Genomic DNA, 140,767 nt, shown 5'->3' with positions numbered 1-140,767 from the left:
CGGGCATTTATCTATTTCAACGTTTCTAACAGAAAATGCCATAGAAACGGAAAAATGTTGAATTTACTAAAAAGATGAGAAGCAATCAGAAATGACTGTGTTGAAAGGCTTAATATAATGAATAATTTTAAAATCTGTAATATAAACAAACGATGAACAATTTTGTATACCCTCCCTCGATAACGTTCGCTGGTTCGATCCGCGACGCGAACGTTATGAAGGGAGAGCATACAGAGTGTTCAACCAACCATGGGAAAAATTTTAATGGGAGATTCTAGAGGCCAAAATAAGACGAAAATCAAGGATACCAATTTGTTGATGGAGGCTTCGTTAAAAAGTTATTAACGTTTAAGTTCCGTCCGTTTTTAATTTTTTTCTCGAAAATGCGCAAGATTTCAGGGGTATGTCTATTTACCAAAAATGATCGTAATTGACCCCTACAACCGAATATAATTTTTCCAGAATGATTTGAAAGTTTTCTTTTCCGTCGAAAAATTTAGGAATCTTCTCGAATTTTTTTCTTGAAAATGAGTAGAAATTCGGGGGTATGTGTAATGACAAAAAATGATTGTAATCGACACCTGCAACCGAAAGTAATTTTTTTTAGATCGATCTGAAAAATTTTTTTATGGCCAAAAAATTTCAACAACTATATGAATTTTTGTCTCGAAAGTGGATAGGATTTTTGATCCGGCACGTTATGGCGTTGTTACGTATGTCGAACGTTTCGTTCCTCAAATTTTTCTTGTCACTTGCGTGCATTATGAAATCGCCCTGCTACTTATCTAACCTTTGAAATGGGGGTCACTTCCGTCGCGATGCAGCAGCCCGTTAATTAATACAATTCGGAGAATAGAGCAGCCCGTTAATTAATACAATTCGGAGAATAGTGCACACGGTGATTTCTAACGTACTTTTGAATCCGCCCCACACAGATTTTTTGGTATATAAACCCTGTGATTTCATTACTCGGGGGATCATAATCGTACCGTCACGTTAGAGTCAACGTCACGTCTCTTGTCACGCGTATACGATTTGATAGTCAGTTGTATCTTGCGAGATCGGGCTACCGTACCCTTTAGTATCAAACCATATAGAATCCGTGAACCGGCATAAATTCTATTGCGGCCTTTATTTCCAACTGACATACCCCCGCATCGCCAGTGCGTCAACACCGTGCAAGGTCATTTTAGGTAAATATAATCATTCTTTGATCGCGACATAAGATACACGAAACAATTGTATTTTATTTGTTGATTTAAGAATATATCTACTTTTATTATCAAATCAGAGTTACCCAACTTCTTTAACCCACAATTATATAAAGCGATTATTATTAGTTAAACGTTCCCATAATAATATAACCTTACCGCTCGGGTTATATTATATTTAATAATTCACAGTTACGAGTTCAATTAACACATCCCCAAATCCAAATACAACCTCTTACAACCTAGTGGCTCCTCGATTACGCATCGAGTTCGTCCACGCAATCTATTACCATCCTAGCGGCTCCCTGATTTTGCATCAGGTTCGTCCGCATCCTACAGCTCCCTGATTTCGCATCAGGTTCGTCTGTGATTTATCCAACCTCCCAGCAGCTCCTCGATTTCGCATTGAGTTCGTCTGCGTTTCTTCCAACCTCCTAGCAGCTCCCCGATTTCGCATTGGGTTCGTCTGCGTCGTTATCAACAATCCTAGTGACTCCCCGATTTCGCATCGGGTTCGTTCACGACGTTTCACCCTCCTACGGCTCCCTGGTTTCGCACCAGGTTCGTCCGTACGTGACTCCATCCCAGAGGCTCCCTGATTTCGCATCAGGTTCGTCCTCGTTATCAACTATCCTAGCGGCTCCCCGATTTCGTATCGGGTTCGTCCGTGTACCTAACTAACAAATTGATACCATATTCCATACTCTTTCTCGCACTCGCAGGTCACGCGCGCTGCACGGCCCTGGCTCGTAACAGCGTCGCTACGGGTCAGTCAGCGAAAATGCCATAGAAACGGAAACGGAGAAATCTGTGAATTAATACCGATTCGCCTCGAAGGGTGAATACAACAGTACGAGCGACTGTAACGCGACAAACGAGATCGAACGAACAGCTAAAGTCGATATTTCGCGATGTAAACGCGCGATGATCGCGTGGCAGAAATCTCGAATTTTCAACGTAGCCAGGGCAACGGTCGACGGTAATTTATGCCCCGCGATGCCAATCGAGCCGCGAAATGTGTCGCGGCGAGCGCGTCGATTACCGCAAAATTAGAACTAATTTCCGATTTAACTACGACTCGATAAATAGCCTATGAATATTCACGAAGCAAGTCGAGCGAACGAGCGGATCGGTTGACCGAATCAAAAACACCGACACCGTTACGACCGAGTTACATCACCTTTGATGCGACGTCCTCAAAAAAAAAAACGCGCACGAAGGGAGCCCGTGTCGAGTATTTATCCTGTTCATTAACGATATTAATCACGCATGCGTTTACAGTGCGCGGCGGCTGTTCAGCCAGCGACGACAATTATATCATAAAATTGTTACGACTCGTTGGAAATGCTCCGTTTTTCAACTCGCAATTTTTCTACCTCAGACACGTCAACCGCGCGGCCCGAACCGTTTGTTTATTTAATTACTCGTTTGCCGGCACGCTTGGCGCAGTTCTCGCTTTACGAATTTGACGAAGTTTCCAACGGGAATAATTAATTGTCAAGAACAGGGAGCAAACATATGCATTTTTACAAATAAACGTATTCTTTTGGTTGGTCCAACGTTTACATCTGTTATCGATGTACCTGAAACACGGTCTTTGGAATATTCTTTACCCCTGTAGAATGATCGCGAACTCAGTTTTACGTATCTGGTCTATATTTACAGGGTGATTCCAGAAACTGGAACAGGGTGTAATCTTTTTGTAAGCGAAGGTACAGAAATTCGTACAGAATAAAAGTTGAACACCCCACGCGGGACCGTCTTTCGACGACACAAATTTGTTCGTTTTTCAACGACCTTTTAAATGCAACTCTACGCACGTTTCCTTTCTCTACAAATAAATAAATTTCTTTCTTTTCATTATTCCGCGTGCACGAGTATCGAGGCACGACGATCGAAGAACGTAATACTTGGCGAGATATTAAATATTCTACGTTGGGAATATTACTTCGTCCCAGCAGGAGTTCGAACGTTCGGTCATAAAAGGTTTAAAATTTTATTACTCGCTTCCTTACACTTCTCGCCATATTCTTAAGGAAGCGTTTCGGCCATTCTTTTTTACTTATTAATTGCTTGTATACCGTACGTACGCTAATGAGACTGTATACAATAAATGAATAAGATCTAGAAAACGTACGTCTAGAACAGAATATAAATCACGCAATTACTTCGAAGACTTGCAAGTTTTGCTCCAAGGAGACGCGTGGACAAGCGCCGCGCCGCCATGTTGGAATTTGTCTCGTTCGTAACTGTCACGAAGTTGGCTCCCGCACTTCGTGTGCTCAAAATCTTAACTCTTGACAGAGATTCTCGGGGAGCAAAACTCTCCGGTGGACAGCAGGTATACGCACGCCCGAAGGACTGGAAATGAGTTCGTTTATTTGATTCACTGTCGCGCGGCGTGTTCCTGCGCGTTCTCTTTGCAAACGCCGCGTACGCAGAGTATCGGTAACGCCGCGTTTATTCTCCGAAGAGATCTTTTGCCGGAAACGGAAGAGCGTCGAGCATACCGACAATGCGTCGAAAGGAGACGCAGAAGAGCCGGAGGGGAAAGCGAGGGAGAAAGAGTAAAAGGACGGAGTTGGATTTATTTTTAGCAAGCGCCAAGCAAAAAGGAGGGAGGCCCAACAGAGCCTAGGGTAACTCGTCATTGACGCGCGCTCGTTCGTTGCTTTACGATCGCGTATGCACCACGAGGGACGACCGGGATGATCGCACGCGCGAGTTTACATGCTCCCGATTGGTACATGCAGTTACGCAAACTATGGTTTCGATCCACGAAAATTCGCTAAAATGTTTTAACGTGTAAGATAACGTTTACAAAATATAATAATCGCTTTATTCGGTTGCTGCGCTCTGCACGATGCGTCGCAGCTAATCGCTCGAAAAGAAGTGCCTCGCCCAAGTCGCCATGCAGCCCTCTTGACGAAGGCCTTTCAAGGGCCTTCGGGGGTGGTTTATGGCGGGGCCTGGCGTTCGTCGCTGGGGTCCGCTTGCCTGCGCGACGTCTTGCCCGTTGTTATGCCTCATGTATACCGGGTAGTGTCGGAATTTCCAACAAACGCTAGATTTACGGATGTTGATTATACAGGATGTTCGGCCAACCCTGGGAAAAATTTTAATGGAGGATTCTAGATGCCAAAATGAGACGAAAATCAAGAATACCAATTAAATTCAAAAATTTCAAATAATTCTGGAAAAATTATTTTCGGTTGCGGGGGTCAATTACAATAATTTTTGGTGAATACACATATACCCGAAATCCTACCCTCCTTCGAGAAAAAAATTCGAGAAGTCACTGAAATTTTCCGCCGAAAAAAAAATTTTCCAAATCGTTCTAAAAAAATTATTTTCGGTTGCGGGGGTCAATTACAATCATTTTTGGCGAATACACATACCTACGAAATCCTATCCATTTTCGAGAAAAAAAATCGGATAGGTGTTGAAATTTTCCGACGAAAAAAAAATTTTCCAAATCGTTCTAAAAAAATTATTTTCGGCTGCGGGGGTCAATTATAATAACTTTTGGTGAATACACATACCTACGAAATCCTATCCATTTTCGAGAAAAAAAATCGGATAGGTGTTGAAATTTTCCGACGAAAAAAAAATTTTCCAAATCGTTCTGAAAAAATTATTTTCGGCTGCGGGAGTCAATTATAATAATTTTTCGTGAATACACATACCTACGAAATCCTATCCATTTTTGAGAAAAAAAATCGGATAGGTGCTGAAATTTTCCGACGAAAAAAAAATTTTCCAAATCGTTCTAAAAAAATTATTTTCGGCTGCGGGAGTCAATTATAATAACTTTTGGTGAATACACATACCTACGAAATTCTATCCATTTTCGAGAAAAAAAATCGGATAGGTGTTGAAGTTTTCCGACGAAAAAAAAATTTTCCAAATCGTTCTGAAAAAATTATTTTCGGCTGCGGGAGTCAATTATAATAATTTTTCGTGAATACACATACCTACGAAATCCTATCCATTTTTGAGAAAAAAAATCGGATAGGTGCTGAAATTTTCCGACGAAAAAAAAATTTTCCAAATCGTTCTAAAAAAATTATTTTCGGCTGCGGGAGTCAATTATAATAACTTTTGGTGAATACACATACCTACGAAATCCTATCCATTTTCGAGAAAAAAAATCGGATAGGTGTTGAAATTTTCCGACGAAAAAAAAATTTTCCAAATCGTTCTAAAAAAATTATTTTCGGCTGCGGGGGTCAATTATAATACTTTTTGGTGAATACACATACCTACGAAATCCTATCCATTTTCGAGAAAAAAAATCGTATAGGTGTTGAAATTTTCCGACGAAAAAAAAATTTTCCAAATCGTTCTGGAAAAATTATTTTCGGTTGCGGGGGTCAATTATAATAATTTTTGGTGAATAGACATACCCTTGAAATCCTACCCACTTTTGAGAAAAAAATTCGAGTATGTACTGAAATTTTTAGACGAAATTAAAAAATTTCAAATCATATTGAAAAAATTATATTTAGTTGCAGGGGTCAGTTACAATCATTTTTGGTCATTAGATATATCCCCGAATTCCTACGCGTTTTCGAGAAAAAAATTCATTTCCGAAAATATAATTTCAAGAAAATTCTAAATAAGTCAAATTGGCTCAGTCCGTAAATCTAGTGTTAAATAAAAGCAACGTTGCTTGAAAATTCTTTGTTCTCGGTACGGTTTGAACGTCCCACGGGTGAGTTCAAAGCAAAATCGTCGAAATCTCGTCGAGGGCCGGCTAACTTTTAACGAACGAACCGATCCGCGAGAAACTTTCGCGCTTCGACTTTGCCCCCAAGTTACGAGTTTTCGTCAACGCGATTAAATACAGGGAATTAAACACCGGGGCGAACGGTGAGCGAGTTTCGTCGTAGGAATACGGTGGGGCTCGGAGTAAACGACGGCGTCGATTCATCCGTTGGAAATGGAATTCATAACCGGGACAGAAACCGCTGCATCTCGCTCGATTCATCTCGTCGTAGATGTGTTTCGCGTTGGCAACGCTACGCCGCCGTTCTTGATCGATCGATCCTGTCGCCCGTAAATACGTTTAAGAGGCCATTCCCTGTCGCTTTAAAAATTTAATATTATTATAAATAGTAGTAAACTCGGGGGGTTGAGCGATGGCTTCGTTTTAACTAGAGAAATTCGTTTCATATTTTACGAATTATAATTTCATTTCTTTCTTCGAATTCTGAAATAATATTTCAAGTAACAACCGGTCGAAAACCGTTACCATTCAACGTTTGGATCTCAGAATTCTGTAAATAGAATTAGTCGTGCAAATTTTGTACACGCTAAAACTGATTTAATCGAACAATCAGAAAGTCTAAAATTATCCTTGCAACGTATTGTAAATTAATTTATTTTGTTAAATTTAATTTGACTATGTAAAATCTACATCTGTAGGGTTTAAGCCCGTTAATAAATGAATAATAATAATATTTGGTAAAATGAAAATTTCGGTTCGTAGAAAACCGAACTTAGATCTGGCAAGCTAGGTTGTCAATTCAGGACTGTTCTCTTTCTCCGTACGTCGGAACGATTCCAGCGACCGAGGCGACAATTAGTCGATGCGTTCATTACGAGCATTGGCGTCGATCGGTCGCCACGAATAATTCACGGAACGTCCCCCAACGAATCGAATGCGCGTACCGAAAGGATTAAGCGAACCCCCGACGAGCAGAGTTACCGTAAGTTTACGGAAAGCGGACGAACAGGGTAAAAATCATCGAGGGTGCTTCGAAACGCGTTTACGTCCACGGATTAAGGAAAACCGTGGCCCGCTTGTCCGTGAATGGGGGACAGAGCCACGAATCGATACGTCTTCGGGTCTTTTCCCTGGCCTGGCATGATTCGCGGAAAAGGCAACGCTTCCATTCGATCGATCTTTCTCCCCAATATCCCAGTATTCGGTTTTATCCACTTTCATCCGTCTGGTCTCCCCATAGCGACGGGACCCCGTTCGCGTTCGCTTTATCCCGTGCATTCGGTGCGTTCGGTTTGTTCGAGGATCTCCCCTCTCTCTGACCGTGGCGCACTCTGTTAGTTAACCGGTCGAGGCTTGCAGCTGTGTCCCTCGCGCGTACACGCGCACGCACACGCGTCTCCGGATGCATCGATGACTCATAGACCGAGAATCCACTTTGTTCTATTGCTACGATCCCCCGTCCCTGTCCCTGTTGCTCGACCGGTAGTCTATTGCTTTTTCCCTCCGCCGTTCCTGACAGCACCGCGATATCAAAGGGGCGTTCACACCGAATTCATCCTTCCCCTCGATAGCAATCTATTGGGTGTTTGTCGCATTGTTCCACGATGTCGGGGACGCGCACCTGTCCGTGGAATCTGGTGCTCGGGGCCCGCAACACACGTTTTAGAAACGCGACACAAATGCAACGCGGCAGGGTAGCCTCTATTTCTTCGATTGCCTCGCATTCTCGACCGTACGGGGATGAATCGATCGCGACGGAAACTATTTATTTCGAGCGTAAACCAAGGAACCGGACTGGAAAAAACTTTGGATTCCGAGCGTCGGTTCGGATCCGGTGTTTTTCGAACTTTTCTCGTCGCGGGCTACCGGGGATCCCGAACGCATAACTCGGGGCGCTCTCGGTATCGTTCCCATAACTCTCGTTCGCCGACGTATCATATTTTTGCGTCGGAAGCGAGACCATAAATGACACGCGGACGAATGAAAATTGAACTTGCATTGTACTACTTTCCCCGTAGTTGCTTCGCGGACGAAATTTGCTTCGATCGAAATTCCGACGTTCCGCTCGGCCAGCGGGCGCCTCCTTCGCGCGACAATTTCTCGAAAATTAAGCAGGGAATGGTCGGCGTCGTTCCGGCGCGCACCACGGTCAAATTAGATTTTTACTTCTGCACCGAGTCGACGAGGGTAAATTCTGAAAGAAAAATGTTCTTAAACGCGTGAATAATAGCTGTTCGAAAGGTCGTCCTGTTAACGTTTGTTACGAATTAAAATTAACCATGTGGCGCTGCTTCGCTGGTGGTAGGATCTCGTGAAAAATCGTAGGAGGGTAGTAAAGAAAAGAAGAGGGGAGCGATTCGTTCGGGCCTGCTAGTGGACTCATCAGTGAGGCTTTCTAGCAGGCGAAAATCAAGAATACTAATTTGTTGATTGTGGTTTCGTTGAAAAGTTATTAACAATCAAATTAAAAAATTTCAAATCGTTTTGGAAAAATTATTTTCGGTTGCGGGGGTCAATTACAATCATTTTTTATGAATACACATATACCCGAAATCCTACCCTGCTTCGAGAAAAAAATTCGAGAAGTCACTGAAATTTTTAGACGAAATTAAAAAATTTCAAATCATATTAAAAAAATTATATGTAGTTACAGGAGTCAATTACAATCATTTTTGGTTAATAGGAATACCCCCGAAATCCTATCCACTTTCAAGAAAAAAATTCGAGAAGTCACTGAAATTTTTAGACGAAATTAAAAAATTTCAAATGATACTAAAAAAATTATGTTCGGTTGCAGGGGTCAATTACAATCATTTTTGGTTAATAGACATACCCCCGAAATCCTATCCACTTTCGAGAAAAAAATTCAAGAAGTCACTGAAATGTTTAGACGAAATTAAAAAATTTCAAATCATATTAAAAAAATTATATGTAGTTACAGGGGTCAATTACAATCATTTTTGGTTAATAGACATACCCCCGAAATCCTATCCACTTTCGAGAAAAAAATTCGAGAAGTCACTGAAATTTTTAGACGAAATTAAAAAATTTCAAATCATATTAAAAAAATTATATGTAGTTACAGGGGTCAATTACAATCATTTTTGGTTAATAGACATACCCCCGAAATCCTATCCACTTTCGAGAAAAAAATTCGAGAAGTCACTGAAATTTTTAGACGAAATTAAAAAATTTCAAATCATATTAAAACAATTATATGTAGTTACAGGGGTCAATTACAATCATTTTTGGTTAATAGACATACCCCCGAAATCCTATCCACTTTCGAGAAAAAAATTCGAGAAGTCACTGAAATTTTTAGACGAAATTAAAAAATTTCAAATCATATTAAAAAAATTATATGTAGTTACAGGGGTCAATTACAATCATTTTTGGTCATTACATATAACCTCGAAATCCTACGCGCTTTCGAGAAAAAAAATTCGAGAAGGTGTGAAATTTTTCGACGAAAGTAAAATATTTTAAATCGTTCTGAAGAAAATACTGTTAGCTGTGGGGGTCGATTACAATCATTTTTGGTGAATAGACATACTCCCGAAATCTTACCCACTTTCGAGAAAAAAATTCAGTATTGGCGGAACTTTAAACGTTAATAACTTCTTAACGAAGCCACCATCAACAAATTGGTATTCTTGATTTTCGTCTTATTTTGGCGTCTAGAATCTTCCAATACAATTTTTCCCAGAGATGGTCGAATACCCTATATAGCAAGGGGTCGTTCGAGCGCTTGTGAGAGCGCGATCCCTCTGGCGGCAAGCACGGGAGATGAAGTCCACAACTATTAATTTCGTTCAATTTAGGTTCGATCGAATTCTGATCCCCGAGTCGCGACACGCGAGACCGACGAAGCGGAAAAAATGGACGTCGACGGCGAATAAGGCATTTCCGTTGCAAAAGTCGAGCAACCTTTTTTTCTCGAGATGATTGACGCGCACGAAAATGAGATCAGGTATCGCGTAGTTATGCACGAAGTGCGTGCGCGACGAAGCCGACTATCGAGCCCCGTCGTTGCACGCGAGTGATATTTTTAGCGGTTGCAACAACGATACCGGAAAGAAGGTCGTCCTTCGGTACTTTACGCGACCCACCCTCGACAAACGCTACGCTTAATTTCTACTTCGGTATTTATGGTTTCGGGTGGTGTGCTCGTCGAACTGCTAGGCGAGCATCCCTACGAGTGCCTTCGGTATTATCGTCGTGAAAGTTCTTAGCGTCCATTGACGTAAAAATGGAGGGCGGCGGACGCCGAAAAGAACGGGGGGCCCGCGATTAACGCGGTGAAGATATTTCTGGAGGAACATAACGCGGCTCTATTCCGCGTTCGTCGTGAAGGCTGGCACGGTCGTATATTTTAAGTAGAGCTTCGGAGACGAGGAAGCGCGCTACCCCAGAAAGAACACACCCATGCGTACAATGTATCCTGGTTATCGCGCAACAGCTGCACCTAATAGTTTTCAGCCCCGTGTTTATGGCAGGAAAACATCGCCGTATGTTATTTTCGGCGGTGAATCGGGGATCCAATCCGATGGAAAGATGAAACCGGGGGGTTGATTCTCGACGCGATCGTTCGACGTACCCCCTCCCCCCCACACGGTTGAACCTTTAATCGAGACAGAAAAAGAACGAAGTACGTTTCGAACGTTGAAAACATTTTTTCTCTGCCCGTGAAAACGTAATTAACGCGTGCCGCCAAATGTTCGTGACTAGAGGAAAAAGTACCGCAACATGGACGCACATTAGCGTAAAAAATTAAACACCCACGCAAGCAAAATTGTAATCTAATTAACTGCACGCGTGATCGTTCGTCGAAGTCTTACAATTCGTTTCTTCGCGTATGAGAAAAGAGTATTTTTTATACTCTGCGGCGAGGAACATTAACTACTCGCGATAAGGTCCGGCGAAATAAGAACCCTGTTTAACCGGATACTGGTTTCTGGTTACTCTTGAAATTTTCCGAGCGAAATTCCCGCGGAATTTTTTAGGTCCTTGTCTCCGGTCTCCCGAGCTTCCAACGTCAGGTTCGCGAATTGTCACTTTAGAACAGAAGTAGGTAAAACAAGACCACGAATAAATTTTTTAAACAAACGTTAAACGTTAGAAAATGTTGGACGTTGCGCGACGACTTTCGACATCGTCGCGCTTATTTTCAACATCGAACTTTGAAATTAAAGAAAAGAAAGGGAAAAAAGTAGTTGGCCAACTTGTTGGGATTTCGGGCCCGGCCGCGGAGCGTCGTGAAAAAATCACGGAAAGACGACTTCGTCCTCGTCCAAACAACGGGAGGGGGGAACGTGGCTGATTCGTGGAAGAAAAAGTTTTCCCGTCGAATTACTCTCGCGTCGTAGCAGCGACTGGCTTTTTGCGGCATTTGCATCTACTTGACATTCGCGATCTCCTCCATTTAAAGCATCCATCCCCCCCACCCCCCCTCCCGCCCCTCCTTTTCCAGTCCGCCGTGCTTTTCTCCTGTTTGCCGATTCCTTCGCCCACCAGCAACGCCCGCCCATCCACGTATCGTCGCACTGCAGGAAAGTATTAATAATAAAGCGTTACGTCGCGTCGACGCCGCCGTGAATTATTGCTGAAAAAAAAATAATCAATAGTCTAGTTCGGTATGCAGTGATTTACGCGCCAACGGGTAAGTAATTAATAGCCCGAGAACCACTTTGCGCGAAGGGTCAACGCGCGTCCGAATCCGTTACAACGGATCGTGTTCGCCCCTCGTTTCGCCATTCTTTTCCAAGAAACGAACGAACCGTCCACGCGAGTGTTTACGTCCCGCCGCTCAAGGACGCGAGACACTTTCCGTTACGAAAACACGAGTGTGCTCGAGCCGTTACGAATCTCGCGCTCCTCGAACGCATCGACACCGATGCAATTATCGTGTTGTCGTTCGACGTCGACGACGACACGGCGATGTTTTCCTGGAAACACACGATTACAAGATTGGAACGTAATTAATGTTCGCGATAACGCTCCAACGATCGTCGAGCGGGCATCTTTCGTAGCTTCGAACGAAGAATAGCGAAATACGAAGTACAGTGGCTCACGAAAGCATTCGAACGCTTCCATATGCAAACTTGAATGGCCGAAATAATGTACATTAAAGTAATTTGCTGAAACAAGTAGATGACAATAGGAAGATGGAAGTCTTAAGATTATGCCAGTAAAATTTGAAAAGGATTCAACCGAAAATAATTTTTCCAGAACGATTTGAAACTTTTCAATTTCGCCGAAAAATTTAGGCACCTACCACCTGTTGATTTTACTTAAAAATTCGTTTTTGATTTTTAATAATTTCGTACTTTTTTGTAGGTACCCATGAGCTCCATTTCAGAAAAAAGTTTCATTGAAATATATTCACTATCGTGGGAGTTATGGCTGTTTGAAAATTGGACTATTTTTATGTGTCAAGGAACAACTTTTCGAATATTTTTATAATTGCTACACATTCTCCACTAAAATACGCGTCGTTTGCTTTTTTAAACATTAAAATCGTCCAATCCGTTCAGAAGTTATGACGTTTTAAAGATTCGCATGAAAATTCGGTTAGACATTTCTGGCCAGAAATTATATTTTCGGTAAGGAATTTTTTTCTCGAAAATGGTTAGGATTTCGAGGGTATGTCTATTGACCAAAAATGATTATAATTGACCCCCGCAACCGAAAATAATTTTTCTAGACGGGTTATTCAAGGTTTGAAACAGTGCCGATAATAACTGTTTAATTTAAGTTTTGAAAACAGTCACGAAATCGAATCGGTAGTATGCGGGGTAGGGTGGGCAAGCAGATGTGTCTCGAGCCAAAAATCGGTCAATGAGTAAACCCATTGTAATGCTACGAGGGCCAGCTGGCCGGCTCGCGATATTATATGATATACAATCTGCCATCGTTCGTAAGATTGTACAGTTGTCCATCCAAGTACGCGGGGGTTCGGGACATCGATCTGTCGCGTAATTGAAAATCCACGTAATTCTGAAGCCTCTCCCTTCCACCCCTCGTACTTCAAATCTCTGTTCACCAAAAACTATAATACAAGGGTTGACAACGATTACTTTTTATCTTTAAATATTTCCGACGGTTCTCGTTGGCTCTCGAAACTTGTTTGGTTTAGTATGCGCGCGAGCAGCGTGCGTGAATCGAGTTTGCATCCGAGAACGGTTAAAAGGCAGTTCCGCGCAAATGCAGCAACCGAGAGGTGCGAGAAAAAAGGAGCGGGATTTATTCGCGGGGAGATTTGACGAGCGAAAATATCGACGTCCAAACTAACCCATACATCGCGATACGTTCATTTTGCGATCGTCGAAAAGAAAATTTCTGGCCCAGCGAGCCCCTCTTCTCGCTACGCCGCGTCATTCTGAATTTTAAATTCGCGCAGAATTTCGGACAACGCCGGCCAACGACCGCGCATAATGTCGTTAATAAAATTTCAAAGCTAGCCGGCCGACGTCGCTCTGAAAAGCTAATGCACCGACGTTCGCATTTTGTAGTCTCATTTTACAAAGTGATAGTCGATAATAAATAAGAGGGAGTGTCTTTAAACGCTGCTTATTTTTCTGCTACTAATTTTGTTTGTTAATTCGATACATCGACTGCCACAGCGGTCAAAAAAATTATTCTCTAAATGAGGTGTTAAAAAAAATTTAGACGGGACTCTTAAATTATAATGAGGTTGTACGTGTGGCGCTACTTCGCTGTTATGTGGAAACTCGTGAGAATCGTAGGAGGACAGAAAAAGAAAGGAGGGGGCGCGTTTCATTCGGGCCTGCTAGTGGACCCATCAGTAAAGCTTTCTAGCAGGCCCTGTTTTAGACGACTTGGGATATTGGGAAGTCGTTCGAAGAGTGTATATACAGGGTGTTCTGAATTTTTTTCTCGAAAATGCTCAGGATTTCGGGGGTATGTCTATTCACCAAAAATGATTATAATTGACCCCCACAGCTAATAATATTTTTTTCAGAACGATTTGAAATATTTTAATTTCGTCGAAAAATTTCACACCTTCTTGAATTTTTTTCTAGAAAATGCGTAGGATTTCGGGGGTATGTGTAATGACCAAAAATGATTGTAATTGACCCCTGTAACTGAAAATAATTTTTCCAGAACGATTTGAAATATTCTTTTTTCCGTCGAAAAATTTAGGCATCGAATTAGATTTTCGGTAAGGAATTTTTTTTCTCGAAAATGCGTAGGATTTCGGGGGTATATGTAATGACCATAAATGATTGTAATTGACCCCTGCAACTGAAAATAATTTTTTTAGAACGATTTGAAATTTTTGTTTTCCCGTCGAAAAATTACACACCTTCTTGAATTTTTTTCTAGAAAATGGGTAGGATTTCGGGGGTATGTATAATGACCAAAAATGATTGTAATTGACCCCTGCAACTGAAAATAATTTTTTTAGAACGATTTGAAATTTTTTTTTTCTCGTCGAAAAATTACACACCTTCTTGAATTTTTTTCTAGAAAATGGGTAGGATTTCGGGGGTATGTATAATGACCAAAAATGATTGTAATTGACCCCTGCAACTGAAAATAATTTTTTTAGAACGATTTGAAATTTTTTTTTTCTCGTCGAAAAATTACACACCTTGAATTTTTTTCTAGAAAATGGGTAGGATTTCGGAGGTATATGTAATGACCATAAATGATTGTAATTGACCCCTGCAACTGAAAATAATTTTTTTAGAACGATTTGAAATTTTTTTTTTCCCGTCGAAAAATTACACACCTTCTTGAATTTTTTTCTAGAAAATGCGTAGGATTTCGGGGGTATGTGTAATGACCAAAAATGATTGTAATTGACCCCTGTAACTGAAAATAATTTTTCCAGAACGATTTGAAATATTCTTTTTTCCGTCGAAAAATTTAGCATCGAATTAGATTTTCGGTAAGGAATTTTTTTTCTCGAAAATGCGTAGGATTTCGGAGGTATATGTAATGACCAAAAATGATTGTAATTGACCCCTGTAACTGAAAATAATTTTTCCAGAACGATTTGAAATATTCTTTTTTCCGTCGAAAAATTTAGCATCGAATTAGATTTTCGGTAAGGAATTTTTTTTCTCGAAATTGCGTAGGATTTCGGGGGTATATGTAATGACCATAAATGATTGTAATTGACCCCTGCAACTGAAAATAATTTTTTTAGAACGATTTGAAATTTTTTTTTTCCCGTCGAAAAATTACACACCTTCTTGAATTTTTTTCTAGAAAATGGGTAGGATTTCGGGGGTATGTATAATGACCAAAAATGATTGTAATTGACCCCTGCAACTGAAAATAATTTTTTTAGGACGATTTGAAATAGTTGAATTTAATTGTTAATAACTTTTTAACGGAGCCTCAGTCAAGAAATTGATGTTCTTGATTTTCGTCTTATTTTGGCCACTAGAATCTCCCATTAAAATTTTTCCCAAGGTTGACTGAACATCCTGTATATCAACCATGAAATCGGTCGAGCGCTTGTGAGAACGCGATCCCTCTGGTGGTGAACATGGGAGTCAACGCCACATACGGATCTAAAAACAAAGTCTTGGTCTCGTGGGCAATCTGAGAGGTTTTATCTAGCAGTCGAGCCGTTAAACGTGCCAGTTAATTGGATTTTTAATTACGTGGCTGGCAACTCGAACGGAGGAAGCATAAACCCATGGCAAGTGTAAGATTTCTTGTACGAAAAATGGCGATGGAGTCGCCATTTATGTTTGTACGAAAGTTATATGAAAATCCCTAGCTCGTACGAAAATTTGTAAGTCGTACGACCTTTCGAAATTAATTCCCTTTCTCACAATATCGTCGACACGCAGAAATGCGAAGACCCCGGCACGGAAATTGAATTCGGTCCAACGAGAACGGGGGCTTAATCTCTCCAGGCCAAAATTTCAAATTCCGTTTCACGTTTCGGGGAACCGGCGACCCTTTGAATAAGATATCGAACGCGTGACATCGTTCGTTAAACGTTCGCGAACCCCATTCCCCATCCGGCGGAGCGAAAAAGGATCGAATGTCGCGTCGCGAATGGCTCGCGAGCGACGACGTCGAAAGAATGGCGGCCGATGCCCTCGGTAAACAAAGGAAGTAATACGTAGAGACGAGCGGACGTCAATTGGAAATCGGATTGGACGAAATTCAATTAAGAATCGAGGAAAATTGGCCGGCGCGTTAAGGCGCGAAGATGAATCCAGTAGATCGTACACTGTTCACTTTCGCAGATCGACTCTGGCCAGGAAATAAACGAAATTTCACGGTTCGACGACGATTCGTTCGCGATATCGACGTCGAATTAGGAGGAGATTCGAGTTTCGTCGTCTAAAAAAAAATCCATTTTCCTTGTTGCATTTATTAATAAAACTGCAGTAATAACGCATTTATGAACCATAAATGGCGTCCAATGTGATTCCTGGCTGCCGGTATTTTCAAAGAAAGCTTTTCTACTCTGACAAAATTAAATTCAACAATATTGTACACTTCAATATTTAATTAAATTCTCGAATTTACCAACATCAATTGTATTGTTATTTCTGTGACAAATTTTGCATTCGTTACAAAAGTTACGGAAATTCGATCGGAAATCAAAATTTTATTTCGAACGGTTATCAATTGTTTATTCATATTTGTGGTTTCGGTAAACTCTTACGATTTAATAATTTAGTTTCGCATTTCGGACAAGCACTACTAATGGAATCGTACCCAACGCGACAAGATAGAATTTTCGTGGAACGTCTTGAGCAGCTGCGTTTACTTTCGACGAAATTATATGCAGGGTGTTTCGCAACATTTGGAACACGCTTCGACGCTCTACGGAAGATAGGAAAGCAATGAAAAAAGTTCGCGGAAACGTGTAACCCCATTCTGGCCGCAGTTAAAGCAACGTGTCTCTATTTTAGTTTGCGAATTAATTATGCCAATTAAAGGCAAACGGAGAGAAATAATGTAAGCTAGCGGAATATCATCGACACAGACACGAAATTCTATTTAAAAAGGGCGTGACCAGTCTGGAGGTGGGGCGAAGCGATTCCAAATGGCTTCGAATGCTTGAAAGAATCTCGAATCTTAGATACGAACGTGTTAAAAAAATTGCGTGGAAATTTTCATAATTTTCAGAGTGATTTAAATCATTCTATCAATTCGTTGGTGGAGCACTCGTCGATGCAAGGTCCAGAAGCGTCGAGCTCCCGACGGAGCAAATGGAATTTGTCTCCCCGCGATCGAGACGACGCGACCAAATATTTGTCGTTGGAATATTTATCGAACGGCAGAGCGCGCCGAGAGGATCGGCAAAGCGGTGAAAAAGTCTCGTAGAATCGTCCGGGAGTCGTCTGCACGACGATCGAGAACCGCGCAGCGAGCCGTCTCGTCGCGTAACACGTCACCTCGGTGTCCAGAGAGGTCTCCGTTGTCTCGGAACGACCCGATTCTACGGAGGCTAATCGAGTTACTTCTCAGTTCACAATGGCCAGCCAGAGAGCAAGGTATCCTCGCGGCTGACTTCCGCCCGCCCCTCCTGAGAGTGCCTTCTATCTCTGTCTCTCTCCTACGGCTACATACTTACATTAATGAGTTAGCAGCGAACGAGAACTTGGCTGGCTAGCGGGCGTACCCAGTCGCGAGCTCGCGGTTTCCAACGCGTCCTACGTCGCGGCGTCGCGTCGAGCGCGACAGCGAGTAGACGTACGAAACGGGCAACCCCTTTAGCGCGAGCTCACGGTCCACACCAATCTCCATTACTTTACCTCGTTACGCCGCTCTGCCACGAGACACCGCACCTTCCAACTACTACCCGTCTAAGTATCGCCTTTCGCGCTCCTCTCCATCCACTTCCGACGACCTTACCTTCCCTATATACTCGGGACGCGACCGGGACCTATTATCTAATCTTTTCCTTCCCTCCGGAGGATCGCGATTGCTCGAAAATGTCCTTTACCACCGACAGATAGCGTCCGGCTGCGAGCCGTGCGTATCGCGTTCCGTTCGTTTGCGTATGTTCCAGGGAGGGTACCGGTGTTCCTAACGTTCGCGTCGGTACGTCAGAGAGAATCCTTTCAACGGGGATTATTTTTAACACTTTACCGAACGGTAGCGATTGACTTTCAATTCCTTCTCCATTGTTGCACGTTGCTGGCCACGTTCACTGCCAGATCAAAACCGTATAATATTCTGCAGAAGTAAAATTTCGATTTTAAACTATTGTAAGCTACATAACCTAACATTTGTATCGGTACTTATTTTCGTAACCTTATTAAACTTCACAAATCCTATTCAAACTCATTTCCCTCAACATCTTAACTTGAGAATTTATTTTTCTAGTATCATAATGGTAAATCCTGTCACCCATATACAGGATAAAAAGTTATTAAAAAATTAAGTTAAAAAATTTCAAATCATTCTGAAAAAATTATTTTTGGTTGCGAAGGCCAATTACAAGCATTTTTGGTCATTAGACATACCCTCGAAATCCTACCCACTTTCGAGAAAAAAATTCGAATAGATACTGAAATTTTTAGACGAAATTAAAAAATTTCAAATCATACTAAAAAAATTATATTTAGTTATAAGGGTCAATTACAAGCATTTTTGGTGAATAGACATACCTCAAAAATCCTGCGCATTTTCGAGAAAAAAATTCAATACTGGCGGAACTTTAGACGTTAATAACTACTTAACGAAGCCTTTATCAACAAATTGGTATTCTTGATTTTCATCTTATTTTGGCCTCTAGAATCTCCTATTAAAATTTTTTCCAGGGGTGGCCGAACACCCTGTATGGGTGACGTGACAATCAGTGTTAAACGAGTTTATACAGGGTGGGGCAGTAACTATTAGCACCTCAGATATCTTGGAAACTATAAATTTCACAGAAATATTTGCTAAAGTAAATTGTACAGTACGAAAGGTGCTATTGGGTGGCGATAATACTTTTTTTGCAGGTGGAGGTACTTCGGACATTTGAAGGTCACATGCATTTTTTTAAATGAATCGGTATGTTTTTGCTTCCGTATCACGATAGAGGATCTTAAAACGAGTTCAACGACCTGTTACACAAGGTCATTGAAGGTCATAGAAAGTAGAGAAAGGCGATAATACTTACGGTTTTGGTAGTAAATGAAACATGTTTATAGTAGGTGTTCGAAATGATGACCATCACTGTCAATGCACCGTTGGATTCTTTTTACGATTGATTGACTTGCAAGTCTTACAGCGTCAGAACTTATTGATGCACAGGCTGCAATAATTCGCTGTTGCATATCGAGAGATGTAGTTGGTACTTCTTTGTACACTTTCTCTTTCAGTGTTCCCCACAGAAAGAAATCTAAAGGTGTTATGTCTGGTGAACGAGCTGGCCACGATATTGGACCGCCGCGTCCAATCCAACGATTTCGAAATTTTTCATCGAGTTCCCTTCGCGCAATCGATGAATAATGTGCTGGGCATCTATCATGTTGATACCACATGGTTTGTCGTGTAAATAAAGGTAACTCTTCTAGAAAAAGACCCAATGTATCCTTAATAAAATTAGCATAGACGTTGCCATTCAAATTTCCATTGATAAAATAAGGTCCAATAATTTGATCACCTATGATACCGCACCATACATTCACAGACCATTGTTTTTGATGTTCAACCTGTCGCAGCCAATGTGGATTTTCCGCTACCCATAAATGCATGTTATGCAAATTAACATTCCCGTGATTTGTGAATGTTGCTTCATGAGTAAATAAGACTGTATTAAAAAAAAGCTCATTGTTTCGAATCTGACGTATAGCCCATCGACAAAATTCAACGCGATTCATGAAGTCGTTCCCATGCAATTCTTGGTGAAGACTAACGTGATACGGATGAAATTTGTGACGGTGCAAAATGCGAAGTACGCTCCTCCTACTAATGCCAGATTCGCGTTCAATTTGTCGCGAACTAATATGAGAATTTCTAGACACACTAGCGAGCACACCGATTTCCATTTCTTCGTTAATTACTCGTTTCTGGCGTTCACTTTTACGAACACTTAAACTACCGGTTTGCCTAAGTTTATCATACACATTTTTAAATATTTGACGCGAAGGCTGAGACCGATGTGGATATCGTTCAGCATACAAGTTTTTCGCCCTTGCAGAATTTTGTTGGCATTCGCCATAAATAAGAAGCATATCAACCTGCTCTTCAAACGGATACATCGTGCCGGATTGACCGATTTATCGATACTAATCTTATGATGTCTATCTTACTCTGCGAACTATTAAAGTGTCCTTCAAGCAGTGTTTATTCTCAGTGAAGTAAACGGTAAGCATTACGCATTCCTTTACTGTTGACAAAACGTATGTTTCATTTACTACCAAAACCGTAAGTATTATCGCCTTTCTCTACTTTCTATGACCTTCAATGACCTTGTGTAATAGGTCGTTGAACTCGTTTTAAGATCCTCTATCGTGATACGGAAGCAAAAACATACCGATTCATTTAAAAAAATGCATGTGACCTTGAAATGTCCGAAGTACCTCCACCTGCAAAAAAACTATTATCGCCACCCAATAGCGCCCTTCGTACTGTGCAATTTACTTTAGCAAACATTTCTGTGAAACTTATAGTTTCCAAGATATCTGAGGTGCTAATAGTTACTGCCCCACCCTGTATATTTTCGAAATTTGGCGTTAATAAAATGTTAGGAGGCAGACTCAAAGGCGGCGTAAGGTTCGACGAGGCGTAACGGCGGATCGGTCGTAGGTTGGAGAGTCCGATGCACCTTGTGGCGTTAACGAGGTCAGCCCATCGGCGGTACGGTTCGACCGCGGCTCGAGTGGCGCATCGAACGCGTTTCTCACGAACGCGACTAGCCCTTTGTTCGTCGTTCTCACGTTATACCGAGGGACGAAGGGACAATTAAGTAGCTACTCCCCCTTGAGAGCATCGGCCAAGGGGCCACGACGCAACACCGAGCCGCGCATGCCCGCCAAACCGTCAAGAACTATCTCATGACTCTTCTTTTCTCCTCGACGTTTAATTTCCCACCTTCGCCTACGTCGATGGGAAACGACGCCGGCGTCGGCCTATCCCGGGTAAGCGCGGGCTGTAACAGGTGCGTGTTCGGCCTCGACGCTTCGACCGTCCACTCTCGGCGATGCCGTACACCCCGTTCCCGGACCATTCGCGTCGCGTCGACGGATAATAAACGATCAGCGCCGTAACGAACAGACGAGCCAGGGAAAAAAAAAACACTCCCGACTATCGCGATGAAAATGTTTTTTCAGGCATGATTTCGTTTGCTCTCACGCCGGAAAGGACGACGAGATACGACCCGCTCTCCGGGCGTTCGTTACACGGAATATTACGTTTTTTTTTTTTTTTTTGTACGAGAAATCGTACGATTTCGATCGATACCACGGTTCGAACAAAAATGCCAACGCACGGATTTATCCAATCGGACGAAATGAAAATATGACGCCGCGTGCACTATTTTGCAATATTCGAAACAAATATTTCCTGCGATCCCAAAGATGAAATAATTGTGTTAGAAAAATGGAATAGCTTACTTCCCAGGCACTGGGTAGATGTCCAACCATCGCCTGCTGAGAAGCAGTAAATGTTCGAGCACGTCGCAAATGTTTCGTTGCGACGAGAGGTCGTCGCATTACGACGTTACATGTCAAACCGAACAGTTCTGAACATACATATTTGCTTTTATATAAACTTCTGTTTTGTTCGTTAATTGTGTCTTAAGTTTATTATTTCGCATTCCGACCTCATCAACAAATTGTTTCCTTCGTTACGAATCGCCTATAATTTTTGTTGAAAAATACGTATCGACGATAAATCGTTAGACGTTTAGACACTTTTCTAGGTTAAGTCGTTCTGAGACACGGTCGGTAAGGCAGACCCCTGGGAAAAATTTTTATGAGGGATTCTGGAGACCAAAATAAGACGAAAATCAAGGATACCAATTTGTTGATGGAGACTTCGTTAAAAAGTTATTAACAATTAAAATCAAAAATTTCAAATCGTTCTGGAAAAATTATTTTCGGTTGCGGGGGTCAATTACAATCATTTTTGGTCATTACACATACCCATGAACTCTTACGCATTTTCAAGAAAAAAATTCTAGAAGGTGTGAAATTTTTCGACGAAATTAAAATATTTCAAATCGTTCTGAAAAAAATATTGTTAGCTGTGGGGGTCAATTACAATCATTTTTTATCATTACACATACCCTCGAAATCTCACGCGTTTTTGAGAAAAAAATTCGAATAGGTGCCTAAATTTTTCGACAAAATTGAAAAGTTTCAAATCATTCCGGAAAAATTATTTTCAGTTGCGGGGGTCAGTTACAATCATTTTTGATCATTACACATAACCCCAAAATCCTAGCCACTTTCGAGAAAAAAATTCATGTAGTTGCTGAAATTTTTTGGCCATAAAAAAATTTTTCAAATCGATCTAAAAAAATTACTTTCGGTTGCAGGTGTCGATTACAATCATTTTTTGTCATTACATATACCCCCGAATTTCTACTCATTTTCAAGAAAAAAATTCGAGAAAATTCCTAAATTTTTCGACGAAAAAGAAAACTTTCAAATCATTCTGGAAAAATTATATTCGGTTGCGGGGGTCGATTACAATCATTTTTGGTCATTACACATACCCATGAACTCTTACGCATTTTCAAGAAAAAAATTCTAGAAGGTGTGAAATTTTTCGACGAAATTAAAATATTTCAAATCGTTCTGAAAAAAATATTGTTAGCTGTGGGGGTCAATTACAATCATTTTTTATCATTACACATACCCTCGAAATCTCACGCGTTTTTGAGAAAAAAATTCGAATAGGTGCCTAAATTTTTCGACAAAATTGAAAAGTTTCAAATCATTCCGGAAAAATTATTTTCAGTTGCGGGGGTCAGTTACAATCATTTTTGATCATTACACATAACCCCAAAATCCTAGCCACTTTCGAGAAAAAAATTCATGTAGTTGCTGAAATTTTTTGGCCATAAAAAAATTTTTCAAATCGATCTAAAAAAATTACTTTCGGTTGCAGGTGTCGATTACAATCATTTTTTGTCATTACATATACCCCCGAATTTCTACTCATTTTCAAAAAAAAAATTCGAGAAGATTCCTAAATTTTCCGACGAAAAAGAAAACTTTCAAATCATTCTGGAAAAATTATATTCGGTTGCGGGGGGTCGATTGCAATCATTTTTGGTGAATAGACATACCCCCGAATTCCTAACCATTTTCGAGAAAAAAATTGAGTACGATCGGAACTTTAAACGTTAATAACTTTTTAACGAAGTCTCCATCAACAAATTGGTATTCTTGATTTTCGTCTTATTTTGGCCTCTAGAATCCCCCGTTAAAATTTTTCCCATGGGTGGCTGAACACCCTGTATGTATTTCGCGTGCGTGAAAATCGTAACTCGTACGGTTTGTTTTTACGGGGTCGGGATAAGTACGTAGACGGAATTCGAAATATATACTTGGTCCGCGCGAAGCGGTTCGTCTTCGATCACCACAGGGTGTTCGAAGAGCATCGAGGTGTTGGAAAAGTTGCGCAGCGGGGAACGAGGAATACCGGTTCTCGCCGGTCTCCGATAATATTCGCTTCCCATCGAGCGGTGGCAACCGCGATCGCTAGTCGCGAGCGTAGAATAATATTCGAGAGTCCCCGTTTAATCATCCGGCCTAGCTGGACGCGGCAATGTTTCCTTTGCAAATAATCGGCTGGCTCGCGTACGCGATTAACGGCGATCTCGTTTGTTTTCGCGACGCGTCCGGTACCGGGGGGGTTAGAGATTATCGAGTTACTAGAGTTTGCTCTCGTTCCGGGAATTTTCAAAGGACCGCGAATCGTTCTGGCACTTGTCCATTTCAATCGCGGTTACGAGCGATTACGAGAAAACGTAAATCGTCGGACGGATGGACGGGACCGAACGAACGAGCGAGCGAGCAAGTGGTGAGCCGCGTTGGCAACCGCTCGACGGTCCGTTCGGTAAACTATACGACGCTCTTTGGGTCTGGGCTCGCTGACGCGTCGGATTCGTTCCGCGAGTCGTACCAATTTCGCGACGAACGTCGCGACCAATTATAGAGTTCATTGATTCTCGGGGGTTTCTCCGCCTTTCGTCAAGGTCGTTCCTCGTTAAAATAACAACGCCTCGTTGGGATCGACTGTCGGATAATGCGCGTCACCGCAGGACCTTCCCTCGATCTGGCCCGATCGCGTTCCTAACCTCTCCGATTACACGGTTATCCGAATCGATCCGCGATAACCGCACCGCGCCGGTTCCAACGCGGTAGTCCGTTTGCTGGGAAATTGCGCGTCTCGTGAGAAATTCGACCAAGAGAAATTGCTCCGTGGCCCGTGAAACCGCCCCCGTCTATCGGTTCGCGGATGATAATCGTTCCGTCGCGCCACCCCGCGGCCGATGCATTCTTCGTTCGAACGATGCGCGAGCACGCTCGAGCGACGCGCATTCGAGAGAATCCGTATGCATAGAGGACTCGAGAGACCAGAGAAGGAACTCGTACAAGAGCCTAACGATCGTACGCGTGACAAGACCGACAAGAATGCCGATGACGTCACCGCAGGTATACCGCGCGCGTCTGAGTCAACTCCGACGCGGGCCGAAGTTCCACGAACGGACTTACGCGCGCAATCGCTCGTTCCTTCGATTATCACCCCCCGTGTGCCCATCGTACGAACGTACTCGTACACGTGTGCGTCACGGGGCATGTCTCCTAAGTAATCTATTAATAAATACGTAGGACTCGTTCGAGGCAGCTGCTGCCGGATAACCGGCTGGGATAGCCACTCGCGTCTTATCATTCACGAGGGGGAGAGACGGATTCGGATAACGCTCAGCGCGAGCAAAGGGCTCTCCCTGCCTTCGTTGTGCACGCTACCAATAACCGATAACCGTACGCGCGGTCCACGACCGGAAAACAGGCGTTAGCTTTTCCCGCTTCTGCGTCGACGCGACGCATTCTTAACAAATTCCGCTCTTCCAACCGTTATCTCCTCAACCACAAACTTCTTTGAGAATGTTAACATCTCGAAGATAAGATAAACGGTACGAAAAAACAGGGAGATTCTGTGCTGAATACCGTGGAATATCTTCCACCGTTTCGAATTATGGTGATATTAGGAACGATCGATAATTCGATAGTTATTATTTGGGAATTTTCTTCAATGACGTTAAGGTTACTAAAAAATTCACAATCATTGGTTTATTTATGATAAGCATTTTAAGATAGCAGTACGTGGAAGCGTTAATCAGCCGGTAGAGAAGGCTTAGAACTGCTACTCGTGAATCACAAGTGATTTTTTATAGTGATTCATGATCTTTCGTAATCGCTGCTTTTTGCACGCGTCGTCAGAATCGTTAGTTTAAATGCAAGTAAATCCTTAACATACTAGGAAAAATTTTAATGGAGGATTCTAGAGACCAAAATAAGACGAAAATCGAGAATACCAATTTGTTGATGGAGGCTTCGTTAAAAAGTTATTAACAATTAAATTCAAACATTTCAAATCGTTCTGGAAAAATTATTTTCGGTTGCTGGGGTCAATTACAATCATTTTTAGTCATTACACATACCCCCGAAATCCTACCCTTTTTCGAGAAAAAAAATCAGATAGATGCTGAAATTTTTCGACGAAAAAAAAAAATTTCAATTCGTTTTGGAAAAATTATGTTCGGTTGCGGGGGTCGATTACAATCATTTTTGGTGAATAGACATACCCCCGAAATCCTGCACATTTTCGAGAAAAAAATTCAGTAGTGGCGAAACTTTAAACGTTAATAACTTTTTAACGAAGCCTCAATCAACAAATTATTATTCTTGATTTTCGTCTTATTTTGGCCTCTAAAATCTCCCATTAAAATTTTTCCTAGGGGTGGCCAAATACCCTGTATATGTGTATACGTATAATACGATAACCTTATTTGTTAAATATAATTATTCAAACACAATAACATAATCTATCTCATCAAGTTCGTCAAATATATGAATCTCCGTGTCTATAATAGCCGGAACATTTCTATCTACGTGATATAGGACAGTTAAATACTGCACGTAATAATCACGGAACTAGGTTCGAACTATTCTTTAGAGATACTACTATCTCATGATATTTTCATGCTCCTGGAACGTTACGTTCTCGTGATTCCTTTCACTCAGCGATGTTAATTAAAATCGGAATAATTCATAACGCGTACAGAAACCGTGCGTTTGAAATCTCGTACGATCTTGAGAATCGTATCGATGAAAATTCATTAGCCCATCGAAAATGGATAAACGGCAATCGACTCGACGCTTAGTTGACTTTCTCTTATTTGCAATTCCATGGTAAACGCTTGGCCAAGTTAAACATGTTCTTCCTTGGCTTTCTCGTTATCTCCCACGATGCTTTAAGCACTATGCTTCCCTAAACACAAAACGACGAATTGATACGTGTCCGGTCAACGCTGCGCGACCTATCGATAACAACTATTTATAATTCCGACTAAATTAAATTCGATTTGTAACAATTGTGTCGATCTTCAAAACGTAAATAACTTTGATTCGATCCGATGCAAGAACTTTTTCATTCTAACCATTATGGAAAACATACAACGGTTATGAAGATACTACCCGTGCTCAACACTAGAGGGCTACGCTCTCTCGCAAGCGCTCGACTGACTTTTCGCTTCTATATACAGGGTATTCAGCTATTTCTGGGAAAAATTTGTAACGGGAAATTCTAGAGACCAAAATAAGACAAAAATCAAGAATACTAATTTGTTGATGGAGACTTCCTTAAAAAGTTATGAACGTTTAAAGTTCCGCTCGTAATGAATTTTTTTCTAGAAAATGGGTAGGATTTCGGGGGTATGTCTATTCACCAAAAATGATTGTAATCGACCCCTGTAGCCAAAAATAATTTTTTCATAATGATTTGAAATTTTTCAATTTCGTCGAGAAAATTGTCCACTTTCTCAATTTTTTTTCTCGAAAATGGTTAGGAATTCAGGGGTATGCCTATTCACCAAAAATGATTGTAATCGACCCCTGTAGCCAAAAATAATTTTTTCATAATGATTTGAAATTTTTGAATTTCGTCGAGAAAATTATCCACTTTCTCAATTTTTTTTCTCGAAAATGGTTAGGAATTCAGGGGTATGCCTATTCACCAAAAATGATTGTAATCGACCCCTGTAGCCAAAAATAATTTTTTCATAATGATTGGAAATTTTTCAATTTCGTCGAAAATATTGTCCCTTACTCAATTTTTTTTCTCGAAAATGGTTAGAAATTTTTCAATTTCGTCGAAAATATTGTCCCTTACTCAATTTTTTTTCTCGAAAATGGTTAGAAATTCAGGGGTATACCTATTCACCAAAAATGATTGTAATCGACCCCTGTAGCAAAAAATAATTTTTTCATAATGATTTGAAATTTTTGAATTTCGTCGAGAAAATTGTCCACTTTCTCAATTTTTTTTCTCGAAAATGGTTAGGAATTCAGGGGTATGCCTATTCACCAAAAATGATTGTAATCGACCCCTATAGCCAAAAATAATTTTTTCATAATGATTGGAAATTTTTCAATTTCGTCGAGAAAATTGTCCACTTTCTCAATTTTTTTTCTCGAAAATGGTTAGGAATTCAGGGGTATGCCTATTCACCAAAAATGATTGTAAACGACCCCTGTAGCCAAAAATAATTTTTTCATAATGATTAGAAATTTTTGAATTTCGTCGAGAAAATTGTCCACTTTCTCAATTTTTTTTCTCGAAAATGGTTAGGAATTCAGGGGTATGCCTATTCACCAAAAATGATTGTAATCGACCCCTGTAGCCAAAAATAATTTTTTCATAATGATTTGAAATTTTTGAATTTCGTCGAGAAAATTGTCCACTTTCTCAATTTTTTTTCTCGAAAATGGTTAGGAATTCAGGGGTATGTCTATTCACCAAAAATGATTGTAATCGACACCTGTAGCCAAAAATAATTTTTTCATAATGATTTGAAATTTTTGAATTTCGTCGAGAAAATTGTCCACGTTCTCAATTTTTTTTCTCGAAAATGGTTAGAAATTCAGGGGTATGCCTATTCACCAAAAATGATTGTAATCGACCCCTGTAGCCAAAAATAATTTTTTCAAAATGATTTGAAATTTTTGAATTTCGTCGAGAAAATTGTCCACTTTCTCAATTTTTTTTCTCGAAAATGGTTAGGAATTCAGGGGTATGCCTATTCACCAAAAATGATTGTAATCGACCCCTGTAGCCAAAAATAATTTTTTCAAAATGATTTGAAATTTTTGAATTTCGTCGAGAAAATTGTCCACTTTCTCAATTTTTTTTCTCGAAAATGGTTAGGAATTCAGGGATATGCCTATCCACCAAAAATGATTGTAATCGACCCCTGTAGCCAAAAATAATTTTTTCAGAATGATTTGAAATTTTTTAACGAAGACTCAGTCAAGAAATTGATATTCTTGATTTTCGTCTTATTTTGGCCTCTAGAATCTCCCCTTTTATTTCCTTCTCATAACAGACGATTTATTTAACGAATTATTCCAAGCTTGAGGAAAAAAAAATCCCTTTTATCAGCTATTTGCAGCACGCGTGCAACCGTGTTACGAAACGGGGACGCTGGTATAACGTATGGTTTAGGGCAACGGCGCGGCTAATTTGTTGCGGAGTTAAGCAAAACCCCGACTTCCTAAAACGCGAACGAATCCATTCGTCGGTCGGTGCGCGTCCTTACCCGTTTCACCGCGACAATAACCGCGCCAATAATTTACGCTCGCGCGTAAATTGGGCCGTGCGTAGAGGATATACGCGGCGAACGCGAAACTCGCCGAGACCGCTAATGACTGCAACGATAAATTATGACGCGAGCGCCGCGGAACGAGTCGTCGACGAGGAAGAGTCGGCTGGAAGCTTACTTTGCCCGTTCGATCGAGCACACCATTTAATCGCAAAGACCACGAGAAGCGTGCGCGAGCGCTACCCACCGTCGACGAAGCCTCTTTTTCTCTCTCTTTCTGAGTTGGTTTAGTATCGCGGTACTATCATTAGCGTTGCTCGAGCGTCGAGTTACGATTCCAAGTGCCGCACCCTGATGAAACGCGTCACACCGGCCAACTATCCGAGTCTTTCGACGAACGAGATCTTCGATCGACGATAACGCGATTCTCGAGAAATCTCGACAACGCCTCGATGCGTTACGGACGATTCCAAGCGATTCGAGGCCACGCAATACCGAAGGAATGCGACCTACGGAACGCGATGACTAACCTAACAGGTCCGGGGGCCCCGTAAAGTGTTACGATTTCATTCAAAGTCGGTAGACCCGAAATGCATTCGATGGAATCTTGGATCGTAAGCGTAGAATAGAGTAGTTATTCGGTTCTGGAATATATAACCGTGTCAATCTATTTATACGTCTACGTCGATAAGGTACATTACAATGTATATGTATAAATATGTATGAGCGTTGCTTGTAGAACACGTCCAGTGACATCTAATGACTCTATACACTCTGTACGACTATGTAACAGAGTAATAGGTCAGAACAAAGCAGGCGTATTCGATATACCTTTAAAAGTTTCGCTGCTTCGATAAAAAAATTTCAACATTTTTTAATATTACGATAAGTACGTTCTGCCAAGGCGTTTGGTTGGGAAACTTAATCTTATTTTAATCAGTTAGATTTTGTGTCGTGACGAGTATACTCGTCATGCGTAAAAACTAGCGACCATTGGCTATTTAAATTGTAATTTTTGCGAAAAATAAAACTTATTCTCCAATCTCAAGATGTTTAGAATATTTTAACAGCGACACTTACTCTAAGATTGACGAGTATACTCGTCATCGCTCGATTTTCGCGACACATATAGGTGCACGCTCACAACAGGGGGCGCCACAGCTAACTGGTTAAGAGACCTAGAGACTTCGGTGCCAGAATCGAGGGCCGGATGTTTACAGTAACAGAGATAAGGGTCCAAGACCCTAACCCTTTCGATCCTTGGTCCTCGACGCGTAAAAAGTTTGTCTTTCAGGAGAGTTCGTTCCGTAAAGATATCCTCGTACACAATAAAAATGTATCTATATTTATACTGTGATACGTTTCTTTTCAGAAGCCTATCGGATTTAATACATAACCTTTCGTCAAGCAATTTTCAATCTCGAATCTTGCCATTAGAATATTAACGATTTTTTAAGAAGTTACGTCACAGATGTTCCAAGTTCTACGCATAAATAAGGTCCTCACTTCGATTCGTATGCTTCGAGTACCGCCTCTCCCATCGAGGGCATACTCGATTCGCGATCTTGGCATCATATTCGCATCCACTCTCGAATTTACTCGACATATATCTTACGTCTTCGACGTTGCCTCCGAATCTCAACGATTTCAAACGCGTACGACCAAACACGTATATAATTCGCATCCAAGCTTATGTATAATAAACTAATAATACACTCCAATTATATAGCCTCCTCCGTAGCATTAAGTGTCGGAAACAATTGAGGAGGATTCTGCGAGTTTCGGATTAGTTACGTCAAGATATAACCACAATTATTCGCTAATCCCTTCCTTACTTTGCACGGAACGAAAACAAATTACAGATTTTATGTTTCTTTTAAAAAGTATTAAAATGCAAAATATTGAATTGCATTTCTTCGAAGACATTTGCTAGGTGACCAAATATTTAACCAGTTAACTATTTCAACCTCTGTGGAAAATGCGTATCTAAATTGCGTCACACAAATTTAGCGATGACGAGTATACTCGTCAAACACATGTGTAATATAAACTTAGGTTGTAATAAAATGAATATATTTTTACATTTCAGTATATTTTCGGTAAAGAATTTTTTTTTCGAGGGTAATGTAATTAACCGCAACAGAAAATAATTTTTTCAGGACGATTTGAAATTTTTCAATTTCGTCGAAAAACATGTCCACCTACTCGAATTTTTTTCTCGAAAGTGCGTAGGATTTCGGGGGTATGTGTATTCACCAAAAATGATTGCAATTGACCCCCATAGACAAAAATATTTTTTGCAGAACGATTTGAAACTTTTCTTTTTTGTCGAAAAATTTAGGCATATTCTTGAATTTTTTTCTCGAAAGTGGATAGGATTTCGGAGGTATGTGTAATGACCAAAAATGATTGTAATTGACCCCCGCAACCGAATATAATTTTTCCAGAACGATTTGAAATTTTTGAATTTAATTGTTAATAACTTTTTAACGAAGCCTCCATCAACAAATTGGTATTCTTGATTTTCGTCTTATTTTGGCCTCTAGAATCCCCCATTAAAATTTTTCCCAGTATTTCAGTTTTCACTAAAATTGCAATTTAAACTGTAAATTGTCACTATTTATTACTCATGACGAATATACTCGTAACACAAAATTTTGCACTTTTAACAACAGTTAACTGGTTAAATACATAAATACATAAGCTGTTCGAAGAAAAAAGTATTCCAAACTTCGTATGGCGTCGCATCCGGCGTGGCTTTAAACGGCACCGCGTCGCTAAGCATTTCCCCGGCGGCTTTTTTGTTTCGATATTTGTTTCCTTCGACTACATCCGCGAGTATGTATCGATTTACCATTAGCATCGCGGCTAAAGACTCCGTCGATGCGCGCCGCGTGTGAATGGGGGTATCTGGTCCTCGACTATTTTAGGCGAAAGATCCAAAAATAAACTGAGCACAGCCCCTTCATTCTTTCATCCCGACCAACTTCCGGAGATTACATCCTCTCGTTCTACTAACGTTCGTATACACACCCGGGGAACGCGCCCCTGCGTTTCTCCGGTGACGTTCGAACAGCTTGGAATACTTGGAAAAGAATTTAACTTGCGTCGTACAGTACGTAAGAGATTCGATCACTGAATCTCGTAACATGACTTCGAATAACTCGTAAGTTATTTTTACGTAAAAATGTTTCGGATAAAATTTACCTAATACAAGATATTTTATTTTTACTGGTATTATTTATTGTTGACGCTTTTTAGAATTTAATGAGAACGTAAATGAGATTAACCATTCAATTGAGACAACTAAAAGTGACCTCCATAACTTGATAAAGTAGCAAAATTAGATAAAACCGATTACTGTACTATAAATCCTCCTGTAAACCATGCAACTTTTATCTGAAACATTTTTTCGTAGAACAGATAATTTATGGGTTATTTAACCCCTTGCCATACACAAATGTCATTCACAATTATGAGGCTACTCACTCGTCAACGAGCCTTATAAATTAAAATTAACACATTTTTAAATTCACGAGCCCATTCCTTGTACGAACAAATTTAAACAAAATTAAATATTACAAGTTTGAAAAATTATTTGGGATTAAATCGTAAGTCGAAGATTGAAGTCATGTTACGAGACTCACCCTGTATACACAAACACGGGAACCACGTATATTTCGAGCGATTTGTACCGACAGAAGATAGATAAGTGGGGTGTCGATTTTTTCGATTTCTCGAATCGAATAGGTCGATTCCCCTCCGGTGGAAGTCGAGAAAGGGAACGATTCGTGCTTCGAGTTACGAAAAAATCGTGAACAAACGGAGACGTGGGCGGGGGGGTGGTTGTAGCAAGGTGTCGCGTTAAAAAGTACGAGAAGAAATATTTAATTTCTCCGGAGCGGTTCGTTAGAGGTGCAAGCCACGTCTGTGTTCTAAACACGCGGGACGTGCCAGCACGTACGACCGGGAACATTTCGAGCTACGAAACGGCACGGTCGACGCGTATTTGTTGCGCTTTGCCGCTCGCGAGGAAACGGTCGCGCGAAAACGAAGCACAGACGAACGACAAACTCGTTTCTTAAAAAGATCCGTGTACGCGGGGGCTGCTGAAAATGAAAGACAAAACAAAAAAAAAACACACCAGAATGTGACCCCGTCGAGAACAACAAAAAAGCCATTAACGGACGAGAATCGAGAGAACGTTTCGATACGGAAACGTATACAGGGTGTTCGACCACCGGGAAAAATTTTAATGGGGGATTCTAGAGGCCAAAATAAGACGAAAATCAAGAATATCTATTTCTTGACTGAGGCTTCGTTAGTAAGTTAGTAGGTTATTAAAAAATTTCAAATTGTTCTAAAAAAATTATTTTTGGTTGCGGGGGTCAATTACGATCATTTTTGGTTATTACACGTACCCCTGAAATCCTACGCATTTTCAAGAAAAAAATTCGAGAAGATGCCTAAATTTTTCGACAAAAAAGAAAAATTTCAAATCGTTCTGAAAAAATTATTTTCGGTTGCGGCGGTCAATTACGATCATTTTTGGTCATTACACATACCCCCGAAATCCTACGCATTTTCAAGAAAAAAATTCGAGAAGATGCCTAAATTTTTCGACAAAAAAGAAAAATTTCAAATCGTTCTGAAAAAATTATTTTCGGTTGCGGGGGTCAATTACGATCATTTTTGGTCATTACACATACCCCCGAAATCCTACGCATTTTCAAGAAAAAAATTCGAGAAGATGCCTAAATTTTTCGACAAAAAAGAAAAATTTCAAATCGTTCTGAAAAAATTATTTTCGGTTGCGGGGGTCAATTACAATCATTTTTGGTCATTACACATACCCCCGAAATCCTACGCATTTTCAAGAAAAAAATTCGAGAAGATGCCTAAATTTTTCGACAAAAAAGAGAAATTTCAAATCGTTCTGAAAAAATTATTTTCGGTTGCGGGGGTCAATTACGATCATTTTTGGTTATTACACATACCCCCGAAATCCTACGCATTTTCAAGAAAAAAATTCGAGAAGATGCCTAAATTTTTCGACAAAAAAGAAAAATTTCAAATCGTTCTGAAAAAATTATTTTCGGTTGCGGGGGTCAATTACGATCATTTTTGGTCATTACACATACCCCCGAAATCCTACGCATTTTCAAGAAAAAAATTCGAGAAGATGCCTAAATTTTTCGACGAAAAAGAAAAATTTCAAATCGTTTTGAAAAAATTATTTTCGGTTGCGGGGGTCAATTACGATCATTTTTGGTCATTACACGTACCCCCGAAATCCTACGCATTTTCAAGAAAAAAATTCGAGAAGATGCCTAAATTTTTCGACAAAAAAGAAAAATTTCAAATCGTTCTGAAAAAATTATTTTCGGTTGCGGGGGTCAATTACGATCATTTTTGGTCATTACACATACCCCCGAAATCCTACGCATTTTCAAGAAAAAAATTCGAGAAGATGCCTAAATTTTTCGACAAAAAAGAAAAATTTCAAATCGTTCTGAAAAAATTATTTTCGGTTGCGCGGGTCAATTACGATCATTTTTGGTCATTACACATACCCCCGAAATCCTACGCATTTTCAAGAAAAAAATTCGAGAAGATGCCTAAATTTTTCGACAAAAAAGAAAAATTTCAAATCGTTCTGAGAAAATTATTTTCGGTTGCGGGGGTCGATTACAATAATTTTTGGTGAATAGACCTACCCCCGAAATCCTACCCAGTTTCTAGAAAAAAATTCAGTACGATCGAAACTTTAAACGTTTATAACTTTTTAACGAAGCCTCCATCAACAAATTAGTATTCTTGATTTTCGTCTTATTTTGGCCTCTACAATCTCCCATTATAATTTTTCCCAGGGTTGGCCGAACATTCTGTATAGTATTTTGTCGGTACCGCGCGCTTGGATTTTCGATGATCCTTTCGCCATTGTTATTTCTTTAACGACTCTCGTCGACGTCTTCGCGCAAAAGGAGAAAAGAACCCGGGATAAACTAAAGGAGAAAAGTTCAGCGAGCTGCGTAAGAACGAAACAGGCTAAAAGAAACAACGGATAAGATCGAGGAGGAGCATTCGATCGAGCGAAACGGAGGATTTCGCGAACGGAAAAGCTACCGCGGATAGGATGTTTGCGACACCTGTTAGAGGCTGGCGGGGCCAAACGTTTTCACGGAATCCGCTTCCCCGGACCGGACTATAAACATTGTCTCCCTCGGGGCCGGGAATCAAGGATAAAAGGTTCGAAAAAGCTGCTCTCGGTAGAAATAACGCGCGTTGTCGTCCGGTGCATTCCTTTATCGAAGAATAGAAAACACGGCCAAAAATAACGCGCGCGCTATCCAAAGGAGACAGCTGCGGGCCGTTTCTTTGGCCGTTGTTCACGGTTAGAAACGAGACGAAGAGATCGTGTTTCCAGGCGTGGATGACAAAGCGACCGTAAATTTCGTTCCACGAGGATGCGCGACGAGAGCAAGAGGATCGCCGTAGGAACGGTGGAGAATTTAGGTATTCCCGACTTCGACCGTGAAAGCATATACACGTAACGTATGGGAAACGCGTAATATAGGTTAGGGTAATTAATCTCGAGCACAGGGTACGAAATTAGCAAAAGCTCGAGACGACCCGGCCTCCCTAAATCAAGAAACTATCGCCGAATGTTTCCCTGGACGGACTCGGTCGATCGTGGTCCGAATACTTCCTAACAATATGCTAATTTTGGCGCGAAATCGATCGGGGTCGTTGACGAACAGACCCCAGTTACGAATTCGATTATCGATAGCATCGTCAAATAGTCGATAAAGGGTACCCACTAGCAAATACGAGAATCGTAACAGAATCGGGTCTGTTTATTCTCGTCAGAAACGTATAGTAAAAAGCGTGTCAGTGCGCTTCGTACAGCGTCCTATTTATAGAAATAATCCTTTCGTTCGGGACCGGAGCTGCCGATACGAGTGAATATTTCAACAGCTGCAATTATAAACTTTGGAAATATTCGTATCTGTTCCATTATGTCACCGCAGTGGTGAATCGCACTCTAATAATTACGCTTTATATGAAATATCTCTAAGTAAATACGTCTGACTAAACCTGTCCGTTGACCGACATTTCCGCCATAATTGTACCCCGTAAAGTTCCGTATCTCGAAATAAAATGATTTCGGTAATTGTTAGAGCGTTATTACTTTGACAGTTTAACGAGCTTTCGGATACGATCCGTTCAAAGTCGCTGTATTTAGTATGGCCAAGGTAAATTTAACTTGTCGATGTGTACGATTATTTGTAGTGTTTTCGTATCGTCGATATTTATCGATAACGTTATCGATACACGCCTCTAAACGCCGACGTATTCGAAACATATTGCGCGGCATGCAATTACCGCAACGTACTAATCGCTCGTATTCCCAAGTAATATACTCTCGGACTAATATTCGCGACGTTTGACTGACGGGTTCGTTCCTCTCCGGCTGCCAAATGTACGGGTATCTACCGGAGAATACGGCGATACGGGGCGTCTTGCAGGTTAGTTTCGTAGAAACTCGCTCTACGTCGAAACGATGCCGTAATAATGCTAGCGCGCATGCGCCTGCGTTCGTACGGCGAACGCGATCGCGGAGCTCCTCGTTCGATGCCGTATTTACGAATCCGTTTCCAGAGAAACCGCGGAAAGACGACTTTCGTAAAGGAAAAAGAAAAAAAAAACTCTTCCTCCAGTTTCTGCGACCGATATCAGATTTCTAAATACATACGGGAGAAACACGTAAGCACGAATACGAACAAAACGCGACCGGCGATCTCGCCTCTCCTCGTGCTCGGTTAACCGTAAAATCGTAATCGCGAGATACGACCTCCGCAACGGAATCACCTCTTGCACGCCGACAGCTTTTTCCTTTCGCGCGAGTCGATTACGCTCGTAAAGGACCGTTTCTTCGGAAAGCTGACGATCCGAGTACAGTGTGAAAACGCGATTAGGTAAAAGTTTCTCGGACACTACTCGTATAGAATATTCGTTGCAATTACCAAAGAATAATTTTATCCGTTCATTGAATTCGACTCGTCGTATCAGAGGAGATTCTATGACAGGTTAACACTTTAACCTAACCCATATATGGGTGACAGGATTTATCATTATGATGCTAGAAAAATTAATTCTCAAATGTTAGGTTATATAACTCAATATTTCGCGTTCTGAAGATTTTTAACCTAGTCAAGGATCGAATAGGTCTTTTATATACGTATGAGACGCTGGACGATGGTTGGTCATTTACAGTAGTATAGATGGATGACAGGATTTATCACTACGGAACTAGAAAAATTAATTCTCAATTTAAGATGCTGAAGAAAATAAATTTGGATAGAATTTGTGAATTTTAACAAGGTTACGAAAATACGTACCGAAACAAATTTTAGGTTATGTAACTCGATATTTCGCTTTCTGAAGATTTCTAACCTAGTCAAGGATCGAATAGGTATTTTATATACGTATGAGACGCTGGACGATGGTTGATCATTTGCAGTAGTATAGACGGATGACAGGATTTATCACTACGGAACTAGAAAAATTAATTCTCAATTTAAGACATTGAAGGAAATAAATTTTAGGTTATGTAGTTTACGATGGTCTGAAATCAAAATTTTACTTTTGCAGAATATTATACGGTTTTGATCTGGCAGTGAACGGGTTAAGCTTTTTAATAAAATTGTAAGAACACGTCGAAACGAAAGAAAAACTCTGATGATACGACGATACGCGTTAGGTCATCAACGCCGACGGTGCAACGGTTTCAACCGCATCGATGAATCGCTCGTCTTCCTGGATTAGTCATCCTGTAATCGAGAAGGTCTTTCATTGGCGACAGGAAATTCGTTCGCCTTGACTGACAGAAGAACCGAGCTCGAAAAGCACAGGGCGCCTCTCGCCCCCCCGTTCCCCAATTCTCGGGTCGGCTCTTTCTACGACTACGAAGCTACCCCTTAATCGTCTTTCTTTCGTACGTTCGTCCTGATTAAATGAACGACGGGTTGGCCGACTAGTCACAAAGCGTCGAAAAAGACGCGAGGGGGAAACGTTACGGCGGCCAACGGGGCTCAAAGAAAAACCGGTGCAACCGTATCGACGCGACGTATCGAAGGCTCTCTCTTACCCTTTGACATTTCTGCGCAAACCCCTGTCGCCCATCTACACAAATCGATACGAAAAATGCATGCGATCGCACAAGAAAATTTTCACACGATCGAGCGAATTCCTTCCAATATGGATACGCAAACGCGCGTCAACGTGGGGCGCGTTAATTAATTTCACGAGCCGTCGGTAGAAAACAGAGCCGTGTTTTGCCCGATTTCGAGCTCCTCCGGAGTACGTACTCGGTCGGAAAAAAATACCAGAGTGCGCGAACGCTCGTTGAAACGCGTAAACGTACAATCCACAGGGTGTGCGAGATCTACGCGAGAGAAGGTCGTGTTTGCGATACGCGTATGTAACAGCAAACGGAACAAGTGCGTGCGCGAAAGATTGCGTCCCGAGCGAATCGCATTCTACGGTAACCGCATACCCTGTACAACCGGCTTCCTTGCAATCTTCTTCTTTTATTCTTGCCGTCGTGTATGCGACACTTACTCGCCGAGCGATACAAACGCCGAGTAGCCGTATAATCTTTTCCAGCGTTACTAGCGATCCGATATCCATCGGTTCCATCGAACTAGTATCGTCCTTTCAGGGACGACGACGCGCGACCAGAGATCGGACTCGTCGACCGAGACGCTATCCACGGATTTCGGGAACGATCGAAAGAAAATGGCGAAACGGAAAAAAGTAATGGAACTCGTATCCGTCGTATCTTGCCAGAACGTCCCGTTTTTCGCGCGTCGTCCGCGTCCACGGGCATTACTCGAATAAACTTTGGAACAAAATGGTATTGAAATAGTAATTTTTTTAACAGAAAATGAATTACCATCGATCTATTTCTATGATGGCGTCGATTAAGTAGATTACAATGTATATTACCACAGACGAGGTACGCATGAAATTTCGGGGAAGCATTTCAGACCACACAGTATATTTTCGGTAAAGAATTTTTATTCTCGAAGGTAATGTAATTAACCTCCGCAACCGAAAATAATTTTTTCAGGACGATTTGAAATTTTTCAATTTCGTCGAAAAACATGTCCACCTACTCGAATTTTTTTCTCGAAAGTGCGTAGGATTTCGGGGGTATGTGTATCCACCAGAAATGATTGCAATTGACCCCAGCAGACAAAAATATTTTTTGCAGAACGATTTGAAACTTTTCTTTTTTGTCGAAAAATTTAGGCACATTCTTGAATTTTTTTCTTGAAAATGCGTAGGATTTCGGAGGTATATATAATCATCAAAAATGATTGTAATCGACTTCTGTAACCGAAAATAATTTTTTTAGAATGATTTGAAATTTTTTAATTTTGTCGAAAAATTTGTCCACCTTCTCGAATTTTTTTCTCGAAGATGCGTAGGATTTCGGGGATATGTGTATTCATAAAAAATGATTATATTTGACCCCTGCAGCCAAAAATATTTTTTGTTGGACGATTTGAAGTTTTTCAATTTCGTCGAATAATTTGTCCACCTTCTCGAATTTTTTTCTCGAAAGTGCGCAGGATATCGAAGGTATATCTATTCACCAAAAATGATTGCAATTGACCCCTGAAGTCAAAAATATTTTTTGCAGAACGATTTGAAACTTTTCTTTTTTGTCGAAAAATGTAGGCACATTCTTGAATTTTTTTCTTGAAAATGCGTAGGATTTCGGGGGTATGTGTATTCACCAAAAATGATGACAATTGACCCCCGCAGTCAAAAATATTTTTTGTAGAACGATTTGAAGTTTTTCAATTTCGTCGAAAAATTTGTCCACCTTCTCGAATTTTTTTCTCGAAAGTGCGCAGGATTTCGGGGGTATGTCTATTCACCAAAAATGATTGCAATTGACCCCCGCAGTCAAAAATATTTTTTGTAGAGCGATTTGAAGTTTTTCAATTTCGTCGAATAATTTGTCCACCTTTTCGAATTTTTTTCTCGAAAGTACGCAGGATTTCGGGGGTATGTCTATTCACCAAAAATGATTGCAATTGACCCCCGCAGTCAAAAATATTTTTTGTAGGACGATTTGAAATTTTTCAATTTCGTCGAAAAACATGTCCACCTACTCGAATTTTTTTCTTGAAAATGCATAGGATTTCGGGGGTATGTGTATTCACCAAAAATGATTGCAATTGACCCCTGAAGTCAAAAATATTTTTTGTAGAACGATTTGAAGTTTTTCAATTTCGTCAAAAAACATGTCCACCTTTTTGAATTTTTTTCTCGAAAGCGCGTAGGATTTCGGTTGTATGTGTATTCACCAAAAATGATGACAATTGACCCCCGCAGTCAAAAATATTTTTTGTAGGACGATTTGAAATTTTTCAATTTCGTCGAAAAATTTGTCCACCTTCTCGAATTTTTTTCTCGAAAGTGCGCAGGATATCGAGGGTATGTCTATTCACCAAAAATGATGGCAATTGACCCCCGCAGTCAAAAATATTTTTTTCAGAACGATTTGAAATTTTTCAATTTCGTCGAAAAATTTACCGATCAGTATGACAATCAGATTGGGCCACGGAAGTTTAGAACGTGTAAGGTATACTCGTATGCCTCATCTGTGATATTACGATAGGTTAGAATCGCGTCGTTGAGGGTAGATTCGGCTGAGAAGAATAAACAGTCGGTTCTCCGGCACTCGGAACGAGAAAATGAAGTTTTCTCAAGTTCTGGTCATCGGAACCTTTTTCCCCGGTTCTGCTTAGCTCTGGCTGGAACGTGCTCGCGTTGTAACCGTCGGGCAGGCCGAGTAACGGTGGCGACGCGCGCGTAGAAGGAAGATGGCAGAGAGAAGAGTCGAGGTCGCGGAGCTGGAAAGAAAAGGAACAGCACGAGGAGGGACGATGCGGTGTCCCCGGTACAGGCAACGTTGCCGTGAGCATACAACGAGCGTTAACTCACATTTCTAGTCGCGCGCTGTGGCAATCGTTCTCCCATGCTCGAGTACTACCACTCCGTCGCGCGTACTACAGCCGCGTCAGTCGCTGACCTTCCACTTACTTTCGACCGTAGCCGATCCTGCGAACAATATCGTGAACCGAAGCGGCGAAACTCGTTCCCGATCGGCCCCGATTCCTTCGAAATTCTCGGCTTTCGGGTCGCCTCTCGCCGTGACTTCCGTCGCGATGACTCAAAGGGCTTTAACCCTACAAGGACCGGGGAGCCACGAGTCACGTTATAGACAAGGGGGAGTGGGGGATTCCCTGAGCACGTTTACTCGAAAGCATCACTTGGAAAACGACGTTTAAAAACTTACAAGAAATAAATGGGAAATCCATCGTCGTCGACAGTGACAACGTCCCCACCTATCGAACCTATAATTATCGCGAATCAATAATTCTAACTACTTTTTCTTCTTGTCTCTACGCGCCAACGCCTGCACGAAACCTCCGATACGTTGTAATCCGAAACATGTTACGAACAATACTAGTTTCGTACATCAGCAAATAAATACCACGATCTTTACTGCAATCACTTATTTAAACGTAAACGGAAGGCTACATTTAATACCACGAGATCATCTCACACTGTTATCGTCATGCATACGTGAGCTTCTCGTTGTTAAGCACACACATAACGTTTATATTACTTCGTTTGATGAATTACATATCGTTTTCGTTCCGCGTTCGTGACGCCTTTCGTCTTCCAGTTTGCTTTTAAATTCATCGAATGTAACCGAGCCGTCACAAATGGAAGAATCTGTCAACCAGTGTATTTCCCTCCGCGATGAACCTGTTAACGGAATGAAACGTTTCGCGCGAGAAAGCTCGAGAAGGGAAAAGGGTTAGAAGCAAAGAAAGGGAACCCGAGACGAGGGAAGAAGACTAAGAGTGTAAAGATGTGGAAATTCTGCAGAGACAAGCGATATTCATGGTTAGGCAAGACGAGGGTCGTCGAGTAGGCATCGTCAAGTACTCTGCAACGTCGAATCGTTTCGCGGTATTCGCGTTTCCGGTGTGATCGATGTCTCGCGAATCGACTAGTCGAACGTAAAGTTCGAGTAATAGGTGTTTACACAGCGGCCCGCGTCTTTTAACGATAGTTACCGAGCATTCGAACGAGCTGGTCGGAATAAAAAAAGAAATGAGGCGGTGTAAATACGAGCGTCGATATCGATATCGACCAGCGAGTTCGAGCTTCTTAGCGAAGAGGTTCTCCTAAAGGTAAGGCTTTCGACGACTGTTCCGATAGCGAGGTGAATCGAGATTTAAGGAGGGAGTCTCATGTGAGACCTTAAAAAAATCAATATTTTTTTTCATTTTTTGAAAGTATATATAGGGTGTTCGGCTACTTCTTGAAAAAATTTTAATGGGAGATTCTAGAGACCAAAATAAGACGAAAATCAAGAATACCAATTTGTTGATCGAGGCTTCGTTAAAAAGTTATTAACGTTTAAAGTTCCATACACACCGGGAAATTTTTCGACAAAATTAAAAAGTTTCAAATCATTCTGGAAAAAATATTTTTGGTTGCAGGGGTCAATTACAATCATTTTTGGTCAATAGACATACCCTCGAAATCCTACTCATTTTTGAGAAAAAAATTCGAGAATGTAAACAAATTTTTCGACAAAATTAAGAAGTTCCAAATCATTCTGGAAAAATTACTTTCGGTTGCAGGGGTCAGTTGCAATAATTTTTGGTCAATAGACATACCCTCGAAATCCTACGCTCTTTCGAGAAAAAAATTCGAGAATGTAAGCAATTTTTCGACAAAATTAAAAAGTTCCAAATCATTTTGGAAAAATTATTTTCGGTTGCAGGGGTCAATTACAATCATTTTTGGTCAATAGACATACCCTCGAAATCCTACTTATCTTTGAGAAAAAAATTCGAGAATGTAAACAAAATTTTCGACAAAATTAAAAAGTTCCAAATCATTCTGGAAAAATTATTTTTGGTTGCGGGGGTCAATTACAATAATTTTTGGTTAATAGACATACCCTCGAAATCCTACGCTCTTTCGAGAAAAAAATTCGAGAATGTAAGCAATTTTTCGACAAAATTAAAAAGTTTCAAATCATTCTGGAAAAAATATTTTTGGTTGCAGGGGTCAATTACAATCTTTTTTGGTCAATAGACATACCCTCGAAATCCTACTCATTTTCGAGAAAAAAATTCGAGAATGTAAACAAATTTTTCGACAAAATTAAGAAGTTCCAAATCATTCTGGAAAAATTACTTTCGGTTGCAGGGGTCAATTGCAATAATTTTTGGTCAATAGACATACCCTTGAAATCCTACCCATTTTCGAGAAAAAAATTCGATTCAATTTGCAACATAAATTATTTTTGTACGGGCGATAACTGTGAACCTATCGAATAAAAATCTTTTTGATTTTCGTGATTTAGTCAACCTTGAACCTGTGTTTAAACGCATGTTTATCGTGGACGTGATAACAACGTTAAAGGTTGATAAAAAAATTATTTTGTATTCCCAAAGGATAAAATTAAGAAAAATGATTCAATTTTTTATCATTCACATGAGACTCCCCCCTTAAAGTCGTTCCGTTTAACATCGAACCGCGAGTATCGCAACGAAACGAAAGCCTGCCACGACAGGACACCTTTCCCCCGTTCTTTGCAGTCCTCCAGGCGTCCTTTCGTTTAAAAGTTGCAGCCTCCAGACAAGCCTGATATCTTGTCGTTTCCGTTTCTCGCGCAACTTTCCAATTTCCGGTCACGAGACGCCCGGAAACGTTTCTCTTGAACGCGACTATTTTCATAATACCGTTAATTGCCACGATAAATTCAAACTTTGTTCAAGAACGCGCACGTATGTGTTAACCAGTTCACTGTCTCGACATCCGAGGAAAATGCATATCTAAATTGAGTCGCAATTAGTCTGTAATAAAATGACTTTTATTTATTTATTTCGTTACTATTTATTTATTTACTTAAATTAACATAAATATTTTGCATATGAACGAAAAAGAAAAAAATTTCAAATCGTTCTGGAAAAATTATTTTCGGTTGCAAAAGTCGATTACAACCATTTTTGGTCATTACACATACCCCCGAAATTCTACGCATTTTCAAGAAAAAAATTCAAGAATATGCCTAAATTTTTCAACAAAAAAGAAAAATTTTAAATCGTTCTGCAAAAAATATTTTTGTCTACGGGGGTCAATTGCAATCATTTTTGGTGAATAGACATAACCCCGAAATCTTGCGCATTTTCGAGAAAAAAATTCAGTATAGGCGGAACTTTAAACGTTAATAACCTTTTAACGAAGCTTTCATCAACAAATTGGTATTCTTGATTTTCGTCTTATTTTAGCCTCTAGAATTCCCTATTAAAATTTTTCCCAGGGGTGGCCGAACACCCTGTATATGAAAAATAATTCATACTATATGCAATTTTTTTTTTATGTTAATTATTTATAAACTTTTATTTGTTCCTTTTATCTCAAACATCTTGAAGTTTACATATATATTTTTTCTCACTAGAATTGCAATTTAAATTGCAAATTGTCACTACGTATTACTCACGACGAATATACTCGTCATAACAAAAAATTTTACACTTTTTTCACGACGAGTATACTCGTCAGAAACAGTTAACTGGTTAACAGGTGTTGCTCGACGACTCGCGTAAGATTTCTAAAATTAATAATAATAATAATAGTCTGTTTAACGGTTACGAAGATCGATATTTTTCGAGGAGTGGAATAGGAGAGCTCCTCAACAACTCCGAGCGCGACATTAAATCGGTCAAATCCCGAGAAACGTTGCAACTGCAAATGCCTGTTCGTTGTTAAACAGCAGCAGTATACCGACTTACGACTCGCTCGCCAATCGACCGCAATTCCTGAGTACTTTTAATTCGAACCAGCCTAACGACTCGATAAACGTTCGAACGATTTTCAAAGGAAGAATCGCTCGTTTACTTGCCTGCTGCCCGCGTTCGTTTAATGATTCGACGAATAAAATTTTCCGTCGGTAAACTATCGAGACCCTCCAGGGAATAAAAGATGTAACTCTCGTCTTCGTTTAAGTAGCACCGTAAAAATCGAAATGAGACGGAATACGCCAACGGACGGAGATATTAAAACGCGTGTTTACTGTATTTTTTTTTTAGAGATCAATTTTACAGTGATATTCGGCCGAAATACGCAAGTCGAACGATGTCGTGCGCAAGGGATGAAACGCAAGTTATTCGAGTACGAAACTGCGAGAACTTGGAAAGGTAATTTTGCCTTCTCTCCGTCGCTCTCTTACTCTCGTCTCCGACAGCAGTCGCGGGTAATTAGAGCTATGAATGCAACGAGACGCGTAAAGCTCGTTTCCAGACAACAAAACTTCACGAGAGTAAGGCACACTTAAACTAGAGAGACAAGAGTCACACCGTGACCGTACGCCTATGAATTTTTATAATGCCGCGAATTAGCTGCTTAAGTGATATCGACGCCGGTTAATCTCATCTCGCCGAAAACCAGACGGATCGAGTTTCGTAACGGTCGGGGCCGTTCCGTTCCGTCTCTCTGCTTATTTACAATTGTTGGCCATTGTTATCGTAACGGAAAATCTCACGTACCGCCGTTAAAAGTATTTCTTCCGAATAGCGGGATTATCTGTGCTCCCGTAAAAACGACAAAAAAAGTTTCGATAATGCAGCGTTTTGCGCGTTTTGCCAAGATAATTGCGCCTCGAAATCGCCATGAATTCCGTAACCGTGGCGTAGCGTTCGAATAAAACCGCCGCTCCGGCGCTCCATAGAGAGCTAAAATGTACTTTGTATTTTATTGCTATCGTTGCTGGTTATCTCGCAGGAGTATCGACTGTCCAGGGAAATGTATTTTCTCGACTGGCTTGTATTAATTAAAATTAATTTCGTCCTGCGTCGTACGCCGACCACGCGCCATTTTACCTCTGACCATGGAACAAAAAAACACAGTTCACCATTATCCGGCGCGGTTGTTCGACCATTTCGTCTTTCAGCGCAAAGATTAACGTTTAAAGCAACATTCGAACATTAACAAATACTCTCGTTGCACAAATTGTTCTTCAAAGATCTTTTTCAAATTGTTTATACAGGATGTTCACCCATCCCTGGGAAAAATTTTAATAGGAGATTCTAGAGGCCAAAATAAGACGAAAATCAAGAATATCATTTGTTGATTGAGGCTTCGTTAACAAGTTATTAACGTTTAAAGTTCCATATACATTGAGAAATTCTTCGGCGAAAAAGAAAATTTCAAATCGTTCTGGAAAAAATATTTTCGGTTGCAGGGGTGAATTACAATAATTTTTGGTTAATAGACATACCCTCAAAATCCTACTCATTTTCGAGAAAAAAATTCGAGAATGTAAACGAATTTTTCGACAAAATTAAAAAGTTCCAAATCATTGTGGAAAAATTATTTTTGGTTGCGGGGGTCAATTACAATAATTTTTGGTTAATGGACATACCCTCGAAATCCTACGCTCTTTCGAGAAAAAAATTCGAGAATGTAAGCAAATTTTTCGACAAAATTAAAAAGTTCCAAATCATTCTGGAAAAAATATTTTCGATTGCAGGGGTCAATTACAATCATTTTTGGTCAATAGACATACCCTCGAAATCCTACTTATCTTTAAGAAAAAAATTCGAGAATGTAAACGAATTTTTCGAGAAAATTAAAAAGTTCCAAATCATTCTGGAAAAATTATTTTCGGTTGCAGGGGTGAATTACAATCATTTTTGGTCAATAGACATACCCTCGAAATCCTACTTATCTTTGAGAAAAAAATTCGAGAATGTAAACAAAATTTTCGACAAAATTAAAAAGTTCCAAATCATTTTGGAAAAATTATTTTTGGTTGCGGGGGTCAATTACAATAATTTTTGGTTAATGGACATACCCTCGTAATCCTACGCTCTTTCGAGAAAAAAATTCGAGAATGTAAGCAAATTTTTCGACAAAATTAAAAAGTTCCAAATCATTCTGGAAAAAATATTTTCGGTTGCAGGGGTCAATTACAATCATTTTTGGTGAATAGACATACCCTCGAAATCCTACTTATCTTCGAGAAAAAAATTCGAGAATGTAAACGAATTTTTCGACAAAATTAAAAAGTTCCAAATCATTCTGGAAAAATTATTTTCGGTTGCAGGGGTCAATTACAATCACTTTTGATCAATAGACATACCCTCGAAATCCTACTTATCTTCGAGAAAAAAATTCGAGAATGTAAACAAAATTTTCGACAAAATTAAAAAGTTCCAAATCATTCTGGAAAAATTATTTTCGGTTGCGGGGGTCAATTACAATAATTTTTGGTTAATAGACATACCCTCGAAATCCTACGCTCTTTCGAGAAAAAAATTCGAGAATGTAAGCAATTTTTCGACGAAATTAAAATATTTCAAATCATTTTGGAAAAATTATTTTTGGTTGCGGGGGTCAATTACAATAATTTTTGGTTAATAGACATACCCTCGAAATCCTACGCTGTTTCGAGAAAAAAATTCGAGAATGTAAGCAAATTTTTCGAGAAAATTAAAAAGTTCGAAATCATTCTGGAAAAAATATTTTCGGTTGCAGGGGTGAATTACAATCATTTTTGGTGAATAGACATACCCTCGAAATCCTACGCTCTTTCGAGAAAAAAATTCGAGAATGTAAGCAATTTTTCGACAAAATTAAAAAGTTCCAAATCATTTTGGAAAAATTATTTTCGGTTGCAGGGGTCAATTATAATCATTTTTGGTCAATAGACATACCCTCGAAATCCTACTTATCTTTGAGAAAAAAATTCGAGAATGTAAACAAAATTTTCGACAAAATTAAAAAGTTCCAAATCATTTTGGAAAAATTATTTTCGGTTGCAGGGGTCAATTATAATCATTTTTGGTGAATACACATACCCCTGAAATCCTACACACTTTCGAGAAAAAAATTCGTTAGATGGACAAGTTTTATTAATAGTTTTGTTAATAACTTTTTAACGAAACGTCAATCAACAAATTGGTATTCTCGATTTTCGTCTTATTTTGGCCTCTACAATCTCCCATTAAAATTTTTCCCAGATGTGGTCGAACACTCTATATACATTTCTGTTTCGAATTTAGTAAATAAGTCCCACATATGGGTAACACGATTTTTGAAAAGAATAATTCTCAAAATTAGACGTTAAAGAAAATAAATCTAATTCAGGCGTACGCTAGTTTTCTATAATCAGGTAGTGAACGCGTTAAACAACGATCGTTACTGTTTTGCGTCGTGTTGTTTCGGGCGGCCATTGGACAAAATTCGAGGCGATTTATCGTTAAACGCGTAACGCGGTCTGAAAATCTGCACACGCGATTCGCATCGGTTGTCTGCGCGTGTCACAGAATCCCGTTCATCATAAACGACTGACAGTCGACGGCGGACGATTTCCAAATGCAAATGTATTTCGCTTGGCGATTGAACGTCAGCATCGTTTTCGAGCGGTCGTTTCTGACAGCCGGGCCGCCGCGCCGGCAGAGTTCTAAACCTCGATGGCTCCAGCAGCACCGCTGGAATACGACCAATTAGAACGATATTCGGAGATAACACAGTACCGACGCGAATTACCGCGGCGCTTTTCTTCTTCGACTTCGCTCCCCATTGTTTTCCTCGCTTTTAATTGCACAAGGAATTAACCGATCAACGAGCAGACGTTCGACGTCAATTTTTCTTGCGCGTTTCGAGGGGAGATATGCTTTGGTTCGTCGTTTGGGGAAACACCTCTTTTTACAACCCGCCTGCGGAGCTACGTCACTTCTGACCCATATATCTTTTTTATGTCACAATTGGGACAAATACAGTTTCATAACGTCGACGGAACTCTTCGTCGATTAATTTAACGATTTGGATTTTATATTAACAATTTCTCTTCTTCGTTTCGAACAACAATTACCAGTTTAACAAAGAATTATCGAGAAACGTGATCTGCAATATCGAGATAAAATTCTGGCGAGTTTGTTCTTGGAACCACTGGCAAAGAATTTTTCTTTTTTCTTTCTATTTTTGCGAAGTTACTAATATACTTCTAAAGCAGACATTTTCGGAAGTGACTCGCCGCAGAAATTAGACGCGTTTTCCGGAAACAATATGGCTCCACGGACTTCGTATTGTTACTTCCTCAAACAAAACTATACACGCCAGTGTGGTAGACAAACGAGCGTTCCACGAGAACGAGAACGCCTAAAATAATAACGAATCTTACGAATTCGACAATATGGAGACTAGCAACGAAGAATATCACGGCTTCGAAGCTATTAAAATCGCATTGTTCTACGCGAAAGATTTTTCTAGCTTAGCGAACATGCACGGTGTTGCTGGAAATAATTACTGGCCCGCGATATCATAGTTTCTACACGTTTAGAGACAATAAAAAAAACAGTACGCGTGCCGGGATGGAGTAGGGAATCGCGTAAAGAGACTCGGGGAGCCGACAGCGAGGCATCAGCTGCTCAAAGTCGATTCCACGAACGCGAGAAGGGGTTACTTTACGGATCAGGAATACTTGATTAGCTCGAGTATAGCTGTAAGCACACTTTATCCATTAGTAAACTGTTTGCATATCGTAACCAATGAAGTTCTCCATTGAGAATGCGATGATGGCCGATTTAAAACTTTCAACACGTTTCCCAAAATTCCAATTTTGCTTAAACGCGTATTATCAGATTTTGTTTTTTGTATTAAGAATTCCAAAAATGAGACAATTCTTATAATTTAACTGTTTCATTCCTATTTTACGGTTCAGACAATTAGAACTAATGAAATCGTGTCAGCGTAACGCGGGACGCAACTTTCTGCGACATCTTGCGCAGCTGCATCTACCCATCTACAAAATTATATTTGTAGAAGCGAGAGAATTCATGTATCTGCCTAACGTGCTCGAACATTTTTATATTTAAAATTAATTTTTATATTTAAAATTATTTGCAAGACCAAAACATTGATTTTGGACAATGTAAACTGCATAATTTAAAACTTGTCGTAGGATTTACGTTCGTAACTTCACTAAAATTTACGAAGCCTATTCAAATTTAATTTCTTTGACATTTACACTTGAGAATTAATTGTTTTAGTTCCATTGTTAACCAGTTAGCTGTGGCGCCCCTTTGTGAGAGCGTGCACCTATACAGGGTGTTTGGCAATCTCTGGGAAAAATTTTAATGAGAGATTCTAGAGGCCAAACTAAGACGACAATCAAGAATATCAATTTCGTGATTGACGCTTCGTTAAAAAGTTATTAAAAAATTAAATTCAAATATTTCAAACCGTTCTGGAAAAATTATTTTCAGTTGCGGGAGTCGATTACAATCATTTTTGGTGAATAGACATACCCCCGAAATCCTACGCATTTTCAAGAAAAAAATTCGAGAAGGTGCCTAAATTTTTCGACAAAAAAGAAAAATTTCAAATCATTCTGAAAAAATTATTTTCAGTTGCGGAAGTCGATTACAATAATTTTTGGTGAATAGACATACCCCCGAAATCTTGCGCATTTTCGAGAAAAAAATTAAAAACGGACGGAACTTTAAACGTTAATAACTTTTTAACGAAGCCTCCATCAACAAATTGGTATTCTTGATTTTCGTCTTATTTTGGCCTCTACAATCTCTAATTAAAATTTTTCCTATTTTTCCCATTTTGTCGCGAAAATCGAACGGTGACGAGTATACTCGTCAATCCCCCGAGTAAGTGTCGCTGTTAAAATATTCTAAAGATCTTGAAATTGCTGAATAAGTTTCATTTTTCACAAAAATTACAATTTAAATAGCCAATGGTCACTAGTTTTTACGCATGGCGAGTATACTCGTCATGACACAAAATCCTGCCACTTCTCCATGACGAGTATACTCGTTAATCACAGCTAACTGGTTAAAAGTTAGCCAAGTATTAAACAAGAAGCGTCTCTTTTGATGCATTATGATATTACTCGTTAAATAAAAAAAGAAAACATTTCTAACGATATTTCTGAACCATTTTCTGCTCGAAACTTGGATGTTTATTGCGCGTAGCGAGTTTCTACCAAAAATGGTGGAAGTCTATTTGCGGAACGAGGAATACCAAGAATAAAATCTCAGTCATTCTCGGGAGTTCCAGGCGAAGCGACAAGAACGTATTGCACGTTGCAGAGAATGAATCACTCCTGAAATCCTTCTCCCTCCTCTGACCTGACTTGGCGCGGCCTGTCCCGGCCCGGATCCAAGTGCTGGAACAGGAACTTTTGTCATCGACACGGCTGCGTGACTTTTTAAGACTTCGTACTGCGTCAAGGGGAGCCCACGATACCAAGAAAAAGTTGTATTTTCAATAATTAATCTTACCGTAATACCGTACTTCTACAATTAATTATCAGTTTATTTGTCGTTAGTAGAGAACTCGGTAAAAATTCGATGAGAATCGCTGCATTTCCTTACGAGAAACTGGCTCGTAGAACGTAGCGATTTCGCGTACGTACGAACGCAGCTGAAGTCGCGAGATTAAATAGTCGGAATAGCAGAGGGACGCCAAAGAAAAATGGAAGCACATTAAGAAGAATAAATATATCGTACGGGTCGAAAGCTTCGACGTAAGCTCTTTTGGAATCCGGCTTAGTTTCCTGGCACGTTTTTTTAACTACTACGAAGAGATTAAACCTTCCCGTCTTACTTTTCCTCTATCGAACAAACAAACTCGATCTCGAGCTTACGAGCGGCCCGACGACGACTTCGATAGAATTTTACGTTCAATTCAGTTGGGAATGACGATAAGGTGAGGCAATATCGTCGGAAAAACGCGCGCCTTTTCGGTTTTATCGCGAATACGATATCGATACGAGCTTATCAGGAAGAGATTACGACGACCGGCGAGCGATTAGGTTCGATTCTTTGAAACGCACCAGCGACGGTGAGGGGAAAAAAGTGTGCGTAGCGCGAGCACCGGGGCCTGGCGGTCGCTCGAGGCGAGCCTGCTGTCTTCCCATGGGTCTATGGCCCGTGTTCTACGCCAGTGTCTCTCAAGACTCTCGTGAAGAAATCTTTGTCGATTTTGTAAGAAAAAGAATGTTATTCCGGTCAGAAAAGCGATCGGGCGTTTTAAATAAAATCAAGACGAGGTGGACTTTTTGAAACTGTATTATCTGCTCACGGCAAGAGCCAATACAATTCTGTCGTCGTGAGGGCACCCTTGACAGTAGGGCCCTGCTTTTTCCAAGTGTCCTGGCCGATTCTCCTTTGAGAGGGGCAGACGCGCCAAAGAGAAGCACATTCTACGTTTCTAACAATTTTTTTTTCTTCAAATCGACGAAAGATTTATTCTTGGTCGAGTCGCCGCGATAACTAAAACTCGTTGGAAACTTTAGGCGTGATTTCGTGGTCGAAGATCGAAGAAGGCTGGTTCAAAGGTTTCCGCGAAGGGTCGTTAGTTCGGGCCCGTAAACTGAAAGACACTGCTTCTATACAGGCTGCACCTACAACAAACGGCCGGCGACCCCGACCGCTCTTTGTCCTCTCGACTTCTCTACACTCGCTCCCTTTCACTTCTTCCTTCTAACCGTCATTCCGCGTCTTCTCCTTCGTCTTTCTTTTTACCCCCACCCCCCCTCTGCGTCCTTATTGTTCCCTGCGCCGAGACGCGACCGGTCTTTTCTTCGCCGATCACGTTGCTTCCCCTAATTTATTTCCTCGCAACTTCCCCATCTACCGATCTTCCCGCCCAAAAATCTATTCTGCGCGGCCCGGACAGGAACGTTCGATTCTCGTGAAAATATCGATTCGGAATCGAAGCGACCAGTTTCGATTCCCTGGAAGACAGACATCTACAAAAATTAAGACGCAACATGGGAAAATTTTAATGGGAGATTCTAGAGGCGAAAATAAGACGAAAATCAAGAATATCAATTTGTTGATGGAGGCTTCGTTAAAAAGTTATTAACAATTAAATTCAAACATTTCAAATCGTTCTGGAAAAATTATTTTCGGTTGCAGGGGTCAATTACAAGCATTTTTAGTGAACAGACATATATTCGAAATCCTACTCAGTTTCGAGAAAAAAATTCGAATAGGTGATGAAATTTTTCGGTGAAATTAAAATATTTCAAATCGTTCTGAAAAAAATATTGTTAGCTGTGGGGATCAATTACAATCATTTTTGGTGAATAGACATACCCTCGAAATCCTGCGCATTTTCGAGAAAAAAATTCAGTACTGGCGGAACTTTAAACGGTAATAACTTTTTAACGAAGACTCCATCGACAAATTGGTATTCTTGATTTTCGTCTTATTTTGGCCTCTAGAATCCTCTGTTAAAATTTTTCCCAGACTCATTGACTCATCAATATTTAGGCTAAGCCCTTGGACATAAAAAGCTGAAGTTTTGCACAGAGGTTTCTTTTATGATTTATACAAGGAATAAGAAAGGATATTCCGAAATTCAACCCCTAAGGGGTTGGAAAGGGGTTGCAATGTTTAGTCTTAATGCTCATTGATGCACTTATTTTGCTTTAAAGTTGCTTTATTTCACCTAAGCGTGTCGTTTTAATTGTTTTCTGTATATTGAGGCCCATTAGAAACAATATCAATTTCCGAGGGAACTAAACGGTTTCCTGTGCGAGCGAAGCCACGGGCAAAAGCTAATAAATAGATAAAATAATAAACCAGAATTCAATTATTCAGACGCAACATGGAAAAATAAATAAATAATTAAAATAATCAATCAGAATTTAATTATTCAGACGCAACATGGGAAAATAAATAAATAAATAACATAATCAACCAAAAATTAAGTGACAGATTGATCACCGTATGGAATCTACTAGAAAACCCGTTCGAAATCGAGCATCCCTAGTCTAAAAAACGATCGATCACGCGCACCCCGTAACCTTCTTTCAGAAAGAGAGAAACAATCCGCGGAAACGTAATCCGAATGCCGGAAGTTGCGATCGAGCTCCGCGTGCTCTCGGTCCCTGCCTATTTACATCGCTAACTCTCTCTTTATCCCTTTCCTTTCTTCCCTCTCATTCTGTAACCGGATTTCTCGAGAAAACCCGCCAACTTTCCGAAGATAAACCACACTTTTTTTACTCGTACAACGACGAGTCGCAGCCAAAATCTTACACCACGTATAAAAATCCGTTTCCGTGTTTACCGCCGGAGCGAATAATTTCGAATTTATCGAACGCAACGCGAACGAACACGATCATTTAAATAACAAAAAAAAAAAAAAAATATTTTCGATACGTTTACAATATACACACATCAAATTTGTTTTACCCGTAACCGTTAAACTTTTTAACCCGGTGAAACGTATTTTTATTTGCGGTTTACGGTTTTTTTTTACGGTTGTTTAGTCCTGCGCATCAATTTGTTTAATCCTTGCTCGCACCGAATCGAATTTACCCTTCGCTCGTATTTCAGAGGACGGTATTCTAGTTTCGCGTACAAATTATTGAGAAAATGCTTCGTAAAATGTCTCGGCGCAAGGTAAGAGGTCCGTCGACCATGTTGAAAATTATAGACGCGTCTTACGCTTGGCCAAATTCTCGATAAACAACAACGAAACCGTTTAATTTTATCACAAAAGACCGGACGGACTTGCAAAGGATTGATATCCGAGGATGGACTTTTTGTTACGTAATCTCGACCCAGTTGAGGGACGCTTCTTTGAAAACAAAATGAAGAGGCTACTACCAGGTCCTCCGAAAAGAACCGTTTTTACGCAAACTTCCTCGAGGGGAACAGAGCTCGGTAATTGCATGGATGATATTCGGCAGAGTATATATCCGTAGTCGAACTCCACCCGGCATACGTATCATCGAGCATTTCATGGAACTTTTCGGTTCGAAATGAACGATATCGGCTAGTTATTCGAAACCAGAATAATGGACTTCGCACAGAATCATCGTATACAGGGTGTTCGACCACTCCTGGGAAAAATTTTAATGGGGAATTCTAGAGGCCAAAACAAGACGAAAATCAAGAATACCAACTTGTTGATGGAGGCTTCGTCAAAAAGTTATTAACAATTAAATTCAAAAATTTCAAATCGTTCTGGAAAAAATATTTTCTGTTGCAGGGGTCAATTACAATCACTTTTGGTGAATAGACATACCTTCGAAATCCTACCCACTTTCTAGAAAAAAATTCGAGAAGGTGTGAAATTTTTCGGTGAAATTAAAAAATTTCAAATCGTTCTGGAAAAAATATTTTCAGTTGCAGGGGTCAATTACAATCACTTTTGGTGAATAGACATACCCCCGAAATCCTACCCACTTTCTAGAAAAAAATTCGAGAAGGTGTGAAATTTTTCGGTGAAATTAAAAAATTTCAAATCGTTCTGGAAAAAATATTTTCTGTTGCAGGGGTCAATTACAATCACTTTTGGTGAATAGACATACCCCCGAAATCCTATCCACTTTCTAGAAAAAAATTCGAGAAGGTGTGAAATTTTTCGGTGAAATTCAAAAATTTCAAATCGTTCTGGAAAAAATATTTTCAGTTGCAGGGGTCAATTACAATCACTTTTGGTGAATAGACATACCTTCGAAATCCTACGCACTATCGAGAGAAAAATTCCTTACAGAAAATCTAATTAGGTGACTAAATTTTTCGACGGGGAAAAAAAATTTCAAATCGTTCTGGAAAAATTATTTTCGGTTGCGGGAGTCAATTACAATCACTTTTGGTGAATAGACATACCCCCGAAATCCTATCCACTTTCTAGAAAAAAATTCGAGAAGGTGTGAAATTTTTCGGTGAAATTAAAAAATTTCAAATCGTTCTGGAAAAAATATTTTCAGTTGCGGGGGTCAATTACAATCACTTTTGGTGAATAAACATACCCCCGAAATCCTACGCACTATCGAGAAAAAAATTCCTTACAGAAAATCTAATTAGGTGACTAAATTTTTCGACGGGAAAAAAAAATTTCCAATCGTTTTGGAAAAATTATTTTCAGCTGCGAGGGTCAGTTACAATTATTTTTTATGAATAGACATACCCCCGAAATCTTGCGCATTTTCGAGTAAAAAAATTCAGTATGGTCGGAACTTTAAATGTTAATAACTTTTTATCAGAGCCTCCATCAACAAATGGGTATTCTTGATTTTCGCTTTATTTTGATCTCTAGAATCCTCCATTAAAATTTTTCCCAGGGTTGACCGAACACCCTGTATATCGAATGGAATCTGCATCGGAGTCAAAGAATATACGACCGGCGCAATTCGAACTACAATTAATCGTTCGCGATGATTACGACCGACGAAGAAACAAAAACCAATATTTTCTATTTCTCGACAATTAAACGCGTCAAATTGTTCCGTTTATATTTAGGTCCTGTACCTGTTCCTAGTGTAAATAATTATTGGCCAAACGGTTAAGATAAAATCCATACTAGTAAACGCTAAAATAAATCGGAAGCGCCGTCGGTGGTTAAAAATACAACGTGATCGAAACCTGAAAAAAAGCTTCCTCTCGATGGTTGGTTTGATCCTCGCAAAGAGGGCAACGTTGCTCGACAAAATTCTTGAATCGGCCTTTGCCGCCTGACATTTTGCATAATCCAGATCGGCTTGTTTACGTCCGTTCACGGTCCAACGTCTTTGAGAATCTCGAGCGGCGAGGATAAAACAACGAGAGAAAAAGAAAGGGGAAGCCATACTGCATCGCGCGCACGACGCCGCCACCGTTGCTGTTGCTGCAGCTAAAGCTGCATTCTTTCGTGGGAAGGAAAAGAGCAGGAACGACCGAGCTGGCTAAGGTGGGGGAGATAGAGACCAAGGGGGGTAGGGAGAGGGAGCGAGAGAAAAATCCGAGGAATGTACCAAGAGAGCACTTTGAAATCGGCTGGCAGTGGTTTAAGATTACGCCGAGTAAGGTTCTTCGAAGGCCTCTCGGATCTCCTCAAGCCGAATCCTTATGAGGCCAACTCGACAAAATGGAACGCGACCCTGATTGGCTCGATGGAGCCACGTCCAAACGAATCTCGCGTCGATTAACGTTAATAAAACTAACTTACGTCTGTCTCGATCGGCTTCTTGTACCGGTAACGAGGACACAATAATCGCGAACGTGCTTACGGGACCCTTCTACACGAGTGCCTTCCCAGAAACGTGGAAAAAAGTAACCATCTATTATATCAGAGTAATCTCTCTTTTGTATTCTAACCTACAACTGCTTCTAAAAGGAGTAAAAAAATTCCTGTCCCGCAACAACGTGCTTTATCTCTCGAGTGCGATACGTTCGTCTTTAAAGGTAAAAACACAACTTTGAAGGTAACTCGTGGAACGCGATGGTAAATAACGCGTTGTCGTAAATAAGAATTGAAATCGAATCCTACGTAGAACGCGTGTTTCTAGCGAGCCTTTGGTCAACGTGTTCTTTGCAACCCATCGGACGATCGTCGTTCCCATGAATTTCCAATTTTACGACAACGATGTCTTTACGAAGGAGAAAAGATCCCGCGATGCTAAAAAACGTAAAGCCAGCGCGCAAACATACGAGTTGATTTTATATTCGGAAATTCCCACGAGCAAAGAGGCACACCTTTCTACAAAAGTAGCTTACAGTCTATCGCACCGAGAGTAACCGTCCCCGGTTTTCTCAGGGTACACATTTCGTATCGCTCGACCCGATACCTTGCTATCCGATATCTTTCGCCAAGAAAAATAGAGCCGGGCTACTGGTTTTGGATTACGAAAGTGGAAAGAAGACGTGGTTCGCGCGTCCAACGCGAACCGACAGCCATCGACTTATTGCATTCCAAAGCGAATAGCATCGACTGCAACTTGTACCATCGGACAGGTGGTTGAATATCGTAACGCGTTTCAAGTCGAAAATTTCATTCCAAAGCAAAACGCGTACAAGGGATATAATATTCTAAGGCGTAGAGCTCTCTCGGTACTTATGAACGAGGCCTTAGGCCCCACTTCGCCCCACCATTATTGTACGGTTGGCCTCGTCGACGCACTCACAAACGACGGCGCATGCGCAGCGGGACAAAACGTTATAAACACATGCACCATTCTTGGGCGCACACAGACGCCCGAGTACGTGCAAACAAACTCACGGATACGACGGGATGAAACACGCGCTTTCAAGACATCGTATGTTAACCTAAAAAATGGATATTCCAAACTCACCGAGAGTTCCGTACAGCAGTAGACACGATAATAAAAGACGCCGGGGCCTCGCCCAGGCCCGTACGATGCATTCGCCAGCTTGCTCTCGCGACATGTTTCTTCCCTTCTTTCTCTGGTTTTCGCCTTTTCGGCTGGATGACCGGCCGTAGCGAGCACGCTCTCGGTCCTCTTTCCGTCGTTTTCCTCGTGTCCACCGATGCAAACCGTTTTCCCCGTAGCGATCACCCTAGTTTCAACAGTCACTAAAGTACATCACCGACGCACATGGTTCCCTCACGATCCCTCCCTCCTCGGACTTTTCTTCATCCAAGGAAAAACAAAACACACGACACACTTTGCCCACCTAGAGAACTACGAAGACGTCGTCTGGACGCTAAACCGAGCACAACACGCGTGAACGCTGTCCCGAAGACCGACGCCGTACAAACGCGCCTACCCGACTGAACGACGAGGACGCGCGATTTGTTCGCGGTACCCTGGCTTGCTCGTTGCCTGCTGCCTGCTGCCCGCCTGTCTTGCTTGCTTACCCGTCCGCCCCGAATACTCCTCCTCTCTCGCTCCCTCTCATTCCCTTCCCCTCACCGATCCCTTCTACGCGGCGACCTACCGCCAATGTCCTCTCCGCCCCGCCGACCCCGCGCTACCAATCCCGTCGCCAGCATACAAACAGACCTCTCTCCCCACCGCTAACTACTTGTTGATCTTCCCTCAGGAACGGCAGTTGCTCTACCGAACCACGCGCTTACCTTTTCCCTTCCTTTTACTTCCAATTTTTATTCGGTAAACCCAAATTTTCTACGTTGCTTGGATCTTTTTCCAAACTATTTTTCTTTCGATTTCCTTCGTTAGTTATACGCGAAAGTATTCCAACTTTTGCAATTATAACGTTCGACTAATTAAATTAAAGCTTTTGATATAATATGATACGTATAGGATGTGTCCTAAGACCATATGAGTAAAATTAGAAAATAATTTAATATTTTATTGTAACACGTATCAGAAGTGGCTCACGAAACTATTTCAACTTTGACGATTAAGGATTTCCGAATACCGTAGAATGTAAACAAACATTATTTGGTTTGCTGGTAGTTGGTCCAAAGTAAACAGACTACAAATGAATCGCAAGAAATCCGAAACAAGCAAAGTAAGGGAATTGGTATCAGGGGAATAACCCCTATTATCCTTTTGACCGTGTTTCGTTATTTATAGATTTCATAAAATAACGATCAGCGAAACAATAGATGAATATAAATAAAACATTGTTTATCCCCTTCCATCGATTAAAACGTCTTCGGAATTTCTCATTTTAAACTTTCGTTATAAAGTGCCCCGGTTTTCCGAACAATATTGCGTTTAGTTTTCACTTTATGTATTAAAACAATTTTAATGAGGCAGGTAAAAGATAACCGCAATTAATATATACTAGCTGTTACTTCGCTTGCTTGCATCCGCCGTGAAATCCTTTCTGCGAACAGAATATCCCGTTTTGTTCGTCTACCCAAAAATTTGTATATCAAACCAATGTGTAAATTTACTTTCTATCAAATTATGTTACGAATGCCTTTACTGCAAAAGCAAGTATACGTTCGGCCACACCAGGGAAAATTTTTAATGGGGGATTCTAGAGGCCAAAATAAGACGGAAATCAAGAATATCAATTTGTTGATGAAGGCTTCGTTAAAAAGTTATTAACGTTTCAAGTTCCGCCCGTAATGAATTTTTTTCTAGAAAGTGGGTAGGATTTCGAGGGTATGTCTAATGACCGAATATGAATGTAATTGACCCCTGCAATCGAAAATAATTTTTCCAAAACGATTTGAAATTTTTTTTTTCCGTCGAAAAATTTTACATCTTCTCGAATTTTTTTCTAGAAAGTGGGTAGGATTTCGAGGGTATGTCTAATGACCAAAAATGATTGTAATTGACCCCTGCAATCGAAAATAATTTTTCCAGAATGATTTGAAATTTTTGAATTTAATTGTTAATAACTTTTTAACAAAGCCTCCATCAATAAATTGGTATTCTTGATTTTCGTCTTATTTTGGTCTCTAGAATCCCCCATTTCATTCATTATTACATGTATAACACGAGATACAATGCTTCGGGCAGGAATTTAGCAATTCTGAATTAATTTACTTTGGAACTGAAATACTTCGACGAATACGACGATCGAAATTGTGTTTTATTCAATACTTTACGAGCCGGAAAATAGACGACTTCCTAAAACTGGAACGACCGTCGACCAATTCCAAAAATCCACCGACAACATTGAAAACGCAATTGTCTGTAAAATGCACTTTATCGTAACCGTTGTCGGAGCAAACGTGGACATTTCCCCGAAAGGTGGAGCGCTAATAACTCGTAGACCTGAATCGTATCGTACGGTGTCGTATCCCGTACACGTTTATGGCTCGGGAATTACTATAATTATAGTGATTTCCACGCGAATTAGTACCCTTATCCTCGTTCGTTCTTTAGCCTCCGTCCCTCCATTTCTTTTCCTTTCTTTTCCATGTCTCTTCCCGGTTTTTTTGTACCGCATTAGATAGAGTAGCACGTAGTTGCGCGGACCAGTCGATTCGACCGCAAGATTCCTCGCGAATAACAATTTCAGGAGTCGTCGAATTCTCGCGTTCCATCGGTGAACGCCGACGATAAAAACGAACGCACGTTGATCGAACTAAAAAGCATCCTTTCTCGAATATGTAGTCGGAACCGCCGGAACGTTTCGACCGTCGTAACTGCCCGATGTCAAATTACGTAATTGACCTTTGCATCGGTTCCAAGACCTACGACGACGTTCGCGATCCTTCGATTCTCCTGGAGCTAGTTTAATTGAATTCCGCGGGGTCCAAAATCAAACTCATTAAAATAGTAGAGGTTCGAGGTACTTGCCAGGCGCTGGACAGAGTACATATCCTCGAGAAAGGGAAAGACTAACGTTCACTAAATTTACCGAACGAACTTGGACGCCGATCGATCAACGGGCTTTCATACTTTTTCGAGGGGCGTCGTACTCGTACGGCTATCTCCGTATTTCAGCGAGCCTAACAGCCCGTTGTTTACACAAGGTGTTACGTTTCGGGAGCAGGACCGTCGACACACTCGCATTTTGGGCAGTTCGTGAGAGGATCGAGTTGCATCGATTTTTTTTCTCTCGCGGTAAAGTGCAGGGTTCACGAATCCGCTGTAAAAAGGTCAGGGAGCCGTGTACGAACTTTGTAAACGTTGGGCAATATGTACTCGAAGGTGTAGAGATGTTCGTGGCGCGGGAAGGAATTTGCGTATACCAGTTTCAAACTATTTTTCAATCGCGATCGAGGAGTTCCAAGTATCGTGGTTCCCCACTCGAAACGATGTCGAGCGAGGAAGTTGGTCGATGAGGTGGCACCTCCGAGGAACCCGAGCACTATGTATTCGTCAAAGAGCGAACGTGTCACGGAACCACCGGGTTTCTCCCTCTTTCGTCGACTTCTTCACGGAAACTCTCTCGTTAAAGAATGTAATCGCGTCATCGACGAGTGTCACAGCGTGAGGACAGTTAAATCGTTTCGCAATTTTTCTTCGAAACGATCAAAGTAACTCATTCGTAATTTCTAATAAAAATTGTAGAAAGTTTACTCGACAATTTTCTATAAAGACAATCGATAAACATTTATTTCTATCGAATTACACAGGATGTACGGCCACCCCTGGGAAAAATTTTAATGGGAGATAAGGCGAAAATCAAGAATATCAATTTGTTGATTAAGGCTTCGTTAAAAAGTTATTAAAAAATTTAAAATCATTCTGAAAAAATTATTTTTGTTTGCGGGGGTCGATTACAATCACTTTTGGTGAATAGACATACCCCCGAAATCCTACCCACTCTCTAGAAAAAAATTGGAGAAAATGTGAAATTTTTTGACGAAAAAAAAAAATTTCAAATTGTTGTGGAAAAATTATTTTCGGTTGCGGGAGTCTATTACAATCATTTGTGGTGAATAGACATACCCCCGAAATCTTGCGCATTTTCGAGAAAAAAATTCAGTACGGGCGGAACTTTAAAAGTCAATAACTTTTTAACAAAGCCTCCATCAACAAATTGGTATTCTTGATTTTCGTCTTATTTTGGCCTCCAGAATCACCTATTAAAATTTCTCCCAGGGGTGGTCGAACACCCTGTATACAGGGTGGGGCAGTAACTATTAGCACCTCAGATATCTTCGAAACTATAAGTTTCACAGAAATATTTGTTAAAGTAAATTGCACAGTACGAAGGGCGCTATTGGGTGGCGATAATAGTTTTTTTGCAGGTGGAGGTACTTCGGACATTTGAAGGTCACATCCAGTTTTTTAAATGGATCGGTATGTTTTTGCTTCCGTATCACGATAGAGGATCTTAAAACGAGTTCAACGACCTATTACACAAGGTCATTGAAGGTCATAGAATTTGCACCGTCACAAATTTTATCCGTATCACGTTAGTCTTCACCAAGAATTGCATGGGAACGACTTCATGAATCGCGTTGAGTTTTGTCGATGGGCTATACGTCAGATTTAAAACAATGAGCTTTTTTTTAATACCGTCTTATTTACTGATGAAGCAACATTCACAAATCACGGGAATGTTAATTTGCATAACATGCATTTATGGGCAGCGGAAAATCCACATTGGCTGCGACAGGTTGAACATCAAAAACAATGGTCTGTGAATGTATGGTGCAGTATCATAGGTGATAAAATTATTGGACCTTATTTTATCAATGGAAATTTGAATGGCAACGTCTATGCTAATTTTATTAAGGATACATTGGGTCTTTTGTTAGAAGAGTTACCTTTATTTACACGACAAACCATGTGGTATCAACATGAGGGATGCCCAGCACATTATTCATCGATTGCGCGAAGGGAACTCGATGAAAAATTTCGAAATCGTTGGATTGGACGCGACGGTCCAATATCGTGGCCAGCTCGTTCACCAGACATAACACCTTTAGATTTCTTTCTGTGGGGAACACTGAAAGAGAAAGTGTACAAAGAAGTACCAACTACATCTCACGATATGCAACAGCGAATTATTGCAGCCTGTGCATCAATAAGTTCTGACGCTGTAAGACTTGCAAGTCAATCAATCGTAAAAAGAATCCAACGGTGCATTGACAGTGATGGTCATCATTTCGAACACCTACTATAAACATGTTTCATTTACTACCAAAATCGTAAGTATTATCGCCTTTCTCTACTTTCTATGACCTTCAATGACCTTGTGTAATAGGTCGTTGAACTCGTTTTAAGATCCTCTATCGTGATACGGAAGCAAAAACATACCGATCCATTTAAAAAACTGGATGTGACCTTCAAATGTCCGAAGTACCTCCACCTGCAAAAAAACTATTATCGCCACCCAATAGCGCCCTTCGTACTGTGCAATTTACTTTAGCAAATATTTCTGTGAAACTTATAGTTTCCAAGATATCTGAGGTGCTAATAGTTACTGCCCCACCCTGTACACCGTAGGTAGTTCTAACCTTGAATACGCGACGTTAATCTGTCGTCTCGGCTGATTTCGAGGTTAGGTTGCTCGAAGAATTCACGATCCTCGAATTACAGTAATGATTCTTAAGAACGTTTCTATTTTTCCCAGCTGTGGGGATCCCCCTCGCAGCCGGTGAAGCGTGACAGACGACACTAAAAAAACAACACGAGCTGGGGTGTCGTCGACGATTTGTACAAAAAACAATGCTCTTCTTTCTCGCTCGCTCTCGCTCGTTGTCTTTTTCATCGGTGGTCGACCAAAAATAAAGTCGACTCCGAGGCTCGAGGACATCGTTTGTGTACAAATGTCTGCTGGTGTCGAATTTCGACGTTCGTTCGAAGAATTACTGTTCTCGGGACGGGAATCGCCGGAACGAATATCGCCAGGATCGAGACGAAGTCTACGGAAAACCGTCGAGCCGGTTGCACTCGATCGAAAGGAATAATTCACGGGAATATTAAGTGCGCCATCGAAGCGGCCGATAATGGGCCACACCTTTTCACGGCGCGAGCGATAAGGCATAAACCACTGGGGGATTCACCATCGATTGCTGGTTGAAAATGAATTAAAACGAACGAACGCGCGCGCGGAATTCTCGTAAATTTAAGCCGCCTGGTCTCTCTATGATTTCTCGACTCGTATGCCAAGTGGCCAATCCTTTTTACGCCGATTGTTTGTATACGCGAACGCTAGGCGTCTCTGTTCGGAAACATGAAATCCGAGTCAGTTAGAATTTCCGTTGGAAACGCAATACCGTGCATCGAAATTGTGGTAATTTTGTATCTATTTTTCGATAAATATCGGTGAACGGCTCATTTAGAGGTCAATTATTTGGAATATAAATAACAATGTAACCACCGGTTGCATGAAAGATGAGCTATTTAGCTACTCGATAATTATTGCGATTTATTCAAAACGTTGTACAATAGATATGTTTTATATACTCATTTACAACTGCATTAAATTAATTATTATTCGCATTCATTTCATTAAACGTTAAGGTTCAATTTTCAAACGCTCACGGCAATGGAAGCGATTCTCAATACGTACGGGTCAATTGGAACAATAAAACCTGGGTCAAATGTAACAGTGTTATAATTGACTCCAAGGTTTAATTACTTTGCAATACAATCGTAGCAAATATAAAATTCCGATTCCATGAATATTTTCCCTCGATTCCAATTTCTGCCAGCAATTTTTTGTTGCCCGCGCAAATATCGTAAAACTGTAAAGAATTACCTACCCCTTTCGAAATTTCGCTTCTCGAAAATATTCAATATTTTGTATCGCGTCCCTAGATCCAATTAACTTCGTTAAAAGCTTTGACGTGTAATAACAAGTGTCACAACGATCAAGCTAGGATTTCGAAAATGAATTTACGCGCACGTTAATAGCAAACAGGGTGCATAAGACAAAATATACCAATTCGTTTGATCGACTCTCTACTTTCGGCCGAATTCGATTTTGCTACGTAAATTACATTCGGTATCGGGTCCGAACCTATTTTGATTTGCATATGGCGACCGCAACGTGCCATCGAACTGCGTGCAAACGCTATTTGCCGCAGCACATTTCACCCTATCGTCCCGGTCGTGTCTGCTGAATGCCTGTCAAAAAAAAAAAAAGACAAAAAAAGGAAATAAAACAAACAAACAAGAGTCGGTTTAAAATTCAATCTCTACCAGCGAAACTGGCAACGTTCGTTCGATATTCTCTGGTAAATGTAATCGGTCGGGAGCGTCCGCGTCGCGGGATGACTTGGCCTAGCCAGCAATTCTGATCGTTTTCCGCCTAAACAGCAAACGCTCGGATACATACGCAGAGTCCATCGACCCGTAAGCCCATTATCGGTCGTATTCCCAAAGGTACGTTGGTCCAACCCCCCCTCGCGTGATCTCTCTCTCACTTTCTCTGAACGCCATTTTCCACGAGGCAGCGTGAACAAACGTTCAGTTAGTTAGCTCCTCGAGTTCAAACGCAGGAACCCTCGTACAAACAACTTCTAACGCCCGACTAACTGAAAAGAAGAGAGCGCTATCGAGCTAATCAGACGTAGGACTGGTCCCGCGTTACGGTCGGAATCTGTAATTACGATTCGTAATTGGGTCCCCGTTTCCGGTGTTTTTTCGTCGGTACCCTACAACGTTCGTTACGTTCGGTAACTACCCTGCCGCCTAATTTGCGCCTCGTCCCTTGCTGTCTTCGACTTTCATTAGTTGTGTAAAATAAAAAAAAAGGAAAAATTTAGAGCGCGCGTGGGCGTGTCGGGAGGAACGACCATTAGCGGTCTCGTCGCAATTACGCGCGTGAAATTTTTTAATAACTTGTCGCGCACCGGTCGCTCGTTTATTTTGTAACGCGCGTTTGCCTCCCGGCGCTCGTGGTCGTTATTCTATCGCCTGTTTTTTTTTTTCCAACCCTTCCTCCTGCGTTCTCGTTAAATCGATCGAATTAGCCCAACGAGGACGATATATCATCGCGCGGGTCAACGATTCAAATCGCGAATTAGAATTGAATCGATCCAACATTTGCATTCGAGCCATAAGACGAAGATGAAAAATACAGAGAGCCGGGGAACGAACGAATGGGCGAACGGATTGGGTAAAACATCGAATAAAACCCGCTACCGTGAAACTCTCGTCGCTGTAGATGAGAACGATATTCAAATCCCTATACTTTGTCGCCTGGATTATGATTTATGAACCCCCGCGACTATGTGAACGCTGACACGAACCTCTCGATGTGTCAAACCTATCCCGGTTCTCTCGAGAGTTTCCATTTATTATACTTCGTTACACGCCACCCTCTATCCATCTTCGTCCTGGAAGCGTCCTCGCGTTCCCCCCGTGAAGATCTTTCCGCTGATTTTAACTAGGAACGAAAGAACCGAGCGAACCAAAAAAAAAAAAAACTAGAAAATTATAGATCCCACATTTGTCGTGCTACCACGTTCGATAAGATACAATTTCATTTTCGCTTTTATTTCTTTCTTTTCAATTCTGTAAATCGCGTTTCCCCTTTATTGGGAACATTCTCGTGGGACTCTTCATCCATTTTCTCGTCGTTGATAAACTTATCGCGGACGAAACACGGTTGGAATTCACGGAAACCATAAATCAAAAACGCTGCAAACCGCATGGTTCCTAAGAATACTTAAAAAGTTGAAATCGAAGAAACGAATAATTCGACGCGCTTGCCGCGATTCGCTCACAATTTTTCAACGAGAATACGGAAACGGCGACTCCTTCCTATCTTTTTCATTCTCTTTTTTTAGGTTTTTTTTTTAATTCCTCCGACGGGAGAGTTTCTCGTCGAAAAAAGTTCCGCGCATTACGGAAATAAAATCTGTTCGGATGAAAATCGCCGTTAAAAGACGAGCGAGTCGATAGCGAGAATAATCGTTCGCGCTTTTCGTTCAACGGCAAGAAGTACGCAGATTTTGCAGAGAATGACTCAATAATTCGGGGAAAGAATAAAATAAATGATGGCGACAGATTAACGATAATAAATATACAGGGTATTCGGCCACCCCTGGGAAAAATTTTAATGTGAGATTGTAGAGGCCAAAACAAGGCGAAAATCAAGAATATCAATTTATTGATGGAAGCTTCGTTAAAAAGTTATTAACGTTTAAAGTTCCGCCCGTACTGAATTTTTTTCTCGAAAATGCGCAAGATTTTGGGGATATGTCTATTCACCAAAAATGATTGTAATAGACTCCCGCAACCGAAAATAATTTTTCCACAACAATTTGAAATTTTTTTTTTTCGTCAAAAAATTTTACATTTTCTCGAATTTTTTTCTAGAGAGTGGGTAGGATTTCGGGGGTATGTCTATTCACCAAAAGTGATTGTAATTCACCCCCGCAACCGAAAATAATTTTTCCACAACAATTTGAAAAATTTTTTTTTCGCCGAAAAATTTCACTACATATCCGATTTTTTTTCTCGAAAGTGGATAGGATTTCGGAGGTATGTGTAATGACCAAAAATGATTGTAATTGACCCCCGCAACCGAAAATAATTTTTCCACAACAATTTGAAATTTTTTTTTTTCGTCAAAAAATTTCACATTTTCTCGAATTTTTTTCTAGAGAGTGGGTAGGATTTCGGGGGTATGTCTATTCACCAAAAGTGATTGTAATTGACCCCCGCAACCGAAAATAATTTTTCCACAACAATTTGAAAAATTTTTTTTTCGCCGAAAAATTTCACTACATATCCGATTTTTTTTCTCGAAAGTGGATAGGATTTCGGAGGTATGTGTAATGACCAAAAATGATTGTAATTCACCCCCGCAACCGAAAATAATTTTTCCACAACAATTTGAAAAATTTTTTTTTCGCCGAAAAATTTCACATTTTCTCGAATTTTTTTCTAGAGAGTGGGTAGGATTTCGGGGGTATGTCTATTCACCAAAAGTGATTGTAATTGACCCCCGCAACCGAAAATAATTTTTCCACAACAATTTGAAAAATTTTTTTTTCGCCGAAAAATTTCACATTTTCTCGAATTTTTTTCTAGAGAGTGGGTAGGATTTCGGGGGTATGTCTATTCACCAAAAGTGATTGTAATTGACCCCCGCAACCGAAAATAATTTTTCCACAACAATTTGAAAAATTTTTTTTTCGCCGAAAAATTTCACTACATATCCGATTTTTTTTCTCGAAAGTGGATAGGATTTCGGAGGTATGTGTAATGACCAAAAATAATTGTAATTGACCTCCGCAACGGAATATAATTTTTCCAGAACGATTTGAAATTTTTGTATTTAATTGTTAATAACTTTTTAACGAAGCCTCCATCAACAAATTGGTATTCTTGATTTTCGTCTTATTTTGGCTTCTAGAGCCCCTCATTCAAATTTTTCCCAGGGGTGGTCGAATACCCTGTATTTAGATGTCATTGTCTCTGTTTTGTTTTCAGTATCTATAGGACAAAAATTTAATGGGATATTCTAGAGAACAATATAAGACGAAAATCAAGAATACTAATTTGTTAATTGGGGCTTTGTTAAAAAGTTATTAACGTTTAAAGTTCCACCTGTAGAACGGCAACCAGATAGTGGTTCTCACTGAGAAAGCTGTAAGGCTGTCGATACGTCGGTAAGTAGAGTTTCTCATACCGTGTGAGAACCACTATCGCTTGCACGCAGTTGTTCGCAGGTTGACGTTCTACAGACGGAACTTTAAACGTTAATAACTTTCAAACGAAGCCTCAATCAACAAATTACTATTCTTGATTTTCGTCTTATTTTGCCCTCTAGAATCTCCCATTAAATTTTTGCCCCATGGTTGCTAAACACCGACACCTTTTCGAAGGTTCGAGAATGCGAGAAAATTCCAGAATGCGGCGTAATTACAAAGGTGTCGGTAGTCTTTGACGAAGTCAGCGTTCCGCTTACAATGTTGCGCCAACAGACTCCTACGCTTTCAAAAATTACGCTCGATTATTACAAAAGAAATCCTTCTTCCCTGCTAACATTTAATCAAGAACCGTCGAGAGTCGAAACTTTCGGCTTCTAATTTTGTTTCGAATCGCGACCGCCATTTTTAACGGTCGAGCAACCCGTGGCTTCCATCGCGAATTGAAATCCGCAGCTATATTACTCCGAATTACCGTATATCATCTTAATTCAGAAAGTAATTTCTTTTCAAGAACCTGTACATCATAGAACCGAGACACGCTTGCCTCGTACGTACGTACACATACGCGAACGAGTATACGCGAAAGAATCTTTTGAAAGCGACGACATTGAAGCAAGGATCCCTGAGAACAGAGAAATCCAATCTCGATCGTCTTCGTTCTCGCTGAAAATAGAAAAGTAGGAAACTTTACGGAAATTTTTTACTGATATTCGCTCCTCCGCGTTTTCTTCGTCGAGCAGCATCCATTTGGCGAATATTTCGGAAAATATTTCAATCGAATCGTCTTATTTCTACGGTACCGTGGGCCCGTTGAACGTGATTCGATGGATTCTCCCCGTCGAACGAAACACGCTCGTCGACGATAATAATTATAAGGGGAACCGTGCACGATCGAGAAACGAAAGAAAAATGCTTGGAGTTGTCTACGACGAAAAAAAAAAAAGAAGGAGAATAAAAAATCAATGTTCGCTTTCGGTTGCACAATGCCTTTGAACAGAAGTAACGAAACGTGCGCGGACGGAACGATATTACGTTATGAACGCACAACCGAACATGATGAATCAAAGCAGGTTCCTGTTTGGCAAATTCGATACGACGAATCGACTAAACCCAAGTGGTCACGCGTACCATCTTTCGACGCACAGGGTTTTCGGCCACCCCTGGGAAAAATTTTAATGGTGGATTCTAGAGGCCAAAATAAGACGAAAATCAAGAATACTGATTTGTTGATGAAGGCTTCGTTAAAAAGTTATTAACGTTTAAAGTTCCACTGGTACTGAATTTTTTTCTCGAAAATGCGCAAGATTTCGGGGGTATGTCTATTCACCAAAAATGATTCTAATTGACCCCTTCAACTAAAAATAATTTTTTTAGGACGATTTGAAATTTTTCAATTTAATTGTTAATAACTTTTTAACGGAGCCTCCATCAACAAATTGGTATTCTTGATTTTCGTCTTATTTTGGCCTCTAGAATCCCCCATTAAAATTTTTCCCATGTACGCTGGATTATTGTAAAGATAAAAAGACCACTGTAAAAACCTGAATTAAAGCGTTCTTTTGTGATTTTTTTTTTGGATGGTTGGAAAAGTAAGAGGATAATAATATTCAAAAATATTATTAACCATGTCGTTAAGTGTTAAAAAAAAAATATCATTATTTGAAATATTTTATTTAATAGTTTATAGAATAAACTACCAATTTTTATTATGTCTTACTCTGTTTTTAAATTTAAACAATTAATTTTGAATGTAAACAATTTTACAAAATAGTTTAAATACTTTTTTTTGAAAATTAAATACATCTCGGAACCTGTACGATTACGAAATATATATCGTTGATCTAATTTTATGAAAACGCAATTTTGTACCGCAGTGTTATTTTCAGGAGCCATTTTGATCCATTTGGCAGAACTAGATTCGATAGTTCTGGTATTAATTGTTGAGATACGAGGCGCTCGTTGTGCGTCGCGTTTCCAGATTGCCATTTATTCGATCGCTCATATTTCATCAGCTGAGTTACTTGTTTACCGAATTTCTATTACGCCAATGTAGTTAATTAAATCGCGTATTTCATTAATGGAACAATGATATTAATGTACAGGGATTGGAATTATCAAGAGGGGAGAAGGTAATCCGCCGCACATTACGGAAATAGCGCCGTCGATTCATGGCTAACGTGAAATTATGTGCAAAACGTTTGTCCACGTCGAAATTGAAAAGCGATGGATCGAACCCGCGAAATAAAAAAAAAAAAGCACGTTTATATTTGAGGCGAAGCAGAAACCGTGTTCGCCTGAAATATTTCCATTAGATTTTGTCAAAAATGGATGTTGTCTAAAATTTGTACCGCACCTACTATGATTTCTCTTTTATAAAAGCATGGAATTGAACTTCGAAAAACATTTGAGATATTAACCAACAAAATTTTACTCCAATTATTTCGAAAAGAAACGTAAAAGTGTTCTCTGAATTATAATTACACAGGGGGTTCGCCCACACTTGGGAAAAATTTTAATGAGGGATTCTAGAGGCCAAAATAAGTCGAAAATCAAGAATACTAATTTATCGATAGAGGCTTCGTTGAAAAGTTATTAACGTTTAAAGTTCCGCTCGTACTGAATTTTTTTCTTGAAAGTGGGTAGGATTTCGGGGGTATGTCTAATCATTAAAAATGATTGTAATTGATCCCCGCAACCGAAAATATTTTTTCCAAAACGATTTGAAATTTCTTTTTTTCGTCGAAAAATTTCGCACCTTTACGAATTTTTTTCTCGAAAATGGGTAGGATTTCGAGGGTATGTCTAATGACTAAAAATGATTATAATTGACCCTTACAACCAAAAATAATTTTTCCAAAACGGTTTGAAATTTTTTTTTTCGTCGAAAAAAGGCACCTAATTGTGCCCGTATTGCATAAAGAACAAAAGATCGGCCTTGGACGGAACTACGAGTCGCGCGTTGGATCAGACGTTTTTAGTTAGTCTAAGATTTATTATTGAAACGTTCGCCTCGAGTGTCGACACTTACCAGATTATTTAAACGATTCCCAACAAACTAGAGTACATTTACAATTTTTCGTAGCGAAAATCGTAACGCGTACAGTTCCTATTAGGTTAGAGTAGATGCCCAAAACGATTACCATAAACATCGATGCAATATCGAAGTCTCCGAACCGCTGCGTCACGTGGACATCGTTTATCAGATAGTCCAGTAGCTCGTGCCACTTTTTATTATTAAAAAAATATTTTAATCTTTCCTCTGTAACCGGAATCGTTCGTAGCTCGTGATTTATATACATTTCTCTTTGACGTTCGCGACCCCTTCCCTGCATTCAATTAACGTTTGTGTAACGTTTTAAAGGGAATCATAAAAATATTTTTTAACGAGACCGCATTCCCGGTGCTCGAAGAGTTTGGTAGATAAGAATGTTGACGATTTGCACCGTTCCACTCAACGGTATTATTTAATTGACGAAGTCGTCGGTTGCACGGTTCAATGTTAATTGTTTGACCGTACTCGTGCAATTTGCAGTGGATTATTATATTCTTTCAATCTCACTAGATCCCAGTTTTTCGACGAGTCGTTCTACAAACCATTCTCGAGTTATTCTCTCTCGCGATGGAATCTTTTTTAAAGGTGAATGTTCCTATTTATTAAGTCGGTACTTCGTAGTTTAAAATTTACAGAAAAAAAGCGAAATAGAAGTTGAAATAAGGAAACTTTGAACATAACTAAACGGAAAAACCATACACGGTACAGTGGCTTTACAGTGGCACGAACACAGAGCCAACATTTAATTTTTTCTGGCTTTAATTGTTCATGAAACAAAAACTGCAGGAACTTATTGGACAACCTAATAATTTCTGGATTCGTTCCAGCATACGGCTGCAACGGTCTCGCGTCTCATATTTACCGACGTTGTTGGTCTTTTTCCGTACACGGTATCTTTTAATGCCCCCCATAGGAAAAATCGAGCGGTCTTAGCGCATTAACGACGCGGCATTTTCATTAAAACTTTACTATAGGATGATTTTAATAACATAGAATTCCTTCAACATGTGTATACTAAAAATGTGATAAGTGTTTTTCTAATTAATATAGTTTATTAAAATTTTCAGAAGTTATACGTGGATAATAGAATTCTTTTCTTGTATTGTCGGAGGAATTAATGGAAAAACACACATTTGTCGAAAAACGAGAATACTCGTTTCTCGTCGGTAATGTGAAAACAAAAGATTTCAAATCGTTCTGGAAAAATTATTTTCGATTGCAGGGGTCAATTACAATCATTTTTGGTGAATAGACATACCCTCAAATTCCTACCCACTTTCTAGAAAAAAATTCGAGAAGGTGTGAAATTTTTCGACGAAATTAAAATATTTCAAATCGTTCTGAAAAAAATATTGTTAGCTGTGGGGGTCAATTACAATCATTTTTGGTGGATATACATACCTCCGAAATTCTATCCACTTTCGAGAAAAAAAATCGAGTAGGTACTGAAATTTTTCGACAAAATCAAAAAATTTCAAATCGTTTTGGAAAAATCTCGAGCCAAAACTTCAAGGGGTGGTTTCACCCCTTAAACTCGAGTTACCGCAGCTAAACAAAAATACGCGTCGATTATTTTTGGCTGCTTTATAAGTGTACGAAGTTTCATCAGAATCGAAGCCGGACCGTTCGCGAACGTTCCTTGTTAGTCACCGATGTCGCATCAATCGCGTTGGACACGCGTCTAATCTATGAATACCGCCAATAGGATCGATAGAACTCTCTCCATGTTGGAGTTTCCGTCAATTTCCATCAAAACTTTCGAATTCGCTGCCTGCTCGTGTTCCTAAAACTATGGACGAGGTATCAGATAGACCTAGCACTCAATGGTAGTTTGTACCACGATTACTACGAACTCGCGCGCCAATTACCATTCTCGCGTCACATTCAATGTTATCGAATCGGAATGACATATGATTACAGCGTCATTAGCGGTAGAAATTCGAACTAAATACAGCGAGAGTTACTCGTTTCGAAAACAGTCGAAATATGGATCTACCAAGAGATCACAGCTGCTCGTTAATTCTTGCCTTTCGGGGGTACATGACACGCCAAATGCATACCATTCGTTTCCAGACAAGCTCCTAGTTTCAGCACGGACGGAACGCTAGACGATGTTATTTGAACTTTATATTAGGTTATCTATCCTATGAACAGGTTATTTATTGCAGACAAAGTCTAGTAGAAACCAGACATTAAATGGAACTTTCTGTGCTACGTCTCATGGGGCTTTACACTCTTATTACCATCTCCAACGTAATATTTTTTTTGTGCAAATTTTATAGTGATACTTAAATTTTAGTTATAACTGAAAATATTCGTAATTCCATATACTCTAGCAACTTGTTCGAATATTCCCAGTTTCATTTATTATTACGTTGCATCGAAATGTTCGACTTAAGCAATGCAAATACGTAAAAATAATAGCCCGGAATATTTTGTGAAACAGATAAGGTTGATAAAACGAAAGCATCCTGAGACGTAAAGTACGCTGCAAAACCACTGAATGAAGCTGGCGTTTTAATTCGTGAAACATAAACTCCTGTTGAATGTCCAATCTATTCTAATCCTCGACGGTGCCATTTATTTTGCTCAACGTAATTTTACAAAAACCGCAGTCACCATCTAACGACGCTACAAACCGACTCTTCATTTGCAATTTAAGAACTTTTACTGGTAAGGATGCTAACTGCATATGTCACTAGGTAAAGAAAAACCCTATTATTCGATGATAATTCCTATCGTGTGACTCGAGAGGTTAGTTAGAACCACATACGAGGTATAAAATAGACGTTGCATGCACTGCTTTTTTTTGTCGGTTCACATTGGAGTTTGATTTTTGCACTCTTTCGAATTACGACTATAATTAAAGCATAGTCTATCCTATACCTCGTCGGTGATAATACCACAGACGAGGTATACGAGTAGACCTTACACCTGATGGACTTTCGTGATCCAATGTGACTGCCATACCGACCTGAAAATTCGAAGGTGATTCTAGCGCCCTCTTCTCATAGATGGCGGTCAGTTGAGAAACTATTCACTGAATTAGTATTGATAGGCAAACAGCTGAGTTGCGTGAATACATGTGAGTAATGTTGCAAATGAGACGAAAATGGTAATGGGGTTTCGAGACCCTATAAAAATGGGGCGAAAAAGTACATTGGGTGAAAGATCTACTCGTATACCTCGTCTCTGACAATACTCTAGAATCTTTGATGAATCAATGAGAATCAAAACTAACCTAGCGAAGAAGCTCTATATTCATGATGACCTATGCAAGGCGGATCGCAGCCAATTTGCTAATATTATTTAGTTTTTAATTAATAATTGCATTACCCAGCTAAGAGCGATACGATTATTAATTAAACGGTAAATAATATTACCCAGGTCTCACCACGAGGAGGTTGCTGCGAATGGAGACCCAACCATCCTCCATTAATTAAGATCTTCTGTGACCAACGATCGTTGGTCGAAACAAACGAAAGTGCAATCAATGTAAGATGCACAACCAAATAAAAATAACCTGCCTAACATGATGGCTAACCAAACACCTGCTTAACTATAAATCTAAATTCGTTTATTATATCGAGAAACAATTCTAAATTCGCAGCCATTAGCTCGGTGTCACCCACGAAGAATAACTTTTCTATCGTGGGTGACACCGATTACCAGGTCTCACCACGTGGAGGTTGCTGCGAGTGGAGACCCGAAGGGAGATAGATGGAATCCAAGTTCCATCGATCTCCCTTTTACATCCTTAGAAACTAGTCATGCCAAGCAATTATTTTGTTTAAAAAGGGATGAAGCTAAATTGTTGGAGACGCGACGCGACGCGATGCTGAACCGTGCAGCAGATCCGAGGATCGAATCGACACTACCCTTGATAGATTGATTTCTATTTCTAGAAATCGATCTATCATTGGCAGGCGACTAGATCTTTCGGACAAACTGGACGGTCGATCACATGTTTCGAAACAGTGGTGACCGAAGCAAGAAACGAGAGAACGAGTCGAGAGAAGCTACTTGTTAAATAATTACTTGGCAATATTGGGAGACGCATACAATAGGGACTTAAAATTAACGTCGAAGCTCAAGTCTAGTCAAGTTGAAGCTAAAATTCGGACGATAGAAGGAAACAAAGTTCCTTGTACCAAGCAATTATGTGGTTAAAAAGAGGGATGAAGCTAAATCGTGGGATACGCGACGCGACGCGAGGCTGAACCGTGCAGCGGATCCGAGGATCGAACCTACTGCCCTTGCTAACTCGATCTCAACAAGAAAACAGAGAACTGCAACTCCGAATCGAGGTCTCCATTTCTCCAACGCAACCCGCCGGGAGCCCGAAGGACCCGACTTAGGCTGTCTGACAAAGAGAGAGTACCTGAGACAGAGTCGACTTCCGCTGGAAGGTATGCGTTTCCGCAGAATACGGAAACTCCACACCTTCCAGCGAAGTGCCGTTTTCCCTCAATCAAGCTTACCAAGGGAAGGCGATTAGATCTTTCGGACCAGATACACGGCCGATCACATGTTTCAATCGATGAAACAGCGGTGACCGAAGCTACGAACGAGGGAACGAACGAGAGAGAAGCTACTTGTTGAATAATTGCTTGGTACAGACGCGGAGATACATATAATAAAGAAATCTTCGACGTTAATTTTAAGATTCGCGACGAAGCTTAAATCTAATCGACTTAGAATTAAATGTCCCTCGGCGGTTGTGGCGTCTTACTTCGATGTCCCTGCGAATAATCTGAAACTAAAATTGATACCCATATTAGTGACATACGAAAGGAAATTTAATAAACACCATGCAAACTAGACAAAGCGATGGAATAATTAGTCGTGCTGATGTACCTAAAAGTGAGAATCTATAAGATTCTCGATGCTAGACCTACCTAAGGAAATGTACAAAATTTACACGTGTTAGGAACAAAGTATTCTACCTATACTTGCGTAACGAGAGTATAAAGTCGAAGTAAAATAGCGAATGATTACAAAAATTGTCCGAAGAACCATACAAACTTCAAAGACGAACAGAAACAAAGATTGAAAATCCAACGCAGAATTGAAAATCCAACGATGAAATCAAAGAATGAAAATACCCAAGAATCAAACAAAATATCTTAGCGAAATAGAATAAGAATAAAAATCTTATTCTAATTAGTGACATCGAAATTCATGAAATAATATACAAATAAAATACATAAAATAATATGGAAACAAAAATGGTACATGATCCAACACAATCATGCCAATTCAAAAAATAAGGCAGTAGTAGAAATAAAGGAGGACAACGTAATAATCAGATAAAACCGGACAGTCAAAGAACATTGAATTATGACCAAACAAATAAAATAAACTGGTCAATTCTGTGATAATAATATAAATAAGTAAAGTGGGCTTACTACTTGTTGAGCATTAGTTACCATTACCAAGGAAGCAGCACCAGAGGTCCAGCTGTAACATAAGAAACGTTTCGTAATTTAGCAAAAACGTTAGACAGTTCCATAACGTTGAATTGGTGTCAAGCGACAAAATAGAAGTGGGGAGAGCAATTTTAAATAGTTCTTACCAGTGGTCATCACGGTCCGGCACTGGTCAGTAGTGGTCAGTAGTGGTCAGTAGTCGGATCTGGACTGGTCAGCACTGGTCAGTAGTGGTCAGTTCTGGTCAGTCCTGGTCAGTCCTGGTCAGTCCTGGTCACTCCTGGTCCCCCCAGTGGTCAGCGGTGCACGAATGGCCTGACTTTGGCCCGCGAGACCCGATTCCCCTGGATGCTCCAGGGGTACTGAAGAATTTGTCCAGCGGTAGTCTTCGAGTGGGGAAGTCGAAGAGTGGGGAGGCAGTGTCAACGTGAAGAGTTAAGAACCGCTTGGTCTAGAGAACAACATTATTTCGATTGGTCCCACCTCTTGACCATTTCTGGATCTTCACTGGACCACTGACCTTGATGTCAACCTCACTGTTGACCACCAGTGACCATAAGTTAGCGATCCATTAAAACCATTACGAAGATTAAAGCCTTCTTACGAGGATCCCCTTACAATTTGATGCATGATCTTTTTCCGTATCTGTAGTATTACTCATTTTCTATTCGTTAATTTTTATTAATACCTCATCAGTTGAGAAACTATTCACTGAATTAGTATTGACAGTTGTAACGTGTGCGTAAATACATGTGAGTTTGACTATACAGGGATTGAAATTCATTTATCGTATACCTCGTCTGTGATAAAATATCTTATACAACCTTATTACCATTTCCCAGTCATATGCGACGTTACCAATCCAGAAAAGAATAAGAACACAGCGCAAATGGAACGGAGGAATTACAATCAAAAACTATTATCAATTATTTTAAACATTATTACAATCGGGATCTACGTGTGTATTTTAAATTGCGATTACATCTTTAAATCAGTAATAGTTTTGCATTTATAAAAAATGTACATTATGTAAAATTACATCACAAAGACATTCGTGTATTTCTAAACAATTAAATTTCTTTATAAAACTAGTGAACATTAAATAATTTACATGAAAATGATATTATGTATATTGTTTTTAAAAAGCAAAAACCATAATTCTTAACGTAGTCGGTACTTCAGTTCGTGGGACATAAACTACAGACAACATAGAATTACAAACGAGATATAAAATGGCAGTAGCATAGGTGATGTAACATTGGTAACTCTTGTCTTTCCAATATTCTGTACTGTCGTCGTACTACTTAAATTAAATTTATATTGTTTACTAAGCCCGTAATATTTCCGTAAACTAATACAAAAATATGTACATGTTTTTCAAATATCCATTGATTCGGTTTCTTATTTTTCAATTCAACATAGGTCTCGATACATATTAAAATGCGTGGTTGAAGAAAACTTTCTATAATATAAAATATCCACTCGTAAGCTTAGACATTTTCATTCCAAATTTTACAGTGGTTTGCAAAAAACTGCCTGTATACAACTTGATAATTAAATTCACTAGAAAATGATTGTTCGTTTCGTCATCTAGTGATGAAATATTCATATTATTCCTATAGAATCTTTAAATGTCAAAACAATAGTATAACCTAGAAATCACGAAGGTATTCAGTTGCTTAACGACAAGCTACGATGTTTATCGTCACGAAAGAAATCGACAGTGAGAATATCAGTAAATTATGCCGTACGTGTTTAAGAGAAGATGGCGATAAAATGGTTTGCTTATTCGTGGGACCAGCTGGTTCCTCTCTTGCTGCCAAGTTGCGGTCTCTGTCGTGTCTAGAAGTAATAAATACTTTCATCGAGCTCACAGTTATATAGTTAACACGATTACAAAACTGATTTTATACGCGTAAAATGCGTATTTCATTAGGTTTGGCAAGGCGACGGTCTACCAGAGAAAATGTGTGACCGCTGTGTAACCAGAGCAGAATCTGCTCTTCTGTACAGGGAGCAATGTCGTGCAGCGGATAGAGCATTGAGGCAAGCTGCTTTAAAGGTAATCCCTTTCAATTTTTATAATACAAACCTTTAAAGTACAATTTTGAGAATATTAGGTGTTACAATATGCGTTACTTTTGTAGGTCTCTGGTCTAACTTCGTACGCCACAGTATCCGGATGTAAATTGTATCAACAGAACCAAGGATTCGTTCCACTTCAGAACTCGCATAAAACATTGAAGTGTATAGAATGCGGTGCTGTATTTATGAGCTATCAGGAACTTTGTGCTCACAGCCGATTACATTTACCATATATTCAAGACAATATACCTGTGCAACACATGCACATAGTCGAATCTCAGAATCCATATCTTAACTTCAATTTTAGTCACTTGAGCTCTAATTTGACCACAGAAGGTGTTCAAAATACGCAATTGTCTCCTTTAATTAGACCAAACGTGATGCAAATGATACCTATAAATGGGGAAAATCCCAGCCGAGCAGCTTGTGCTTTGCACTGTTCTTTGTGCAATCACACATTTACCAATAGGACTCAATTGATGAGTCACAATATCGCCCATAGTACGGAGAACATAGATATGTCTTGCGACAATGAAAATATAGATATCTGCGAGAATTCTAATCAGATCCCTCAGAATTTAAGCTACGAAAGATCTATTAACTCTGTCGATAATTCTATTCAAAATTTATCGTATCAGAGATCCACGACAAACGACAACAATGAAATACAGAATTTGAGTTTCTCCGTAAATATAGATCTGGAGGAAGTGCAGAGCGACAGTCCTCAACGCATGCAAAATACGACGATGCATCCTGAAAGCGACATACTCGATGCTCGCGGTTTAAGGTTTACGAAAGATCTCGAGCGTACGGATAGCAGAGAAGAAATCGACAGATATCAGTTGTGCCCCCCGAATCTCGATTACAAGGAACAAATCGAAGAAAATCCGGGAAGCGTGCAATCGAAAAAGTACAAGTGCGAAATATGCTCTAAACTGTTCTCACAAAGATCGAAATTATTAACGCACCAATTGTCGCATTCTGGCCAGCAACCATTCAAGTGCCAGAATTGCGAGAAAGCGTACTCGTCTAAGAGCAAGCTGAACGCTCACATGCGACTGCACACGAAAACCAACGTGCATCGATGCAAAGTCTGCGATAAAATATTCGCGTACCCGTCGTACCTGCGGGAGCACGTGAAAACCCACAAACGGGATCCCAGCGACGCGAGAAACGAGGAGAACAAAAGTTTCGAATGCGTCAGCTGTAAAAAAAGATTTCGTTTACTGAAGAACCTGAAAGCTCACGAAAGGCTTCATACCGGTAAAGGGTTGGTGCAGTGCGAGATATGCGATAAAAGATTCAGCCAAACGTATAACCTAAAAATTCATTTGCGAACGCACAAGGGCACCAGGTTGCACAAGTGCGAATATTGCAACAAATGTTTCGTACAGAAAGGCAACCTCGTGGAACATTTGAGGACCCACACCAAGGTGAAACCCTTCGAATGTAAAACGTGTGGGAAGCGTTTCTCGCAGTCTAGTCATTTAAAGAATCACGAAGCATCGCACGCGTCTCTCAGGCAGCATCAGTGCCGATTGTGCGGGAAGCGATTCAAATTGGCGAACCATTTGAAGAGACACTTGACTTTGCATACCGGCGCCAAGGCGTACAAGTGCCACCAGTGCGATCAGCTGTTCTCGCAAGCGTTTAGTTTAACGAGGCATTTGAAGAGGCACGAGTCGCATATGTAGTTCGCGTGAGTTTTATATTTGTCATTAAAAACGGATTTTACAAACATGGCTTTCTATACTGTTCCTGTTCTTACATCGTTATTCGTACTTAACACAGCCACGATACAAGCGAGTGCTTCGTACAACGAGAGACAGTCGATACATCATTTATAACTCATGAGGACGGTGGTTATCATGTTCAGCCCTTCTCTAAGTTGCTCTTCCGTAATAGTGAGTGGTGGGGATAACCTTAATATTTGCCCGTGAGCTGGTCTGGTCAACAAACCTGCTTCCTTCAACTTCAAACAGATGTCCCAGCCTTCGGCAAAATCTGAAAGAAAAATGGCAGCTTAGAATACGAAGTAGGACATTTATACACCGTGTCTCGTATCTTCGAACGAGTTTCTATAGATACCTTTGTTGATCACTAAACCGCACAACAAACCGCGACCACGGAATTCCGTCGCTATGTCCTTTGGCAATTTTTGTAATTCCTGTCGCAAAATCTCACCGAGCTTTCTTGCATTTTCTGCGAGATTCTCTTCTTCTAGAACTTTCACCGCCTCTAAGGCGATTCTGTTCCCAAGCGGATTTCCACCGAAAGTGCTGCCATGCGTGCCAGCTTCCAAGCAGGATATTATCTGACGAGAACGTTAGTTTCCTTTAGTCGAAAGAGACACGATATCTTTTAACACGATTCTTTTTCAGGTACCGCGAATAAACGATCGAAAGGCAAACGAAGAGGGAAATAGTTAGCACGAGGCGAGTCACCTTCTCGTCCGTTAAAATTCCGGATACGGGATAAAGTCCTCCGGACAACGCCTTCCCTAGAATGAGAATGTCCGGCCTTTGATTCTCGTAATCGACTGCCAATCGTTTCCCCGTTCTGCACAGACCAGTTTGCACCTCGTCGGCGATCCATAAAACATTGTACTTGGTGCACAGATCTCGTACGCCCTTCAGGTAACCGTCCTGCAAAAAGTTTTGCACTCGCAAACAAATTGTCCACAAAGAGGGTCCATCTGAGATGGCTAAGAAATTCGTAGACTTTCACGGTGGGTTGATAAGTACAGAGGACAATATATGGTTGCACTTTGATTCCAGTCTGTTAGCTGAACACGTCGATAAGGCTTATCTGACGCCTCTTGGCCCTAGACATGACGTTATTAATCGTTTAAGCGGTTCAAGTTCAAACTAATTATACGTTAATAAAGTACCGAGTAAGGAAAAACTGTTAAAGCAACGAGCAACGTCACGTTTAAAGAATAATTTAACAGATAAGCCTTGATGATTAAGTTTATCTGTTGAACTAGCTAGACCTATGATGAAACGTAATAATATTGCACATTGTACGCGAGAAAAGGGTGAAAAATAAGTAACTCTGACCTGTCTTGCAAGGCTCTCGCAGTTTAACTTACGCTGGGCACCACGACTCCGGCTTCCCCTTGAATCGGTTCTACCATGAACGCGCAAACGGTCGGGTCCTCCTTAAACTTTTGCTCCAGGGCTTTGAGGTCGTTGTACGGCACCCTGTCGAAACGGGGCACGTATGGCCCGAAATCGGTGAAGCATTTCGGGTCCGTCGAGGCCGACAGCGCCGCGATAGAACGTCCCCAAAAGTTGCCTTTCGCGAAAACGACGGTCGCTTGCTCGTTGGGCAGCTTCTTGACTTTGTATCCCCAACGTCTTGCTACTTTGACGGCGGTGTCGCACGCCTCTACGCCTGCAACAACGTATAGGAGACTCGATCGTAAACGTTTGCTCCTCTCTTCCTTAGCGAGCCCCGGGTCCAATACATTTCTTCCCTTTACGTACCGGTGTTCATCGGTAGGAATTTCTCCCATCCCAATAGGTTGGTCAGATACTCTCCCAACTCGCCGTGCGGTTCCGAGTAAAATGCTCTGGAGATGTGAGTGAGCATCCCCGCTTGGTCTCTCATTACTTTTACCAAACGTGGGTGACAGTGACCCTGATTAACGGTTGAGAAACCTGCCAGAAAGTCAAGATAACGTTTCCCGTCAACGTCCCACAAACAAACACCCTCGCCTTTCACGAGTACCACCGGAAGAGGCTCGAAATGTTTGCTGCCGTACTTTTTGTCGCGGGCCATCAGCTCCTGCGAGCTCAGAAATCTCTTCAAGCCCAGCTCCCTCGTCGAGCCGAAGATTCTCGACCACGTCGGTTGCATATTACCAGTCTACGGTAATCGCTACGGTCCCTGAAACGGCCAACAGTGGCGAGAACGAACGACGAAGATCGCGGTTCCTTTGACAAGGGACAAAAAGGGCAGTGTCGCACTCCTGATGCGATAAAACAAACTGTGCGCGATTTCGCAGTCAATCTTTCCTTTATATCGACGCGTGAAAGAGTAGGGGAGTTGTATTACGTATTTACATGGAATATTTTTGTATACAATTGATACGACGAGAGGATTTAGAATAAATGCTGCGGTGAAATCCGCCAAGTCGTATCTGATAATGAATTATTGAGAAACGCCGTTTATTGCGGCGCCAACATGCTAAGGCAAACAGAAAAACAACGAACAACAGACTAATACCGGGGAGGAATGCAACGATCGGACGGAAACATGTTTTTCTTTCGGTATTTTTTTTGTTTTCTTTCTTTTTCCGTAACATTTTTAGCGCTAAATCGTACACGCGATAACTGGAACGGGAAAAATATTCATTGTCGAACGGACAGGTGTGTCGCGAACAAGGAATAAATTCACGATAATATCATTGTTAATAACAAGACCGAAATGTATTATGAAGATCACGACGAAGATAAAAATTATCCGATAAAAAATATGGTTGCGTTCCTTATCGTTTATCGACCGTTCTTGCGGCTGTCTTACAGTTAATATCCGATAACATGGGATCGATTATGGCGTCGCGCCATTGTTCGATTTGTATTTCTTGCCGCTTGTTTGATAGGCGCACATTACCATGCCCCAGAACAAATTGATTCGCGATTGGAAGTCGCGAGTGTACGTCTTGTCAAACACGATAACATTGTATTTGACTCGTTGCCTGATGTCTGTTAAACGATGAAACAAACACTGATCGAATAATAGAGGATAGGACCGTATCGCGTTAAGCTATTAATAGCCGACGTTCAACCGGTTGGTCAATTTTTCTCTCTCTGCGGTGTTAAGAAGATAACGGCTTCGACGAGTGCAACCGAACGATGCCTCCGCACTACAATTTATTTATTTATTTATTTACGGAAACCGACGCCCTTTTGTACAAAAGAACAAACGAGATTAACGTAATCGTAAAAATATGTATGGAAAAACAAGCGTCGAGGAATAATATACAGTATCGCGGAATAACAAGATTATTGATTAGCTTAGAGCCGGCGAAGAGATCGATAAAATTGTAAAAAATATTTACAATGTTACATTTTCATGATCGGTTTCGAGAAAATAAGATTCCTTTTTAATCTACGACACGCGTTCAAGTTGATTAAGCGAAGTAATTGCCGTTAATATATGGTTAAATTGATCGATCGAGCGATCCAGCTGCAAAATAAGAAAGCTTGTAATAAAATTTCAACGATATCTGCTTGCTTTATAAACAACAAGGGAGTAAATGTTATCTCGTACAAACGAAACCGTGCAATGATCTTCTGTCGACACATACAATAATTTCCAAGAACGAAGGAACGCAAGAAAGCGCCTATTTATCGAAAATAAAAGTTTATTTACAAGATCTTTTGTAAATTACAAATCTGAAAGAGTCAGCTTAAAGACGAGTTCCCTTAAAGGTTAGCATATTGGGTGATAGTTTTCGAAATTATATCGACGCATTCTCGTATTTGCGATTCGTTGATGACCAACGGCGGAGCCAGTCGGATTATATGTCCGTGCGTTGGCTTCGCGAGCAAGCCTGCGTCCTTCATCTTCAAGCAAATGTCCATAGCGTCGATCTTCTCGTTAATGACGATAGCGTTGAGAAGCCCCTTTCCTCTGATCAGAGTGACAATGTCCTTCGGCAGCTTCCCAAGCTCGGCCCTGAGAACCCGACCGAGCTTCTCAGCGTTCTCCGCCAGCCTTTCCTCCTCCAACACGCGAAGCGCCTCGATGGCGACCTTGCATCCCAACGGATTGCCGCCGTACGTCGAACCGTGTTCACCAGGCTTGATGGTCAACATTATGGAATCGTTGGCCAATATACCGGAAACCGGATAAAAGCCGCCGGAAAGAGCTTTGCCAAGAATCAAAATGTCTGGCTTTACGTTCTCGTGGTCCACGGCCAGCCGTTTCCCCGTCCTGGCCAAACCAGTTTGCACTTCGTCTGCTATCCACAGAACGTTGTTTTTCGTGCACAGTTCCCTGACTCCTTTCAAGTACCCATCCTTGAACGATTTCGAATATTAAAGATTCTCGCGATCGGATGACTGAAAAAAAATTACATCTTCATTGCCATACCTTTGGTACTACAACGCCAGCCTCGCCCTGTATAGGTTCCACCATAAAAGCACAGACGTTGGGGTCGGTCAGAGCTCGTCGAAGCGCCTCTAGGTCGTCGTACGGGATTACTTCGAACCCGGGCATGAACGGGCCAAAACCTTTGTAGCTGGTCGGGTCTGTGCTCGAGGACACGGCGCTCATCGTCCTCCCCCAAAAATTACCTTCAGCGAAAATGATTTTCGCCTGATTGTCCGGTATACCTTTGCACGTGTAACCCCATCTGCGCGCCAATTTGCACGCGATTTCGCCACCTTCCACTCCCGTGTTCATCGGCAGCCATTTCTCGTATCTGGACAATTTTGTCGATCACGATGCAACCGTATCAAGTAGGTAAAAAGTAATATTTGGAGAATTTTGTTTAGTCGAGAAACCAAGTTACATACCCGAAGAGTTTCGTAACGTATTCCTCGAACTCGCCCAACGCGTCGGAATAAAAGGCTCTCGAGGTTAAGGTTAGAACCTTCGCCTGGTCGACCAGGACCTTGTAGATCCTTGGGTGGCAATGGCCTTGGTTCACGGCTGAATAAGCGCTCAGAAAATCGAAATACCGTTTTCCCTCGACGTCCCACATAAATACACCCTCGGCTTTGCATAACGCCACGGGAAGGGGGTGATAATTATGGGCGCCATACTTCGATTCTCGTTCGAACACTTCGTGCGACGTGATCGTACGACAGTTATTCTTCTCGTTCTGTAAAGTTACTTTCGTAAAGTTACTATACTACTTTCTTGCGAGCTACTTTCACGTCCACCGCCAGGGTCGGAGCTACAGTCACCGGTACCCTGACGCGACTTTCGATTTTCGTATCTTAAACGTTATCGAATCTAAACGAAGTTCTTTTCTTTACCGAGTCTTACTTCGATTCAATAAACATACTGGAAAAGATTTCCAACGAGTTGAAAGGTATTTCTGTTAGTTCCATGCAAATCCGACACTGCAGCTTTCTTACCTGATAGAACAGATTCAAAAGTTTCCCTTTAGAAATTCCTCCTGTTTTACGGAACATGATACGGATTAAAGGTTCCATCGGTGACGAAAATAATTCTTCACGGTTTATCTATAAAATAAAAATTTAACGTATTTTCGCGAAGTAAAAATTCTGTTATCTACGATCGTTAAACAATATGTGTAGTTCCATCTCGAAAGGTGCATGATTCTTGTTAAAAATCGATGAAAAAAAAAACAACATTATCAGCGAGAGTATTAATGTTTACCGGGGAGGGGGGAGGGGAGAAAAAAGAAATAATCGCACACGCATCGTTATCACTACAGCAAAACAATATATCGACGACGACTCTGGTTCGCTCGAATTTTATGTATATTGTACGTTTTTACCTCCGTAGATCGTCAGCCAGTGAACTTATTGTATTAACTGTTTAAAAATCGTTCTCTTTTTCCTAGTGTTTTACGATCGAATTGTATTATTCGAGAGTATCGTCGCGAATGTACGTATTACCGGCCAGAGTCAAATAAATTCGAAGGAATACGGAAGACTGAATGTTTCTACGCGCGTTTAGTCTTGTCACGCCTCATTCCTCGTCGACACTTAAGAGCCACATTATACGTTCTCCGTATCGAAGATAAGCAGAACGATATCGACAGTGTGAGATCGACTATTGGACTCCCGAAAACTTTGACTAAATTTATTCGAAAGTAAACACGATAAACCGAATTTTCGTTCGCGGATTATCACTACGTTCTTTAATTGTATAAATTCTCGTTTAAAACAATTATAAATTATTCCATAACGTTCGTATTAGAAATGAACACGGTAACTTTTATGGACTAAATAATAAATAAAGATGCATACCTATCAGAAATCTCTGTGGGCACTCTTATCGAGAAAATCAAGAATGATAAGGTACCGTTGGCGGTAGCTTATCTGTAAGTGCAGAATCACATTTTACTGGTTCAAAGTACGAAATACGTCACATCCTTGTTTGTTAATAATAAAAACGAATAACGAACATTTTCCCTATGCAGAAACGTAGATAAGAAGTTGTCGAAAGTTGCGAAAATTTGACAAAACGCTGGGACGAAGTATCCTCTTAAAATATAATTTGTTACTTTTTATTATTTATTAATATGTACACGTATTACAGGTCATATCCTTGCTATATGTATCTATAGCCCTTCACAGTCGCGAACCCTTGGACAAACGAAATTTCAAGAGCCATATTTACCCATTTCCAATTTAATAACACAGGACTTGGATGGCTATATTATGCATTTATAAATGTACTTAATCAATCATGTTTTATGAATAATTATGAATAATTGGAAATAGTAAAGTATCGACATTTGCGTAATGGTATAAAGTAATTGTTATATTTATAGAATTTAGATCGAAGCGAATTTCGTTCGTTTAGGGCGTTAGAGTGATAAAGACGATCGACTCTGTTTTCTTTTCCGAAATATTGTACTGCGACAAGCAAAATTTATGGCTTGTCATCAAATAACAGAAGACTCGTAAAATAGAGAATTGTGTTGACGGCACAGACGACTTATAATGGCACAGTGTTGTAATCGAAACTCAGATTCGTTACTGACACATACCTACTATTCACATACCGGTTCCGAACACGCAGGTGTACGTGAGTGTGCAATGCAAGTACACGTATTAGTAGTAGTTGGGAAGTTCTGTTCTAGCTGGAAAGAATTTTTAAATACCATTATTCGTAGACAACATAACGACTTTAAAAAATCCATAAAATTTATCATTAAAATGTATATTTAATTTAAAAACTTTTTCAATAAAATTGCTGTACGTGCACATTTTACCCGCCAAATTTACCGTTCGATGCGCCATGATGTCACACATTGCTCGGTGGTAGAATTCAAATAAACGTTTCCAGTCATTCACGTGTAGTGTTTCTTCCGACCTTGTCTCCAAAAAGTTTATTCAACGAGAAATATTTAATATGAGCGAAGACAATTACGACGACATTCGGAGAAGAAATATAGCCGAAAGGGATGCTATTGTAAGTATTCCTTTGAAATTTTTAACCTATAATAGTATCGTTAAATTTACTAACCTTTAACGCTCCAGTTTGCCGAGATATTTAAAGATTTCAAGGAGCAGAAAAATGAAATAAAACAGCTAACAAGAGAATATAAAGACACGGATGATTTGGAAAATCAACCACCACGGAAAAGACGTAAAACTGTTTCCAGTACTGTTAACGATGATAATTTTAAAATCAATGTACGACTTGGATTTCGTAAAAAATACAACACTAGAAGTCGAGCAAAAAGTTTGGGTAAAAATATTTCAAATACATCGAAAAGCGAGGGAGAAGAAAACGAGGAGAATGAGGAGGATTTAGAAGAACCTAGAGGTAACAGACGTAAATTACATGTTTTATTCTCTTGGGCAAAACCGTTCCAACGCTCAATCGACCTGATGAAAATGGGAGTCTGCGATGTAGACCAGGAAGAAGAAGATTACGATGATGACGATGATAATGAATTTTATGATTACCAAAAAAGAAAAAGAGTTTACAAAGTAACCAAATCTCCTTATGATCCAAACAGTATTCCATCTGTCGATGAAATTACAGAAGACATGCTAAGTAATATAGCAGAGAAAAGTTCTTCGAAAGATTATTGTAGCGTCAATGGAACTAGCTGTCATCAGTGCAGACAGAAAACTTTAGACACAAAGACAGTGTGCAGATCGGGAGAGTGCATCGGCGTTAGGGGTCAATTTTGCGGACCGTGTTTAAAAGGAAGATACGGCGAGAGCGCTGTTAAAGCATTAAAAGACCCTGTATGTATTTTGCTTGCATTATTATTATATTTTTGTTTACTTGTTTTCATCTTTTTTATCTCTTACCATTAAAAATTTACAGAATTGGGCTTGTCCGCCTTGCCGCGGTCTGTGTAACTGCAGCATATGCAGAACAAGGAGCGGTTTACGTCCTACAGGAATTTTAGCTCCTGTGGCACAAGAGGAAGGATATTCGTCTGTTATGGACTATCTCAAGTCCACTGAAATCGATGACACGTGATTCCAATCATTCAAAATAAATAAACTATTGTAACGATTAAATATCAATGAATTTATTTTTACTATCAAATATACCGTTTAAAGTAATCGTGCTATGTATGAAACGAATCTTTTTCATCTTTGCCTTCCTTAATACTTTTACATTATTTTATTGCGATGATACCGTAATGTCTTGGCGATAAAACAGGATCAAATAAACGCAAAATAGCAACTTTAGAACATTGATTACTCTTCTGTAAAAATATTATTCTATCCAACATGATGGCTGCTTCCAATACAAGGCCCATATGTACCCTTAACATTTGGAATGTACAAAATCGTTTTGTTAAATGTACGTAGAATTGATATGTATTCTCTAATTTCTCCAAAGATGGTATCTAAAGAGGTAAACAGTTCCTTCTATAACATCGTTTTGATAGATAAGTATGTATACTAATAATATTATTACTGTTATACCTTCCCAGATTCTACGCCAATTCTTGAGAATGCCCATTGAGCGTAACTGACAAAATCGTGCGAAGGACCCCTGCGACCTACTCTAGCATTGTAAATACCTATTGAACAAAACAAAAAGTACTGTAACAAATGCAAAAAATTAAATCAGTTTAAAGAAGATTATACCTATAGAGTGAAGGATCACTTGTAAAACTGCCCTGTAGAATAGCGAGGAAGATACGAATTTGTTTTCTGTGCTTCTCTCGATGGATTGCTGGGCTAACATTCTAGCATTTTTGGAAAAATTTATTCTTTTGTTGAAAGTTTCGTTCGTTAAATGATAACAACAAGGCACGATGCACAAAAGATGAATATCTTCCGTAGTTAAGAATGTTTCGATAATTGAATGAGTAAGGGAACCGCAAGTATGTAAGCCCGTTAATACGAGATTCCTATCTAAATTCCAATCACAAAAATTTTCTTTTACCATTCTTACGTAATCTGTTTTTTCATTTATTTCTTCGACTACGTATCGAACCTAAAACGAAGTACATATCACCTATATTACGTACATTCAAAATATAATATAGTTATGTAAAAATGTATTTAATGTATATCAAGGTATCATTAGTACCAAACTTTCAGAATATTTCATTTTCTTCTTCAATTTTTTTTGCCTACAAATTGCTCCCTTCCAACACGATTGGGAACAGTCTATCGCGAGGACAGGAACTTTATGATTTTCGGCTAAAAACGTTGATAAGTATGCTTTACCGGCGCCGGCGTCTATTACGAGGCTACCGGTCGATGTTGCTACTGTACCAATAACGTTTCCAAGGGACTCAACTTCGTGCAGCTTCTTAGCATTCATAAATTCTGTTTTTGTACTTTTGCATTTACATTTATTTAAATTCTTAATATTCGGTAGTATGTCTGCTAGGTCATTCGGAGTTATTTCTACGGAACACGATTGCAAAGAAAGACACTTTGTCGACCTCATGAAATTATTAAGAGCAGGGTGGCTCTCATGTTCTGTCCAATAAATACAATCTATTTTATCTTTCTCCAGTTCGGATCTCAATGCGTCCGGTAAACATGTTTCCCATAAATTTTCAGTGATAAAATCAACTATATGACAGTTTATTAATTTGTGATAGGTATTTATGAAGCTTAAAACATTGTCAAAATGTTTGACATACATAACTATAATTTGTATGGTATTAAATGTAATACCATATTATTAAGGATAAATTGTTTTCAAGGAACATTAGCTGTTATCGCTATAATTAACGCAATTATCGAAAATAAATAATATTACCATGGTATTTCTGTTTAATTAAAAATCTAGTTTGTCCATTTCTGGATACAATGAACACATTTTTGTTAACGAACAGAATTTGGCATATTTAAATTTGATATTATCCATGCTTTTTAAAATGTCCACAGTATCTTTATTGCATCTAGGAAAATTATAAATATCTTGCAAAAGCTCTTTTGCAATAGTTACAGCTTTCTCTGAATTAGACTTGTTTGTACTCAAATATTGTTCCAAGACACCACTGTAATACCCTAACTGTGCGCCTAATAAACTAGCTCTATGATACCCAAGATGAAATCCCTTTATTAATTGTTTCTTTCCAGTTTCGTAACCTTCTTTGTAACCTAAGTTGTGAGCATTCTCTTCGGCGAACAATAAATTTTCAAATTCTTTATTTATATCGACATCATCCTTATCAGACATACTTGTTCCTGAAAATACATAAAATATAATTAGAATAAAAGGGGAAACGATCTTTTTATGTATTATCATCATAAGAACTACCTGTAACATGGTAAAATATTAAATTGCCTCTTAACTGTACTTAATGAGCTTTCGTTCGCAATGTTTTACATTATATTTCAGTAGCAAGACATACATACTTAACGAAAGTCAAATAATTCAACTTGACATGCGAGTTCGTCTATATTAGGTTATAATCAAAGTTCAGAACTTAAATGCCACCGAATATTGGAAAACATTGATCCGCCATGTTGAAAATCGTCCAAGAACATGTTTACCAATCGTCAGAGTCATTTCCTCTTAGAATAAGTGTTTTCAATTAAGGTTATAAGTAGCTACGGAAATAGAAAAGATTCTCTTGTCTGTTTATTCGTGTAACATTTGCTCGTAGGTAGCGAAGAATTTGTCGACCCGTTAACGAAAAGTTTCTAAACTTGCGCCGAGAAATGCCTTCATAGACGTGATGTAGCTCTGACCAACTTCAGAGGCGTGTCATGTTTACAATAAACGCGGCGTTCTTTCTTGTAGCGTACTCGACGATTTTTTAAGTCCAGATTCCATAAAAGATGCTCGCGTTAGGACCTAAAAAGGACGGCGGGCCCAATACGAAATTTTTTGAGTCCCAGGAAATTCTTACACAGCTCGATGGAGTAAAACAGTGGCTATTGAAAAACTGCAAGAAGGTAGGTCCAAAGACCCGGCACCAAACCTTCGCGAATAACTCACCGATAATTTATGTACTCGATCGAAACCTTTTAATACCATTTCGATCGTGTCTTTAATGATTTCAATATAGATTCAATTTGTGTATCACAAAGATAATTCTACTTTCGAGTTGATACGAATAGCAAGAACCATTTTCAGTATCAACAGATTGAATAACTTGCATCTATCTCTGCTCTGTTTACATATTCGATGTGTATGTGGACATTAATATAATTATAATTTGTTAACATGAGATCTGAACTTTTTATTTTGTATATTATTTATAATAGAAGTGAATGTGTTCGACAATCAATACAATATAGTAGTATTATAATTAATGTATTGTTATATATACAATACAGTTGTTAGTAAATATATATACTATTTAGTACTTTACAGCGATTGTTGATAAATATTTTATTTGCATTGTTTTATAGTATGTACAAACGGATCCTCCCACCAATAAAAGTTTAGCTACTTTGATAGTACAATTATTACAATTTCAAGAAGATAATTTAGGAAAAAATGTTTCAAAGCCACCGATGACAAGGCTTCCAGTATGTATTTATCGATCAATATTATTAAATATGTTAAATAATGTTGCGTTATTTTGAAATAGAAAGTAAATAATTTATGATATTTCTAGGTAAAATGTTTCTTGGATTTTAAACCAGGAGGTGGATTATGTCATATTCTCGCTACAGCATATCGTTTTAAGCAAGAACAAGGATGGCGTAGGTTTGATTTTCCAGTCGGGAAGGTAGGCATTGAAACTCGTGTTAGAGTATAAGAACAATTTTGGTACGATATGCAAATCGTTGTTCTTTTAGTCAGGATCCCGTATGGATCGAACTGTGGAAATGTTGATGGCAGCTGAGCGTGCTTTAGTGCAGAATAGGTGTCTGACCATACCGAGTATATACGTAAGAGCCGACGTAGACAAGTCAACAGCCGCCAAAGTGAAAGAAGCAATACGAAGACATCAGGGCACTATTGCCGAAAATGAAGCGGATGCTACGCATATAATTTACCCTCCGGCAGATCCTATGGAAGAAGAGTATGCACGCCCATGTATGAGGCGCGAGAGATCCGTTCTCCTCCATTGGTACTATTTTCCAGATAGCTATGATTCTTGGACTACTTTAGATCTTCCTTGGGATTTTCCAGAAGGAACACTTACAACCGCAAACATGAAATCAATATACAAAGTATCTGCGACATGGGCATTAGATTTAGATCAGTACAATGAGTGGATGAACGAGGAGGACTATGAAATAGATGAAAATGGTCAAAAGAAGATACATAAGTTTCGACTTTCGGTAGAAGATTTAATGGCTCAACCGTCTCATCCACCACCTTCCGCGAAGAAACCAAAACGAAAACGATCACCGAGCCCACCTCCGAAACAGGGAAAACGTAAAAGCGGAAGAGGGCCATCGGGTGTTCAAAGTGCTTCGTCCACGTCATCATTGACGACCCCAAAAAAATCACGCGGCGGTGGAGAAGAGGAAGACGATCTTACTCAAGGAATGGAAGACCCTCCGGCGGAACCTCGGATCGTTGAAGTAGTCGCTACTCCCACAAATCCGCCGGTTACAGGTCAAGGTACCACGCCAACGAGTGGTACCACTTTAACAACGACGGGAAGTAAAAAACAGGATAACGAACTTCAGCCATTGAAATCTGGTAACATGGCAGACTTGGACGAACCGATGGAAGGTGACAAAGGTAGCTCCCAAGGCACTCAAGATAGAGAGGAACGCGACGCTAGTAAAGAAAGAGGAGAAGGTAATAAAGGGGACGAACCGGAAGATAATGTTACAGAACAAACGCATCACATCGTTGTCCCCAGTTATTCCGCTTGGTTCGATTATAATTCGATCCATACTATTGAAAAGAGAGCTTTATCCGAGTTTTTTAATGGTAAAAACAAATCCAAAACGCCAGAGATTTATCTTGCGTACAGAAATTTTATGATCGATACTTATAGATTAAATCCGACGGAATATATTACATCAACGGCTTGCAGACGTAATTTGGCAGGTGATGTGTGCGCGATCATGCGCGTACATGCATTTTTGGAACAATGGGGACTCATTAACTACCAGGTAGATGCGGAATCGAGGCCTACGCCTATGGGGCCTCCTCCAACATCGCATTTTCATGTATTGTCAGATACTCCGTCTGGTTTGGCTCCGGTTAATCCAAATCCTCCGAAAACGCCACAGCCATCGGCTGCAAAAGCTTTGCTCGATTTAGAGAAAAAATCGAATATAACGAGTGGAATTGGGGTGGAGGAAAAGGCTTCAGCGGGAGCGATGGCGAATTTTGGATTAAAAATCGATCAATATTCAAGAAAACCGGCGGTATTGAAGAACAAACAAGCTGCTGGCGCTACTCGCGATTGGACAGAACAAGAGACACTTTTACTGTTGGAAGGATTAGAATTGCATAAAGATGACTGGAATAAAGTTTGCGAACATGTTGGCTCGAGAACGCAAGACGAATGTATTTTGCACTTTTTACGGCTTCCAATAGAAGACCCATATTTAGAAGAAGGAGGGCCAGAGGGTTTGGGCCCATTGGCTTATCAACCGGTACCCTTTTCGAAAGCAGGCAATCCAGTCATGAGTACAGTTGCATTTTTGGCCTCGGTTGTTGATCCCAGAGTCGCAGCAAGTGCCGCCAAAGCTGCTATGGAAGAATTCGCAGCCATCAAGGACCAAGTACCGGCTACTTTACTAGATCAACATTTGAGAAATGTTCAAGCTAGCGCTAATTCGGATGGTAATTGATCTTTCTGTTCTCTTACGATTCATACGGTATGCACTTTGAATGATTTTCTCTTACAATTATATTTGTTTTGTTCAGGTAAGTTTGATCCAGCCGCAGGATTAGCGCAATCTGGTATAGCTGGCACAGGTCCACCCGAACCTCCAGACGACACAGCAACGCCTTCGACGACTGGAAGTGTTCCGACAACGGCGGCCACGTCTCCACATTCGGCTACGTCGACTCCCATGGAAACGAAGAAAGAGGAGCAAGATAATAAACCTAAAGAATCCGAAGTTGACCAAACTCAGTTAGATATTACAAAGAAGGAAGATGAAATGAAAGAGACAGAAGAGGATACGAAAGCTGCTGTGGACGCTGAAGCTATAGAAGCGAAAGAAAAGAAGGACAAGGTGAATTCTTGTTTCGATATCACTTTTTTCCAAACGTTATCGTATTTTAATGTTTTTATACTATGTTAGGTGGTGCGCGACGCTCAACTACAGTCCGCAGCTGCTGCGGCATTAGCAGCGGCCGCCGTTAAGGCAAAACACTTGGCAGCCGTAGAAGAACGTAAAATTAAGTCCTTGGTGGCGCTGCTCGTTGAAACGCAAATGAAAAAACTGGAAATTAAATTACGTCATTTCGAAGAATTAGAAACTACCATGGAACGGGAACGCGAAGGTTTGGAGTACCAAAGACAGCAGTTGATCACCGAGAGGCAACAGTTCCATTTGGAGCAATTGAAAGCCGCGGAATTTAGGGCGAGGCAACAAGCACATCAGCGTCTAGCCCAAGAACAACAGCAACAACAACAAAATCAGCATCCACCTTGGCAACCGACCGCACAACAGCAGCAGCAACAGCAGCAGCCACCAAGTCCGCAAGCACAGGCCCAACAACCACCGCCGCATACGCCTCCGCAACAGGCATAACTCTTTTGTGACTTACTTTTAAATTATAATTATCGATCATGATAGTGCAATGTGCTATTGTGACAAGGAAAGACACGAACGTAGAATGAAAAAAAAAAATATAAATTAAATTTGTAATACTGAATATATTATTTCTGCGATACAGAGTAACGTTCAATGTTCTTAACGTTAATGCATTATTTCGATCTACTTTGACGTATGTAATTCGAAAATTTAACGACATCATTACTAAACATAATCAATTACGAAATTCGCGTGGAAATACTTCTGGGGGAAAAAAGAATTCACGCATTTTTTTCTTTTTTTTTTTTAACGAAGTCTACGATTCTATGTGTATATTTGTATGCATAAGATTATACAACGTTGCCACTGATTTATTTCGTTGAATTATAAGAAACGTACATTCCAATTAGCCGTAAAGCCGCCTTAACGTTTGAATTATAAAGCATGATTGTGCACGAGTTCCAAAACTAAGTCTGTCATGAGTCGCGCGCATTCCGCTCCTCCGCGCGGTGGTGCTCGCATACTTTGCTTTTCTTTGCACGTTTCCGATCTTTCGTACATATCCGGCGCTTCCTCGATCTCGCACGTGCTAATCGGCAAGATGTCCAGTGCAATACCTACACCGAATCGTCCGCAACGTCGCATCTCCTCGTTCAATCTGTACATTAACAACACGATTAAGCGAAACAGAGGTAACCATGTTTTGAAACATTACTGTTTTAGGTGTACTATACAGTTCTACTTCTCTTTACGAACGAATTGCAGTCTGTTACTTACAGTTCCCACATAACAGACGGATCTTTCGGCGGTTGTTCCGGATTAAGTGTGTGTAACGAAGACATCAGATGGAAATGATAATGCTGAAGAAGCTGCGTCATGTGAGCCCGTCTGATCTCCCCGGTCGTGCAACAGTACAAAAAATTTGCAAGGTCAAGGGCAAGCGAACCAACACGGGATAGTTGAAAATCGAGTAAACAGACGCTCTGAAACGTAACGTTAAACGGATCGTTTATGGTATGTTCGATCGAAATGTTTGAACGGTATTAGAATTGAAATTCTTGAAGAAACAAATAAAATAAATATTTTCGCATTACACTCGTCCCTTTTTCCTCTGTATCGAGAAAGTAATATTCGTGTATTAAACAAAATTTATCAAACTTCTCGACTACTTCAATAACAAAGGATATAATCTAGTTACGTAATAAAGAGAATGTTTTAAAAATCAGATGAAATTACAATGTGATTAAATTTATGTAACGTTCTTTCTTTATGAAATGACTATACAGAGTGCAAGAATTTTTGCTTTACTATTGAAATAATACTTTCCTGATGAAATTAGTGATAAAATAAAAAAAAAAGGAAAAAAAAAACGTGAATCGTAATATAAGAATCTTATAAATTTATATAATAAAAATTGTAATGAAACAACTGATCTCTTAATTGAATACTTTCTCTGGATTCCTAGTGCAATCGTGAAATGCTGTACGCTGAGATTTATAAATGTTGATGGTCCCTGGTATAGAGAACAATCATTGCATGATCTGATTTAGTAAATATTAAGCGTAGTACTTGCCTCTTCGTTCGGTTCAGCATCGTCTTTGAACAGAATATTATTGGTCCAACAGTCGCCGTGACAAAAAACGGTAAGAGGTCCTCGCGCAGCTGCCAGTTCGCTCATAGTGCGAAAAAATACGTCGTCGTTCAGAAATGCTTGCAGTTTCTCCATGATCTCTGTTCTTTTGTATTCCATATGAGCGGGGAGGCTTTCGGATACCATTTTAATGGCGTTCTTAGCAGCTTCTTGATAATACTGACGATACCAATCTTCATTTTCCGTTCGAAAAAGTGCCTCCTGTATACCTTGACCTCCGTCGGGGTCTGTCAATCTTGCAAACTCCTCCGGCCTTCGAAATTCGTGTTATGTATATGTGTATAAAGAAAACACAAAATAATAATAGTAATTTAAAAAAAAAAAAATAGAAAGAAAATTAATGTTATTCAACTTGCCTAGTTTCTTTAAGAGTCAAACTAAGTGCATGGAAGCCGGCTAAGGCCTTCAACGCTCGTTTCAAATGATCCAGTTGAAGTCCTTTCCTTCTATCTGCCATTTTAAAGCCTCTTTCTCTTAAATCTTCCATAGCGATCAGATCAATCCGCGCCGCATAGATTTTAGCAACCCCGCTGAACACTTTTTTATGATTCGCTTGTAACTTATTCAAAGCAGGCCACACATACGTATAGAATGCTACCTCGTTTCGAAATAGTTGTTCACTTTTAAACGCCTCCCGATGTTCTCTCGATCGAGGCAATACTTTATAAATAATAGCACACTCGTAATTGACCCATTCACTGCTTTCCGTTTGTCTTCGACCTTTTGCTCGGATACGATAAAGCATAGACGTGTAATTATCACCTCGTCCCGATCCTAGTTCTTCTTCTAAGCTGGTGATCTCCACGTCAGGTTCGTCTTTTGTTATCAATTCGCGCACAGACTCCAACGTGAGACGCATATGACCTTTCTCGTCCGTCATTCTGGCAGTAAAGTAGTAAATTTCTGTTTAATAAGTAGCAGGATTTTGTTTAAACAGCCCCGTGCGGTTTAACGTTCTTGAATCGATAGATATCGTAGCATTCCAGTCTTTAAAATGGACGAGTAAGTTACGATGGTAAGCTATACGATGCAGGAAATAAGTATTTGAGTGACGAGAGGATAGTACCTCCCACTGCCATGCAACTTAATTTATTAATCGTACGTACCCTAGCTGGAGAGACAAGGACATTAATATCTATAATCTACCAATCATGTGTGTAATTTTTATTCCTTGAATGACAAACTGATTGAAATTCTTCTACGTATAACGCGAATTTAATAAAAGACCAATTTCAACTTGCATTCATTTTTAATAGATTAACGCGACAATTCATCGGGTAGTTAAAAAAATTACGAAAAAGCGAAGGAATACACGATTGTATGATATTGCAAATAACTTTTTATTATAATAAATTATAAATAAACCGATTACTATTTATCTGACGTATCTAACACTTCTCTCCCTACTAACTCTATTAATTTATCGCGGTTTACGTTGTTCAACTCTGGATCATTATACAATGTCTTAGCCAACTGAACGTCGTGTTCGATCCCCGCAAGTTTAGAGTATTCAAGAACAAGCTAGAAAATAAAATGGGATATATATATATATATTTATGTTTTACTTTAAACTTAAGTAAATTAAAAGAACGATAAATGTAAATACGTACAAGAGCTTGTGTCACATATCCCTTCGAAACGCAAGTCTCCAATAATGTATTCAATTGCTGTTCTTTCATTGATGGTAAAAATAATACGAAATTTTTGGTGATCATGGTTAAAACTTCCGACGCTTCGACCACACGATCATTGTACAATAAAAGTAGTGCTATCTCGCCCATCACTCTAGTATTAAAACTATTCTTGCCTTTATCCATTTCTGTCTAAAATATGCAATTTCCTTTAATCTTCTATTCTAATTCACCTTTTCATTATGTTACTTAAATGTAGTAAATACATAAACACTGTACCTTTATACTGTAAAAACAACTCAAAGCTGCATCCACAAAGAGTTCTGTCTTAGGTGGGTTACTCGGTAAAATAACAGTGTATATCAAATTTAGTACACTAAAACTCAAATTAATGTCCGCCGTTATATTGAATGTCTTCATATCTGACCAAAACTTTGGTAAATATTCTATCACAACTTCTGGTGGATACGATTTTAAAGTGGTCATGATGATTTCCATAATGCTGTAATCTGGGATATACATAATCGGAACGATATTTCGATAACGTTCGTAAAATTCGGACATCGTACTTGTCGATAACATTAACGTTATATATTTAGAAAAATAACCATTCACCTGCACACGAAAAATACGTTATTAAATAACAAAAGAAATAAAATGATTATACATGGTAGTAAAATATATACGTACATAAAATGAATTTATCAAAAATCTGTAATTATCACCGGTAAGAAATATACTGTGTAACAAATCACCAGCTGCTCTATCGGTATAACGATCAGAAATTATATCCATGACTTTGCCAAAACAATTCATGTCCGACAGGTGTTCTAGAGTAAACTTTTCTTTTGACATCGTTTGTAGAGTATCCATAAAAGTTTTGTACGAACTATCACCTATCGAAATACGTAACTTTGCTAATCAAAAGTAATTAAAAAAATAATACAAATAAAACATAATTACCTTCGCGACTAATTAGATCAAGAATATGACAATATGTGCCTAATGAAAATTTTATATTCAGCCTCTTAAATTCTATAACTAAATGATTTAGAATACTTTTGGCTAGAAAAACCGGCATCGAATATAGCAATTTAAGGGCGTTATTCAATGTTATAACATTTGGATACACTCCTCTTGCAGTCATTGTTGTAAAAATACTATATAGTAATGCTTTACGAGATCTTGCCTCTTTCGTAACACGCTGTGTTATTGATGCCACTACGTAATTAAAAGAAGTGACGTTTAATGGGATATCTTCTTTTAAACATTTATTATACAATGACCAAACTTCATTTATCTAGAAATTAAATTGTTAACGCATTGCATCGTAGATAATTTGCTTTATAACTCAAACCACTGTACCTGATTCCATTTTCCATAGGCACATAACATAGTATTACAGGCCAAAGCTGTTGTTGCGGAATTTTGCGTTATTAAAAACTGATATAACTTTTCAACCTCCGCAATGTGTCTAAAATATAAAACTGTTAAAATTGAGGAGTCAAAATTGAGGAATTGAAATTGCGTTCTTAACGTTTTTGCTACTTACGACCAAATTTTTGTATAATTTATCTTCATGAACCACTGTTCTTGCAGGAAATGTTCATTCTCATATGTAGTCTTATTGTAGTAACACAACAATTCTAACAGTGCTTGTTTTGTTTCGTTAGAAACATTCTCTTCCAATAGATTATAGATTTCAAGAGACTTTAACACATTACATTGTGATATAGCATCCAAAAGCATTTCTTCCGATACTTGACTTTTATCTGTATATTTTACAGGGGGCATAAATGCCTATAAACCATAGAATAACGATTAAAAAATTGTCAAGTACTAATTTTAATCTATTATCCATTACGATAATAACATATTAACGATGATAAACTATACCTGAATCTTTGGATCCGAAAGATTATTTGGAAATAGATCTGCGTGTTTCTTAAAAATCCATGTTGCTGTTTTTTTACCAGATGCATGCGCTAATGCGTATATACGATAATCTGCTTTCTTTGTTGGGACTAAGAAAGGATCATCGTAATATTGTACAGATAAGCTCAGTGGATCTTTAGGTACCGTTTTGCCAAGAGCCTTTTAAGAAATCCCATATAGTTTTAGCAAATAAAATTAGAAAAAAAATATAAATCCAAAATAGATCTTTTATTGTGCTTACGTATAAAATGTCTGTAGGTCCTCTTTCTATCCTACGTGGTATTTTAATACAAGAATCCGACGATGACGAAGACTGCAATCTCTTCACCTGACTCCATGAATTCCTGCTAAAAGTTTGTTTCCATTAATATCGATGCTCGTAACTTACACTCGGTCCGTAGCATATTCAAACCGTGAGCTTTCGTCTTAAAACTAATACAGCCTTTAATTACGTTAAATTCCATAAATTAAAACATTATTTCAACGAAAGGTATATGTTACTAACCTATACAAAATTTGTTTCAAGTTATTCATTGTGAATTCTTATTTAGAATCGTTTCTGAAAGGAAGTTAATTATACATTATTTAACATTTAATTAAAACGCAAATGCACGATACTGTCCAATGCTGTCCACAATTCAATACAATTCTCTCTCTCGTGCGAGAGTAAACGATATCGAGTAAAATGTACGCATTGTTAAACGTATAGTCAACCTAAACGCTTTTATCGTTTCTGCTGGAACATCTGTTCGGTTGCCTACCTGCAGGCTTTGTTTTTTTTTTTCTATGTACAGAGTAATAGGTTTCAAGGAATATCAAAGAATAGAATTGATATAGCGAACGGTGGGGTCATTAACCAAAAATTATAGTTCTCAGTTTCATATACTTTTGTTTTATTAAAATAACAGCTATATTTAATTATTTATTGAAACTATAAATTTCATTCTTTTTTTTAATGACACTGTACTATCAACTGATAATCTTTGTCGCGTAAGAAACACGTGAGAAATTTATAATTTATCTTCGTGTCGAGTCGCTTGCTATTAGACACAAATATAATTGAATAAATTTCCATCAATTAAACAACAATTTAGGACGTATTTCTGATTTGTTCCTTCCTATTTTTCTTGTTTCAGAAACTTAACCCTGTTGACCGTTCTCAATAGTTCTTCTAGAAATCAACCCATTATTAATATTATAAATTATTGGAAACAATGAGAAATATTATGGTACCGCAAAGTACAATAAAAAAAGAAACGATAATTCGTTGTCGGTTATAAAATCGAAGTCGCAATAAGAATGATGCACCATCCCGAGGGAAACATTTTCGACCCTCGTTAAATGGTTCAACGCATCATTCTCGCCGGTTTTATAATCGAAGAATACTTTTGCATCGTGAATTCGTATGAATATGGCAGCTGCACAGTCGTATCTACAAGATAGAGATTCATTTCTTTCAGCGCATTTATTGTTTAGCATATGAATGGTGCACGAATATGCGTATACGTGCATGCGCGTGCGCGCGCACACCAAGTGTACCCTTTGGCATATTACAAAGAATTGAATAAAGTTTATAAGGAAGCCAAAACCAGTCCGCGAAGCGAAGTAGTTCTCTCTCGCCGTGAGAATGCGCGCGCGAGCACGGGCTCGTTCGCGCAACCTTCTGTAACGCGGCTGTGTACGTACGTGTACGTAGCACGTGCACACACATACGCGCGTACATAGGGAAGAAGCCAGGTGTTTTATTTCAAACCGTGGGACTCTTAAAGGGGGATGCTTGCACCACGTTGTACCACGCGTCTTCTACCTGAAGAATATGAATGAAAAACAGGATTCGTGTTCCACCAGAAACCATGCCCCACTACTTTTATTGTATTTTCTTATTCGATCGAATGTAACGTAACCCCTCGCGCGTCGTTCTTCTACGGTCCCTTCCGAAAGATTTTTCTTTTTTCACCTATAATCCGAATATCATAGAAAAGAATCGGATAGTATTTAGAACATTGAGCAACAACGCACACTGCACGTCCATGTTTCGTCGGGAGGTAAACAAAGAAAAAAAACACCGAACGCCCGAGCAAACGGCTCCTTTTCGCGTTCTCGACAGGAAATTGAAATGCGAAACGCTACGAATCTCGCGAGTTTGGAACGCTACGAGGAGAAAGGATGAAAAATCTACACCTCGATCTGATAAAAAAGGTTTCGTCGACAGCTCGAACGACAATATAATCTGAGAAATGATATTTTTCATTTTTAATTTAAGCTGTTATTTACGACCGTTGCACGTTACATATTATTTATATTTCAATATGTATCTTGGGTTTCAGATTTTTGAATCGTCAGTTGTTCAAAATATACTATACTATTTCTGTATTAATTCCCAACTTTACTATCAAATCTCAGAAATATTTCAATTATTACGGTTACAATGTATCAAGAGTAACGATATCTCATCGCGTTAGCATAAATTGTCGCGATGTCGCGTAGTTTTACGGGTGGTTACGTTTAAAATGCAACAAATTGAATTTTCTCATTTATTTCGAAACTCATTCCTTTACATATTCTGCCTATAAATCATAACACAAAGTATCGTACATATCATGATAAAAATCGTTCTTTATTTCCAATATACAAGAATAGTGTTTATAAATACAGAGACTATTTAAATATAAACGTGTTCGTAAAGCAATGTTATACCATTCGATAATGCATGCATTAATTTACGTTGATACAAGCAACGCTGTCTTCGTCAGTGGCCAGCTATGCAACAGATGATAGGTCGAATAGATCCAGCAGGCCGGGAAGAGTGCAATTTGATCTAATCTCACAACAAATAATGCCCACATCCCGACCTGCCGGTATCCTCGATAAATTTCGTGAAAACAATTCTATAGCGCCGCCTGCCAGCCTTCTCCCGCTTGTCTCTTGTTTCGTCGACCCGTTCCTGATGCTCGTTCGTTTCTTCTGCCTTTTTCGACGAGATACAATGCATTCCGATAGGCCGGGACAAGTGCAATATTGAAGAATCATATCGTCACGAAACATTGTCACAAATCTCGGCCTATCTTCGATGCAAATCATTCTCCTTCGGATCTTCCCGCGTCTTGCTTCTAACAAAAGAAAAGAAGCTGATTTTGAATTGAACCAATTAGTCTTCAAATCGAAAGATGGAAGTTCCGTTGATCGGAAACTCTCGAAGACTTGAGAATTCTAGAAAATTTACAAACATTGAGCGAGATTGTTATAGAACCACGGCTGATTAAATCGAGCATTGTTTACGTTATGTACATTACAAATACGTACGTACTTTCGCACGAAATCTCTCTGACTCGGCCCTTGAATGGTTAGTTTCCGAATCAGAGCTCGGTTCGCTTCGAATCACAAATTATGGCCTGAGGTAACCGTGAACTTTACTCAAACGACTATTTATACAACGGACCCCTAACGTTTTAGTCGATCGTGCAGAAAATTCTACGAACTTGGAAAACCAGAGATCTAATATCGTTATCTAATTAGGCTGCGATACATCGTGTGCTAACGTTGCTTTGTACACGAGGTTCAAATCCATCGTTGTTTCGAAGAGAAATTTTACGAAATACGCGATCCGATACGATTATAATTACACATTGCGTAATTTTCTGTTAATCACTGTTCAAACAACGAGATACGTTAACGCTGTTAGAGAAAAACCATCGAAATACACACGTTCTCTCGAAGCCCTTTGTAAGCACGTACCTACGACGCAATACAATTTGGCGGTTGAACTATAATTTTGATCTTTTCGACTGTCGTTTATCGATATCAATGACTTCGATATTTTCGAACACAGTGTCGGAAAACGCACAGACTCTACGTGTTATCGGTAGATCGAATTGGCACAGAATCGTCGAGCGTACACGCGGTTACACGTTTCGACGGAACAGCACGTTACCGGTGTAGTACACCCTAACCCTCAAATTGAGACGAATGACGTCTTTCGCCGGTTACCAGTGTCTCGTGTCTTTCGACTCTTTTGTTTCTCTCTCTCCTCCTCTTGGCTCGTTCCGTTCAGACCCTGCTTTCGTCGCACCCAAGTTCGAAAGTGCCGTACTAACGTAAACGCCGAAAAATCGTCGGAAACCAGGCAATCCGAATCTTCCCCGTCCACTTCACAACACTATCGACGCAATACTGTCACGGCGTGTTTTACGAATGCGATGACGACAGCGGTATGGTGATGGCGACGGTGACGGCGATGGCGATGGCGATGGCGTTGGCGATACGAAGACGAGAGTCGAAAAATGTCGTTTTGGCTCGTGGTTCCCGACAGTAACGAGTATCTGGCATCGAGTCCGCAGGAAACCGTGAAAGACGCGACGACGACGTCCCGCGCAGGGAGTTCTCGACAAACTGCTGCCCGTGACCAGGTGTCTCGACTCTTTATTCCTTTTGGGCCCCAAGTACATAAAAGCCCCCGGCTATATAGGTGCCCCTTAGGTTCGATGGTGGGGGCTTATTCTTATTTAACAGCAACGAAGCAGGAACACCAGCAACAACCAACTTTGAAGTCTCCCTCCTTTTTCTCGGTCATCCTTTTTTTTTTTCGGACCCTCTCTATTCTGTCTGTCTTTCTCCGTCGACTTCTACCATCGATTCTTCTAACTTCTTTCGCTTTTCATCCGAGCAGCCGTCCTTTCCTTAAACTTTGCGCTCTTTCTTCGGTTCTTCTCCCTGCGCCGCTTTGTGGTGCGGATCCATCGGCCGAAGCCCGCCAAAATTGTATCAGCTGTCCTGAATTTTGCTCCGCCTGTCAAGTACGTGACGTATACCGCTCTTCTCGTTCCTCTCCTCCTTGTCAGGTAACTATCCCATGGGAAAAAAAGGGTCAGTTGAATTTTACAATAGCGAGGCTATTACAATCGATGCAGTGACACTTTCTGGGCTCGTTTTTCAAATATTATTGCGAAATTTTCTCGCATGTCGTTGTAAATCTACCGTGCCCTATTTTTCGTTACAATAAACATAGTTCTCGTTGCATTTCGAGGTTTGGCCTATTACAAACGATCGATCGATCGACGGCCACAAATCGAACAATATTTTCTATATCGCGTATGCACGCGACAGATTTCTAAATTACCTCGTGGCTCGTAAAGCTACTAATCTTTTTTAACTGCACGAAATTGCAATACGTCGCGTAAACGTTAGGACCCGTCTCGAAGAAATCGTCGTTCGCACGACTATGTAACGTGCGCGATAAGTGCTAAATTTTTCAACCGTTCGACAAGCTGGTGGTAGATTCGTATGTATTTTCACCTGGCACAGCTGAACCTCAAGTTTAGCACGTGCTTCTGTCATCTTGCTGAAACGTTCAAAAAATGAAAACAATTCCATTAGACTTGACCTACTACAACAATTTAACTTTTATTCGCCGTCGTGCGATCTCAGAAATCGGCCAATATTTTCCCTCTCCCACAACCCTACTTTTCTTTTGTATTTTTAATTTTAATTCTAAATTGTTCTGTTCCGCTTGTATCAAAGGGTTTTCCCCGTTAATTACAAATAAATAGTATTATTATCGCATTCGTTTAAAACTTCAACAGCGTACGCGTAGATCGTTCTCTTTTCCGTGCCACGTTCCGTTACAAAATAATTTTTACGCAGGTCGTAAATCGAACGAATCTTCGCAACAGGCGACGCAGAATGATTTCGATTTATTCAAGTATCGGTGTTAATACTGTTTAGGCTAGATACGTTGCTCGTCGAAAAAAGGTGTTGCATGGGTGTTATTCTTTTCGTTAACGTTGACACGTATATCCGGAGGAAGAAGGAAAATTGAAAACAGGAGTGATTGAGAACCACTTGTAGGAGGACAGCTGCGCTGTGAGCGCATCTGCTGTCGGTTGCGCGGGCACGCGCGCTTACATATCCTTATTTCTACGTACACGGGTCGAACGCATACGATACCCCAATACAGTCTCCTCTGTTCTCCTTACTTCCACCGTGCTGTTCCATCCTTTTTTCGCCCGTCCTTTTCTTTTCCCTTCCCGTCTTTATTTTTGTCCGAACGTTCGTCTACCCCCCTCCTCTTCTCACTCCCTTCTCATGGGTCCTCTCTCTCTCCCTGTCCTTCGTTCGTTTCAGTTAGTTTCTTTTTTCTCACCCCTCGAACTACGACATCGCAGCATTCGAATCCGTTTTCAACATACCTCCTAGCGAACGCGTCTTCCCGTTGTATTGGGGGTTGACAGACCGTCATCTTCCCTTTAATACCGTCCAGAACGAGGATTTACAATCCGTGAGAGAGAGGGTCCATCCGTGTTTATGGCATACACGATGGTTGCTGGTTCCGAAAGCCTCGTGCACCTAGTTCATAATACCTACAGGGCTTATACGAACGGCAGGGCAGGCAGGGCTTTCTACGGTGTGCGTAGCGGAGTGTGCGATGCAGCTTGCCAGCCGGTACCGTGTACCGCGGTACCCGAAAATTTTCTTTGTCCTTATTGTCCGTAGCATTTTCACTGGTACGAGTTTACGGGCCCTGTGCTTCCTAGAAAATTGTCGATTTTCTCCACCGAGGGTTTTTCCATCTGCCTGCCCCCTTCCGTACATTTCCTTTCTTCTTTCGCTCTTGTTCATTCTTACGGACACCCTCCTGTCGGGATTTTAAGTTCGGGCTCTTTGTCTCTTTATATACCTGCTGTCGTTGAAACGAACTGACTCAATAGCGATCGTCGTTTCGCGTAGAGTTCTCTAGAAATTGTGTATTTTTGCATTCACTTTCGGAAACAAAAACGTAGAAAGTACAGATTTAAATATTACGCCATGTTCTCTTTAAGCAACTTTGTTACTATACTTGATCGCGTGACACAGTGTCGGTAAGAATATACAGGGTGTTCGGCCATCCCTGGGAAAAATTTTAATGGGGGATTCTAGAGGCCAAAATAAAACGAAAATCTAGAATACTAATTTGTTGATTGAGGCTTCGTTAAAAAGTTGTTAACGTTTAAAGTTTCACCCGTACTGAATTTTTTTCTCGAAAGTGCGTAGGATTTCGAGGGTATGTCTTTTCACCAAAAATGATTGTAATTGACCCCTGTAATTAAATATAATTTTTTTAGAATGATTTGAAAATTTTTTTTTCCGTGGAAAAATTGCACACCTTTTCGAATTTTTTTTCTCGAAAGTGGGTAGGATTTCGAAGGTATGTCTTTTCACCAAAAATGATTGTAATTGACCCCTGTAATTAAATATAATTTTTTTAGAATGATTTGAAAATTTTTTTTCCGTGGAAAAATTGCACACCTTTTCGAATTTTTTTTCTCGAAAGTGGGTAGGATTTCGAGGGTATGTCTAATGACCAAAAATGATTGTAATTGACCCCTGCAACTGAAAATAATTTTTCCAAAACGAATTGAAATTTTTGAATTTGATTGTTAATAACTTTTTAACGAAGCCTCCATCAACAAATTGGTATTCTTGATTTTCGTCTTATTTTGGCTTCTAGAATCTCTCGTTAAAATTTTTCCCAGTATAAACGAAAATAAAATTACATTTTCGGTTAAGGAACGTATTAATACAAAAATTAACCGAGTTTGTTAATAGGTTAACACTAGGTTTACGGAATACGTCAATTTGATGCATTAAGATTCTAAACCTAACGTTACAGAACTCGTAAATATTATTTGTTAGCAATTTATGTTGGATTTAATTGATGTAATGATATGAATATACACTCTAATTAAAAGAAAAATTGCATTTTAATGTAACTGTTAACAGAGCGGATTACAATAAAAATATGCGCAACGAGTGTCCGTAAACCTAGTGTTAACTACGAAAGTTTGTCCTCTTGCATCGTTTGTATCGGCTTTTCATAATAAGAAAAGTCTCGAAGAACATCGACACATGCCAGCAAAGGGAATGGCATCAATGTTCCGCATGCCCTTCACACTGTAGGGCCCAGATGGCAAGCGTTGAGTCCCTTGCTTAAATTTTTACCATGATATAATGCTGCTGGTTTTCGGGCCACCTGTTCTATTCGTAGATCAGAGATATTCCAAAAATTCCTTAACACTCTATAAAAATCTACTCTCACGGTTATATAACGTGAACAAATGTGCCACCTTGCATTGAATTCGTACACGAATGTTTTATTCGTTGTACGTTCGTGTTTATTTTAAATTCTAACCTAAAATAAGTCGTTCGGTGTTCTGTTTTAAATATCAGTACAAATATTGATTTCTTTTTTTACTGTTAATCGTATTCGCGCGACAAGGATCGAAAAAACCGATGCCTAGTCTTTGTGATTTATTCCTACGGAACTTGGATTAGAAAAAAATCTATTGAAAGACTGCACGTTAAAAAACGGTCGTCCCTGGCGACGTTACACTTTGGGACGGGTTTCAAAAGATCTTTGTTCCCGTCGAGGAAGTGGATCCGTGGTTGAATGCAAATGTGTCTGTGTCCCGTGTATACGAATCTTTATATCGTGTGCAACCGGAAGTTAAACATACATAATGTTTCTGGGTGCGCCTGTTTGTGCTATTTTTCGCTTCACTGACAAATAAAAACAATGTAATGATTAATCGAGATTCGATACAAATACCCATAAATACGGCTTTTTAATACATATAACAACTTTATTAGAATACATTCCACTTCCCTTACGAATCCGTATCTTTAGAGCTAGGATTTTAGATATTTCGAAGAATTGTAATCTGCGCCTCGTTAGCTTCGATTGGTTTTATTTGCGACGTAATGCGTGTAATCGATATATTAAACGTTTATCTCATCGATCAAATGAAAAATTACGTTGTGATTTCAATGGATAGACAATGGATAGACATAATTTAATTTAGAATTTAGAACGACCGGAAATCAGATTCACGTATAATCTACTTTAACTACAGATTGTCGATAATGTTGGCACCATGATAAAATAGATTTCTTTCTTGTCAATTGTAAGAATAGTAGAAAAAAATTTTTTGAAACAGGGCATGAAAAGTATGTCACCCTTTCACTTCTAGGAACCAATCTCTCCACGTACGATGAAAGAAGTAGAATGTATAAATTGTATTTTACGTCTTTGAACGAGACATCTTCTTTACGATAATTATGTCGCGCGTGAAAAGTAAAAATAAAGTTACGTGCTAAACTGAAATTAATATTTATACCACGGACGAGGTATAAGATAGATCCAACATTTTATGGAGTTTTATGTTCGCAACGAAATTGTGTTTAAATGTTTATAAATTCCGTGCTCAATCGTGTTCGTACTAAATTGGGATTCCTACCACACAAAGCGTTACGAACTATTTCCGTATTTTATCGGTCACGTTGTATGTGACATTAACACGATAATGGAATCTCAGGACCAGCCTGGACCATACAGGATCCCATAAACCGTGGACAGAAAAGAGCCATTGGATGTTCAGTCTGTTCTCTAGCTCGTCTGTACTTATACAAATATAATAATTTAAGACAGGATCGGTGATCCATGAAAATTATTTTATCCTTGAAAACTGAGAACAATTCACATTAAATGCTTTCTTCTCTATAAAGCATACAAGAAGTAACAATGGTCAAAATAAAAGACAATACCGTTCGAGTAGTGTTTATTTCATTACTTTTGGATCTTTTAGCATTTACTATGATATTACCATTACTGCCAGCTTTATTAGATTATTATAAGAGCATAGAAAATGATCAGGGTTTATATTTTAAAATTTTACACTACATACAACGAGCAAGAATATATTTTGATGCTCCTGATAAAGTCAATACAGTGCTTTATGGAGGTTAGTCTTTATTTTTTTTTTTTTTTCTTTAATGTAAATATTAATGTATTGATGTTAATTTAATTTGCAGGCTTTCTTGGTTCCATGTACTCCTTTCTACAATTTTTGGGTTCACCAATTGTAGGTGCATTATCTGATATTTATGGAAGAAAACCATTGATGTTATTTTGTTTAACTGGGATTATGATGTCCTATTTATTGTGGGCACTTTCCTGTAATTTTACTATATTTGTATTAGCAAGATTCATTGGAGGTATTAGTAAGGGAAACATTAGCTTATCAATGGCTATTATCACGGATGTTACATCAGCAAAAACAAGGGGGAAAGCAATGGTATATCTCAAAGGAATTGTACAAAGAAATAATGTATAAATGAAAATGTTTGTAAATCAAATTTAGACTAGAATTTCATTTGATTTTCAGGCGCTTGTTGGTATTGCCTTTTCCATAGGTTTTGTCGTGGGTCCAATGATAGGAGCATTCTTTGCTTGGTCTTCAATCAATAATAGGACAGGAACTTGGTACATAATACCCGCTGTATTCGCACTTTTTTTAGCGGGAAGCGATTTATGTTTTGTTATTTGCAATTTGAAAGAATCTTTACCATTAAAGAGTAGAGCAAAAAATCTCAAGTGTGGCATGTTGGGAACTATTGCTTATATCAATCCTATCGATCTATTTCAGTTTAATGGAGTGTCCGACTTAAATTTACAAGGTAAACTTTCCCTTTTCAAATTGTCATGTTATATATTCTATAGACATTAATGGAAACTATGTGCATTGTTTCAGATAAAAAAAATTTAAGAACTCTGGGCTGTGCATATTTCATGTACTTATTTATTTATAGCGGCTTAGAATTTACTTTAACTTTCCTGACTCACTATCTATTTGAATTTACAAGTATGCAACAAGGATGGATGTTCTTAGGAATCGGGTTAGTTATGGCAATCTTGCAAGGAGGTTGGGTACGAACAATTCCACCTAATAAAACAAAGTCTACCGCAGAATTGGTAAATATTTTTAAAAGTTAAGGCAAAGAACGAATTTATTAATTTTTTCTTCCTGCTACATGGTGCACATATTTTAGGGCTTATGGTTAATAATTCCAGCATTTGTATGTATAGGGATAGCAGAAGACATACTAACATTATCTATTGGAATATTCCTCTTTGCAATTTGTAAGCATATTACGTTATAAATGTTTATGTCACAATCTAAATATTTACAAACGAACGGAAATGTTTTATTCTTTTAAATTTGTTACAGCTACTGCCATGGTTGTTACTTGTATGATGACACTCGTAACGCGAATTGGGCCTGAAAATCAAAAAGGTGTGATAACAGGTGTCTTTCGTTCTCTTGGGGCATTGGCACGAGCTTGTGGACCTATCGTAGCTTCCTCTGGTAAGAATAAAGTATAGAAGTATTTAATTACATTAATGCATTTAGGGAACTATCTTTTATTTTAGCTTTTTGGTGCATTGGCAGTAAGATAACATATCTTATTGGTGCTGTATTTCTCGTATTTCCACCCCTTATTCTTCAGAGTATAAAATTACTTTGAACAAGAGACTTAACAAAATTTCATATGAAAATGTTATATTTCTATAAATATTTACGTGTTCGGACAGTATTTTTGAATAAATAAATATAATATATACATTTATATATTTATATAAATAAATATAATATATATATATTTATTTATGATTAATTATATACAATGAGATTTTCTACGAAATATTTTACGAGTTTTTTATAAAGTATTCTCTATATATTTATTGTATCATGTAATGACAGAATAATATATTTTAAGTTAAGTTTTATATTGAAATCGGGCATTTCAATGTGTAAATTTTTGTTTCATTTCCCTTTGTTTCTTGCTAAAACACTCCTGATAATCCAGACGAGGTCGTCTGTGGTATTACATTCGTAGTAGTTGCATGTATACGTATGTTACTTTTTATGCTTTTATTTGGTATCGTGTGTCTCAAAAAACAGAACACGATAATAATAATAATAATGAAAATTATCAATTTTCAACGGTACATGTAAAATACAATCATTATAGGTGAGGTTACTTTTACGATAAGTCGAATGAAAACAAAACTAAAATAAATATGATCGATTGTTAACAAAAAGTACTAAAAATTGACGTGAAAATACACATATGTCGCTATATATTCGTTAGGCTATGTTCTTGGGTAAAATCAGAAATTTGCGCAAGCGTGATTAGAGTATGGTCATGTGATATACCCCTTCTCCTTCCCTCGCGCCATTTACGGTAAGAAATTCTCAGAATTCCTGGTCCGCAACACTCCGTCGTCGCCCGCGCTGATGAGAGTAACGCAGAAGGGGGAAAGTTATTGATGAGATTCGCGCGTGCGACCGGCCCCCGCGATTCTTAGGTTTACGATTATTGCGCGGTAGACTAAATAGTTTTGATCGGTTCAAAGGTCACGTCTCGAGCAAATCGTGCCGTATTGTCTGAAAGAGAAAGATAGATAGTGGTATTCTACGATACAGATCCTAGTTGCTTCTGTCTTCGGACTAGCAGCAGGTGAGTTCGGTCAATTCTTTGAGCGAACATCTTTTTCTTTCGCCCCTCCCGCTTATCTATTTCCTCGTTATTGCGATAAGTCACGTTCTGTTATCTGCAGTTTTTTCTCGTATTTATTACATCGAATGTGATTGGAAAAAACGATTTATGCTTAATATTTTAATTGGCTGTGATATTTGCAGTAATTGAAAATATTAGACAATGCAGGTAATTTTTATTTTGTTTGAATTTTTTAAATATCTATCCGCATGCTTCCCATTGATCTTATCGAACGTATCTTCGATTCGTTGAATCGTACAAATTATGCATGTTTTTCAGTTCTTTGTATAAAAATACACACAAAATTGTTTGTTATTTGATTCTTTGTGTATTAAATATAGAAACGAAGACCCATAGTGCATTGCTCATTTGTGGTTATATTACTGACTTTGTAATTGTTATTATTATAGCTAGCGTTGAAAACACTTGCTGTTATTTGTATATTTCTGAGATTCAGGAAGAAGACTAAGGGATTCAGTAATTGTGTATGTGTAATATCAGTGTTTTTGAAAAGGTTTAAAAATCGTTTTAGGGTAAAGGATTTACATCAGAATTCAAAATGTCACTGTGGGCAAAAGCGCAACAGTTGCCACAAGATGCATTGCAACAAGTACGTTCTGTGTATGGAGAACATTTTCCAATAGAGGTTCGACATTTTTTGTCTACCTGGATCGAAGAAAAAATGTGGTAAGACAGAAGTACATATATATATCTTTGATGTTATTTTATTTAGTACTTGTAGATCTTTTAATGCTATTGTATTCGTGTTATAGGACTGACATAGAGCCTGAAAATCCACAACACGAACAGTACATAGCCAATCTAGTTATATCTTTGATACAAGAATTGGAATCGAAAGCAGCTTCTTTAAACACAGACGATATGTTTCTAACAAAGTTAAAATTAATCGAGGCTGCGAAAAATTTTCGTGTAAGTTTTTTATCCGAATGTTACAAAGTAGTTTGTACAAATTTAATGTATAGAACATATTTTTTGTTCTATTATAGCAGAGGTACACCCACAATCCAACAACGTTGTTTAGAATAATTAGACACTGTTTAGCAACGGAAATGAAATTAGTAGCACAAGTAGAGAATTTGGGAGGTGCTTTGATAAGTATGGCAGGTGGAAAGGTTGGATTGCTCAGCGACGCCGTTGCCGAAATAGCGCAGCACGTTGAATCTTTACGACGTAGGACGCAAGAGACCGGGGAAGATTTACGAAAAATGGAACAAGAACAGGAAGCATTTGCGATCAGTTACCACGAATGTACTAAATTAAACGCGCATCTTCAACATCTCGCAACGCAGCCGCAAAATCAACAAAATTTGGACTTGGAGAAAAAGATCAGGAGGTGACTTTTAAAGCTCTCGGTCGTTCAAATCGAATTTTCAGCTACTTTTGGTAATTCGGTCGGTAATCTGGCCTGGTATTTTTCTACAGGCAAAAGGAGCAACAAGAGCAATTATTAAACCATAAAGTAGCTGGTTTAATGCAGTTACGTTTGACGTTAGCCGATAAATTGAAGGACACGATCACCAGATTGAACAGCTTGCAATCCAGAGTCTTGGACGACGAACTTATTAGGTTAAATTTTTTCGAACTTTGGTTCTTTCGTTTAATAGTTTTGAATACACTTTATCTACGAAAGTTCTTGCTTTGCAGATGGAAGAGAGTACAGCAATTGGCAGGGAACGGCGGGCCATTTAACAGTAATTTAGACTCTATTCAAGAGTGGTGCGAAAGTTTAGCCGAATTAATTTGGCTCAATCGTCAACAAATCAAAGAAGCAGAACGTTTAAAACAAAAATTTGCACTCGAACCACCGGGAATGCAAGATATTCTTCCTACATTAAATTCACAGATTACACAGCTTCTTAGCTCGTTAGTTACTAGCACGTTTATCATAGAAAAGCAACCGCCGCAAGTGATGAAAACCAATACTCGTTTCACGAGTACAGTACGTCTTCTAGTGGGTGGAAAATTGAACGTTCACATGACTCCGCCCCAGGTAAAAGTAAGCATTATTAGCGAGGCTCAGGCGAACGCTATGTTAAAAAGCGATAAAATGGCAAAAAATGGGGAAGCTAGCGGTGAAATTTTGAACAATACAGGAACAATGGAGTACCATCAAGTAAGTAAAACTATATAGTTAGCGATATTATAAAAATCACCTTAATTTTTCATATCGCGATACATATAAACGTGGCCTTATTTCTTAGGCAACAAGACAACTTTCCGTAAGTTTTCGTAACATGCAGTTGAAAAAAATCAAAAGAACCGAAAAGAAGGGGACAGAGTCTGTCATGGACGAAAAGTTTTCGCTTCTTTTTCAATCGCAATTTAGCGTCGGAGGAGGTGAATTGGTATTCCAGGTTTGGACATTGAGTTTACCAGTTGTAGTAATCGTACATGGAAATCAAGAGCCACACGCCTGGGCTACGGTCACGTGGGATAACGCTTTTGCCGAACCTGGGAGAGTACCATTTGCAGTGCCCGATAAGGTTCCTTGGGGCCAAGTAGCCGAAGCATTAAACGTTAAGTTCAAATCGGCAACAGGTCGTTCATTAACAGAAGATAATCTTCGATTTCTTGCGGAGAAAGCATTTCGCGGTGGAAATGCTGGCGGGCAAGATTATTCTGGATTACTTTTGAGCTGGGCGCAGTTCTGCAAAGAGCCACTGCCCGAAAGAAATTTCACGTTCTGGGAATGGTTTTACGCCGTAATGAAATTAACCAGGGAGCACTTGAAGGGTCCGTGGGCGGACGGTTGCATATTGGGATTCGTGAAAAAAAAACAAGCCGAGGAGATGCTGGCAACCTATGCGTCAGGGACTTTCCTGATGCGTTTTTCAGATTCCGAACTCGGCGGTGTTACCATCGCATGGGTCGCAGGTAAAATTGTTTTCGTCTCTAGTTCACTATTCTGTGTTAGACCTTGCCAATGCACGACTGTCTTGTACGAAATATTTTATAGATCAAACCGAGGTCTTTATGTTGCAACCGTTCACGAGTAAAGATTTTGCGATACGCAGTTTAGCGGATCGGTTGTTCGATTTGCAACACTTACTTTACCTCTACCCAGACCGGTCGAAAGATCAAGCGTTCTCCAAATATTACACGCCGTTCGCAGGTAAATATTATTTCCGTCGTGTACTTTTGCTCGTTTAAGGCGATGCTTTGGATTCTAGTCTTGGACAATGTACTTTGTCGTAGAAAATCAACCTACGTCGACGAATGGATATGTGAAACCTTTCTTAGTAACGCACGTACCTGGTTGGGGCGGGCCGGGTGTTGGTGGTCAGACACCGTCGCACTCTTCTGTAGTCGGGGTAGGCAGTAGTGGTCAAAGTGGTCCAGGTGGTAGTTATCCCGCAACGCCGTCCACCATATTCCAAGCGCACAGTCCCGACCCGTCCGTAACACGCGATACTCCATCGGTGGCTTCCAGGTCAGTCCCCTGGATCTAAAATATCAATCGTATTTCATTTATTTACTAATAGGATAAGCTGCTATAGATATTTCATACGAGATATGCAAAGATTCCTCTCTCAATATCGTACACCGTACTTAAATATCCGAGTCGATGCTCAAGTTTTCAAGCGAAGTTTAAAGGTGATTTTACGAATTGTTAAGATCACCGGGACACCTTCGGCTCGATGTTGCCCGAATAGGTGAGTTCTCGGCACAAGCAGACAATAATACGCGAATTCGTCAAAAGGTGGATACAAAGACATTCCTATAACAATCCGTAACGCTTTGCATGTCTTTTATATTCTATCTGTGCAGACAATGTCAGTATTGTTTTTTTTTTATGTTCTCCTTTTCGCAAATGTTTAGAAAAATATTTACAGTGATATTATAGTTTCACGCATTTTGTAAACTTTTCTTATGGAATTTTGAAATTTTTACACTGCTGTATCGTGAAATGAAAGTATAAGTATGTAACAATTAAATTGCGTTGAGCGACTCTGTCCGTAATTAAGGGAACAACTCCAACTATATATTATATTGGAGAATACTGGGTGCCTAAAGGCAATTTTCGTGAAGTAGAGTAGTATTTCAATACTTGAATCTTCGCGTATACCGTGTCACGTATACGAAACTTATAAAATAACTAGTCTTCTGATTTCATTTTCATTCGCGTTCTCATTTATTTTTTGTTTTTTTTTTTTAATATATTTTTTTTATTTTTTTATTTCACTTCAATTAGTCTCCGTGTCACCCAGAACTGTTCCAATATTATAATTATTTATCAGTAAGTATATATTTACTAGTATTAAGTGGCATTGTTACGAAGTACGAGTTACCGAATGATGCCATTAACGAAGCTCCAAAGGAGGTCCTCTGTGCGAATATTTTATGGCGAATTAACGTAGAATTATACACATACTAGTAACGCGGTGCTATAATATGGTCTAGTTGCATAATTTTTCAGATTTAGATACAATTGTTTGCAAAGCAAATTGCAGCGAAATCCGTCCAACGGATACGATAGCTTACAAATGGAGGATCTTCAGGCACATGGAGCAGTTTGATCGTAGATCCATTTGTCCTTTTTTTTTTTCTCTCTCTTTTTTTCTTTTGTAATTTATAGTGTTTAGTTTTGTAGCATGAGTGGGGAATACAACAGAGGTTTGTTGAAAAAAGAAAAAAAAAACAATAGTTCGTACTTTCTTCTGAGACTGCCAAATTTTTGTATGTGTGTTTCTTTTTAGCGATCGGCTTATCCATGGCTTTTTAAAAGAATAAATAACCTGACGATTCGAGTATCAAAAGCTGCTGCTTTACTCGTAGTATTGTATGTGTATGAATACATATTTATATATATATGTATATACAGGGTGTTCGGCTACCCCTGGGAAAAATTTTAATGGGGGATTCTAGAGGTCAAAATAAGACGAAAATTAAGAATACCAATTTGTCGATGGAGGCTCCGTAAAAAGTTATTAACAATTAAATTCAACAATTATACCCACGAAATTAAAAAATTTTAAATCACACTAAAAAAATTATATTTAGTTACAGGGGACAATTACAATTATTTTTGGTCATTACACATACCCCCGATATCCTACGCACTTTCGAGAAAAAAATTCGAATAGGTATTGAAATTTTTAGATGAAATTAAAAAATTTCAAATCACACTAAAAAAATTATATTTAGTTACAGGGGACAATTGCAATCATTTTTGGTCATTACACATACCCTCGATATCCCACCCACTTTCTAGAAAAAAATTCGAGAATTTGTGAAATTTTTCGACGAAATTAAAATATTTCAAATCGTTCTGAAAAAAATATTGTTAGCTGTGGCGGTTAATTACAGTCATTTTTGGTGATTACACATACCCTCGAAATCCTACGCACTTTCGAGAAAAAAATTCCTTACTGAAAACCTAATTAGGTGTTTAAAAAAAAAATTCAAATCGTTCTGAAAAAATTATTTTCGGTTGCGGGGGTCAATTACAATCATTTTCCGTCATTAGACATACCCCCGAAATCTCACCCATTTTCTAGAAAAAAATTCGAGAAGATGTGAAATTTTTCGACGAAATTAAAATATCTCAAATCGTTCTGAAAAAAATATTGTTAACTGTGGAGGTCAATTACAATCATTTTTGGTGAATAGACATACCCCCGAAATCCTGCGCATTTTCGAGAAAAAAATTCGGAACGGACGGAACTTTAAATGTTAATAACTTTTTAACAAAGTCTCCATCAGCAAATTGGTATTCTTGATTTTCGTCTTATTTTGGGCTCTAGAATCCCCCATTAAAATTTTTCCCAGGGGTGGCCGAACACCCTGTATATACATACATGTATATACATATATACACATGTGTGTGTATGTACGTATACTTTTCTGATATATCAATTCGTACGAAACAAAAAAGAATAACGTACTATCGATAGCTGAACGAGCCTGCACAACGTGACACGAGTCCACGTATGTGCAAGTACTCTGCTTAATACGAGATTTCCGAGAAACGGAAGGCAAAGGCCTGGAGCAAGCCGGTACAACCACAACAACGGAAAATTGAACGCTTAAAACATGCTACTCCTGAGAAAACGCAGCACCAATCACGATGCATTAGTAGTATACACTGTTCTACTGGCAAATTAATGTAAAATGTGTTGTACGTAGAGGTCTTGTGGCTAGACGGCGGGCGCTACTTGTTCAGTTCATGGTACCAGAGCCAATACGATAACGCGTTAATGTTCAGGGTTGTATCACTCGAGTGACCGATCGATTTCGATTGTGTTGGGGATTAATTTTGTGGTTGTTCGTACGTCCCTTGCCGTGTTGTACCGGCTATCCGGCTAATCGGTCACACGTTTTGGCAAAATGAGATGTTCTCGGTGATCGTTTCTCCATCGATCGATCGATAAGTAAAGAAGCAGTAATTAACAAGTAAAAGAGAGACGATATAACGCGTAAAATAGAACATATCAATCACGTCGATCGTATACCGTACATAATATATTTGGAATTAATACGGGACTGTCTATTGCTATGCCAGTGATTGGGGTTGTGTTTTCGTTTGTGGTAGCTACGCTCCGGGCCTTGGCCAGTTAAGCGTCGGGCGTGCAAACACGGACATGGACTATGTGGATCTGATGAGTCACAGTGAGCTGCCCTCGATCGACGAAAATATCGACTTGGAACCCTTTAATAGCTTTAGCTTCTCCGAGTTCATACAATCGTACAACACTAAGCCGCAATAGGTATGTCGGGACGATCGCGATACATTTATTCTTTGTACCTATGTTGTTGCGTCGATTGATCGTCTTCGTTTATTCGATCCACATCGATTTTTAAACTGTTGTTTAATAGGGGAGGGATGTAAAAAAGAAAAATGACCGTCTCTTGTCGTTAATACCGTTCATCTAACACGCTGTACACGCTTGTTCTTAGTTGTAATTCGTCCCCGATGAAGCGTGGTATGTCTTTTGATTACATCGTGTAAGTGCAATATATGTATCTAGTATAATTTATCAAGGCGATCACCAATCGATTCTAGTTACTTTCCAAACGATCGAAACGAAAAATCGCACGTATATTTATACACATATTACGGACTACTTGTTATTTAGTTGCAATTGTACGCGTACCACAGTCGACATTATTTTGCGAAACGATATATAGTAGTTTATTGTTTTCATTACGAAATGCCTACTGCGTCGAATGCGACAACGGTAGTTTTGAAATTTTAGAAACATTCGATCGAAACGAACGAAATTGTTTGCAATTAATATTTGCTCCGCGTAGGGATCTACCAGTCTATGTTTTAGGTTTATATTTTACCGCGAGGCTTTCTTTTACGAGATATTTTATTTTATTCGGCTTCTCTTTGTACGTTGCATTAACTCTTTGAAACGTTTAATAGTTGGAATTATTGCGATTCGTAAGGGAATGCTTAAGATATACGCGAGTATAAGATGCAAAAATCACACAGCTAGAGTTAATTTAGATATCGTTACATAGTATACTTTTAAATATTAAACCATCTTGTACAAAACAATTTAAATGATTTTACAGATATTATTATACGATCTTTACTTTTTTTCCTCTTTTTAATAACTATCTTTTAACGATGGTCACGACGGTCTATTAATGCACATTAAAAGATCCTTTTGTTGCTCGAAAGGAAATAAAGAGAAAAACGATAACAACGATACTAGAATCAGTATGTGTAATGCGTAAGTAGGGACAATCACTTCCGTCTAGTTTTGTAAATAGCGACGTTACAAGAAATTGAATTTTTAATTTATTAACTGGATGCGCGACGAACCAAAAATACAAGAGATCTGTGCAACACTAACGGATAAAGTGCAACGTTGTGTAATTTGCGTGACCTAATCTTTAAATCGTGCCTTACAATCTTTGAATCGTGCCTTACAATCTTTAAGTCTATGGTTATAATATTTTTTGAAAATACTTAAATGTAAATTTACATCTAGCTTTAGTGAAATTCTTTCTTTTCATAGAAGGATTCGCGTTGTCGATAGAAACGCGAACATTAATCGTACGATGAACGCAATATAGCAAAAGAAAAAAAAAAAAGAAATTAGCAAATTCGAAGTAAAGGCATCTTTAACGCAAGCGTTAATCCTAAGCGTATAAAACTTTAATGGTCAATCTAAATAGACAAAATTAATCGTACCTTTAATTATCGTTCCCTCCCCTGTGGTATATGTAGTATTAAAAAAAGGGGAAAATTATTAATTGTTGCGCATATGTAAAACATCGATGTACGCTAAGTTTTCTCTTGGGTAGGATTACACGCATTGTTATCCCATTATATTTACTATATAATATATTATATATATGTACGTATGTATGTATGTAATAAGCTATATCTCTGAAGAGTGTACGTTAATATTGTCTATTGATCTTTTTATCAAAGATTAGAGTTTATTTTATTATTGAGAACAATTTTACATTTTGTAAAAGATAGAACGTGTATTATTCGTCAACCTGTATACAGTAATTACTATATATAAGTGTAAAATAAGATGCATCCGTATATCGACGTACCGTACAATAAAATATCCTTCAATTCGACTTCCGAATTACTCTTGCGCCGTCACCTTTGCGTACGTTTTAGACGATCGAATATACAGGATGTTCGGCCACCCCTGGAAAAAATTTTAATGGGGGATTCTAGAGGCCAAAATAAGACAAAAATCAAGAATACCAATTTGTCGATGTAGGCTCCGTTAAAAAGTTATTAACGTTTGAAATTCCATTCGTACTAAATTTTTTTCTCGTAAATGCGCAAGATTTCGAAGGTATGTCTATTCACCAAAAATGATTGTAATTGACCCCCGCAACCAAAAATAATTTTTTCAAAAAGATTTGAAATTTTTTTTTTTCGTCGAAAAATTTCACACCTTTTCGAATTTTTTTCTAGAAAGTGGGTAGGATTTCGGGAGTATGTGTAATGACCAAAAATGATTGTGATTGACCCCCGCAACCGAAAATAATTTTTTCAGAACGATTTGAAACTTTTGAATTTAATTGTTAATAACTTTTTAAGGAAGCCTCCATCAAGAAATTGGTATTCTTGATGTTGGCCTTATTTTGGCCTCTAGAATCCCCCATTAAAATTTTTCCCAGGGGTGGCCGAACACCCTGTATATTTGTTTTAGCTTTCGTTGTACATACGATAGAAATAAGGGTTTTATTCTTTTCTCTCGATCGACACCAAAAGAATTACGGTGAAATTTTGTAATTTCAATGCTTCTTGTAATGTTCATAGATATTACTATTCGACGAATAAAATTTTGTTTAACGTTTACAATTGTTCTCGTCGGTGTTTGCTTGCGCAAGCGGGCATGTGTCTGTCGAAAGCAAGCAGTCACAGTCACCGGGCTCGCATATCTCTTCGTAATGTCCAGGTGCGGGATAACTAGCTTGATAAATAGTATCGGTGCACATAGGATCCGTGGGTGGTTGGTATTTGCTTTTAGATGCCCATGGAATACTTTCCTTGGGAGTCGGGGCCCACGGTTGATACGATAACTTGCTCACGCTCTCGCAATCAATTTTATGAGGTAATCTGTAACACGTAATCGAAAGGCGAATAATAAAGTTCGAACGAAAAAATGTCATCGTACATTTTTAATGTATTTCTTTTAAACGAACGATCTCCGTTCCGTTTGCCCTGTTCCCATCGTCCCTCCGCGAGAAGAGGCGCAGCGTGTTTACATCCCCACTCTTGTTGCAGTCCGCTGACTCACAGACATTGGTTGAAATCGGTGACGAAGATCGGCGACAGCCAATCAGCGGGCTGCAGCAAGAGTGGGGACGTAAACACGCTGTGCCTTCTTCTCGTGGAAGGACGATACGTATTTCTGGCGCGTTCTAATATTCCCGCTTTTTTACCTAGTATACCGGGCAACAGGCTTGAAACTTTCAGCGCATTTTATTGGTCCGGGTTTGACGTAAGACAATCTCGTTGTAGTTCTGTCTTCCATTGGTGCCTCGGCGCTTCGTAGATTATTGCACGGGACGACAAGATCGGGCCTCATGGACGCTTTCGGGGCGAAGTCGGAGCGATTTGTCGTCTCCGATTGCATCGGGCCGTCTCCTATCATGCATCTGCGTCGCGGCAATATCGGAGAACGTTTCTCACTTTGAACTGGTTGATAACTCAACTACAAGAGAATCTCGCAGATTAAGTACAATGTTGCCAAATCGTACGGCCGATGTTCCAAGTATAGCCGGCAAAAGAAATACAGGGAATCCTTCGTGAACCGTCTTTATCTTATACAGGGTATTCGGTCATCCGTGGGAAAAATTTCAATGGGAGATTCTGGAGGCCAAAATAAGACGAAAATCAAGAATATCAATTTCTCGACTGAGGCTTCGTTAAAAAGTTATTAACAATTAAATTCAAACATTTCAAATCGTTCTGGAAAAATTATTTTCGGTTGTAGGGGTCAATTACAATCATTTTTGGTCATTCACATACCCCCGAAATCCTACCCACTTTCTAGAAAAAAATTCGAGGTGTGAAATTTTTCGACGGAAAAAAAAATTTTCAAATCATTCTAAAAAAATTATATTCAATTACAGGGGTCAATTGCAAGCATTTTTGGTCATTACACATACCCCCGAAATCCAACCCACTTTCTAGAAAAAAATTCAGTACGAGTAGAACTTTACACGTTAATAACTTTTTGACGAAGCCTTCATCAATAAATTGGTATTCTTGATTTTCGTCTTATTTTGGCCTCTAGAATCCCCCATTAAAATTTTTTCTAGGGGTAGCCGGACACACTGTATAAATCAAAAATTCGATTTACGAGTTCATCTACTATTTCTTCCACCGACTACGCATATGTACTTTGCTCGTCGTGTCTCCCGATATTCTGCCATCTGGTTTCGATATACTATTGCAAGGAATAAAAGGTTCAACGCGGTCGAGGTTGCACGACTCCAAATAGCTTTCTTTGTAAATAGTTTTCCCGGCGAATTCACCGCCACAGGGAAGTATATTGGTCGCGGTCGGCTTGATAGGCTTCTCCGTGCACGATTCTTCGGTTTTCAAATAACTTTCCGAGTACGTGGTCCTTCCGCACATCGAGACATCTGGTGGCCTTTAAATATTTCCGTTAGAGCGTCGTCGAGAGGGACCTATAAAACACGAATCGCTTAATTCCGCCCAAATACCTGTACGTCGGCTTCAGCTGCCACGGGCATATCTCTTTCTCTTGAAAGTCAACAGGTTGATAGCTCAACTTTTGAGTAGTGTCGTGAAGTATCGGTTCGCTGGGTGGACAGTAAGCTCTTAGCGGCTTGAAGTTCATCGTCGGCTCTGTAGGACCTGGATCCACGTAAGAAAGTTTTGCAGTCGTACTGCCATCCAATTTACCACCGCTTAAACGTATGTGCCCGCAAGGCACTATCACTTCCGGTCTGTCTATGTGTTTGCGCGCGAAATCTCGTCGAACGGTAGTGACGCACTCCATGCGACCTGATCCGATCATCGGTCTGGTTTGAAAGAAAGAAAAATTTGTTTCTCGCTTGTAATTTTGAAATACAGGGTGTTCGGGCAACACTGGGAAAAATTTTAATGGGAAATTCTAGAGGCCAAAATAAGACGAAAATCAAGAATACCAACTTGTCGATGGAGGCTTCGTTAAAAAGTTATTAACGTTTGAAGTTCCACTCGTACTGAATTTTTTTCTCGAAAATGCGCAGGATTTCGGGGGTATGTCTATTCACCAAAAATGATTGTAATTGACCCCCGCTATCGAATATAATTTTTCTAGAACGATTTGGAATTTTTTAATTTTGTCGAAAAATTCGTCCACCTATTCGAATTTTTTTCTCGTAAATGGTTAGGAATTCGAGGGTATGTCTATTGACCAAAAATGATTGTAATTGACCCCCGCTACCGAATATAATTTTTTTAGAACGATTTGGAATTTTTTAATTTTGTCGAAAAATTCGTCCACCTATTCGAATTTTTTTCTTGAAAACGCGTAGGATTTCGGAGGTATGTCTAATGACCAAAAATGATTGTAATTGACCCCCGCTACCGAAAATAATTTTTCTAGAACGATTTGGAATTTTTTAATTTTGTCAAAAAATTTGTCCACCTATTCGAATTTTTTTCTTGAAAACGCGCAGGATTTCGGGGGTATGTCTAATGACCAAAAATGATTGTAATTGACCCCCGCTACCGAAAATAATTTTTCTAGAACGATTTGGAATTTTTTAATTTTGTCGAAAAATTTGTCCACCTATTCGAATTTTTTTCTTGAAAACGCGCAGGATTTCGGGGGTATGTCTAATGACCAAAAATGATTGTAAATAACCCCCGCTACCGAATATAATTTTTTTAGAACGATTTGGAATTTTTTAATTTTGTCGAAAAATTTGTCTACCTATTCCAATTTTTTTCTTGATAATGCGTAGGATTTCGAGGGTATGTCTATTCACCAAAAATGATTGTAATTGACCCCCGCTACCGAATATAATTTTTCTAGAACGATTTGGAATTTTTTAATTTTGTCGAAAAATTCGTCCACCTATTCGAATTTTTTTCTTGAAAACGCGCAGGATTTCAGGGGTATGTGTAATGACCAAAAATGATTGTAATTGATCCCCACGACCAAAAATAATTTTTCCAGAAGGTTAATAAATTGATATTCTTGACATTCGTCTTATTTTGGCCTCTACTATCTCCCATTAAAATTTTTCCCAGGGTTGGCCCGAGACACTGTATAATATTCGTTACCTTTGTCTGGGTAAAATCGGTTTTACTTTAGGGATATGTCCGACAGGCTTGTAACTTAATTTGTTCGTAGTCTCGTTGGAAAATTTTCCGTCTGGTTTAGCGAGAGCAGGAATTGGTCGGATGGGTTGAGATCGAGTGTAACACATTTTCCCATGGTCTACGTTCAAGTACGACAAGTGGTACGTTGTATTAGCTTCGAGAACCTTCGACGGCGGACAATACGTTCTTTCCGGTGCGAATGATTTTACTCGTAATGGTTGCACGTATCTCTTCGTGCACTATATGTACAGTACAAATATAAATAATATAATCAAATAAAGAAATCATAATGTAAATAAGAACAGATCGTTACTCTAACGTTACATGGACATTCTAACGGTTTATAACGTGGCAACTGCCTCTCATTCGCGTTGATCTCCACCACTTCCATTTTACTATTTTTTTTTTAAATTAAATAGTATAAATACGCGCTTCCCGTCGACAAGTTTAAATACAAAATGTTTCACAATATAAAATATAACGATACAAAACGACGATAACTGCTACTTGGAACTGTCAACTTTCGTGTTACATATTGCGACTTCGATGAAACGTGAAATTTAACGATAACATATCTTCGAAGTTAGTTTTAAGTCAATGTTATTTAAACAAAAACAAAGTACAGGGCATGATAAAATCGATTACACGGATGATCGATTGTACATTAAAATATCGCGTTATCGCGTATCGTAAAATAAAAAAAGATTTAATTTCATAAATTGAGATCTTCGACGACTATGATATAAATTTTTCGTCTTAGCCACTAATAGAAAATTTATTTTCTCATCAGTCGTGGTTAAAAATATAATATGATTCCGTAGAATGTTTATTTTAAACAATAAGAATATGGCCTTTAAGTATCAGATTACAGTTCATTTTTTATGTTTCTCATGTGTTCATGTTTCTTCCAGACATCTGAAAATATGTAAATTAATGTGCTCGATCCGTAAACATGAATCAGCAGAACATGTTGATAATACGGAAGACGCAAAAAACATACAATATGAATATATACTCGCGCTTCGTTAAGGGGAGGTATTTTTTTTATGCGTAGACATAAAACGTTGCTTATATTTGTTTGTCACTTTTCTTACTTTCTTCTTTCACACGAAGCATATCGAAAAAAAAATTTTCTTTAACGTTATATATATTTACTGTGTACAATATACTATATTCAAATTAAAAGGAAACATTTTTAGATATGTGATAAATTAAACATAATCGTCGGGTAAATCTACGGAGAATAGATCAAGAACTTGTGTTCAAAAAGAGATAGTAATGTGAAATAAAATTAAGACGAAAAAAAAAAACTAATAAATTGATGCTTTTGCGATACTCTGTATAGTTTTTTCAGTCGACACACAGGATTGACGTCGTTTCAAACATACGAAAAACACTTGTTCAGCACCAAGAGAAAAAAGGACTTTTATTCTGGAAGCGCTGTGTAAACGTATCAGAAAATGAGAATAGTCTTGGTGCTCCGTTTCCTTTGGCCCTGCAAAATAGTGGTAAGATCGCATGTTTACACTCGATTGCCTGCGCTCGTATAATTTATAGATAATATAAATGAATAAATAAATACTTTTCAACGATCACAGCAGGCATCTGAACCAATTGCACGGGGCTCTTGGCATCCTTTAAAGCTTGCTGCAAGTTTAAAATCTGACCACGCATAACGCTCATTTGTTTATCAAAGTGGTGACGATCGAAACCTTTATCTTGCTACAAAAATAATTTCGCTTTATCACCGATCCGTTACCGAGAAGCATCGATATACGGTTGAACTGCTGCAAGCGACTTACTTTAAATAATTGATACAAGTCGTCGCAAAGGTCTTGTACAAAATTTTGATCCGAGAGCTGCGGTAATACAAGCTCTCGCGTTATTTCGCTAAATGGTTGCTTCGCTTGGCTCAACCATGCCCAATGATATGGATAGGCTCGCCAAGAGTCGGGATGTTTAAACGGAAATGCCAAACCATTATCTATTGCGGCAATCTTTACCTCGCCCTGATCCGATTCGTTTTTCCCCGCAGTGTTATCGTATTTAATTAGCCAATTGTCATTACCTTCAAAATAACAGGAATGCGTTTACTAATTACGATTTCATACAGAATTTCCAACATCTCTATAAATCATTGACTACCTCTGTCCGTATTTCTAATAATATAATCCAAAATCACTAAGCGCTCGAACTGAAGTTGAAATTCCCTACTAAGACGCGGCGACAGAGACTCGTTCTCCCATCGTCTTAACCAATAATCAGCGTCTTTGTAGCCGTCTACAAACACTTGGAAAGAACCAATTTTTGGTGGTAAACTGATACGATTGAAATGCGAACCCACTGTCGGGAACTGATCCATAATGGCTTGTTTCATGCGAGCCTTTTGACGGTCTAAGCGTGGATAGTTAAATGTTTTACTGACAAGTTTAACTACTCTAGTATTTGGAACTATGCCGAGACCTAACTTGCGGTCGACTAAACTTGCACCAGCCTCGCTGAGGTATCCTTGATTTGGTATTAAGCAACTTCTCCCGAAGCAACAAGGACAACAGAGCTTGTGCATCCATTTTGTCCACTTTGGATTCAACCTTCCGTATGGTTCTTCATCTTTTGGTTTAAATACACCTATTACTTTCTACAAAATAAGAAAACGATCAGCTATTATCAAACAACGATAACAGGCTGTTTTTTTTCTCCAAATATGACATTTAGATATTCCAAAATATAATACGTTTAAAATTAAAAAAAAAAGAACATTATACCTTACCCCTGTGGGATTTTTTACAAAGTAACTTCCGCTCGATCCTTGATATATTCTTTCAGGATAAATTCCATTATCTATCGCGCATTCGGCTTGCCATACTAATTCAGATAATTGTGGATCGTCTAAAAGATACAAAAAATATAAACAAACCTTACGAAATTAGCGCTGAAATCTGAGCATATTTATGAATCGTTACGACATACCAGGGAAACGATTGAAAGTAACATCTAATTCCAACCGACCAAGGAGAGGCTGGCTCTCCCGGTCAATTCCAGGGGAATCAATGGTTAGAGGTTGTTCGTTGCTCAGGTTTGGAACAAACTCAACGTCCGGTATCAGTTCTGAGCAGTCGTTATTCACTGGCAAACAATTTTTAGATGCAATAGAGAGATCAACTAGTGCATCAGTTTCCACCAGAGCAGAAGTGTTAGTGTTATTCTGGCTATGATATTCTCTATAAGGCACATGTAATTGCCGCTGTTCGGAGTCGCTCATCACAACTGAATCTGCTAGTTGATCAGCAGATTCTTTTACTTAACCGATATCGTTCACAACAGTAGTTCTATCTACTTCCCCACATTCCTGTACCACCTGTCAATGACGCACGCAATCAAGTCCGTGTATTTGAAGTGTTTTCATTATTACAAACTTTGATATAATCATTCCGTCATTAAAACAGACGTTCTTGTCATTTATCGCGATTCCATTAATTCGTGATAGTAGTCATCGAATAAAGAAACGTTTATCCAACAATTAGAGACACTGTTTAACCAAATAACCGAACTACGATTCGTCATTCCAGCAGACGATATTAACTGGTGCTGATAGGATTAACGCCATACTTAATTTTTACTATACCGTTTCATACGCTTATATGTATATGGACTAACAAGTTTCCTTTTATGCAATGAGCACATGTTAAATTATATACGTGTATTTACTTTTATTATTTTCAATAAATATATTCATAAAGTGCACGCCAATAAGATGGCGTAAAGATAATACATTTTATTGAAATTCAAAATTTTCGAAAGTACATAACGTTACATTTATTAAAAAGACTCGTTTATCCCTGCTTCTACAGGGAATTCGTAATTATTTATAAAATTATATAAGCATAATTTATATTTTTCGTAGAAATTTTGCACGAACATGGTCTAACCAATCAGCGTAAAGAACGTATGTACTATCGAATCGTGAATATGATAACGAAATAATGAAGTAGATAATGTTGTAGTACAATCATCTTTATTATTAGCCGTGCTAAATGTAAATCTAGCAACAACGCTACAGGCCGGTCGTATGTTAATCACAACCTAAGCTAGTAAAGCGCACCGTAACTATGAATTCAGACGACGCTTATTTTAAACAAGACGCATCTACGAATCAAACAAAAATAAGATGTTCTTAAGAAAAATCTTAAGAACAGACAGAGATGCTAGAAATGCACCGAAGTGCTCCCTCACACTATGTCAGATCATGCGTACGTGAGTTCGTGGAGTTTCGGAAACTCGACAAAGGCAAAATGACGCATGCCCTCTTTCTCGATTCTCCGAAGTTGCCCGAAGTAATTTCGGACCGCCTCGTCGGAGTCGAGAGAGAAAGGCTCACACTTCCCTTCTCGCTCTTGGACAACTAATAATATCCGACCTCCCGTCAACAGGTCTCCACTGGCCTCTGCTGACCGCTGCTGACCACTCCTGGAATTTCTGACAACGTATAACGATTACGACTGGCTACTGTTAGCCTCTCCCAGCCTCTGCTGACCGCTGCTGACCACTCCTGTTGCTTCTGACAACGTATAACGATTATGACTGGCTACTGTTAGCCTCTCCCAGCCTCTGCTGGCCTCTGCTGACCACCGCTTATATTTCTGACAACGTATAACGATTACTACTGACTTCTGCCTGCCTCCGCTGGCCTCTGCTGACCGCTGCTGACCACTCCTGTTACTTCTGGCAACGTATAACGATTACAACTTGCTACTGCTTGCCCCTGCTAGTCTCTGCATGCCTCTGCATCCCTCTGCTGACCTCTGCTGGCCCCTGCTGACCACGCTGACCTTTGTTAACAACTTCTAACATGATGTACATGTATTAAAACTTTGTATAATGTAAATCTATGACAATAAATGATATAATTTCAAAGAATTCTATGTGTTCTCATCACTTTTACCTTTCTTTTCCTCTCCCCATTATTCCCTTAGTTATAAGAAACCGTTTCTCTACTTAAAACTGGAATTCCAAAGTGCCCGGAGCGTTTTTTGAAATGCCGGTGACCTTGACCCACTTTCGAAACTGGGTCAAGGCCAAATCCTGATTCCCAAAGCGCCCGGAATTTTTCTAAGATTCGATGACCTTGACCTACTTTCGAAACTGGGTCAAGGCCATTCGGATTCTCGAAGCGGCCGGAAGATTTTTGAAATTTCGAATGGCCTTGACCCACTTTCGAAATTGGGTCAAGGCCATTCGGATTCTCGAAGCGGCCGAAAATTTTCTAAAGTTCGGATGGCCTTGACCCACTTTCGAAATTGGGTCAAGGCCATTTGGATTTTCGAAGCGGCCGGAATTTTTCTAAGATTCGAATGGCCTTGACCCACTTTCGAAACTGGGCCAAGGTCAAGGTCAAATTCGGATTTCCAAAGTTCCCGGAACATTTCTAAAATGCTGGTGAACTTGCGAAGAAGATGGTACGCATTTTATAGGTAAGAGAATGATTTGGAGAGGAAAAGGACGGTAAAAAATGATAAGAACACATTGAATACTTTGAAATTATATCATTTATTGTCATAGATTTACATTATGCAAAACTTTAATACATATAAACATATTATATTATATTATATCATGTTAGAAGTTGTCAGCAACGGTCAGCAGTGGTCAGCGATGGTCAGCTGACGTCGGGAGATGTTGGCAGAGGCCAGCTTAGGTCGGGAGATGTTGGCAGAGGTCAGCAGAGGGTGGCAGTAGCCAGTAGTAATCGTTGTACGTTGCCAGAAATATAAACGGTGGTCAGCAGTGGTCAGCAGAGGCCAACTTAGGCCAGGGGACGCTGGCAGAGGTTAACAGAGGAAGGCAGGAGTCGTAGTAATCGTTGTACGTTGCCAGAAATATAAGCAGTGGTCAGCAGAGGCCAGCAGTGGCAAGCAGAGATCACCAGGGGCAAATAGTAGCAAGTAGTAAGCGTTATATGTTGTCGGAAGCATCAGAGGTGGTCAGCAGCGGTCAGCAGAGACGAGCAGAGGCATGCAGTGACAAGCAGAGATCAGCAGGGGCGAACAGTAGCATGTAGTAATTGTTATACGATGTCAGAAGCATCAGGGGTGGTCAGCAGTGTTGAGCAGAGGCCAGCAAAGGCATTCACAGGCAAGCAGAAACCTGCAAAGGCAAGCAGAGACTTGTAGGGGCATGCAGTAGTAAGTATTAATCGTTATAGATTATCAGAAATACCTGCAGTGGTCAGTAGCGTTCGGCAGAGGCCAGGAAAGTTCAGCAGAGACAAGCACACGTTGACAGAGATCAGCAAAGACCAACAAAGGTTAGCAGAAGTCAGTAGTAATCGTTATAGGTTGTCAGAAATATAAGCGATGGTCAGCAAAGTCCAGCAGAGGCAAGCAGTAATCAGGAGCAGTCAGGAACAGTCGCTGTATGGTGTGAAAAGTTGTCGGGAGTTCTGTACTTTTGTCAGCACTGGTCATCAGAGGTCATCAGAGGCAAATAGAAACCAGGAATAATTTGCAGAGTTCAGTAATGAAGTAATCTAGGAAAGGCAAGTAAAAATACCTGGGCAGTCGAGATTCCGAATCGTATGCCGTTGACGTGAGGTCGGATTTCAGTTGTTCAAGAGCGAGAAGGCAAATGTAAGCCTTTCTCTCTCGAGTCCCACGAGGCGGTCCGAAATTACTTCGGGCAGCTTCGGAATAATCGAGAAAGAGGGTATGTGTCAGTTTGCCTTTGTCGACTTTCCGAAACTCTACGAGCTCACGTACGCGTGAGTAGGGCACCGGGTGCTGAATCTGGCATCTCTGGTGCCTAGAGACAAATCTCCTAGAGCACCCCGGCCTCCATCTTGACGGTTGCCATCGGCGCCCACTGCACCATCTGCGGTAGTAACTAGAGAGTTACTTTATGCTCCCTACACACTATATCAGAAGTTTCTACTTTCTACTTAAGATGTTTGGAGTAGGGAATCCCTACTAGGGATGCAATCGGTCCACCTGTCCTTCTTTCACTATAGGTAAGTGCATCCCGATTTCTAATTGGTGGAATACGTATTGTTCCAATCAAATCACGCACGCATGTAAAGATACTCTTCCATCAGCTGAATTCTTGACCAATGTTTTCGGACCAAGCAATAAAAGCAATCATGTTCGCAGCAACGGTTAGGAAAAACATGAATTATGACAGCTGAAGTTTCTTCGATTTTAGGTTATACTTCATGATTTTAATTTTTCTTTTCGTGAATGTCATCGGGTACCATAATCGTGAGTTTGTTACGAGTCAACAAACTTCATCGACACCAATGGCTTTCACTGGAAAACACGAAATAGGGTCAGGTTGATCCCTGAGAAGTGGAATTTGGACTTTGCGAGATGGACCAAGAGACGTCAGCGTTGTGCTTAAAAGATGAAACGTTTTCAGAACATCTCGATCAAGTTGACTCCAACGTAGTGCCAGATGTTTCGCTTACGGAAGGTACGAGTTAAATGTTTCATTAATTCGAACGTATCGAAATGTTTGAAAAGTCGTTCAATAGAAACGACCAGAATTACAGTTAAACATTGTTAAATCTACAAAAAACATTTTTACTATTGCTCATTTTTTCGTCGATATTTTTTAGTTACCGATCCCCTGATTCAACGTGGCACGAAAATTAGCAACGATGTGACTTTCATTCAGGAGGAACCGAAACCAGTCGCTCAAACTGAAACAGATTCAGTATTATTGAACAACGATGAGAAAAACAAATCTCATTCTTCGATGGAAAGAAACAGTATTATTTTGTCTATTAAAAGTTCTACTTCTTTAAACGATTTATCGGATGGCTGTTTAAAATATCAAGTATCATCTAATGATGCAGACATTCCGCGAGGAAAGTCTTTTTGCAAATCATCTTCCTATGACGATGTCAGATTACATTCATCCGTGTCATCCGATTCGTTCTTGTGCACGCAGTTAGATAATGTTTCTAACAGTATTAGACAATCTATAGCATTGGACGGGGAAAAGGAATTAAAAGCAGCATATAACGACGACGAAGAGACGCTTTTCAGTACTAAATTATACATGGACGCTCATCGAGAAAAATCGTCGGAGAAAAGTGTCGTCGAAGAGCAGCGTAAAAATTGCGAAGTTCAAACTGTTGTCAGATCGGTGGAAAATGTACAGAATTCTAATGTAAATGAAAAATCGATGGAAACTGACGACCCGGTAAATGCCTCGAAAAATGTAACAAAGCACGAAAGAGTTTGCAACAACGAAGAACAAAAATTTCAATCTATTGGAAATACCAAGTCGCAGAGCAATGCAATGGTTCGACCAACTTTGGCCGAGGACAGCAAACTGGTTAAAATTCCACTGCCAACAAATCCAATTAATATAATGCAGTCCAATGCTCAGTTTTTGAACAAGAGTCGAAACTTCTTAAATTTCATTACGGAAAAATCGACGAATATAATGGAGAAGGCATTGTTGCCGCAACACTTAACTGTAAAATATAATTCAATGATGAAATCTATAGATAATTATAATGAAAAAAGATACGCGGAAGAATCTTGTAGCGCGAAATCTCCTTCGAGAGAACTGTCGTTGCGTACGGAATCAGACTTAATGGAAAAGAGAAACGAAAGGGACGAATGTACGAGGGAGTGTGAAAATAGAACTACTTTTGCAGCGAATACAAACGGGGAAATATGCATTGATGCTGAGAAAAACGATCAGAGCAACGATAATATTGCTGATCATGTAGAAAGTAACTCAATGCAAGTTGAAACCCATTCTATTGTTGGCAACAGTAATCGAGGAAACGATACTGAACCCTGTACGGAAGTAAACGGGAACTGTACGGATATCGATTCCGTGATATTGCATTTGGAGGGTAATAATAACTCTTCCGAAAATTTTAAACAGACTTTGCTAGAACACCCGGCGTATCTCACTTTATTAAAAGATTACGCGGAATTGAAAGCGAAATGTTTGAAGTTTCAAGAGAAAGTTGAGTACACGGAAGAAAGAAATCGAGCGTTAGAGGCAGAAAATAAGGGGGAGATCTATTCCTTGCAAATTGAAACGTTGGAGAAAACAATAAATAGGCTTACGTTTGAATTGAACGCGTCGTTGGCAGCGCAGGAAACGCTTAAAAGAGAATATAATGCCGCTAACAAAGAAAGAGAAAGCATGGTAATGAAATATGCAGTTAGCGAAAAGCAATTGATAGATACTCAAAGGTATCCTGAAATTTGGCATGGGGATATGTACACTGCTATTAATAAATATTTGGACATTTGGTCGAGACGTTGTTAATCTTTGGATTATTGTAATTACGGGAAAGGAAGCGTGCGGTAATCTTCTTGGGTTTATTTAAGTGAAAGGTTCAGCCTTTGAAATAATTCCAAGAAGATTATCGTACGACTTTGTACAGCAGTGTACATAAGTATATTTAACAATTAAGAATATCCTAATTTTAATCTTGTACTGCATGGTGATTAGGGCAAGGGAATATGCAGAGCGCAGAGCAAAAGAAAGTGGAAAACAACAGGAATTGCTTCAGAACAAACTGCGAGAAATGCAAACAGAACGAACAAGGATATGTCACATTTTGGACGGGAAATGTCGCGAAGTGACTGAACATCAGAAGGAGGTCGAAAGATTGAAAGAAGATGTAAATATGAGGGACATCAAGTTGAAATGGACTCAGAATAAACTTAAAACAGAAATGGACTTACAAAAGGATACTCAACAAAAATTGGACAAGGCGACGGTAATGATACTTGAATAAAAATATTTTCTCTGGCCAAGGATTTGTTCAAAACTTACTTTATCTTGTTTTTTAGACCAGAATCAGCGAGATGAAGGAGGAGTGCGATCAGATACGCAAAGAGACGCAGGAATCGATGCGTCAGTTCCAGCAATCGGAGGAAAACAAAGCCTTTACGTTGGACAAACAATTGAAAGAGCAACAGGCACGTCTGATATTAGAAAAACACGTTACGGAAGATAAAGAAATGTTAAGGCTACAATTGCAAAAGGAAGTAGAGACGTTGAAGAATAGACAGCAAGTGTTGATCGAAGAAAACAATACACTTACTCTAAAGATACAGGATGCTGAAAAAAGTCGTTCGAATTACGAAAGCAATTTGAATAATTTGAAAATCGTGGCGGACCAGTATCAGAAAGAAACGAAAGAATTGCTCGGTAAAGTGTCCGAGTTGGAAGCGTTAAAAGTGCAGTTACGGCAGTAAGTATCAGGTATTATCTTGTAAGTTACAAGATCGCGATTTCGTGTTTCATTGCTTTGTCTTGTTTCGTTCAGTAAGGACCAATGCTTGGAATCGACGGAAGCGGAAATAAGCAAGTTGCGCGCGGCCAACGAGGAATTGCAAAGCGACATGTCCGCGTGTCGCAAGAAGGAAGCCGACATGTTGGATTTCACGCAGAAGTTGACGGACAAGAATGTACGACTTCAGTCGGAATTTACAGCCATCGAAGCTAAGGTGAAACGTTTGGAAGAAGAGCACGGACCGCTGCACGAACGCATAAGTTGTTTGATCAACAAAATTAAGAAGCTGGAGGAGAGTCTTGCAAAGGAACAGAAAATAAGGAGCGAGGAATGCGAGATCCTGGCTAAGCATCTCGCCGAGCAGACGCAAGTGGCGCAAAAACTTGCTCAGAAATTGGAGGATAGTCAGGGCGAGAATGCTGTGCTGAAAAGGAAACAGCAAATAAGCATGAAGGAGATGACGCGGGAACTGCAACAGTGCAGAAAGAAACTGGAAGCTTTCGAGACATCGTCGCCTTATAATTCGCTTGGCGTCGCGTCCAGAACTGGATCAAGTATATCACTTAATACAGGTTTTTTAAAGCATAATTATTTTCTCGCTTATTACTATTCAATTTAAATTTCAGTTCTTTTAATACATTTTTTTGTTTTGATTTTTTTTTTATTTATACTTAGCATATTTTTTCCAGGAGATACTTTAAATGGTGCCTTATCCGATAATAGTATCAACGGTGACCAAAGCGTCCAATCTATGGAACCTAGTAAACAAACTTTAATAGACCGTATTATAAAGTTGCAAGAGGATAACGCTAAGAAAGCAGAAAAGCTAGATTTTTTTGAGGAACATTCCCGATCTCTGGTCGAAGAGTTGCAGAAGAAAACAAAGATTATACAAACGTACATTTTACACGAGAATTCTGGTGCCATGGGTAGTAACGAACGCGACAGATACAAGGTAAGTTTCAATTTTAAAATACGGAACGTCGTGCTGGTCGCGCCAAGTATTAAATATCATTAACGATACTATATTTTGCTTTCTATACGCACAAGCATATCAAAAGCAGAAGAAATGCAGTAAGTTTAGTAATAAAAGCTCAAGTCTTATCTCGCGAAGAATTAAATTAGCTCGTAAGTGAAATTTTAAGTTAATTGGCTGTCCGGTTCTAACGATTATTTAACCGCAGGCTGAATTAGCAAGACACGGAGGAATAATGGCCTCGGTTTACAACCAACGAGTTTCGGATGATAATATGACGTTGGAATTATCATTGGAAATAAATCAAAAGCTGCAAGCAGTACTTGAAGACGCGCTATTTAAGAATATTACTTTGAAGGTAAAGTTTCGATTTTCGATTTAGATTCATTTACGGGGAAGTTCTCGATAGTAACAGTCAAAGATAATACGAAGCTTTGAAGCATCGAACGATGAAAAATTATTGACGTTGTTCTTGCAGGATAACATCGATACTTTGGGCGAGGAAATAGCAAGGTTAACAATGCAAAGTCAACAAAGGAAAATTACAAATTGAAGAGTATGTTAGAACGATATACTTGTACTTACCATGTAAAAATAATGGGATAACACGCGTATGTATTAAAAATGCGAATATAGACGTATTATTTAAGAGATTTGTGGTACACAAGATACTAATATCAGTTTTAAAGTCGTATATCGAATACACGAAAGAAAGTACTAAATCGTCGCCTCGAGAAAGCTATATTTTATTTTAACGTCAATAAAACTATGTATATTTTTCATTTAATAATATTTAGGTATAATTTTATGCCTATCTCTATGTAGTTTATCGTTGTAAGCAAATAGTGTTTGCCACTGTATAACCTTGTGCCGAGAGCTTACGTTTAATTTGTTACACTTTCTCTTGTTCACAAACTGGCGAAGTGATTCAAGTACGAATGCTATGTTTTCTTTTTATACATTCTTTTACGTTGTTTATTTACATTTACGGCTTATACTTTTTATCGAAACTGTAAAATAGTATACAGATTATATTTCAGTGCCGAAAGAACAGGTCTATGGTATCTAGTCAAAAATTATGCTACTTAAAAGGAATAATTTGTTGAATTTGTTGTTTTATCAAAGAGTTAAATGTAACTACAAAATATATTTGCTACGCATCCAAAGTTTACAATAAACATACTTATTTTTTTATATTTAATTACCACCGTTTTTTTATTGTTTCAATGAGCAAATTTGCAGTTTAATTTCAAAGGAACATTCCATGCCATCTACATGTGAGAAATTTGTATGAAACAAAAAATTTCAAGTCATTGACGATATCGTATTAATTTCATGTACATACAGAATATACCAATATACCAGTATATACCAAAATGTATGAAATTGGAATCTGCGTATATCAACGCGTAATATAAACATTGTAAATCACTGTAAAGAAAAACAAAAATTTTATCCTAATATATAAAATACTGCAAAGGAATCTCTGGACTTCGCTAACTCGACGCAATCGTGAAAACAAAAAAAAAAGAAAACGTAAAGTAAACGTTCTCGTTTTATACGATCGATTGACAATTTTATTTTACTTACCGCATGGTGTCGTCCGTTTATGGCTAAACGATTCTCATCATTGCTCGATCATCGATAAAACGAAGTACGGAGAATACGAAGAACAAACGTAACGAAGAATACGCGACGCTTAAAGGCGAATTATTTTGTGCGATAATTTAAGTAATTGAAAAGATTTTAATGATATAGGTTTGTTCACACGTTTAATGACAACCTGTACTACATAATATAAAGTATTTGATTATAACAAGACAAAGCAGACCTCGTAACTCTGTGATCTATATCATTTTGTATTTTTGTTGTCAGGTAATTATGAAACTATTACACTTTTACTCCATCTAATAAGAGGAACACACCTATTATTCGCAATCGATCTCGAGTAATCGTGAGAAATATCGATTTCTCGCTATTTGCCATATATAAGACACATTATTCCACCGGACAATAATTTTGTTCTAAACGTTTTGTTCGTCGTTCTCTTCTTATTTCTCTTCACCCTGTATATACATATGCACATCACTTACAATCTTACAAAGCACGTGTACTACCGAAATTTACAATCGAGTGGGCAAATATTACGATTAAACTGCGATTTAGTCGAAAGTTAGGTATGTGTACTTTTTACGTATCTCCTGTGTGTACGTATGTGCCTGTGTACTTTGTACGTGTGCATGTATGTGTGTTGGTATGTGTATGTATATATATATATATATATATATATGTATATATACAGGGTGTTCGGCTACCCCTGGGAAAAATTTTAATGGAGGATTTTAGAGGCCAAAATAAGACGAAAATCAAGAATTATCAATTTGTTGATGGAGGCTTTGTTAAAAAGTTATTAACGTTCGAAGTTCTGTCAGTAATGAATTTTTTTCTCGAAACTGGTTAGGATTTCGAGGGTATGTCTATTCATGAAAAATGATTGTTATTGACCCCCGCAACCGACAATAATTTTTCCAAAACGATTGGAAATTTTTTTTTTCCGCCGAAAAGTTTCATCACCTATTCGAATTTTTTTCTCGAAACTGAGTAGAATTTCGAATATACGTCTATTCACCAAAAATGATTGTAATTAACCCTTGCAACCGAAAATAATTTTTTTAGTGTGATTTGAAAGTTTTTAATTTTGTTTAAAAATTTCAGTACTTTCTCGAATTTTTTTCTCGAAAGTGGGTAGGATTTCGGGGGTAGGTTTATTCACCAAAAATTATTGTAATTGACCCCCGTAACTGAAAATAATTTTTTTAGAACGATTTGAAAAATCTTTTTTTTGTCGAAAAATTTCACACCTCGAATTTTTTTCTAGAAAGTGGGTAGGATTTCGGGGGTATATATAATGACCAAAAATGATTGTAATTGACCCCCGCAACCGAAAACAATTTTTCCAGAACGATTTGAAATTTTTGAATTTAATTGTTAATAACTTTTTAACGAAGCCTTTATCAACAAATTGGTATTCTTGATTTTCGTCTTATTTTGGCCTCCAGAATCCCCCATTACAATTTTTCCCAGGGGTGGCCGTACACCCTGTATATAGTGTGGATATTGCTTTTTGTACATCGTATCATGGTATACACATGTACATGACTTACGTCCTAAGTTTCATTTCTTCCGAAAGGATCACCGATTGTTTCGCAATTAGGGCAAC

General features: G+C 39.2%; 14 protein-coding genes across 26 annotated transcripts in view; 6 read left to right on the top strand and 8 right to left on the bottom strand.

The window, feature by feature from the left end:
- The window catches only part of Shg (DE-cadherin), a 141,921-nt gene extending 83,525 nt beyond the window's left edge, over positions 1–58,396 (bottom strand). For both annotated transcript variants that reach the window (XR_013080544.1, XM_076775899.1), the window contains exon 1: positions 57,912–58,396. Coding sequence is in view for 1 of the 2 variants with exons in the window: in XM_076775899.1 (XP_076632014.1) it covers positions 57,912–58,005 (94 nt within the window). In the remaining variant the exon portion in view is untranslated. The remainder of the gene's footprint in view (positions 1–57,911) is intronic.
- Positions 58,397–78,508: 20,112 nt separating this feature from the next.
- On the top strand, positions 78,509–80,835 carry LOC143346922 (uncharacterized). Its single transcript, XM_076775617.1, has 3 exons — positions 78,509–78,904; positions 78,993–79,118; positions 79,204–80,835. The coding sequence occupies exons 1-3, from the start codon at positions 78,752–78,754 to the stop codon at positions 80,833–80,835; spliced, it is 1,911 nt and encodes a 636-aa protein (XP_076631732.1). The 5' UTR covers positions 78,509–78,751.
- Positions 80,831–86,307, bottom strand: LOC143346107 (uncharacterized). The gene is made up of 9 exons (XM_076773868.1): positions 86,236–86,307; positions 85,669–85,976; positions 85,244–85,574; positions 84,580–85,170; positions 82,630–83,011; positions 82,233–82,537; positions 81,586–81,786; positions 81,230–81,455; positions 80,831–81,145 (listed from the first exon to the last, which is right to left on the bottom strand). Exons 1-9 carry the CDS (start codon positions 86,290–86,292, stop codon positions 80,979–80,981), a joined length of 2,568 nt encoding a protein of 855 aa, XP_076629983.1. The 5' UTR covers positions 86,293–86,307; the 3' UTR covers positions 80,831–80,978.
- A 225-nt stretch (positions 86,308–86,532) lies between these two features.
- On the top strand, positions 86,533–89,384 carry LOC143346925 (uncharacterized). The gene is made up of 3 exons (XM_076775620.1): positions 86,533–88,267; positions 88,336–89,055; positions 89,138–89,384. The coding sequence occupies exons 1-3, from the start codon at positions 88,208–88,210 to the stop codon at positions 89,294–89,296; spliced, it is 939 nt and encodes a 312-aa protein (XP_076631735.1). The 5' UTR covers positions 86,533–88,207; the 3' UTR covers positions 89,297–89,384.
- On the bottom strand, positions 89,270–91,068 carry LOC143346924 (putative methyltransferase-like protein 25). Its single transcript, XM_076775619.1, has 4 exons — positions 90,365–91,068; positions 89,917–90,268; positions 89,752–89,849; positions 89,270–89,672 (listed from the first exon to the last, which is right to left on the bottom strand). The coding sequence occupies exons 1-4, from the start codon at positions 90,929–90,931 to the stop codon at positions 89,439–89,441; spliced, it is 1,251 nt and encodes a 416-aa protein (XP_076631734.1). The 5' UTR covers positions 90,932–91,068; the 3' UTR covers positions 89,270–89,438.
- On the bottom strand, positions 91,042–91,758 carry LOC143346926 (uncharacterized). Of its 3 annotated transcripts, none has more exons than XM_076775623.1 (2): positions 91,651–91,758; positions 91,042–91,479 (listed from the first exon to the last, which is right to left on the bottom strand). In XM_076775623.1, exon 2 carries the CDS (start codon positions 91,469–91,471, stop codon positions 91,067–91,069), a length of 405 nt encoding a protein of 134 aa, XP_076631738.1. In that variant the 5' UTR covers positions 91,472–91,479; positions 91,651–91,758; the 3' UTR covers positions 91,042–91,066. The 3 variants fall into 3 exon arrangements, with proteins under 3 accessions (XP_076631738.1, XP_076631736.1, XP_076631737.1); XM_076775621.1 differs by having other exon boundaries at positions 91,550–91,691; XM_076775622.1 differs by having other exon boundaries at positions 91,553–91,691.
- Positions 91,501–96,066, top strand: Mor (SWI/SNF- related protein mor). Its single transcript, XM_076775613.1, has 7 exons — positions 91,501–91,562; positions 91,902–92,193; positions 92,653–92,772; positions 92,862–92,975; positions 93,046–95,002; positions 95,087–95,400; positions 95,470–96,066. Exons 2-7 carry the CDS (start codon positions 92,077–92,079, stop codon positions 95,920–95,922), a joined length of 3,075 nt encoding a protein of 1,024 aa, XP_076631728.1. The 5' UTR covers positions 91,501–91,562; positions 91,902–92,076; the 3' UTR covers positions 95,923–96,066.
- A 27-nt stretch (positions 96,067–96,093) lies between these two features.
- LOC143346923 (uncharacterized) lies at positions 96,094–98,611 on the bottom strand. Its single transcript, XM_076775618.1, has 4 exons — positions 97,933–98,611; positions 97,499–97,829; positions 96,703–96,908; positions 96,094–96,583 (listed from the first exon to the last, which is right to left on the bottom strand). Exons 1-4 carry the CDS (start codon positions 98,454–98,456, stop codon positions 96,361–96,363), a joined length of 1,284 nt encoding a protein of 427 aa, XP_076631733.1. The 5' UTR covers positions 98,457–98,611; the 3' UTR covers positions 96,094–96,360.
- Positions 98,612–98,810: 199 nt separating this feature from the next.
- On the bottom strand, positions 98,811–101,872 carry LOC143346921 (small ribosomal subunit protein mS39). Of its 2 annotated transcripts, none has more exons than XM_076775614.1 (10): positions 101,648–101,872; positions 101,384–101,489; positions 101,104–101,301; positions 100,760–101,007; positions 100,573–100,681; positions 100,171–100,507; positions 99,898–100,103; positions 99,487–99,822; positions 99,187–99,399; positions 98,811–99,097 (listed from the first exon to the last, which is right to left on the bottom strand). In XM_076775614.1, exons 1-10 carry the CDS (start codon positions 101,674–101,676, stop codon positions 98,948–98,950), a joined length of 1,932 nt encoding a protein of 643 aa, XP_076631729.1. In that variant the 5' UTR covers positions 101,677–101,872; the 3' UTR covers positions 98,811–98,947. The 2 variants fall into 2 exon arrangements, with proteins under 2 accessions (XP_076631729.1, XP_076631731.1); XM_076775616.1 differs by having other exon boundaries at positions 101,384–101,486.
- Positions 101,873–110,392: 8,520 nt separating this feature from the next.
- Rtet (major facilitator superfamily domain-containing protein rtet) lies at positions 110,393–112,539 on the top strand. 2 transcript variants are annotated; one of them, XM_076774225.1, is made up of 7 exons: positions 110,393–110,915; positions 110,986–111,248; positions 111,339–111,630; positions 111,705–111,925; positions 112,003–112,093; positions 112,182–112,319; positions 112,385–112,539. In XM_076774225.1, the coding sequence occupies exons 1-7, from the start codon at positions 110,696–110,698 to the stop codon at positions 112,477–112,479; spliced, it is 1,320 nt and encodes a 439-aa protein (XP_076630340.1). In that variant the 5' UTR covers positions 110,393–110,695; the 3' UTR covers positions 112,480–112,539. The 2 variants fall into 2 exon arrangements, with proteins under 2 accessions (XP_076630340.1, XP_076630341.1); XM_076774226.1 differs by having other exon boundaries at positions 112,365–112,506.
- A 707-nt stretch (positions 112,540–113,246) lies between these two features.
- On the top strand, positions 113,247–121,175 carry Stat92e (Signal transducer and transcription activator Stat92E). 5 transcript variants are annotated; one of them, XM_076775090.1, is made up of 11 exons: positions 113,247–113,475; positions 113,658–113,682; positions 114,047–114,201; positions 114,288–114,444; positions 114,522–114,868; positions 114,958–115,101; positions 115,180–115,648; positions 115,737–116,409; positions 116,492–116,647; positions 116,731–116,965; positions 120,068–121,175. In XM_076775090.1, the coding sequence occupies exons 2-11, from the start codon at positions 113,677–113,679 to the stop codon at positions 120,240–120,242; spliced, it is 2,517 nt and encodes an 838-aa protein (XP_076631205.1). In that variant the 5' UTR covers positions 113,247–113,475; positions 113,658–113,676; the 3' UTR covers positions 120,243–121,175. The 5 variants fall into 5 exon arrangements, with proteins under 5 accessions (XP_076631205.1, XP_076631207.1, XP_076631208.1 ...); XM_076775092.1 differs by lacking the exon at positions 113,658–113,682; XM_076775093.1 differs by lacking the exon at positions 113,658–113,682 and having other exon boundaries at positions 114,029–114,201.
- A 1,626-nt stretch (positions 121,176–122,801) lies between these two features.
- On the bottom strand, positions 122,802–126,821 carry LOC143346713 (uncharacterized). Its single transcript, XM_076775102.1, has 5 exons — positions 126,269–126,821; positions 124,696–125,016; positions 124,370–124,622; positions 123,406–123,677; positions 122,802–123,079 (listed from the first exon to the last, which is right to left on the bottom strand). The coding sequence occupies exons 1-5, from the start codon at positions 126,412–126,414 to the stop codon at positions 122,809–122,811; spliced, it is 1,263 nt and encodes a 420-aa protein (XP_076631217.1). The 5' UTR covers positions 126,415–126,821; the 3' UTR covers positions 122,802–122,808.
- A 282-nt stretch (positions 126,822–127,103) lies between these two features.
- Pi4kiialpha (phosphatidylinositol 4-kinase II alpha) lies at positions 127,104–129,922 on the bottom strand. Of its 2 annotated transcripts, XR_013080497.1 has the most exons (7): positions 129,278–129,922; positions 129,078–129,196; positions 128,453–128,945; positions 128,110–128,375; positions 127,890–128,029; positions 127,308–127,802; positions 127,104–127,222 (listed from the first exon to the last, which is right to left on the bottom strand). XR_013080497.1 is itself a non-coding variant. In XM_076775101.1 (6 exons), exons 1-6 carry the CDS (start codon positions 129,567–129,569, stop codon positions 127,709–127,711), a joined length of 1,404 nt encoding a protein of 467 aa, XP_076631216.1. In that variant the 5' UTR covers positions 129,570–129,922; the 3' UTR covers positions 127,104–127,708. The 2 variants fall into 2 exon arrangements, 1 of the variants encoding a protein (XP_076631216.1); XM_076775101.1 differs by having other exon boundaries at positions 127,104–127,802.
- Positions 129,923–133,321: 3,399 nt separating this feature from the next.
- Positions 133,322–139,076, top strand: Golgin104 (coiled-coil domain-containing protein 186). Of its 3 annotated transcripts, none has more exons than XM_076775088.1 (9): positions 133,322–133,768; positions 133,914–135,519; positions 135,782–136,052; positions 136,126–136,529; positions 136,605–137,125; positions 137,261–137,526; positions 137,622–137,645; positions 137,756–137,905; positions 138,026–139,076. In XM_076775088.1, the coding sequence occupies exons 1-9, from the start codon at positions 133,666–133,668 to the stop codon at positions 138,098–138,100; spliced, it is 3,420 nt and encodes a 1,139-aa protein (XP_076631203.1). In that variant the 5' UTR covers positions 133,322–133,665; the 3' UTR covers positions 138,101–139,076. The 3 variants fall into 3 exon arrangements, with proteins under 3 accessions (XP_076631203.1, XP_076631202.1, XP_076631204.1); XM_076775087.1 differs by having other exon boundaries at positions 133,323–133,768; positions 136,605–137,143; XM_076775089.1 differs by lacking the exon at positions 137,622–137,645 and having other exon boundaries at positions 133,324–133,768; positions 136,605–137,143; positions 138,026–139,075.
- Positions 139,077–140,767: the final 1,691 nt, after the last annotated feature.

Source organism: Colletes latitarsis, chromosome 10 (assembly GCF_051014445.1).
Source record: "Colletes latitarsis isolate SP2378_abdomen chromosome 10, iyColLati1, whole genome shotgun sequence".
NCBI lineage: Eukaryota > Metazoa > Arthropoda > Insecta > Hymenoptera > Colletidae > Colletes > Colletes latitarsis.
The sequence above is the reverse complement of the archived record's forward strand: the minus strand, read 5'-3'. Positions and strand labels throughout refer to the sequence as shown.

What these genes read in the sequence shown, in the direction of transcription:
- Pi4kiialpha (XM_076775101.1), bottom strand. Translation starts at nt 129,569, where the DNA reads ATGAGCGACTCCGAACAGCGGCAATTACATGTGCCTTATAGAGAATAT. An exon ending in TATTAGAAATACGGACAGAG is followed by an intron (nt 128,376 to 128,452) that starts GTAGTCAATGAT and finishes GTTATTTTGAAG; the next exon opens with GTAATGACAATTGGCTAATT. An exon ending in ACTTGTATCAATTATTTAAA is followed by an intron (nt 128,030 to 128,109) that starts GTAAGTCGCTTG and finishes TTATTTTTGTAG; the next exon opens with CAAGATAAAGGTTTCGATCG.
- LOC143346107 (XM_076773868.1), bottom strand. Translation starts at nt 86,292, where the DNA reads ATGTTCCGTAAAACAGGAGGAATTTCTAAAGGGAAACTTTTGAATCTG. An exon ending in CTGGCGTTGTAGTACCAAAG is followed by an intron (nt 85,171 to 85,243) that starts GTATGGCAATGA and finishes AAATCGTTCAAG; the next exon opens with GATGGGTACTTGAAAGGAGT. An exon ending in CTATCACCCAATATGCTAAC is followed by an intron (nt 83,012 to 84,579) that starts CTTTAAGGGAAC and finishes CGATTACCGTAG; the next exon opens with ACTGGTAATATGCAACCGAC.
- LOC143346713 (XM_076775102.1), bottom strand. Translation starts at nt 126,414, where the DNA reads ATGTGTTACACTCGATCTCAACCCATCCGACCAATTCCTGCTCTCGCT. An exon ending in CCGATTTTACCCAGACAAAG is followed by an intron (nt 125,017 to 126,268) that starts GTAACGAATATT and finishes CTTTCAAACCAG; the next exon opens with ACCGATGATCGGATCAGGTC. An exon ending in CGGGAGACACGACGAGCAAA is followed by an intron (nt 123,678 to 124,369) that starts GTACATATGCGT and finishes ATTCTCTTGTAG; the next exon opens with TTGAGTTATCAACCAGTTCA.
- Mor (XM_076775613.1), top strand. Translation starts at nt 92,077, where the DNA reads ATGCTCGCGTTAGGACCTAAAAAGGACGGCGGGCCCAATACGAAATTT. An exon ending in TTGATTTTCCAGTCGGGAAG is followed by an intron (nt 92,976 to 93,045) that starts GTAGGCATTGAA and finishes TTGTTCTTTTAG; the next exon opens with TCAGGATCCCGTATGGATCG. An exon ending in AGCTAGCGCTAATTCGGATG is followed by an intron (nt 95,003 to 95,086) that starts GTAATTGATCTT and finishes TGTTTTGTTCAG; the next exon opens with GTAAGTTTGATCCAGCCGCA.
- LOC143346926 (XM_076775623.1), bottom strand. Translation starts at nt 91,471, where the DNA reads ATGTCTGATAAGGATGATGTCGATATAAATAAAGAATTTGAAAATTTA.
- LOC143346924 (XM_076775619.1), bottom strand. Translation starts at nt 90,931, where the DNA reads ATGTATGTCAAACATTTTGACAATGTTTTAAGCTTCATAAATACCTAT. An exon ending in AGTGATCCTTCACTCTATAG is followed by an intron (nt 89,850 to 89,916) that starts GTATAATCTTCT and finishes TTTGTTCAATAG; the next exon opens with GTATTTACAATGCTAGAGTA. An exon ending in TTGGCGTAGAATCTGGGAAG is followed by an intron (nt 89,673 to 89,751) that starts GTATAACAGTAA and finishes TTACCTCTTTAG; the next exon opens with ATACCATCTTTGGAGAAATT.
- LOC143346921 (XM_076775614.1), bottom strand. Translation starts at nt 101,676, where the DNA reads ATGAATAACTTGAAACAAATTTTGTATAG. An exon ending in TTTTGATAAATTCATTTTAT is followed by an intron (nt 99,823 to 99,897) that starts GTACGTATATAT and finishes TTTCGTGTGCAG; the next exon opens with GTGAATGGTTATTTTTCTAA. An exon ending in GTTGTTTTTACAGTATAAAG is followed by an intron (nt 99,400 to 99,486) that starts GTACAGTGTTTA and finishes TGCATATTTTAG; the next exon opens with ACAGAAATGGATAAAGGCAA.
- Stat92e (XM_076775090.1), top strand. An exon ending in GAACAATGGAGTACCATCAA is followed by an intron (nt 115,649 to 115,736) that starts GTAAGTAAAACT and finishes CTTATTTCTTAG; the next exon opens with GCAACAAGACAACTTTCCGT. An exon ending in ATATTACACGCCGTTCGCAG is followed by an intron (nt 116,648 to 116,730) that starts GTAAATATTATT and finishes ACTTTGTCGTAG; the next exon opens with AAAATCAACCTACGTCGACG.
- LOC143346923 (XM_076775618.1), bottom strand. Translation starts at nt 98,456, where the DNA reads ATGACGGACGAGAAAGGTCATATGCGTCTCACGTTGGAGTCTGTGCGC. An exon ending in TTGACTCTTAAAGAAACTAG is followed by an intron (nt 97,830 to 97,932) that starts GCAAGTTGAATA and finishes CGAATTTCGAAG; the next exon opens with GCCGGAGGAGTTTGCAAGAT. An exon ending in CCGTCTGTTATGTGGGAACT is followed by an intron (nt 96,584 to 96,702) that starts GTAAGTAACAGA and finishes GTTAATGTACAG; the next exon opens with ATTGAACGAGGAGATGCGAC.
- LOC143346922 (XM_076775617.1), top strand. Translation starts at nt 78,752, where the DNA reads ATGTTTATCGTCACGAAAGAAATCGACAGTGAGAATATCAGTAAATTA. An exon ending in GGTCTCTGTCGTGTCTAGAA is followed by an intron (nt 78,905 to 78,992) that starts GTAATAAATACT and finishes GTATTTCATTAG; the next exon opens with GTTTGGCAAGGCGACGGTCT. An exon ending in TGAGGCAAGCTGCTTTAAAG is followed by an intron (nt 79,119 to 79,203) that starts GTAATCCCTTTC and finishes TTACTTTTGTAG; the next exon opens with GTCTCTGGTCTAACTTCGTA.
- LOC143346925 (XM_076775620.1), top strand. Translation starts at nt 88,208, where the DNA reads ATGAGCGAAGACAATTACGACGACATTCGGAGAAGAAATATAGCCGAA. An exon ending in TAGCCGAAAGGGATGCTATT is followed by an intron (nt 88,268 to 88,335) that starts GTAAGTATTCCT and finishes TTAACGCTCCAG; the next exon opens with TTTGCCGAGATATTTAAAGA. An exon ending in TTAAAGCATTAAAAGACCCT is followed by an intron (nt 89,056 to 89,137) that starts GTATGTATTTTG and finishes AAAAATTTACAG; the next exon opens with AATTGGGCTTGTCCGCCTTG.
- Golgin104 (XM_076775087.1), top strand. Translation starts at nt 133,666, where the DNA reads ATGGACCAAGAGACGTCAGCGTTGTGCTTAAAAGATGAAACGTTTTCA. An exon ending in CAATTGATAGATACTCAAAG is followed by an intron (nt 135,520 to 135,781) that starts GTATCCTGAAAT and finishes CATGGTGATTAG; the next exon opens with GGCAAGGGAATATGCAGAGC. An exon ending in TTAAAAGTGCAGTTACGGCA is followed by an intron (nt 136,530 to 136,604) that starts GTAAGTATCAGG and finishes TGTTTCGTTCAG; the next exon opens with TAAGGACCAATGCTTGGAAT.
- Rtet (XM_076774225.1), top strand. Translation starts at nt 110,696, where the DNA reads ATGGTCAAAATAAAAGACAATACCGTTCGAGTAGTGTTTATTTCATTA. An exon ending in GTCCGACTTAAATTTACAAG is followed by an intron (nt 111,631 to 111,704) that starts GTAAACTTTCCC and finishes GCATTGTTTCAG; the next exon opens with ATAAAAAAAATTTAAGAACT. An exon ending in ACCTATCGTAGCTTCCTCTG is followed by an intron (nt 112,320 to 112,384) that starts GTAAGAATAAAG and finishes CTTTTATTTTAG; the next exon opens with CTTTTTGGTGCATTGGCAGT.